The sequence below is a fragment of the Cololabis saira genome, chromosome 10 (genome assembly GCF_033807715.1).
Source record: "Cololabis saira isolate AMF1-May2022 chromosome 10, fColSai1.1, whole genome shotgun sequence".
Taxonomy (NCBI): domain Eukaryota; kingdom Metazoa; phylum Chordata; class Actinopteri; order Beloniformes; family Belonidae; genus Cololabis; species Cololabis saira.
Window position 1 is genome coordinate 31,978,272 of NC_084596.1, and position 101,511 is coordinate 32,079,782.

Here is a 101,511-nt window from a genome sequence, read left to right on the forward strand (position 1 = left end):
ACGAACGTATCATGGTGCAGCTTATTGAAGGAGTTTCATTTCATTTTTGATTCATTCCTTTATTTTTGCCCAACAAATCACATTGCATATATGTAAGTGAATTATTAACCAAGTTAGTTTGATCTTAGAGGTAATATGTAACTTGTTTACGACATTGAAGCTCCATTAAGTCTGGTATTGGCAGACCTAATTTCATAAATCTCAAGATCTTACTCTTCCACTCTGACTAATACAAAGCTCATCAAATTAAGATAAAAATATTTTAAAAAAACAGACATACACACATGCAAAATAGCTGAAGTAATTCCCAGAAGTAGCCTGCGGTATTTGATGCAAAGGTAGGATCAGGTTATGGAGAGAAATGTTTTCTTTCCTAACACATTCTCCCTCCATCGCTCAGGCTTCGCTCTGAGTTCTCTATCATCCTCTCTTGTTTCCCCCTTTTTTTCCACTGCTCTCCCTCCATCCTTTCTTTCTCAAAATCCTTTCACCCAGATGTTAGGAGAAAAGGATTGGCTGTTTGCAGGCTCAAGCCTCCGGCATCACAAAGGAGGGGCATCAACCAGATTTGATTGTTTTTGAAGTTTTTAAATGAATCTGAGGAGAGTAGACAACCACTAACAAGGAGGAGAAAAAGGATTCAAGCGGAAGAGCGAGGGAACTTTATCCATGTTCTATTTCTGCCTCTGAAAGGCACTTTTGATGCTTATCTTTGTTTCACGCAGGCACCCACTCCTCCTCCTCCTTCTTCAGACCAAGTTTACATAGGTGTGATGGGCGGGCAACGCTCGGAGCCAAACTAAATATGAGATTTGTTTAAAAAGGGACAGACAGTGGAGGATGGCGGATGCTGCTGTGCTACAGGAGTCCTGTGAATGTGTGAGGACGCTGGGACAATCAGAAGCTGCGTTCTGGGGCCTTCCACCTGCTAGCCAGCATGTCAAAAGTGCTCAAGACCAAAAATGTCTCCTGGGTGAGTGTTGACTTTCTAGCTGATAGGTGGGAGGAGGAGGGGGGAGAAGATGGATGGAGTGGGCTAGTATATGAATTTTCTTTTTCTTCCTATTCTTGTTTTAACTGGTTGCATCCACCTGGCATCAATAACGGAATAAGTTGATTTTTTTTAGCTGTTGCGCAGACGTGTAGTTTCTAGCTGTGTGGACAAAGTGCTATAGGTCATACACTACTGGACTCCCGTTAGGACACAGATGGACACACACACACTGGTGTTAAGAAGCTTAGGGACAGATGCTTGTTGTGAATGTGAGAGCACATGTTGTATGAACACGTGTAGCGGGGAGTGGCGGTTGGACGAATGGCGTGATGTGTCATTGTGGCTTTGCAGGAGTAACACACGCAAGCCCTGATTTCCCACATCTATGCAAGGTCTACTTACACCGTTATTTGCAGCTTAGCACTCAAGTATCATCAAGGTCTGATTACTAGATTTTCTGTCAGATGCAGGATTAAGGCTTGCCTTATCTATTTTTTGTAGAAATTTCTGATAAAGAAGATCATCTGCTGTTGAATGTTCCAGGGTTGACGCTGCATCAGTTAACTGGCGTTTTTGAGGACTATAGAACTCAGCAAATGGAACAATTTTTTCCAGAATATAGTTCTGACTACAAAAAATGGTTTTGAAGACCATTCGTGTAGGTCTCTGGTTGTTACTGTTTTAACATAGGCTAACTATTGCATCACGAGTTAGCATGAGCTGAAACGAATAATGATGGCTGGAGTGGCTCCAGTAATCATAGTATAGTTGTTTTTCCTGTGGCTTACCATGTATTGACACGACTGCTGGACCAGTATGCAGTACATACTACAGTACATACTATGTTGTATACACAGTATGCACTTTCCAAAAACAATGCATGTTTATTTCTGAAGTGAAGTTGGACATTTAAATATTTAGTGATAAATAGAAATTGACAAATGTTTGTGTCTAGCCCGGAGTGGGCATTTTAAGAACTACAATTTTCCATCCATTCGTGTTGGTTTCAAAAACTGGATGTTGCCCAATGGATGTTACCTGGCCTGTCATACCCATTCACTTTGTGACAATTCTCTATTGTAAAATAGGTCTGGTATCCCTCCCATTCACAGCCACTTCTACCAGTACTGAACAAAATAAACTGGGACAGTGGCAAAAAGCACCATTGAACTGTTGCAAAATTGCTACTAACCTGTTTTTGCTGCAAAAGTGACAGCATTCATTCAGTGTTATTATTGCTCCACTCTTAACCATTTTAGATATATTTTGCTGATACTAATTTGATTGGTTATACTGTATGCCTTTTCTGGCTGGCCAGGCTACTTTGAGCATCAGCAATTTCCTTTTTGACCACGTCTGCTCCTCTTTTTTTCTCTTTTATTTCATATTTAATAACGAGGGTCCAACTGAAAAAAATGGTATTGAGTTCAAGGGGTAGAAGTTTTTTACTTCTTCCTACTCCTTTTTCGAGCATGACACATTTGCTATTATATTTATTCATTCTCATCTACTTTGTTTACGATGTTACATTTATTATGTAGTGATTATTATTGTTTGTTTTATTTATTTTTTAAATATTATTTTTCTTCTGTTTATTAATTTTTTATTTTTTTGCTTATGGTCGAAATAAAAGATATCAATCAATCAATAATAAAAAAGCAGATGGAGGCCACTTTACTCCTATTTTGAGACTAGGTTACAAATTACTGTCAATTACCCTTAAAGCAAGTTATAAATATATTATTATCACTAAAAATAAGGTCCAGGTTGTAAAAAACCGAACTTTCCCTTTAACAGATGTAACAGAATTATCCTTTACAAGATCATTTTTATATTTGCAGGTAGGTCTTCTGCTGATTTGGCACATGTATACCCAGTCTGTTCCAATTGGCCGCAAACCTATCGGCATCCTCAGTGACTTCTGAGGATAGCAAAAAGTAACGACTGTCATAGCATTGCTGTGTCCAAAACTTTCCTGACCGGATTTTATAGATTTCTGCATGTATTCACAGTGAAAAACATTTATTTTATATAGGCCACTAAACAAAATCAATTTTGGCGAAAAAGATTTCAGGAAATATGGAGCAGATTAGGGTAGGATGAATGAATGCCTGTCAGACTCGGGCTCAGGGCCCAAATTGAGTAAAAGGGAGCTGTTGATTCAGAGGCAGTATTGGAAGAGTTTAGCTGATCAATAAAACCCAAAAAATATAAACAAAACAATCATGTAAGAAGTAAATGAGATGAGAAAAGAATAAAAACTGCCACAAAGAGGCTCAGAATGATTGAAATTAACAATAGACTGAAAAAATCAGGCTGAAATCAACTGCAAAGACAGTCGAAATTAAAACGATGGAAATAATCATAACCATTTCAGTCAAGTTTAAAAGAGAAAAGATTCCCACAGCTCTTTTTCTCAGAAGTGCAAACATTCACAACAATCACAAGGAAATTCAATATGCCCCAAAGAATAAATTCTGCTACACTGAGATTTAAAAATAACCAGAAAAACACAACCAACAATGATCAAAATAAGAACATACAATTAAGAATCATAAATTAAAAGAAACAACACTAATTGCCTCACAGAGCCAAACATCAGCCACAAATAAACTCAAAACACATCCAAGTCATCTGTACTTGCTTTTTTTCAACTTTCAGTCCATAAGACATGGGGTCTTTGTCGAGCCTTTGGCAGGTATATGCCTTGCTCTTTTCAGCCGGCCCAGTTATCAGGTTAAACGTTGGGGCTCATGTTTTCTCTCCCAGGTGGTGGGATCCCAGTGGTCCCAACTTGGACTGTGAAGTGTACGCTATTAAAGACACGCGTGTCTGCTTTCTGTATGTGAGTGTGCAGCTGTGTGTACTGTAGGTCCAGATGTCCGTTGAGCCAGAGGTCACAGTCTGGGCCAGCTGACCACAGTCCTACATTTTCTTTTCCATTCTCAGTTATGTAATTCTCATCTGTGTCTCTCCCCTCCTGAAGCTCTCACAGGGGATTTTGGTACTCCATCCCAGCACCCATCTGCTCACGTCCCCCGCCTGGTTGTTAAGGTTACAGGCCGCCATGAAAAATAGCTTATGTTGCGTGACTTACCTTTTAACACTGGCAGAGGAAATGGCTAAATGGTTGATTTTTATTGTTGTTTCACAGAGGTTCACAGTTCAATACCCATCTATGTGGAGTTGCCATGTTTCCTCCGTGATCCTGGCAAGGGTTTGTCCAGCTGCTCCAGCATCCTCCAACTGTCTAAAAACCACCACGATTGAAGTGGAAGTAAAAAATCAGTAACCTTTTGATAACTTCGAGATCCAGACGGGTACAATTCTTATTGAATTAAAAAATGACGAATGAAACTTTCTTGTTATCAGCAAAACGTCTATGAGCATCACGAGTTACGAGTTCCTAAGTCTCCCTTGGGAGTGTTGAGCACCGTGTAAGGACCAGATCCGGTTTCCCAAATGAAAAAAAAAAAGGTTTTCCTTCAATAAAAAAACCCACAGATCCTGCAATCCTAACAGTTTAATCAAATCTTTAGCTGTAAAGTAATAACAACTGATGTTCAAGGGATATAGTGAGGGATGTGATGTCAGAGGGGTTTTTATATCTGATGAAAAACAAGAATCCACTTTTTAACAACAAAAGAAAAGCATTTTATCATCATGGAAAATCCCTTTTTCAAACATTTTATGCTGTCATGGAACATGCCACAACATGCCATCTGACACAGTGATGGGGGGTAACTTAAGGATACAAGAAACAGCCTGTCTCGCTGATGGTGACATAATGACACTGATCCAATGTGGTGAGAAAAGCTCATGATTACGCTCTCTGGATGATGAATGCTAGGTTTGTCTGTAGTTATGTGGAGTAAATCGGGCGCACAAAGGCATTATGTACTGCCTGCTTTTTAATTCCATCCTTTTATCCTGGAGCCGGGCCAAAATGCTCTCATTTGTGCAGCCAGGGCGCGGGGCGCGTGTTTGGATGCGGGCGCGTCACTCATCACAGGCGCCGAGGAGGGAATAGGCTATGGACTTAAACGAGGCATCCCTTCCTTTAAGACATTTGGGACTCACAGGCAGGGCAGGCTATAGTTGGACACCTTCTCCGTGCGGTGGCCGCTTGAGGTCAGAGTGAGCCGCGCAACAGATGCCGCATCGAGAAATAAGCCTTTAATACCCCCAGGACTTGGGAAAGGGTAACCACACTCAACGCGCAGGACAGGCTCGAGTGAAACTCCCTCAGAAAACTCATCCAGTCTCCAATTTTTTTTGTCCTGTACGTGGCGGTTTGGGCTATACCTGCCCATTACGCATACAGAATTAACGCATAGTTTGGAGTTGCGCGCATCCGCACATCGGATTCATCCACCTGATCTCATGGCCTGCGTGTCCACACCTCCTTCACTGGAGCCAGGCGAACGGTAACTTCAACAGGGTTTTAAAAACCGTGGAATACCGTCTGCGGACACTCTGAACCACCATGCCGCCCAAAAAGAAGGTAAAATATACAATATTTGTGTTTGCCTGTTTTTCCGCGTGTGTGGGTGCTTTAATTAATTCATTAATTTTTTTTTTTATTATCTCTGAGTGCTGGACAGGAAGCGCAGCAAAATACACCATCTGTTGCACTGGGCGTTAATCCCTGTGTGAGGCCTTTCCACATCATTGCGCTCTCACTGTGACAGGGACAGGCGTGCAGGGCAGAGAGAGATGCATATCCACATCTTTGTATCATGACCTGTGTCCAGATGAAAACAGGCTTCAGAGAAGGTTGCGTAACTAATAGCCTGTGAAGACCAGATGGACTAAATCTTTTGATTATTCTCTCAAAAATAACTCGTGGACTTGGAAGGGATTCTGTGCAGGAGGCTGCTGTTGGTTACTCATAGGAAAACTAAAAGTAGTGCATGCTGCCACCACATGTGGGTTAAATTCAACTATATCACAGCAGCGGATGTATTGAAGCTTCCCGAGTTGGATATGTCCGGAAATTCATAAGTTTACTGTTTGATTTGACATATTTTTATTTATTTAACTAATACCAATACTAATACTTATGCAATGTTCTTGGTTAGGAAATGTATTAAATTATAGCTAGAAAACCAGCTTTAAAGTCACAGCGTCATGGAGAGAACAGGGTTCTTCCTTTGTTCAGGTATCACCTATAAACTGTGATGTAACAATATGTAGCTACCAATGTGTTCCCAGAATCTGTAGACTTTCAAAAAATATATAATCAAAAATAATCAACCCTCAGCCTGTATCACATGAACTCATTCTCTCTCACAACTTGTGATTATAATTATGATGTCACATATGTCAAATGTCCAGAGCGGACGTGCAGACAAGCCCCTCTACCACCTATTAATAAAGATTTTGAGGTATGACGTTTGCTCCATCAACGTGAACAGACAACATTAGCGTGATTTTTAGAAAGCAGAAGGAAAGACCAAGGTGTGTGGCCTTAGATAGAAAATCCAGCAGCTGTGTGACTCCAGGCTGGACAGTTGAGGATTTCACTTTAACTCTAATTCCATCCTGATGTGAAGACCAAACAGACATATTTTTTTGTGGGAGACCCTTTTAAAAAATACTTGGAGCACCAAAGCAGGCTTTACAATGCTGCATCTAAGTTCACTGCATGACCAGCTTTATTGTTTTACTTAAATAAGACCTCGTAAAGGTCCACTGAACCTTTTTGTAAAACGGTTTTAAATCTTAACCACCTGTTGATTATCACAAATTTCCTGTTTTTCACTTCGGACTTCATTGATAAATGAACATTTAGCATAATTTTATATGTTGAAGATAGTTATACCCCAATATTTTGATAATCTGTTACATTTTTCGTCACTCAGATTACGCAGACTTTTCTCTGTGATTCAGTCAGAGATCCACCATCATCCCACACCACATTACAAAATTTAATGAAGAGAGATCAGAGACAAAAACATTAACTAAGAAGACCTAACAGTCTCTGGGTGGATGATTGTACAGGACTTCCAGGTGCTTGCATTCTGTTTGTTGCCTTGGATAAGAAAAGCCTCTTAGTGGTTGTTACGAGGGTATTACATACCTGCTCTACTCCCAAGACGGAAGTGGAGCAATGAGATTTCAGAGCTGTCCGGAAAGTCCTCTAATTAGGTCAGTTGGTGTTGTGATTAGGAATGTTTCCAATTATACAGCTGCGTCTGCCCTTTTTCCCCCCACTAATATTCAGTTGTGGTTTTCCAGTGATAATGCAGGGGTCAGTTGTTCAATAGGTGAGAAATGATCATTACAGGAACGGCTTGCAAAAGGGTTTTTTAATCCCTGTGCACACGCCTCATCTTACTGATACTAATAACCATGCTTCATATCGCTCCCCAGAGCCAAGAAACCACTATAGATGAAATGTATCTATTACGAGAGTCAAGCAAGTTGGGGATTAAGTAATAGCCGTACAATTAATGCAGCTCTGGTATCTCGGTCTGATAATAGAGTTTGAGACTGAGCACATGCAGTCTCAGCAGCAATGTTGGCTGTCTGTGAGGAGTTTGCAGTTGTCTCTCTGTCTCCAAATCCTGGATTGACGCATGCTATCTTAATCTCCTTACCCAGAGACAATCACGACCCAGAGAGAGAAGGATTCAGACACACGTAGCTTCACCCTATAATTATTTTTCTATTTCAATATCTGGTCTCGTCGTTCCCTTTAAGGCAGATATGTTTTTTCTTTCTTCCCTTTTGGTTGGACGATATGACTTTGACTTCAAAATGAGCGTGAAATAATAATATTATGTTAAAGGAATTACTGTCACTTGCATCATTACTCTCAAATGCAAAGTAGAAAATACAAAATTCATGAAAGGAGAATTATTCCCTCAGCTGTTTAAACTTTTCGTAAGATGCAAACAAAAAACGGTTTGAATAAAATAATGTTAAGCTCATATGCTACAAATGTAGAAATCTGGGAATCCATCGGAAAATCGACTACAGTAGCCATTCCTTCACTCATTTTCTCATAAAATGGACAGTTTTAATTTTGAAAAAAAAAACAGTCAGTAGTTTCGGTATATATTCAGTGTTTTAAAATGTTATTAATTCATGCTTTGAATAAACAAACAAATGAGTGTTTAATGTAATGAACTGGGGTCCGTTTCACAAAGCAGGTTTAGTGAAAACTCTCAGCCTGTTAACCCTGAAATGAGGGAAACTCTGAGTTTTCCGTTTCACAAAGGGAGGTAACTCAAACCAGAGAAAGAGGGATAACTCTAGCCTGTTTCACAAAGAGAGGTAACTTAAGCTCTCGGTCAGTTACCGTAGTAACAGACTCTCTGAACCTAACCTGGTCGGGACCAGGGGCCTCATTTATAAAGCTTGCTTGCGCACAAAACAGGGCTTGAAAGATGTGCACGCCACCTTTTACGCAAAGGTTGGGATTTAAAAAAAAAAAATAACTGAAAAATGTGTGTATCTTTACGCCAACCCTGACCTAGCGCATGAACATTTTGAAGGTGCAGGACACGCCGTGCCAGGAACCTCCTCGTCACCCTGTAGAGTCACTGTAGAGTGACTGAGGACAGAGCAAATGAGTGCCAGGCCACTCTACGGAGCCCCTAAAGGGACAATGATTTTTTATATAATGAGGTTTACGCATGCGTGAAACCTAAATTATGGTTCCGCGTTAAAACGACGCAGAGTCGTAGGGTACGCGGCAACGCGCACCTACGCCGTAGGCTCTGCGTTGGTGTAACGTGGAACCATAAATCAGCCTTAAAGGTTTCACGCGCGCACGTAAAACTTATTATATATATAAAAAAAATCCGTGTCCCTTTAGGGGCTCCGTACCTCTTGGCCTCCACCTTCAAATCACACCACTTCTTTTTTTTCTGCAACAGATCTGTCCATGGCACTTGCAGCGTTTAGCGCAGCAACAGCGTGCTGCCACTCACTCACTTTATTTTATACTATTTATATACTATTTATACTTTTACTGTGACTACCAAATAATGTCGTTTTCCTGGCTTCCACAACACCTCGATCTCAGTCTCCGTGAAATTTAGTGGCACGGTTGCCTGGCTCGACACATCTCATTCAACCTGACGCACACCAGAAACAGACTGCAGGAAGCCGCTGCGCATGCTCAGCAGGCTCATTTATATGCAAATATAAATACTCTGAGATCGGAGTTTCCAATCTCAGAGTAGATCAACTAAGAGTTCAGGATTAGACTTGTTTGTTGAACCTGCTTTGTAAAACGGACCCCTGATAACATATGCACCCGCAGCATGTATGTGCTAGACAGCTAGCTACCTATTAATAAAACTGCAGCTAATCTGCATTAAAGTGGTAAGTAATTAAGAAATATGGTAAATGAACCTTTAATGACTGAAAAAGTGTATCAAATCCTTTAAAGAACAAACAAGATCATTTTTGTGAATTGAAATTGTCTTGAGAACCTTTAAACTTTGAGATTGTTGTTGTTGCACACGTGCAATGAGCTACAATTGCCATTTTAACTGAAAGAGAATAATCTATATTTTTGAAGACTTTTGCAACTGAGACCATAAACTCACTTGAAACATATTTCATTTCATTTTCATTCATTTCAAGTAGCACCAGTTTTTCCGTACACATGTACACAATCAGTCTTCCTCCTGCAATCAGCTAGTCTGAAGAACGAATACCCTTACTGACTATTAAATGCTCTGCACTTAGTTTTAAGTAATATTCTGCATTCCCTTCCATATGTGTATACTGCATTAGGTCCTGGTAGGGACCGGATGATTTAAAGTGTAAGTCCTGATATGTAAATCCCGTAATGTAATTGAAACATTCTGTCTAAAATCAAGAAACCATTGTTTTAAAAGTCTGAGTAGTGGATTTGCCCCAGTTCTTGTCAACTATGCATATGTAAAAATGGAGCAAGAGTAGTAAAAGAGTATGTAATCCCTCTGCCCGCCAGCACAAACTGGCAGTATCAGTAAGACTTGCACAAGTCATATTAACAAACTTTATAAGACAATTTACATTCAGTGTTACAGATTTGCTGCCTCTCTGAATTTATAATTTGAGATCTCAAGGGTTGTAATGCAGCATTAAACTTTAAAAAGATGGAAACTGATGCCAAAGTAAAGATGCTGTTGCCAGCCCTCCTTATCTGCACCATGGAAGCATCAGGCAGAGGGCATAGAGCCAGCCTCCTTCAGACAGATGATGCAAAGCAGCTGATTAAACAGGGCCCGGAGAAAAGTGGATTGGGGCACACGCTGCATGCAAATGAAGCGCCCGTTAACAACCAATGACAGAGAAGCTAAGAAATAAGAAGGAAAACCCCTCAAAAACCCAAATTATTATTATTGTTTTTCAGAAAGAGTAAATATTCAAGTTCATGCTCTGCTTTTGGCTTACCAAACAATTACCCAAATGGCTCATGCCTTCCTTCACTCCTTTATCCAGAGCTACACTCCCTCTCGACAGCTCCGCCCAGCCAGTGAAAGACGCCTGTTGCTTCCACCACAACGTGGCGTGAAATCAGTAGCTAGACTCTTCTCCTCCATTGTTGCCCGATGGTGGAATGACTTACCAACTTCCGTCCGATCTGCAGGGTCTGTACCTACTTTTAAGAGCAAGCTAAAGACTCAGCTCTTTAAGGAGCACTTCTGCATCTAGTAAACCTCTCTGCTCACCAGAATTAGTTACAAAATGTGTCCAGCTCTTTGCATGACTCAGCACTGAGAAAGCTGCATGCACTTATGACAAGATGATCATCTGATGGTGTCTTTTATGACGTAGTTCTCTTGTAAAAAGGGACTGTTGTGTTGGGTGGGAAGGGAACACTTTAAAAAAAAAAAGAAAAACTAGGACTAACATGGCAGCACCTGTGTCCAACTGGACTCTCAGCAGTCTGACCAGCACATATCCAGCTGTACCCTCCTATGTGATTTCTTGCTTGTGTTGTTCTCTCAGATATAAGTCGCTTTGGATAAAAGCATCTGCTAAATAACAGTAGTAGTAGTAGTCATAGTAGTAGTCGTAGTAGTAGTCGTAGTAGTAGTAGTAGTACCGTAGTAGTAGTAAATAGAGGTACCGGTAAACATCATTCCAACCCAGATGATCATTAGTAAGCAGAGAGGAAATTAGATGTGTGACCTGCTTCACAAAAAACTGAAGAACCTGATGCATTGCTTTTTAATGTTTTGTAAGGATCCTTTAGGGCTTTAGAGAAATGTAATTTTTCTAATAAAGATATAAATGGGGGAATGATTTCGCTGCAGAGGGCTGCATAAATAAAAGTCCCACTCGCGTGCTTCATGGTCACCTTCAGGGGAAAGTGGAGGCGGGTTGGTCTGTATGTCCCTGGAGACACTTACACAGGAATCCTTCTCAGGGGTCTTCTGTAAACTTTGGACAAACACACGACTGACTTCGGCAAATAATGAACGTACACGTGAGACAGGACAGCTGGGTATGTGACAGTATAGTATTTATTAAGTCAGTACTTAAGAATTAACATAACTTCTGTTAGACTTAATGCACATTTTGTTTCAGTTCGCTGTATTTAGTGGTTCTCATCCGGCTAAAGGGCCCACCATCACCCTTTAATGACAAGCTGTGACCCGAATTATGGAAAATGTTCAAGTTCTGAAATGTATTTGATGAAAAGATGGTGCAGTGTAAACCTCAGATTATGCAGAGTTGCACAAACATAAAAGAAAAAGCTCCACAACAGAGAAGTGGTTCTAAAAAGACTAAAAAATATGCAGCTTCACCTGAGACTTTGCCTGCGACTCGCTAAAAGCGGGTCTGCAACCCACTTTTGAATCCCAGCAATTGTGAATCACTGGTCTAAATAAGGGGGAGGTGGGGGACATCGAGTCCGAGTGGACCATATTCTCTGCCTCCATTGTCGATGCGGCGGCTCGAAGTTGTGGACGCAAGGTCTCCGGTGCCTGTCGTGGCGGCAATCCTAGAACCCGGTGCTAGACACCGGAAGTAAAGGATGCCGTCAGACTGAAGAAGGAGTCCTACCGGGCTATGTTAGCCTCTGGGACTCCTGACGCAGTAGATGGGTACCGGCAGGCCAAGCAAGCCGCAGCTCGGGCAGGCCTGGAGGCAAAAACTCGGGTCTGGGAGGAGTTCGGTGAGGCCATGGAAGAAGACTTTCGGTTGGCCTTGAGGAAATTCGGGCGGACCGTTCGGCACCTCAGAAGGGGGAAGCAGTACTATGCCGGCACCGTTTATGGTGCGGGTGGGGAGCTGTTGACCTTGACTGGGGACATCGTCGGACGGTGGAAGGAATACTTCGAGGATCTCCTCAACCTGACTGACATGCCTTCCACTGAGGAAGCAGAGGGTGGGGACTCGGGGATGTGCTCATCCATCACCCAAGCCGAGGTCACTGAGGTAGTTCGTAAGCTCCTCAGTGGCAGGGCACCGGGGGTGGATGAGATTCGCCCTGAGTACCTCTAGTCTCTGGATGTTGTGGGGCTGTCTTGGTTGACACGCCTCTGCAACATTGCATAGAGGAAGGGGACAGTACCGCTGGAGTGGCAAACCGGGGTGGTGGTCCCTCTCTTTAAAAAGGGGTCTACGCCAGGGTACTGGAGAGGAGAATACGGTCGATGGTTGAACCTCGGATTCAGGAGGAACAATGCGGTTTTCGTCCCGGCCGTGGCCGTGTCCCTCGTGCCATTCTGTGGGGGGTGCTCAGTGATTATGGAATCTGGGGCTGTCATGGTTAGGTTGTTTTAGGACCCAAGTGCAGGAGACAGAGGGAGGCTGGAGGCAGTAGTTCTCAAAAACAAGGGGTTTATTCCAAAAAGGCAAAACAAGGCGCTGCAAAGCAGGAAAAAACACAAAAACCAGGATCAAGACAAAAACTACAAGGAGACATGGAGGAGAGAACAGTACGGACCGACAGAGCACAAAGGAATGACAAGACAAGATATACTGAGGGGATAACGAGACATGACGAGACACAGGTGCAGACACAATCAGGGCAGATGGGACACAGGCGGGGCAAGACAGAAACTGAAGGCAAACTGGAGGCTGGGGGAATGTCAACCTTGACAGAACCCCCCCCTCAAGGGACAGATCCCAGATGTCCCATTCGGCCTACCACCCAGGGTGGGCGGAGGGGGCCTGGAGGAGGGCCCAGGCCAACACACGGCCAACGTTCCGGGGGCCATCCTGGGGACTGTGCAGACCTGCGAGACAGCTCCGGGGGTCGCCCACGAAGCCGGGCAGACCGGCGAGAACGCTCGGGGGGACGTCCACGAGGCCGACCAGACCGGCGAGAACGCTCCGGGGGCCGCCCACGAGGCCTAGGCCTGGGTCTTGACGTGGGTCTCGGCGTGGGGCTTGGCGCGGGTCTCGGCGTGGGGCTTGGCGGTCTTGGCGTGGGGCTCAGCGTGGGGCTTGGCGGTCTTGGCGTGGGGCTCGGCGTGGGTCTTGGCGTGGGGCTTGGCGGTCTTGGCGTGGGGCTTGGCGGTCTTGGCGTGGGGCTTGGCGGTCTCGGCGTGGGGCTTGGCGGTCTCGGCGTGGGGCTTGGCGGTCTCGGCGTGGGGCTTGGCGGTCTCGGCGGGGGGCTTGGCGGTCTCGGCGTGGGGCTTGGCGGTCTCGGCGTGGGGCTTGGCGGTCTTGGCTGGGGGCGTGACAGGGATTCCTGGCGGGACTCGGGAACCTGACGGGACTCGGGAACCTGACGGGACTCGGGAACCTGACGGGGCTGCGGGACCGCCTCAGGAACAGAGGGCTGCGGGACCGCCTCAGGAACAGAGGGCTGCGGGACCGCCTCAGGAACAGAGGGCTGCGGGACCGCCTCAGGAACAGAGGGCTGCGGGACCGTCTCAGGAACAGAGGGCTGCGGGACCGTCTCAGGAACAGAGGGCTGCGGGACCGCCTCAGGAACAGAGGGCTGCGGGGCCGCCTCAGGAACAGGACACGGCTCAGGAACGGGACACGGCTCGGGAACGGGACATGGCTCAGGAACGGGACATGGCTCAGGAACGGGACATGGCTCAGGAACGTGACATGGCTGCGGGGGTACCCGGGTCCGAGGCGCCGGCTGCGGGGGTACCCGGGTCCGGGGCGCCGGCTGCGGGGGTACCCGGGTCCGGGGCGCCGGCTGCGGGGGTACCCGGGTCCGGGGCGCCGGCTGTGGGGGTACCCGGGTCCGGGGCGCCGGCTGTGGGGGTACCCGGGTCCGGGGCGCCGGCTGCGGGGGTGCCCGGGTCCGTGGTGCTAGCCCCCCCTCGAGGGGCGCCGGCCCCCCCTCAAGGGACAGATCCCAGATGTCCCCAGAGTCCACATCCAGGGCGGGCTGGGGGGGGACACGGGTCCTCGGAGCTGGCTGGGGGGGGACACGAGTGCTCGGAGCCGGCTGGGGGGGGACACGAGTCCTCGGAGCCGGCTGGGGGGGGACACGAGTCCTCGGAGCCGGCTGGGGGGGGACACGAGTCCTCGGAGCCGGCTGAGGGGGGTCCGAAACCATCACCGGAGAAGGGGCTGATGCGTCCGGGACCACCACAGGAACGTGGGGAGGTGCATCCGAGACCACCACAGGAACATGGGGAGGTGCGTCTGGGACCACCAGAGGAACAGGGACAGGTGCAGGAGCTGGAGCCGGAACAGGCTGGGGCTGGCGCTGGCGCTGACGCCGTCGCCGTTGCATCTGCAGGCTCCTGGGTCCACCCAGAGCCAGGCGTGTTCCCCAAAAGGGGTCCCAACACTCACGCACATTTTTAGCCGCTTCACGGCAAAGGAAGTCCCACATGGTGAGGTACTCTCCCGCTGGGTCCACCTGGTCGGCCCGTTCTGTCATGGTTAGGTTGTTTTAGGACCCAAGTGCAGGAGACAGAGGGAGGCTGGAGGCAGTAGTTCTCAAAAACAAGGGGTTTATTCCAAAAAGGCAAAACAAGGCGCTGCAAAGCAGGAAAAAACACAAAAACCAGGATCAAGACAAAAACTACAAGGAGACATGGAGGAGAGAACAGTACGGACCGACAGAGCACAAAGGAATGACAAGACAAGATATACTGAGGGGATAACGAGACATGACGAGACACAGGTGCAGACACAATCAGGTGCAGACACAATCAGGGCAGATGGGACACAGGCGGGGCAAGACAGAAACTGAAGGCAAACTGGAGGCTGGGGGAATGTCAACCTTGACAGGGGCCCTCTGTTAAGGGCTGTCCGGTCTTTGTATGATCAGAGCAGGAGTCTGGTTCGCATTGCCGGCAGTAGATCAGACTTGTTTCCGGTGCATGTTGGTCTCCGGCAGGGCTGCCCTTTGTCACCGGTCCTGTTCATAATTTTTATGGACAGGATTTCTAGGCGTAGCCAGGGGCCAGAGGGGATTCGGTTTGGGAAACACAGGATTTTGTCTCTGCTTTTTGCAGATGATGTTGTCCTGTTGGCATCATCGGACCGGGACCTTCAGCATGTGCTGGGGCGGTTTGAGGCCGAGTGCGACGCGGCAGGGATGAGAATCAGCACTTCCAAAACCGAGGCCATGGTTCTCCACCGGGAAAGGGTGGTGTGCCTTCTCTGGGTGGGTGGAGAAGTCCTGCCTCAGGTGGAGGAGTTCAAGTATCTCTGGGTCTTGTTCACGAGTGAGGGAACGATGGAGCGGGAGATTGACAGACGGATCGGTGCAGCGTCTGCAGTTATGCGGTCGATGTACCGGGCCGTCGTGGTGAAGAAGGAGCTGAGTCGAAAGGCGAAGCTCTCAATTTACCGGTCAATCTACGCACATACCCTCACCTATGGTCATGAACTTTGGGTAGTGCCCGAAAGGACAAGATCGCGGATACAAGCGGCCGAGGTGAGTTTCCTCCGCAGGGTGGCTGGACGCTCCCTTAGAGATAGGGTGAGGAGTTCGGTCACCCGGGAGCAGCTCGGAGTCGAGCCGCTGCTCCTTCACATTGAGAGGAGTCAGCTGAGGTGGCTTGGGCATCTGTACTGGATGCCTCCTGGACGCCTCCCTAGGGAGGTGTTCCAGGCATGTCCCTACGGGAGGAGACCCCGGGGAAGACCCAGGACACGCTGGAGAGACTATGTCTCTCGGCTGGCCTGGGAACGTCTTGGACTCCCCTCGGAGGAGCTGAAGGAAGTGTCTGGGGTGAAGGAAGTCTGGGCATCTCTGTTCAGGGTGCTGCCAACGCGACCCGGGAACGGATAAGCGGCAGAAAATGGATGGATGGTCTAAATAATACTTCAGATCCAAAAGAAAACAGATGGATAGACACACAGTCAGAAATGGACAGTCCCATGGATTTACACGATCCAATAAAAGTGCATTGGCAGCATCACAGTAAAGTTTGCTCGATGGCGGAGTCTCTACCACCGGCAGGGAGGACCTGCTGTTGAATGACTGTCAGGATCACTAAAAAAGTTTGAGACAAATTTGAACTAATATTTTACTTGCAGAAGTGGTGAATACGGTAGTCTAGTTTCACTTTTTCATTTTTTTCTTCTTTTTTTAATGTTAGCAGAAGTGGCTTTGATGTTTTTAGTGTTTTTCTGTTGTAACAAAAACCAGCCAATGACTTGAAAGTCAGCTATAAGATGAACAGACGTCATGTTTCCCATGTGCCTGATTTTCAATCACCTAATTTTTAATTTAGTGAGATTATTTATGAATAAGGTATCATTAAAACAAATTTAAGTTGGCAACAGTGTAGAACGATTTGTGGCTCGTTACACAGCCACCGTCCAGCATTCATAGTTCATTAGATCATGGAGGTTTCAGTTTATTATTTATAGCATATGTGACAGTAGAGCTACGTCCACACTAATACATTTTCATTAAAAAATAATGTTTTGTCCAGATTTTCAGCACTGCTTTGTAAATAATATCCAACTTACATCCTTTTGAAATGAATATTCCACGAAATTCAATCTAGTTTCAGTTATATTGTGTAAAGGGATGAGAAAAGCCATCTTAGAGCCCTGATGGACTGACATCTCTCAGGATTGTACACCACCTTTTTGTCCAGTGACAGCTGGAACACCAGTGGTAGGCTTCATTTTCCATGTTAGTGCTTTTATTTTCCCATTATAGGCCTGCAACACAAGCTTTACCACAGTGCAACATTGTCATTTCATCTCACTTGCTCTTAAAAGAGATTCAGGCATTGAGAATAGCCGCCAATCATCCGTTTCCATTACTACTAAAATTGCATAAAACCTAAGAAGCGCCCCAAAAATCTAGTTGTTTTTGGCCTCATTTATGTTATGTACTTGTGCTGTAACACTACTTAATCAGTATGCAATTACTGCATTATAAAAGGGCTTTGCCTTCGTCTTTTAAATATTCTCGCAACAGCAGTAGTGGCGGTCACAGTCATTTTTCCAGAATGAAAGATGGTTCTGTCCATCTTCCTCTTTGTTTTGAAGTCAGGCAGAAAAATATTCTAGGAGAGTTGCACTGGTAAAAAGAAAATCATACTTCAATTTAAAACATTGGCCCCCCACAGCTTTTCCCTCAAATTCAAAATTGTTCCTTACGTTTTGCGAAAAAGTGCAATCCACCTAGTAATATGACTTTTTGCCCCATACTTCCTGAAAAACCATGCAAAGGTACAGAGTCTTTATTGTTACATTTATTTTAAATATTTTGTTTATTTTAAAATTCTCAAAAAAGAACCGGTCAGGGACAGGTCAGAGCAGCAGGCAGGCCAGTCCAGAACTCAACCCTGTTCTTCCTACCTCATTACTGGCAATAAATGCCCCCATCCCAATTTTTTATTATTTATTTTTGTAAAATTTGTTGAAAAAATGCAGAATTGGAAGTATATTCCAAAAATTAGAGGAAGTCGATAAGCAAATAAATATTAGGCTCATAATATGTGCAATAGAATTAAAGATAAAATGAATACATTATTTGAAAAACATTTTCCATCGCATCCCTAATTGTTTCTGATTTAGGGTTGAACATAAAGATTTGTAGGACCTGGTTTGTTGTCATCAGTGCTCCGTAGTGAGGTGAATTCAAATTAAGCTGTCCTCTTTATATTTCAGTCGAAACAATGTTGTTCAGTAAGAAACTACATCGACTTTTTGTCTGTTTGTTTTAGCTCTCCGTCTGCTCTTGTTATCATCTGAATGCTATAGAGTTCATGTCAGGTACAAGCAGCCAAATGAATGTTAATAGTTATGAATCAGTGCATCATTGGGCATTAATTAATTTATCTCATCATTTAATCATGCACAGTTTTTCAAACGTGATTAGTAATTTAATACCCACGAAAAGTAATAAGTAATGAAAAACGTATGGGGCATCATCATTATGATAAATCATCAGTATTTCTTATGCATGGCCATGAGTTGTGTTTTTCTTTAAGATCAGCTCCAGAGTCCAGTTTGTCCTCTGGGGAATCGAAGTGCTCCAGGGCAGCCAGCTGGCTCCCGGTGACTCGATGGCTCTGATGATTTCAATTTAGGGCCAGCACCCATCTCCCCAATCAGACACACTTTTCCTAATGCACTTCCCTGGCGCCTGTCAAAAGAGCTGTGTAAAGGATTTTCAGCAGGAAAGGAGTCACCTTCAGGTAGCACGTGGGAGGATGTGGCCCTTCCTTTGCCCACCCTTTGAGCCATGCAATCACCATAATGGGTTGGTGTGAGTCTCCAGCAGGGAGAGACGGAGGGAAGGCGTGAAGCAGGGTCAGAAAGGTGGAAGGAATGAAGAAGAGAGGCTGGAGTTACCTGAGAAATAAAACTCACAGGGCAGTTCGAACTGTAAATTGAGAGGGATTCATGTATAGGCCGAGTATGTAAGGCAGCATTTATCAGCAAAGAGGAAGTATCATCTAACTGGTTTCATGTCCCAGACGGAACTCTGAGTTGTGCAAAAGTTGTGCAAACGGTGATTATTTTCAGTATCAGTTAATCCGTCTCCCATTTTCATCTTTATCAATAATCTTGGCCATAAAAAATGAAAAATTCTTCCAGAAAGTTTAAAGTATCATTTTGTTCCTAAGAAAATGTTCATGTTGAAGAAGCTACATGTACAATTAAATCAGTTGATAAAATAAAACAAGTGATAACATTAGATGTGAAAGCATACCAGTGCGAATGCTTTAAACACAGTTGAAAAAACAGCACCAGTGCAGCACAGATCCATGTCGGCCCATAACTGCAGTGCAGCAGATATCGGACATCGTGATGGTCCACTCTTTTATAGACAGTTAAAATAAAATCTAAAGTAAATTGATATTTTTATAACACGCATTAAGGTGAGAGATGAGTCATCTATAGGAGCTGTTTTTTGAACTGATGCCTGGGTGACTTTGGCTTGTGGGAGAGACGGGTGCTGTGCGAACAGATGTCTTCACCAGTATTGGGTAAACAAAAACCCATGCCTGGGCATAATTGTCCCGCCAGGAGATTTACTTCCTCCTCCTCTCTAAATCCCTGCACATCTTGTTGAAATCTCTGTTTTGAAATAGTCTCCACACCTTTCCTACATTGTACTGTCTAATTATCTTCAGAACCTTTTTAATGCTTCAAACTTTGTTCTTCTTGTGACACATTTTTAAGACCTTATTTAATTTTAATGCTTTTCTTTTTATTTCCGTTTGCCTTTTTATTTGGTGATTGTGTTCATTTCTTTCTCTTTTAAATAAGCTTACACATATATTTTGTTTAAATGCTTGAAATGAAACTTTTACATCATTTTAGTCACTTGATTCTCCTGCACCTTTACTTGTGTTTCTGTCTTTTTTCTCTCTTTTTTCAACTCAACTTAAGCCCAACTAGAGATCCATCAATATGTTAAGATTTTATAAATCAATAACTTTATATAAAAGGAAATTATCAAAAAGTACTATCAGGGACCGAACACTGAAAGAAGTGAACAAACCCTCCACGATGTCCCCCACAGTCTGAGCGCCGTGTTGGCATCCGGGAGACAAATCCCGCCAGGAGCTGACTACCCTAACATAGTTAGTTCATCCAAAAATGGGCAAATGTAAAAAAAAAAAACAACGTCGAAAACAGGTTGGATAATTGCAATTTACCCTCAGTCACCACAAACTAGGTTTTAAACTAAGCTTAGCTCACGCTAACATATGATACAAGCTGAGTAACAAACTTTAGTTGTGGTCCAGTTAAGGCTGGATTATGGTTCTGCAACAAATCGACGCCGAGCCTACGCCGCAGGTTGTGCCACGTCACGCACCCCGCACGCCACGCCGCACGCCACGCCGCACGCCACGCCGTACGCCACGCCGCACGCCACGCCGCACGCCACGCCGCACGCCACGCCGCACGCCACGCCGCACGCCACGCAGCACACCACGCCGCACGCCACGCCGTGCCTGACCCGCATCTCCGACAGATTGTAACTACGCGTCGAGAGGTCGCAGACCAACGCAGACCGAGAGGGCTGTGATTGCTTCGCTTGGTAGCAACGCTTTTCCGGTTCCGGTTCGTGAAGCAGTCGTGAACTTTCAGCGCTCTTTTCTTCGTGTATGTGTGATTTTTTTTTGTTTTTTGCACAATAGTTGTCCTTATCTCTTTGATTCACTATGACCGGAAAAGTTGGATAAACCATTCAGGAAAAGATCACACCCTCCTAGCGCTCTGGGGCGGTATTGCACGGCGGCGAAGTGGAGTGTTGGAGAAGTCCGAAGGGTTCGCAACGGCGTCACGGCGTCACGGCAGTGGCGTGTGCTCTGCGTTGGTGTAGCGCAGAACCATAATCCAACCTGAAAAATTCCAGTCTAAAGTGGGAGACGGCTTTGCTGAAGGAACTGGCTGCTTCCAGGGCTGGGGGGCCAAGAGCTAGAGGGTCCCGGGTTGGTCGTCCTCTGGTTAGTCCCACCTAGCAGCCTTCATCGGGGTAGCTGCTTCCTAACAAACTTTTGTCCCCAGTAGTAGTAGTAGTAGTAGTAGTAATAGTGATAGTAGTAGTAGTTTTAGTCAGAGGTGGAAAAAGTACAAAAACATTGTAGGCCTACTTAAGTAAAAGTACAAATTTTCTGCTTGAAAATTACTTAAGTAAAAGTAAAAAGTACCCATTAAGAACATTACTTAAGTAAAAGTATAAAAGTACCTCAAATTAAATATAATAAAGTACCAAAAGTACATGGTGTAAAATGTACTTAAGTACAAAAGTAAAATGTACAAAGTACAAAGTACAAAATTCAAAGTACAAAATTATTTTCAAAAGGATTGCAAAGAAATGAAGACTCCAATAATTTGCTTACAACTCTAAATAATGGTGATATTATTCTGACCCCTTTAGCATTTGTTTCCATTACCCCATTTTAATTTCTCCCTTTGCTCATCACTGCTGCTGTCCCCCATTGGCCCCGCTGACAGGTCCACCCCCAGCCTGTATATGCAGTGACAACATTAAGCAACCCCAGCTGATAAAGGATGAGACTTTTGAACTTTTAAATGCCAAAACCACCTTAGAAGGGGTGGAATCAAAGAATGGTGCATGGACACGCGTCGGCTGCCGCTCAAGGCTGATTTATGGTTCCGCGTTACACCAACGCAGGGCCCGTACCCTACGGCGAGGTTCTGCGTCGATTTAACGCAGAACCATAATTCAGGCTTCAGTCCTCATCGGTACTCGACGCGACAGCGGTTCCTCCGGCCTTCCGGCCCGCCTCTGCGGCGCAACTCTCCCGGGAGCTGCGGCTCCTTCTCGGTATATTCACGCGCCCCCCTTCTTTCCCGTCCGCCTTATGGTTCCGCGTTAAATCGACGCACACCTTACGCCGTAGGCTACGGCGTAGGGTGTGCGTCGCCGCATACCCTACGCCGTAGCTCTGCGCCGGTGTAACGCGGAACCATAAATCAGCCCCCGCTGTGCTGTTCTTTAATTTGTAGCGAGTAACGACGTGTCCAATTTTAAATATAGCGGATTAAAAGTACGATTTTTTCCTTGAAAATGTAACGAAGTAAAAGTAAAAGTACAGAAAAATGAAAGTATCAATAAAAGTACAAATTCTCAAAAATCTTATTTAAGTACAATAATGAAGTACTTGTACTTCGTTACTTTACACCACTGGTTTTAGTAGTAGTAAATCAATTAAATATGCTGTAGTTCAAGAAATAGTGGAGCTGAAAATTACAATAAAAGATGGACAGACTGAGGCTCCGTTTACACGTAGCAAAAACGGTGGTGTTTTCATGCGTTTTGGCGGTTCATTTACACGAAAACGAAGCTCGAAGTCACCAAAAACGATCATTTCTGAAAACTCCAGCCAAAGTGGAGATTTGCAAAAATCTCCGTCTTAACGTTTGCTTGTAAACAGAGGGAAACAGACATTTAGGCTTCAGAACGTCACATTATGTGACAGAAACGTCACTGTGTTTACAATTTGTTTGGCCACTGTAGTTACTCGTGTCATTTGTTGATGTTTTTTTCCCAAATTCTGATTGGCTAGCATGACTTTATGCTTCTCGTTACACTGCCGCCTGTAGGTTTGGCAGCTCATAGCACCCCTTAACAGCATATTTATGCGGGTTTGTGTAAATTAAAAGATTTTAAAAACGATCTGATGTAAATGATGGTATTTTTCAAAAGGTAGAGGGGGAAATAGCCGTTTTTGTAAATACCCGACTATGTGTAAACGTGGCCTGAAGTGTTTCAAATGAATACCAACTCTTGTGTGTCTCTAACAACTGATGCACCAACTCTGCACAGTTGGTGGTTTTGTTGTTAGAGGAGCACACGCGGATGCTCTAATTCAGGTCAGGCTCTGATTTAACCCCTGAACTCATCGGGATATCCTGCTCTATTTTTTTTTCTCTATTTGGTAATCGAAAAAATACACAAGGCCAGAGGACAAGTGCAAGTTTTCTCCTTTTCTCCACTATTGTCATCCTGTGCAAAGGCCTCTCTGTGTAATGGTTTGTATGCACTGAAGACAGCCTTGTTTTTGATTTTCCTACATCTCTATCCTCCTCTTTCTAGTAACCTTTTTTCTTCTCCTAGTCACCTCACTTTTACCTCCGTTCTTCCTCCCTGCCTCCCTTCACTTTGCCATACCTCATTCTTCACTCTCCACCAGTTAAAATAAAAGGTATCAAAGCGGGGTCCATCACAAGCATCAGCCTGTAGGGTGTAGTTGTGGTCCGGACTAATCCATCATCATCAGCGGCTCACTAGTGTCAGACAGTACAGTGAGTACCCGTAAAGGAAAGGAGAGCACCGCTCTCTGCTCTCTTTGAGGTACAGTATGAGGAGTCAGTCGGGATTGACGTTGATATTCACTGACTTTATTCTCATGAGGATAAATGAGTTACACTTTTATGACACAAAGTGTTGTACATCTTCAAGTTTTCTTACCTTAACTTTATAGCCTCTGTCATGCCATCATTTATTCTTCAGGCAGCATTCTTCCAGTGACGAAATCTAGGTGTCTGTTGGGAATGTTAGTCTGTGAGAGCATTGGTCAGATAAAGTCACCTCAGCTTTAGTTAAGGTCAGCAAAAGAGTGGTTTTGCTCATTTTAAACTTTTTTTTTTCTATAAAGCTGCTCTTGCAGAGCTTTTCAGAAATATTTGGGCCTTACTCTCAGAAAATACACACAACATGGTTGGCATGTTTTTTCCAACATGCAGACGTGTTACGACATAACCGACTAATAATGGATTCTTTGATTCCTTGGCAACTTATTAATAGCAACTTAAAGGGGACCTATTATGGCATCTAATACCTATTTCAAACAGGCCTTGAATGTCTTAAAAAAAAGCTTTTGATTGTTTTTGCTAAATAAATTAGAAATTCAGCCTCTGATCCATGTCTTTATCTTCCCATTCTCTAACCTCATTATCTATGCGGGATTCTGAGTGGGCGGGGCTATGATAATGAGGCACTGTGCTGATTGGCTGCCTGAATGATGCGATACACCGCTACGAAAAAATGGCGGAAGCTCCGGCAGGCGGAGTTAGTTGTGGGCGTGGTTTCACACATCGGAGGCCAACCTATGTAAATTGCAGAATCTGAACGGCTCGTAGAAGCCACATCACACTGGACGGCTCATCCGGGCGGCTGTACAGACACTGCAGAATTTGGTTGCTTTCCTCCTTCTCTGAGTTGGCAGGCTGAGGGGAGACCACTTTATATATGTTAAAGCAAGAAAAAACGTGTTTTTCATAATAGGCCCCCTTTAAGTAATCGATTTATTGTTAGCTACGCTGATTATTCGTTGCAGCCTTATTAGTTATAAGGTAGCAGGGCGTTAGTGCTTGGAGCATTTCCATCACTAGGAATTTTTGTGAACTTCTTTGGGATTGAAACAAGTGTCAGAGAAGGTTGACCCTGTTACCGTATGTGCCTTCTACATTTACAGCTAGACGCCTGCTGATGGATGACTGCCCTGTTGTAGCTCCTGTCTCATGGCTCCACAACAAAGAGAATTTAACATTTTATATTTAAATACATTAGTACTTTGACAGCCCATGAAAATAGCTCAGCGATATGAATGTAAAGTGAAAGCTATTAGTTGCAAGGTTGGGCTGACCTTGTTTTTTTTCTTTTTTTTACGAGTTCTGTATTAGAAAACACTGGTAACCTGTTGTGTGTAGCTGTTCTCACAGCTGCTGCCACTGGCACTGAAGATAAATGACAACATGCAGCCTGTTGAGTTCTCTGGGCTTGTTGATAAAGGGCTAGTCATTAGTGTGTGATGAGCTGGGAGTACGGTTTGTTTTGAATTCTGCCTTTATTCATCAGCAGTGTCTGATATCATCCTGTTTCCAAAGACTCATGATGTCCCGTCACCAAAAAGGTCTGTTCAGGAAGAAATCTTTAATCACACATTGTGCAGTTTGATGCATAATCTCAGAGCGATTAAAACAACTGATATACTGTATGTTGCGCAAAGATCTGTTTTTCTTTCTTTTTCAAGTATATCCATTTAATGTATATAATATGCTATTAAGCAGAATAACGCTGCACACATTATACATCCTTGTAGTCTGTGAATTTAAATTGAGATTTAAAGCATGAAACAACTGAAGGTTCTGTTAAAATGCTCCATGCTGGGCTGCCGGCAGTGGTCTGGGATGAGAGAGCTGATTTGTGACTGGGTTCCAAGTGTGTATCTTGAGTGCCAGATTGACGCTGTGGGCTGAGCCACCTTCTGGCTGTGCCACAGAGGCCATTGATTACCATGTCTTTGAGGGGGCAGTCTAATCAGCGGGACACATGGCACAGAAACCTGTGCATCCCAGGAGGGGTCTGCTGCAGCACGCGCCTGTGATGAAAGGCAGGTAGTTGGTGGGAGAACAACCAGTGAAAGTGAAAATGTCGAGCCTGTAATATCTGGAGAAGGTGTTAAGAAACCAATTATTGACATACTTAATGTAACTGCATGCAAAGTTACCGGTAAATCGTGAAATAGTCACAAACAGATTGAGATGAATTTTGATAAAGTTGAAGAAATCTATCCACACAGGAGGTATTTTTTGTCCGTGCACTGCGTTTAGCATTGTTTGTTGGGCTGGTTGTTTGGTGACCAACAAGCTGGATCATCAACGTTTTTAACATGTAACAGACGCACAAATTGAGAAGGTCTATTTTTAGACAAGCCATGACTTCATTCTTGACCCAATCCAAGTGTTTTTAATGCCTCAAACCTAACCAAACAGGGAGGGGGGGTGAAAGTAAAGATTGATTGAATGAATAAAAAGGAATTACAGAAAAATAAAATGTTAAAGGTTTTGTAACAGTCTGATGGATTGCTTTGAGGGAGAAGACTTTCGTTTGGGTTGAGTGCGGTCCTAATAAACCACATGATGAACCAAATCCTGATTACTGCTGGAAAGTTCTGAAATCTGTTTGTCACTAATATGTTAACTTCATGTCATGTTTTCAAAATCTTTATTGCATTGTGTTCTTGTGAAATATGTATTTATGTTATACCTAAAGAAAGGAAAAGTCACATTTTTTCTAAATTCTTAAAGCTGTTTTAAAGAGGCAATATTACGTTTCAAAAACATAATTTATTTGCACAATGAGCTTTCTTTTTCATTAAATAACATCAAACATCACACATCAAAGACACATTTTTGGGTTTAGTCATGAGGCATCTGCCTTCAGCCTTCAGAACAGGTCACTGCACTGCTGACCTGTGAAGTTGCAGTTTTGATGGCAAGTCATGCGTACGTCGACTAAATACACAGTATTCTTGCATTTACAGTAATTGCACTCAAGCCAAAGAAACGGATGACTGAGTTGGACCACATTTGTTATTGAAGCTTGTCATATCAACCTGAAATGGATGAAATGTTCAGTTGTGTCACACTGCAGGCTGTTGCTTTTGATACCCGTGGTGGCTGCAGAGCAATTGTTCCGTTTCATGGGTTATCTGATAAGACATGAAGAGGTTTATTGGTTAGAGATGGTAAAACATAGAGCAAATGACACATGTGGAACCAAGTGGACCCTGAAGGAGTCAGCAATGGCATGTTGCTGAAATATAAAGATATGCTGTATCTGTCTGTATGGCTAACAGGGTTTTTCTTTTGTAAATAAAGCAATTTAAATGCGTCTCTTCGTGTGTGATGCAGAGATGTTATTTAATATCGTGTTTTAATTCTGTCTGCAGGGAGAGCGTCAGGACTCGGATGTCGTGGAGGAAAGAAACGCCCAGGTGCAGCTGGAGAAGGCCAAGGTATTTTTGCACCGCACTTCAGAGCTAATGGAGCCTTCTAGATAGAAGGTGACACATTCAAGAATTCCAGTTTCCTTTAGTCAAGCTTTAAAGCGATACCATGACTTGGATCACTGAAAATTGACACCAGCATTCTCCCAAACAATAATTTGTTATTAAAATGAGTCATCGGTTTCACACAACTGCAATATAAAGACGCACTGGAGATTCCTTCCTCATTCTGTCTCCACTCGCCAGTTGTGCATCAGTGATTCCATAAAAGCACAGTATTCCCTCCCCAGTGTGTGCTTTCATAAAGCAATGCTCTGCAAACTCAACACAGTCCCTTTCCTCTACTTTGTGGTTCACAGCAAGCAGCTGGCTGCTGTTTTTCAGTTTTTTTCACAGCACTTAATACAGCCAGTTAGAGGAAAGAAAAACCTGGTCATTCCCACGAGAAGCAGGCAGTGGTGCTGAGCTCAGTTTTCCTGTTAGTGCTGCTGTTTGAGGTGTAACGCAGCGTCAGGAGAGAGATGCTGGCCAGTTTCAGCTGGAGGAGGTTCCAGCAGGGTTCTGGGTGCTGCCCCAAGCTGAGTGGCAAAGTTTATTATACGTCCAGTCCAGCTGGTCTCTGCCTCTCCAAGCACTGTGGTACAAATCCTGGACGTCTTCTTGTCCCCGTGACGGACTGACTTCAGTCCCTGTATAAAGTTTGTAGCAATCCTCGTGGCCTTTCCGCAGAGCTATTTAAAAAATAGCTTATTTCACTCCAAAAAAAAATATAATCTTTTCACTCAAGAAAAGTAGTCTAAAGCAGCTGCTTTTAATTTTAGTTTAGGTTAATGAAGATAGCTATAGTAATCCATAGCTTAAAATACTGATAACACGAAAGACTTCCTCTCATATTCTTGCTTATGTTTTGACTTAATTCAAAATTACGATACACATTTGTTCAAATCCCATCAACCCCTGATTTAAAACAAACCTGCATCAGGGCTTGGGTAAATATGTTCTTAGATTGATTCATCTTTTTATATATATAACATAAATATATGGACGACGTGGGGGTGTGAGCCGTCCGACACGAAGCGAAGTCCATATATTTATGTTAATATACACCTCGGAGGGCATTATCCCGCTTATACCACGGTCACTTACCAAAAAACATAAATATGAAATCAGTTATTCATGCTTTAATGTGTTTTCAGTTGAAATCATTCGTTTTATAACAAGCCACAGCTGAGCGGCTGAGCGGTCTATTTAATCTCTCGTCTGCAGGCGTTGCAACCTGGTAAATTACAAAGTCTTTTAACAAGCCATAACTCAGTTGTAACACCTGAGGGTTTGACTAATACCTGGAACAATCACTACCGTCCCATAAGGTCCTTAATGGACACAGTGTTGACTTCTCCAGTAACTAGGACGGACCTGAGATACGACTTAGCAACGGGAGATATTCTAGTCCGCTCAGCTCCGCTCTGCTATTCTCTTTTCTCTCCTCTTCTGCATCCCAGTCATCAAAATTGTTAAATTGACCAAATAAATTAAAAGAAATGACAAAATCACTCATGTCGCTGTCCTGCGGTAGCCGGCTCTTCTTCTCCTTTTCTCCGTTGCCGTGGATACCACCTGGTAGTTGATCCAGCGCAATGATATTAAAGATATCAGGCAATTTGACCGAACTTGTAGGTATTCTAGGTGTAGGTTATCACTTTTAATGTACACCTGCCAGTCGAGTATTCACATAGACCGTGGTATAAATATATATATATATATATGAAATCCCAATTATAGCTTTTTTTTCTACGTCAAAGCAAAGTTACAGAAATGTCAGATCACTTGAATTAATAGAGAATAAGACTCAAATAATTAAGGATAATAGAAGAGGTTTCTTCTTCTTTTCTGCCATCTCTTTATCATAGTTGCTTGTTTGACTGTGTGTTCTTGTAGTTATTTATGCCACTAAGAAACAAAAATCACAACAAAGACTGACGTGAAAAGAAAAACAAAACCTCTTGTTTATTAATAATACTATACTTCTTCTTCTTCCTCTTTGTTGGTGTTGAGTCTCTCCATAGTGTGAGGTGTCACTCAGATAACTGTAAAGGATGGTTTCCTCAAGGCAGTTTTTGGCCTCTCTTATCAGCTTTCTCTTATCAGGTGATGTCCACCTTAGACCTTCTTTGGGGATGCTGCTGGTTCGTTCTAAGAACATGCCCAGGCCATCTCCTACAACAGCATTTGATCTCATCTACCACACTGCGACTTTTGGCTTTCCTGTGTTGCTTCCTCCTGTCCATCTGTCTCCACCCTTCTGAGAGATAAAGCAGTACAGACCTGTTATGAAGTCAGATCTGTGCGTGGACCAAATTGCTGTTCGCGTTCAACAAAGGTGCACATGAAGATCATGTAAACATTTGTGGGATTGATTTTTGAGGAAACACTGTCTCAGTTCTGCCATGATTTAATCTAGTCTCTATTACAGTTTATCGAATCCCACTTAGAAACAGTGGAATATACACTTCTCTGTATATGTAATGACAATGGAGGTCATTCAATACTGTATAAAATGTCCCAGCTGATATCAAACTCCCGCTCCCAGCCGGTAAGCAGCCCCTGCTAATATGTCCTGTTGAATTAAATCCTCCCCCACAGACTTAATGTGCTCCCCCTGGTGTTTTGTAATTAAGGAGACAAACATGCTCAGCTTGTCCCCTCGTGACCTCAGGGCCTCATCTTTTCAAAGTGGAGTAATTAGCAGCTTGATTGGCATGCCTCTGACATTTGACTCTGAAACAATTACTACAGGTACTGTGTCGGTAGGAGACATACAGTGGCCTTTTTTTTTAATTCATTCATAATAATAAGGACAGCAGGTTTGAACAGCTTGAGCAATGCCTTATAGTGAAACTGAGAAAGATAAATCAGTATAAGACTTCAGAAATGTACTTAAGCCTGTACTTCTCTGACTAATACATACAGGCAAGGAAGGCTCATGCATGTTATATGTTCCTATATCCATTGAAAATGACAGGAACGCTTCTACGGCAAACAGAGACGTCTCTGTTATCTGCCTTGAAAAGGCCTACATGGCCGAAACATGTTGGCATTTTTTAACTTTTACAAAGCCATGATTAAAGGAGCTTGAGGCCGGATTGTGGCAGGATTTATGAAAAAAATCCGTATACATTTTAAGTTTTCTAGTAATAATGTCAGATGAAGCGTTCCAAACCCAAAAGAATGAGCCCTCTAGTGTATCTCTCCTTTGCCTTGAACAGGCTGTGTGCTGCAAAATGTGCTGCAATTCGGTCCCGAATTTCCCGCGCTGGGCTGCGGATGTGACGTCACATGACGCTGCATGCACGTTCTCCCCGTTCTCCCGTGCCGGCTTCACTGTTGGCTGCAGTACCCCCAACGGCCGTCGTGGTGAAGGGTGGCGCTAGAGAGTCTCATTTCTTAAAAGGAGCCTCATGCTCCTTTAAATAAAGGCTTTTTATATTTTTTTATCTTCTTGGGGGCCTCGGTTTTTCTAAATTGTTTTTAAGAAACAAGTTAGTTCAGTATTTTAGTCTTGCTTTTCCTTGTGAATAGGTCTCTACTTTAAGTGTATGTGACTGTGTGATGGACAAGAGTGGCAGTTACTGAGTGTGGGCAAATTACGCAAATTACGATTTACTCTGTAAAAGACAACAGTATCTGTTCACTGAAATGGAGGGGCTGTAAATTTAACAATAATTTACAGTTCTTATGGAAGCCAGTAATGCACTAATTATGCTTGCTTGAGCATTCACATGAGCAGGGGGATCAGACCTCGACTCATTGTTGCCCCAATTGTAGCATGCTTGTGCTGTCAATGGTCAAAACATGAACAAATGGTGGAATTTGTTAAAAATGATACGACCCTGGGAGTTATTTCAGGCAGGTAATCTCTGCAGTGCGCGCACCTGCTTATTCACCTCTCTGAATGGTTCGTTCCAATTTTTCAATTTGCTCCTTGACCTATTTAAGGAGCATGAAGTATGCATTCTTAGATGCCTTTGGATGTCTCAACATAGCTTGCGTTCATTCCCACCTCCACCCCGGCTTCCACCTGTGGGCTCCGATTCAAAAAGCGTGTGGGGTTACTCTTACACCCCTGTATTTATGTGTAAGCCTGATAAACTATGCTTGAATAAACGGCAAAGCCAAATTTGTGTTACAATAAAGTGTTTTAAACTTACTCCCTGATTGTCTGACTGAAAATGAAGAAGTTGTGAATTGTTTAGCATCCTTTAAGGCAGATCGATAAAAAGAAAAACTGTATATTGTTTCACGCAACATTTCTTCAAGGTTGTTTGTTTTATATGTCGGTGCTGAAATGGTACCTTGACTGTGCAGGGAGCCATGGCAAAGCAAGGCAGAAATGAAGACGCTAGAGATGGAACAAACTGCCTGTTTGAATGCGGCTCAGACTGTTGTGGATACTGTTTTTGTACCAAACTATTAAAAATAATAAGTGAAGGAATCTCTGTTTCCTTTTTTTTTCTTTTCATTTCAGTAATATCACAATGTTCTAATAGGGTTCTACACATCATAGTTATTTCTTCTTTCTGCATAGTTTAAATTAATTGTAGGACCTGTCCTGTCTCCTTAGTACAAGCCTGTGGCGTTTGCTGTACGTTGCAACTTCTCCTACACACCAGCTGATGACGACAATGTGCCCGTGCCAGGCCAGGCTGTCACCTTCGAGGCCAGAGACTTCCTGCATGTCAAAGAGGTCTGAAACACACACACACATCAAGCACATTTTACATAACAGTAGGGCTGTTCGATTAATCGATTTTAAATCGTAATCGCGATTATGTAATTAGAACGATGTTAAAACGTGCAAATCGTAAAATCGATTTTTCACTTTTTAAAAAAATTTTTTTTTACCTTTTCTGCACACATATTAATGATTGATACCATATTAATGATTGATGGAAATACCTCTCAATACCTGCGACAAGTGCCCCATCGGAGAGGCTCTTTAGTGTAGGAGGGGGCGTTGTAACATGCCACCGGGCAACCCTCAAGCCAGATGCGGTAGACCGGCTCGTGCCTTGCAAAAAACTTGCAAATGTGAACATCAAATGTAATGACTGACATTACACACCTCTACCTCCTTCATGGGTTGCATTATTATTTAGCATGCAAAGACCCAGTTTAGTTTAATTAGAAAATGTCTTGTTTTATTTAATAGGAAATATAACTTACTGTATGTTTGCAAGTGCTGATTTGCTGATTTTTTTTTTCAGAGATAAAACTTTATATTTTATTATATTTTTTAAAACTTTTTTTCAACTTATTTTACACAGTTTTGCACTTTATTCATTCATTTTTGGTTTAATAAGAGCAAAGTTTGCACTTAAAGCCCCAACAGCATATTTGAAATCATTTCTTTGCCTTTTGTCAATTCACAAAATAATCGTAATCGAAAGTCGGATTTTGAGAGAAAAAAATCGAGATTTTATTTTTGGGCAAAATCGAACAGCCCTACATAACAGTGGTGATTTTACAGGATCATGGATCCCGAGTAAGCTACGGTTATTTATTTTGACACTGTTCCTCAATTTGCCACACACAGATTACTTAACCCACCATGCTCATCAGATCAGGCTTGAGATTTGTTCACTAGTTAGAGTTAGAGAACACATGCAGATGGATAACTAGCTTTCATCAGACCGAACACTGTGACATTGAAACACCATTTCTCTTTGTCCTTGTTGTTATTGCCAAGAAATTTAACAACGAGTGGTGGATCGGACGGCCGGTGAAGGAAGATGGTGTGGTGGGCTTCGTTCCCAGCCCAGTCAACCTGGAAACCATTCTCATCAGAAGAGAAGTCCAAGCAAGGAAAGCTGCCAAGGCCTTAGCCAGGTATGCACACCACATCGCTCTGGGCAGGGCAGAAGGACCCAAAAACCCTGCAGACTTTAACTTTAAATCACATCTTTTTGTTACACAAACTCAAATAAGTAAATAAATGAAAACTACAACAATTACACGTATTTGCCAAATGTGCAGAGGTTTGGGCTTTTGTGCTGACGCTTTGACTTCCTTTATTAGCGTTCCTTTGGCTCATCGGGATTTTTGAAGCAGGTCAAGAAGTGTTAGTAGAGATTAATGATTTAAAGTTTTTTATTCTAAATCCATTATCCTGGATTCTAGACAGCTGTCAACTTTTATTTCAGTAGGCTACAAAAGTAACTTTCAGAGCGTAAAACCTCATCAGCAGGTTGTTTTTACTTTAATCAGCCCATAAACCAATGAGAACTACACCATTGAAACATTTCAACTTGACCCAGATAAAAGGACATTTGGCTTTGGTGGAAACTGAGTGTGCTGAACACCTCGTATGAATCGAGATGAAGTCCCGGAGTATGAAATATATTATTTAATAAATATATTATTTTATAAGAATATATTTTCATTATATCTGCAGCAGTGAAATTTGATTCAGTCCATTTGAACTCATTCAAAACGTATTTCTCATTTCAGTAAAGCGGCATCTCAAGCAGCTCAAGATATGAACGCAAAGAAATATACTCCTCCATCACAAGGTCAATTTCTTTGTTCATGATGTAAAAATGTATATGTATATATCATCTATGATAACTGCTGAGTAATCGATGATGTTTGTTCTTTTGATTCAAACAGCCAACCAGCAGGTCAAAAAGAAACCAGTAAGTGAGTTAAACTGGATCGTCTCTACTAACTAAAGTCTGTAGAAGTTGGTGACCAATATTACATAAACAACTGTCAGTAGGCACAAAAGAAGAATAATTCGTAAGAAAAACATGATAATTATTACTAAAAGAAAAATCAAACAAAGAAGTGCAGAAACAGACATATTGATGCCCTTATGTACATAAAATGGTGCTCAATCTTATGTCACACTTTTTGAAAGCCTTTGTAGGGCATAACTTGATGTTTTCCATTCAACAAAAAATAACCAATATGACTTTGGAGGAGTACAAACAAAAGAAATGCATACAGAAAGCACAAGATTTGTTTTTTCTTCTACTGTTGCTCTTTAGGGCGAGCAGACGGCCATGTATGATGTAGTGCCTACAATGCGTCCTGTGGTTCTAATGGGACCATCACTGAAGGGCTTAGAGGTGGGTTTTCTTGAATTTTGAATTTTTACCTATCGATAAAACGATGAATTTGGACCAAGGAAACACTTTACTTCATGTCTGTGTTTTTGTTTGACTTCAGGTTACAGATATGATGCAAAAAGCTCTATTTGACTTTTTAAAACATCGATTTGAAGGCAGGTTAGTTCTGATTTTATTCCTCGGTGTCACACCACATGTTTGAATGTACTGGTGAACAAAATGAACATTATCACTTTGAAATAATGCCTGTAATTTGCTCTTTGCCTCAGAATTACCATCACACGGGTCATGGCTGACATCTCTATGGCTAAACGCTCCATCCTCAATAACCCTGGCAAAAAGGCCTTAATGGACCGTTCCAACACCCGTTCAAATTTAGGTATGTGGTTTGTCATCCTGCAGTAGTGCTGGCTAATAATCTGCAAAGCTTTTTATATTATTTGAGAGCAAGTGCTTTGCAGTTTTTAAAATCAGCATAACTCAACTAGTATAATGTATAACTTTTTTGTGTATAACTAATTTTCTCTAGTAACGTATTGTCTGGGGTAGCAAACCTTACCTACTTGGACCCCTATCTCCAAACTATCTGGTTTCAATCAATCTCTTGTTCCCGTGTCAACTCATTTCATCCCCTGCACAGAGTTTGCAGCCATATTTGTGCCCCCTTACCTCATTGCATTTCCAACTCACACATGTTCATTCTGCCCCATTACAGCTTTGTTTCCATCTCCCACTTCAATCCTCCCAAGGAACTGAAATGTTTCACCATCCCATCTCCTCTGTCATTAACATGGTGCAGCTGGGTGGAATGAAGGCGCTTCAGGGGCAGAACAAACTTTCGGCGTCACTTTCACGTGAAAAGCTAGAATCCGGACTTTCCCTATGTGAACTTTGCATTATTACAGGACAATCTGTCATGCTTATGCTTACTATATGTGTGTGCTTTATAGAACCATCTTCATCAGTACGCTATCTGAGATGGATGCAGAAGAAATGCAGAAGTTTGATATTTTGGAAGATGACATTTATGAGATTTATATAACTGTTGTATCAAAACATTCAATACTGCTAGCAGCCTGCTATCTTAGTTTAGCATAAAGACTGGACACATCGGAATATGACAAAAAATATCACACTAGCCGCTCTGGGCTACTGTATGAACACACAACAATGCTTTTTGCTAAAAACTTTCATTTAAATAGCATCCTAGCATGTACACAGGACACACCTGGGTTGCTTCTAATAGTAAACGTTCTCGTCTTGGTTTGTTTTATTTAGTTTTTGTAGGTTTTAGGTATTAACGCAATGTTTTTGGCCAAATCGATGAAAGTGGCGAATATGGTGCTGTACGTAAAGTTGGAGGAAAGTGGTGTAACCAAAGTGGTTATAGCTTTTCCTGTGGGATATGGATTATCGTACACATTTTCATACCAATCCATCAACAACCCTTATGTTGGCCTGACAGAAGTCAGATGATCACCAAATTCAGGAAACCTATCCATCAAATTTTTATTGAGATGTTTTAATCTGGACAAACGTGGTAAACAAAATGGACCAAATATTATTGACAACTGTCAAAGCAAACATAACCAAACAGATCACTCATTCACTCAGCATAGCCTTGTTTTTTAGGGTCTTCAAATCTCTCCACTCAGCAGTTATGTATTCACAGTTTTTCTCTAATTCTCAGGAAAAACACAACATATGTTAATATACAACTAATCCTTGTTGGCATCTTCAACGATGTAACTTGATCTCATTCAGCTACGACCATGTTATTCTTGGGAAATTGCATAAACCTGTTTTATTTTCCCTGGTCAGAAGGATAAGTCAAAAAACCACCATCACCATCTTATTCCCTGATACCTGGCCACTTCATTAGAGGAGAAAATGAATGGTTTCTATCAGAGAAGGAGTAAGATTTACTTGCTGTTCTCTACTCTTGTCTCTCTCATTGCTGTCTCCTCCCAGATGCTGCTGGTACGTATGATTGAAAGCTCCGGCAGTCCTTGTGTCTCCCTCTTCTTACCTCACATCTGTACCAACAGTCACTGCCTACTTTCTTATAATGTCCAAAGATTATACACACAGCAGCTGACTTTCAGTCTGTACAGTTATGTGGAGCTAAACTTTGATAAGGATATGCACAAGTCAGTTTTCAGATAGTATGGAAATTACACTTTTATAAAGTGCTACGACTTGATTTAAGACAGAAACTCTGCTCTCTGCTCTGGTTTTCCTCTCCCTAGAGGCCAGTGTTAAAATTTTTACCCCAACAAGAACAATCAATCTTAACTCACCTTAATTTACTAGTTATGCAACAAAATAAAAATACATCACTTTATTAGGTTGCCTCTTCAAGTAGGCAGTACCCACACGTCCTGTCCCAGTTACAGCTTTGAATGTGTGGAGTTGTGTTGTGAGAAATCTGTCATTTTTTGTGTTGGTATTAAGATGTTTGTGTACAACTCATTTGTTGTGTGGATTATCACTTATATACAGTAGCAGAAACAAGCAGGATACAAATCAAAGGCATATTATCAAAGATTTCTGTGGCTTTCATTGTACTGCAGTGTAGGACATGATATGTTATTAAGATCTCCAGAAAACCAGGCAATAAATAATGAATAAACGATTATCTAAAACGTATCTGATAATAAATTAATATTGTTAAATTTTAAAGGTATGTATGCAAGTTGCTTGTGGACTGTGGCAGCTTTTTTTCAATGCTTTAAAAAAAAAAAGGTAAATAAATGAATAGATGTCTTATGAGATGTTGAAACGTTTGTTGCCTGCTTTTGCAGCCCAGATCCAGGGGGAGGTGGAGCGCATCTTCGAGCTCGCCCGCAGCCTGCAGCTGGTGATTTTGGATGCAGACACAGTCAACCACCCTCTGCAGGTTGCCAAGACCTCTCTCGCTCCAATCCTCGTGTACGTGAAGATCTCCTCACCAAAAGTAAGCTTCATCGGGAGGAATTGCACAACCAGTTAAAATGCATTTTTCTCAAGCTGAGCTCTGATTTTTAGGAGCATGAGGCAACAGCATTTTGAGAAAATAAAACAACAATTGTTGTCGCTTTCTTTTCTTTGCACCCCTCTTGCAAAAAAACCCCACCTCTTTCTTTCCTTTGCCCCCCATTCCTCTCCTCCCCCTTTTGTGTAGGTGTTGACAAGACTGATCAAGACAAGAGGGAAGTCTCAGACCAAACATCTCAACGTTCAGCTTGTGGCAGCAGACAAGCTTGCTCAATGTCCGCCGGTGAGTGCCATCTAGTGGCAACTGTAATCACTGCACAGAAATGCAAGATTTTATTTTCAAAAGAGGAAGGTGTAAAGCACGTTATACGTTTTTTTTTTATTTATTTAAATAAGTGAAATATCTGAGAAAGCATCTCATTGAGATAACCTTATGTCTTTATGTTTCTGACTGGAAGCTCACCTCACCATCAGATTATCACACTAATGCAACACTTTCATTGATGTCAGTCTCTTACTTTTGCTTGCCCTTATTGTCATTTTCTTGTAGGAAATGTTTGACGTAATCTTAGATGAGAACCAGCTTACAGACGCCTGTGAGCACATCGCTGATTACCTGGAGTCCTACTGGAGAGCCACCCACCCACCAGAGATGGAGAATGCTAATGCACTGGTGGCCCAGCTGGCCGAGAACACACTGCCTATCAATCCTACAACAAAACCGGTGCATAAAACACACAGACAAGTCAGGAGTAAAAACAAGTTTATAATAATAGTTTAAAAAGCGATGGTGTGCAAAGCGTCCCTCTCATCACCATTTCATCCGACTCATTTAATGTCTGCATGAGAAAATGTCACATTGTAAATGTTCAGCCCGACAGGAGTATTATTATTTGTTAACAGAGGGACATCTCTCATCATGCTGCATCCATGTCCGTTTCCACTGATCCATCTAACATTTTCATTTCATGTCTTCACATCCTACCTTTCTCCAAAGTTGAAGAAGAAGTGAGATAGGCCGACCTCTGGTGAGTGAGACACATTCATGTTCTGCTGGAGCTCCTTCAACAGCCCATTTTAACAGTAAGGGATAGAAGTTACAGTAATGAAGAATCAAACATCTGTTTCTGAGAAGGCTATCCTACTACTACTGTCATTACTACTACTGTCATTTAACACTTTTATCTAAAGTTACTTACATCTGAGAGACACAACACAAGCAGGAAATCCAATAGGAGAGTCCAGCATGGACAAGTGCTGGCCGGGTACCTTTTAAACATTTTCGATAGGGGTGGGCGATATGACCTAAAATTAATATCACGGTATTTTTCATCTTTTGAACGGTGACGGTATAATATCACGGTATTTTTTGGTACGTTTTGGGAGGAGTAGCCTGTCCTGTCCCTTTATGTGGATAAGGTTAATATTTTTATATATATATTTTTATTATATATATTTTATTTATATATATTATATTTATTTTTATTATATTACATTTTAAATATTTTGTAAACCTGTCTTAAAATGTAATACTGGACCTCGGTTGGGCTGGTTGGACAGCAGGTGGTGGAAAATTTCCCTTAATTTTAAATCCAAAACTTGACAGGTTTATGCCATGAGTATTCATATACAGTAATCTCTTGTTTTTCGAGAGGGCTACGTTCCAAAAAGAACCCGTGATAAGTGATATTCACATAGTAGCAACCCTTTTTTTTTAATAATTATTATACAAAGCTTCAAATTGCGGAGTTCAGCACCGGCTCGCACGCATTCCACTGCTGTTCTGATGCTGCTGCATCCTGACTCGCGCTGCAGCGTCTTTTTCTTCTAAAGCCCGCGGTACAAGTGTGTTTTTTTGAGAGAAGAACATGGTTATGGGTATTTTTTGTCACTCTTTTTTTCTTCTGGGCAAAAAGATTCTTTTAAACCGACATTCATTAATTTTTTCTCCATCTTGAAGTGGGTGACTGGTATTCCAGCAGGTTGAAACAGCGCTCTGCGGTCCGCTGCCGTCAAAGACCCGCCCAGCTCTACTTCTGATTGGCTAGTGTTAGTTTGGTTGAGCGCCAGAGCTGCTTTCCTCTCATTCCATTGGTAGACGAACTCGGTTGACTCAACCTTTTTTTTTCTCTCAAACCTTTTTTTTTTTTTTAAAGCACTCAAACTCGCACGCCGAGAAAAAAAACTCCGTACGCCGGAGATCCGGCACGGTGCCGGAATACTTTAAGCCCTGTCATTTCTTACTACTCTTGTCGTAAGGTGTAGCAGCAGTAAACGGTGCCTGCAGTGAAAGCTGTTTAGTCTTGGGACGTGTTCCGCTGGTGCTGCTCAGCAGCACCAGGAGCAGCGGTCCCAGCAGCAGCTGCTGGTCCCACTTGCGCTCGTTTTGGCCCGGGTTGCCTCTTCATATTCACGGGCGTGCGTGTTTTTTAAGTGATGAAACAGGTTGCTTGTGTTTCCACCTCTTGCTGTCACAACACGGCAGCAAACCTTGCATATCACCGACGTTTTTAATGCCTTATTTAGGCTTATTATTTTATAATTGATTTATTACGGTATTGACGGTATTGCAAAATCCATGTCGTGGCGCAGTTTCACACCGGTGATGACTATGACACCGGTGTACCGCCCACCCCTAATTTTCGATACCAATACCGTCATTTCGAATACCGGTTCCTGAACTGTACTTTTTTGTTTACCAATTTTATGAAATGAATTGTAAATAGTAAAGAATTTCATAACACATTACCATACTAATGTTGGCTTATTGTTCGGCTTTGGTAATTTGACTCTTAAGAAGTCTCAAATACATAAATAATTTTAGTGCAAAAGAACATTAGCAAACTGTAACATAAACAATATTTTTTACATAAAAAATATTTTTTATGTTACAGCAGTAGAAAACGGCAGTAGAAAACGTAGCTCTGACGGTGTGGATGATTAGACACACAGATACCTGGTTTTCAGGTGTGATAACACTGGTAGAGTCACCACCAGGTTACTGGACTGACAGAGGTTCGTGTCAATAGCAGAGCTCTGACCACAATTTAACAAGCTAACATCTGTTTGTCATTAAGTAATTATCTTTTTATTTAGCTAGATACAGCAATACAGTTATTTTAAGCAACAATATAATCTTCAGTTAACGTTATGTTGTTCACATCTCAAGTCACTGCGGTGCCCCTCTTAAGTTGCAGCAACGATAACTTCAGTAGACCGACATAACAAGCAGCTGAATGTTGCTTAACGCAGACCTAGCAGCTGAAATCCCAGACACTGTACCGTCCTCTGTACTGGATAAAGCAGAGCCTGGTGGTAGATACTCTGAGAGAGGCCGCTCAGGCCCGGTAACGTCGGGCGGAGCTGCATGCTCAGAGGAAGTTCGGCATTCTTTCATTCAAACACAGAACAACTTTCTGATGGTAAATTGATCCCGTGCACATTCAAATGTGTTTCGGCCTTAGCAATCATGCTCTCTCTCTGCAAATATTGCATTGCGCACTAGTTGCAACAATAGGCAGCATGTTTAACGGCCTCGACAACAACACAACTAATGCACGTGTAACATTACAGCCAATAGCGGGCAGCAATTTTCACATCCGAGGTACCGAAAATAGGAACCGAAAGACCAGGCATCTGTCGATACCAGGTGGTACCGACGGATTTCGGTCGGTCCCATTAAAGTACCGAAGTTTGGTACACAGCCTTAACTGCAAATCCAGTTGGACACAGGTGCTGCCATGCTAGTGCTAGAGGACCCCCCCCCCAAACACAACAATCCTTTTATACAGCAGAAATATTTCTTAAAATTCACCGTTATATCATCTTGGCATAAGTGCATGCAGCTTTCTCAGTGCTGAGTCATGCAAAGAGCTGGACAAATGTTCTAACTCATTCTGATGAGCAGACAAGTTAACTACGGTAAAAGCAGAAATGCTCCTTGAAGAGCTGAGTCTTTACCCTGCTCTTAAAAGTAGGTACGGACCCTGAATTCGGTACATTATTCCACCATCGGGGAACAATGGAGAAGAAGAGTCTGGCTACTAATTTCACGCCACATTGTAGTGGAAGCACCAGGTGTGTTTCACTGTCTGAGTGTAACGGCCGAGAGGGAGTGCTTATGAAGCCAGTGAAGAGAGATTAGCAACGGCGTGACATGAGATCTCTTGAGCTGGTTGGATGGCTCGTTCTGGTAGTTTAGACATGAATGGGAGCAGTGAGACCAGCTGGTAGTTTTCAACCTGGGCAGGATCTAGTGTGGGTTTTTTTCAGCAGTGGAGTGACCAGAGCTTGTTTAAAGACAGAGGGAAAGATGCCAGATTTAAGAGAGGAGGTAATAATGTCAGTTATTTCAGGTCTGATGGTCGGTAAAATGCTCTGCAGGATGTTGGTAGAAACGGGATCAAGAGGACAGGTCGTTGGTTTTGAGCCAACTCATTTAGATATTGGAAGGAGCAGAAAGAGCCACCTGTAGCAGGTTGGAGTGGGCAGAGATGGTCATGCTCATAGAATAGGTTACTGATAGTAGCAACCTTTTCAGTAAAGTAGGAAGCAAACTTTTCTGCAGACAACCCAGTAGGAGGTTGGGCAGGTGGTGGAGAGAGAAGAGAGTTAAACGCCATGAACAGTTGTCGGGTGTTGGGAGCTACTTAACCCGAAGTGGGCAGTAAGAACGCTGGTACAATGCCTGAAGTCGACTCAGCTGAGACCACTTAGAAGCTGAAACGCCTCTCTGCTTCGCCCCGAGTACAAAACAGGGGGTGTGACCCGCATCACAGCCTCAAACTGTAGTCAAAGCTACCTCATGTCTGCAAAACTACACCATTTCATGTATACAACTATAGAAATGTGGTGTTTCAAAACAGTTTATGAGAATATTTACACTTGATAGTGTATACATGGAAATATTCAATATAGAAAAAGGAAAACAGAATGCAGGATAAGTCAGACATTTATGCTTATGAGAGCTTGAATATACACCATAGCAAAGGTCACAATTATATAAAGTACACAGAGCTAAATATAGCAGATACTGGACCAATGTTATTGTAGAGAAGACCTTCTTACTGTGGTTCCTTCCAGCGCAAATGTATGTAGACACATTGTATACAAGTCCAAATCCAAATTTTCAAGCATATCTGATTAGTCTAATCTTCCTGGATGACCATTTACATGATATATTGCAAGTGATCCGATCTGATAATGCGTGTCCTAGCAGACATTTCATAATCTGCATAGTTGCTGCAGTAAACTGCACCCATAGAACTGACTGGCTTTGATACTGGGTCAAATGGTTACGTTTGGCCGCTGTGCAAATTTCTAGAAATATTTACAAGAAAGGGCCGGAGATGAAGGAGGCTGCGGTGTACTACTTAGTTTGACTTAGTTGTGCTCCTTTTCACGGGTTCATCATTCAGGTATCAGTGGTGTGTATGTTGCAATTCCCAGCACGTTACTTCCTCAACAGGAAAGAACTAATTTGTGATTTGTCACAGCTTGTGTTCATTAGTTCCTCCCTTCTGGCACAGTTCCGTGAAGCATTGTTAGATGTTAAAACCCTACATCGTATGTAATCATACTCAGGTGGGTAGTAACGAGTTACATTTACTCCGTTACATTTTTACATTACATTACATACTTGAGTAGGTTTTGGGAAATTTTGCACTTTTAGGAGTAGTTTTGAATCACTACACTTTTTACTTTTACTTGAGTAGATTTGTGAAGAAGAAACTGTTACTCTTACTCCGCTACATTAGGCCACGTTGAGCTGTTACTTTTCTTTTATCCCTTTTATCCGCGTACGCGTCAATCTCATGACATCACTGAGTGATTCTTTGGGAAAAATGTTTGTTTTTGCATGTTTTGTCACATTTACACAGACTCAAACACACACAGAGTTTCTATGAGTTCATGGGCTTGTTCTAGTTCTGCCTGGTTAAAAAAGAAAAGTACAAAGAGTTGAAATTTTGTGCTACTTGTCCATTAATTTTTATTATTTTATTTATTTTATTATTTATTAAACTACTTGAATTTACTTTAAGCTTATTTTAATTTAAGCAATTTTTTACTCATTTTAATTTATTTTATTTTATTGATTTAATTTGCCTGAAGATGATTATTTTGTACTTTTGTCTGTTTAAATGGTTGTGTTAAAAAAATAAATCAGACGTTACTCAACAGTTACTCAGTAGGCTACTTGAGTAGTTTTTTCACCAAGTACTCTTTTACTTTTACTCAAGTAATTATTTGGATGACTACTTTTTACTTGTACTTGAGTCATATTATTCTGAAGTAACAGTACTTTTACTTGAGTACAATTTTTGGCTACTCTACCCACCTCTGATCATACTGCATATACACTGTATTATAATTACATTTCTACATAAACCTTGATTTTGTATTAAATGCAGCATGTGAAAGAGAAAAAATACATTATAAGTTTATGCATATATATTTACATTTTTCATTTTTGTCTCCAAGGATGAACAGAAGAGTAAGAAGTCGGCTGCCTCCAAGAGGAAGAGTTCCCGTGAGAACCACCCTGACAAAGAGCCCCCTTCAGCCGTAGCTCAGAGGCAGAGAGCTGAAGAAGGCCAAAGAGTAGATGAGGAGCAGGAGGAGGAGGAGGAGGAGCGGCTTCTGAGGACTGAGCCAAAGAGATCCCAGCACACCCACCACCATCACCACCACCACCGTCGGATGGAGCACCACAGCCACACCCAGCACAGCCAAATGTCCGGTGGCATGGACATACAGTCGAGCAGGGATTACAGCCACAGGCTTGCACAAAGGCACCAGCCCGAAGAGAGAGAGGATGAGGTGGTGGATGGGGACGAGGAGGATACGCGTTATAATCACCGAAGCCATGACCACCACCAACACCACAACAGCAACCACCAACATCACCACCACCACCACCATCACCGTGGAAACGGCCAGCCGCGCGACAGGGATGACTATGAGCAGGAGCACAATGAACGCAACCGGAGGCAAAGACACCACCAGCATATTCCACCGCGGGCTCATCCCACAGAACACAATCCTGCACACAACCATCACAACTACCACCATTACCACGGCAGAGACAGGCACAGAGACCGAGAAAGAGACAGAGAGCGGCACAAGGACAGAGACAGAGAACGATGTGGAGACAGAGATGCGCGACAGTGGCACAGAGATTCCTATATAGATGAGTGACTGTTGTTTTTACCGTGGGGTGGTACCCACGGTGAAATGATACTCATTTTATAATGCACTTATGGGCAGACTGTTGTCATCCTTGCAGGACATTGTTCTGCTCGTTTCTCCTGTTTCTTTTTCCTTTTTTTAAAACATCCTTACCCTCAATCACACGCTCATACACCTGGTCCTTTTTTCTTGCTTTTCAACACAAAGAAATGAGTCATTTGTAGGATGAATTTTTGTCTTATTTGAAATAATTTTCAGACAGCGGTCTTAGTGTGGTTCTGCACAAATAATATTAAAGACTAAAGATTTGAACCCCCACCCCCCCATCCCCCATGCCTTTGGTTACTTCTGCTACCAGTTGCTGTCAATTGTTTTTTTCTTTTGAGGTAGCGTTTCTCAAAAAATGCAGAAAAGAATACAAATATCTTTAATAATTCCCCCTCCTTAATATTGCTAAAGAATGTAAACTGTGATAGTTCATCATCCAACAAATGACATAACAGAAATTTCTAAAATAAAAATAAATAAATATCTAGAAAGGAATTAAAACAATCGGTTAGATTCTAAACATCTTTTAGTTTCAACCTCTCAGATGTTTGAATTTGAGGCTTAATCTTGGTCTGTCGCCAAAGTGAGAGGATTTAGATGAAATAAAAGGAAATTAAACAATGCAGGTTGCATTCTAGGTTTTTAATTTTTACAGATTTAAGGATGTTCTGCTTGTTTCTATGTTTTACACAAAAACATGGAGAACAACTTATTTTTTCTTGTGTAATGCTAAGACCTTGCTCTGCCCCCTTGTGTTTCAGTTTGTGCATCTTCAAAATCCAATAGTTTATTTTAAACATTGGTAGGAAAAGTCTTGTTATTTTTCTATATGATTCCTTCAGAAAGTTCTACTTTGCTCCCTACTTTTTGAAATGGTGTTCAAATATATAAACTGATATGCATTTGTTCTGTGTGGAAGCATGACTAGTCGTATGGTAAACTGACCTATATGCTGGATACTCTATGCATCTTCTTGTCTATTTTCTTGTGATAAAACATATTGCTTGAATACAATCTCTATGCATTTGTATATACTTCATAAATGCCTTGTTATGTACATGTAAAGAGAACCACAGAGCCTGTTGCACTGTTTGCTAGTTATAATGTATTTGATTGGTTTGATTTAAAACAACTGAGTTGAATATGTTCCTTTACAGATTAGGTTTGGTTATATTATTTTGTACAGAACTCAAAAGCTACTGTATTTTGAAAAAAAAAAGAAAAAAAAAGCATTCTTTTGTTGACCATCATTAAAATATTCAATGCGTTTAGTGGAATTTATTCTAAGGGTATCAACATCTTCCTTGCCACCAGGAAGTCCTCTAAATTTGTCAAATTTGTCATATATATATATATATATATATATATATATATATATATATATATATATATATATATATATATGTGTGTGTGTGTGTATATATTTTTCTTCGACCCCTAAATTAAATATTTTCATTAGAGATAATGCATTTTCCTTTGTGAAGAAAAAACTTTTGTAAGTTTTCATAGATGAAGATTTTAACTTAACCATAGTATAATACAGTAGTTATTCCTTGTGTTTACAGTAACCTCTTGAAGAAACTAATTATATCAGCATGAAAAGGTTCTTAATTTGTTGTCCTAAAAAAGCTGTAAGCTAATTTGATTCTTTCATAAAAACATCTGTATTGATGCCTATGGTTGAAAAGATATTTTAAGCAACATGGATTTAATATCTGTTACTATGGAGTCACTATGGAGATCATTATGATACGTCTAGTACTTAAAGCAGCACAATGTAACTTTCAGCTTTTGTTGAGTTTGGCGGCTCCCTTGGACAAAAGCGGTAGTTCTTTACCAGTAGTGTGGCAGGGTTCCTACCATCCACCTCAAAGTTACATAGTGCCAGTGAAGGCGATACAGACCCCTCAGACCATGACAGAGGTGTCATTAAACCTGTTGGAAGTTGATGTACCATCACAATGACTCTGGAAATATTATATTAAGGTGGAAAAGTTACATAGTGCTGCTTTAACACCAAAAGTGAAGACATATCTAATGAAATAAATGCTACTCTGTATTTCTACTGTAATTTGCAGTAGGTGTGTGTATTCCAATGATGACGAGCCTTGTTTTTCCAGTGAGGGAGATGCCCGGCCCACACCATCACACTGCCTCCACCAAAAGATGTTAATCGGTACAGCAAAGCATTCTCTGCATTTTCTCCAAACGTTGAACCTATGATCAAACTGCCGCAGGCAGAATCTGAACTCATCGCTCCACATAACGTTTCACCACATGTTCAGGTAACAGTGCATGTGTTGCCGACACCAGCACAGACGGGCTTGACGGTGAAGTGCAGTCATAGCAGGCCTCCTGGCGGCCCTTTGAAACCGGAGATTGGCTGCATGCAGTCTGTTCTGGATTGTCTGGGAAAAAAGCTGTCGGCCATATCGTCTTGCAAACCTTGACTGCAAATCTGTAGAAGACGGGGTCCCAGATACTTACAACAAGAGTCAATCGCAAATGCAAAATAAGTTGTTAGCCATTGGCAAATTTTTCATGGGCACAACTTCTCCTGCTCATTACATGAATGCATGTTCCCTCTAAATTTGGCACCATTTGAAAGGGAAATAAATAGGCTTTACAATGGTACAAGATTTATTGCTACAAGCATTGTTCCAATAAAGAAATAATGTACCAAACTCAAATTTCCTTACTTTTGGGCTGAGTTTATAGAGCCATGTTGCTCGGTAAACCGATGGGAACACACTAGGAACACAACTAATTTCATTATTGATTTGTTGTATCACGCGATTTATGTGTCACTCGCCATGTCGCGGGGTCATTTACCTTCATCCGCAGAGTTAAAAAAATAACAAAACAAAAAAACAAAACTTTAATCTGCAGAACTTTTTTAATGCTGCCAGACTGAAATAAGCCTGCAGTGCGAGTTGAACGGAGCAAGACGGAGGCAGTATTTCTAAAGGAAACTGAGTAAATTCTCCGAGGGGGGCGATGGATAGACTGATCCCAGGCCAGTGATGCCACACACCACAAAATGCTCCCAAATAATTTATATTTCATTCTAAAATGAAAACAGACCCATATACCTACATGAGATTAATTAAGTCAGGTGATAAATGAAAAAAATACAAAACAAATCTGTGCAGTTACGTGATTCAAGTGATTCCGGTTGATTGACGGGTGAATGGACGGTGTTGGAAGGTAATACAAAAGTGAATGATGTTGAATCTTCTTCTTCATCATGAAGCAACTAGTAAAAAAAACAACAAACAAACCATCAGTGCCCAGTTCAGAAAAAGAAGAAGAGGAGAAACGGTCAAAAGATAAAGGTATGCAGATTTCTATGCGTCACATGGGTTACAGTAGGTTAATAATGAGCCTTTTGCTAATATGTTGCTATTAGCCACAGAAGATGACCCAGTCACTTATTTAGTTATTTATTTTAAAGTCAGAAGTATACTGAGGTAGTGGCCTCATTCACAATATAGCCGAGCTATTACAACAACAGAAAAACCAGTGTTTGAAAAAGGTGTTTCCATCGCTAAATAAAGATCCTAAGTAAAAAAAAAACATTCAAATAAATGAGAATAATAAACAAAAATAACTACGGATGCATCAGTTGGTTAACGTGGTCAGATTAGATGTGGACTGGGCTATAGGAATTGAATTCTGCTGTGGTGACAAAAAATGTGTTATTCTGAACATCTATACACCCTTTGAAAGTCACCAGAATGAAGATGAATACCTGCACAGGTTGGCTTGTGTTATGTCTTTCATACAGGACAACGTTTCCACCTGTTTTTTTATTGTGGGTGACATGAATGCAGATATTTCTGATGGTAACTCCTTATTTGCAAATCATTTAATACGGTTCTGTTCTGATAATGGTCTGACTCTCTCCAGTAAAGTGCTCTTGCCAGATAATAGCTTAACTTACATCAGTGAGGCGTGGCACACAACCTCATGGTTAGATCACTGCATATGTACATCTTCTGCACATGACTCCTTAGAGTCCATGTCCATTAATTATGAACTTGCCACTTCTGATCATGTGCCTTTGTTTTTATCTGTGAATCTGGGCAACCTACCTGCTCTCTCATCTATGAGCAATGATATGCGTGCAGGGAGAATAGATTGGTCCAAGTTGACTGAGGAGGATCTCAAAGCGTACTATGTTCAGTCTGACATCTTGCTGAGTAATGTGAAGCTACCAAAAGATGCAGTTATATGTGGTGATATTAACTGTAAGAATCCACAACATGGTATAGAGTTGTGCTCCTTGTATGATCATATTGTAGAGTCCCTCCTTGTGTCAAGTAGGCCTCTGTATAAGACACACAAGACATACACAGCCAAGCCAGGCTGGAATGAATATGTTGAAGAGGCTCATGCTGAAGCTAGGAGGGCCTGCAAAGCCTGGGTGGAGTCAGGGAGACATAAACATGGTCCCTTATTTGACTACAAGAAACGGGCAAATGCAAATTTTAAATATGCGTTACGTTTCATTAAAAGAAATGAGAATGAAATCAAGTCCGACTCACTTGCAAAGAAAATGCAAAATAATAATTTAAATGATTTCTGGAAAGAGATTAAGAAGATTAATAATTGTAAAACCTCTCTGCCAACAAATATTGATGGTGTAAGCGGTCCAGAGGAAATTACTCAGTTGTGGCAGAAACATTATTATGAACTGTTCAACTGTGTTAAGAGTAACAGCTTCACAGTGGGCAGTATTGATAACTCTGAAGATGTGGCAGTCTCTCCACAAGAAGTCTTTGATGCAGTTATGATGCTAAAAGATAATAAGGCATGTGGTAAGGACAAGATTTCTGCAGAGCATTTAAAATTTGGAAGTAGAAGACTCTGTCCTCTGCTTGCCATTTGTTTTACTGGGTTTTTAGTTCATGGTATTTTACCTGATTCCATTTTATCTGTTGTATTGGTGCCTATTATTAAAGACAAAGCTGGCAAAATAAATAGTAGCGAAAATTATCGGCCTATAGCCTTAGCCAGTATTTTATCCAAAATCCTGGAGAGGATCTTACTGAACAGGCTAGAACGGTTCCTCCCCACATCTGATAACCAGTTTGGTTTCAAACCCAGACATGGGACCGATATGTGTATTTTTGCTCTGAAGGAGATTTTAGATCTGTATAACAGGCATAATTCCACAATGTTTGTGTGTTTTATTGATGCTTCTAAAGCCTTTGATCGTGTAAACCATGAAAAATTGTTTTATAAATTGCACAGCAGAGGTGTTCCCAAGTATCTTTTAAGGATTCTTATTTTCTGGTATGCTCATCAGGCAATGCATGTAAAGTGGGGTAACTTCATGTCTGCTCCGTTTGGAGTATGCAATGGAGTTAGACAGGGTAGCATTTTATCTCCATTTTTATTTAATATTTATATGGATGACTTATCCAAGCTGCTCAGTGGTTGTGGTACAGGCTGCGTGGTCGGTAACACCATCATCAACCACCTGATGTACGCTGATGATTTAGTTGTTTTTTCACCATATAGTGCTGGTCTTCAACAGCTACTGAGGGTCTGCTCACAATATGGCCTTGACTTTGACATTCTTTATAATGCAAAAAAAAGCAACATAATGATCGTCAGGACCAAAGAGGACAGCAAACTGTCATTTCCTGACTTCTTTTTGTCTGGCACTGTCCTCAAAGTGTGCAATGAGGTTAAATACTTGGGACACTATTTTAATGACGACCTGTCTGATGATAGGGATATTTATAGACAGCGTCGTGCATTGTATGCGCAAGCGAATACGCTTATACGCAAATTTGGTGTGTGCTCTGTACCTGTGAAGGCTGCACTTTTTAGAGCCTATTGTACCCCCATGTATACTGCTCACTTGTGGCGTCGCTAAGACCAGTATGCAGAAACTTTATGTAGCCTACAATGATGGGATGAGGCTGTTGCTCAAGGTGCCACGCTGGAGCAGTGCAAGTCAGCTGTTTGTCAGTGTTGGTGTGCCTAGCTGCACTGCTGTACTGCGTAACCTTATGCACAGATGTATGTGCAGGTTGTCGGACTCTGGGAACAATATAATCTTCAAACTGACTAACCCTGCACAGAGCTCAGTCAGGTTCTTTTCCAGAATCTGGAATCATTGGCGTATCAGCCTTTATGTAAATATGATGTGATTACTGTGGATTTTATCCTTATTTTTGTACCCTTTGTCTGTTGTCTGTTGTGCTATGGACCCTGTGTCCTTAATAAAGCTTATTATTATTATAGTGCTGCCACCCCAGAAAAAAAAATTATCAGTATCATGTTATAACGTGAAAAGTTTGTTAGAACAATAAACTTTTCACGTTATAACGTGATATTTTTCACGTTATTACAATATACAAACTTATCGCGTTATAACGTGATAATTTAATGTTAGAACAATATACTATTTATCACGTTATAACGTGAAAAGTTTATTGTTAGAACAATAAATTATCACGTTATAAGGGGATAACCTATTTTGTTATAATGTGAAACGTTTCATTTTTGAATGAGGAAACAGATAAGGAATATGGCTCATTTACACCGTTTGATCAAGTTCTACTGCATGCTTGGTTTGAGACATGGGGAGATTCTGCTGTTATTGCACACGGTGGACGATATTGTGATAAGTATGCGCACAGTACGAAGATTTTTAAAAAGCATTAGGCTATACAGAAGGAAGAATGAATCCGACCCTCTGGAGGGTCGGACTCGTCTCAAGCTTCATCATCTCAACTGCATCCAAGCTGGGTATGTTGTGACCCAAAGTACAGTGAGGCATTTGTTAAAGTTTCTGGACCCCCGTGGTGTTGAGCAAAGACAGAGAAATCGCCTGATGTGACGCAGATACGTTAACCCTGGGCCTAATTTTATGTGGCACGTTGACTCATATGACAAACTAAAACCATTTGGCATATGTATAAATGGAGCGATTGATGGCTTTTCAAACCTCATGGTATGGCGTCATGCCTATTCAACAAACAGCAATCCCAAGATCATTGCTGCTTATTTCATTGCCGAAGTTGAGAAGAGGATGGGGACAGCTGCCAGAATTCACACAGATTTCGAAACAGAAAATGTCACAATGGCAGAGATGCAGAGATTCTTGAGATGGGGTACGGATCGGGATCACCACGTCAGTAATTGTTATATTTCTGGGTCCAGTAATCACAATCAGCGGATCATGCCCAATACTGGATGAATCGTTTCCAGGAACTGAAAGACAATGGCCGGGTTTCCCAGATCCAACCTCTCTTAAGGATTTAAGAGAGGTTCAAAGAAGGTTTCAACTAAGAAGGGGCCCTAAGATACGAGTGTTTCCCAGATGACTTCTTAACACTGTTCTTTAGTTTCGTTCTTTTAGAAGCTCTTTGGAGGAGCTGTCCACCACCGCGGTTCTGAAACCAAATCAATCGATGCCAGGCAAATCGATCACCGATCACTATCAGTGCATTTTCACACGCAGCACTGCTACCTAACGCACTAATTCCCTGCTGCCTGTGCATTATGTGTGTTATAATGAAAAACTAAGATGACAAATATACTTTAATGAACCTTTTTCATGATGAAAACAAGACTGCAACTAAATAAGAAGTAGTCTTGGTAAGAGAATAATGAGGAAATGTATTGTTTTTATTAAATGTAAAAGATGGACGAAAGGAGAAATTAACTTAACGATCATTCAGCATATAGGACCACATTGTATCCTCCTGACTAGTAAAACAGAATCCTTCACCTCAAAAAAATATTCTGAAGATTATTTAGCTGCTTGACCTTTTTCACTATTAAGCAGAATCTTGCATTCATCAACGTTGTATTTGCGGTTGTTTGGAGACACACAGCGGGTGTGTGGAGACATGCAGTGCTGCTCCTCAACACGAATCACCCGGGGGATCCCAGCCATGGCGTGGAATCAATTCAATTCAATTCAATTCATTTATTAAGGACTGCACGACAAGTCGGCAGAATTTGCTTTCGGCACAGCATAGTGCCAGCACATAGTACTGTGGCAACAGACATCAGTTTATACATTTAACATACATGCATGAGCAGACATCGACATTAAAGCAGACATTTACATACAGACTATACATTTAACACAGATGGAGTATGGAGATGAGTGGAGTTCAGTAGCCTGATGGCAGTGGGAAAGAAGCTGTTTTTGAACCGGGTTGTTTTTATTGAAATGGACCTAAAGCGTCTGCCAGAGGGCAACAGTTGAAACAGGTGGTTAGCTGGGTGTGTTGAATCAGAGATTATTTTATGTGCTCTTGTTATTGTGCGTTTATGGTAAAGTGAATCAAGTGATGGGAGGGGGGTGTTTGTAATTAAAGATGCTTTTTTTATGATACGTTGGAGTTTGCTGCGTGAGTGGGTGCCCAGACTGCCGTACCAGACTGAGATGGAAGCTGTGAGGATGCTTTCTAGGATGGCTGTGTAGAACTGAAGGAGGAGATTGCGTTTTACTTTGTATTTCTTGAGCTGCCTGAGGTGGAATAGTCTTTGGTTGGCCTTTTTTATTACATGGCTTGTGTTAAGGTCCCATTTGAGTGTGTTGTTGATATGAATGCCCAGGAACTTGTAGGAGTCTGTGATTGTGATAGGTTGTCCAGAGATGAGTAGGGGTGTTTTGGGGGGTGGTTTGCGTCTGAAATCTGTTATGAGTTCTTTGGTTTTGGAAGTGTTGAGTTGGAGGTTGTTGTCCTGGCACCAAGTTACAGCTTGGGCCACCTGCTCTCTGTAGTGAGTTTCATTGTTGTTGGTGATGAGTCCAGTTATGGTTGTGTCATCCGCATACTTGTAGATGGAGACTGTCCTGTGGTGAATCCTTGGTGGACCTGGCGGATCTCCTCCCTTGTGGTGGCATCTTGATGTGCGCTCAGGCATGGCGCAGGAGGATCGGTGTCACGCCTTGCTCAGTCCGGTGCCGTCCCCCGCCACCTCCAGGAAGCTCCCCACTGCGTAAAAACGCATTGCAGCAAGCAGTGTTGTGCATGCGGGAATTTTAGACATCGTCTCCCAAAGAGTCGGACGGTAGAAATTTAACCTTTCTGTGCAAATTATGTCCACCTGCACTGAGAAAACAAGTCTGAACATCTGCCTCGTCAACTTCAAATTTGAAACGTCATGTGGAGTTAAAGCATCCGTCCAGTGGGAGAAAATATCTGCAAGTCCTTAACAATCAAAAAAGTTGCCAGAAAGACCAAGAGGACCCAACAGCCCCAAACGACCCCAGTCACACTGCTGCACCTTCAGGGATCTGATTTCCCAGCAACAGGGAGACACATTGATAATGGACTACAATGTTGGAGCTTTACAGCCTCTGAGTAAAGTTGAAAAGCCACTAGTAAATGCATGATTGTTTACAGCCGGGTCTCCAACCCTGGTCCTCGGGGCCCCCTGTCCTGCATGTTTTAGATGTTTCCTTGCATCATCACACCTGATTCTAATTAATGGCTGTCATCAGCTTGCCATCCAGGTCTGCACAAGGCTGTTAATGACAGTCATTTTTATCAGGGTTCTGAGGGGAAATATCTAAAACATGCAGGACAGGGTCATGGGACCAGGGATGAAGACCACTTTGATGTAACCTGAAGCATTTTTGAGTGTGGTACATTATCTCATATGTGCACGCAGATGTGGGATGTGTGCAGACAAATTATGATAAATGATAGTCATGATGATCGTGTTATTTGTGTAATGCATAAAGCATATGCAGGAACACACTTGTTATTCCTTATTTTTCTTTTTTTTCCCCTTTGCTGTCACCAATGAATGCTAAACAATATACATCTAAAGTATAAAATAGATCAAAATTTGTGCGGTGTGTATTGTTTTAATATCTCATTGTTTTAATATCTCATTGCTTGGTGTGATATTGATTTGCCTGACGCGCCTGGATCTGTGAGTCTTTGTTCACTAAGATGGTTGTAAAGACTAGGTCAGCAGCATCTTTCATTTCCTTCTTAATGAAAGAGATTCTTAAGCTAAGAGCGACTCTGGGAAACGCGTTTTTCTTTCACAGGCTCCTTAAGAAGGTTTGAAAGAAACCTTTTGCTGTTGAGAGCTTCTTATCTTATCTGGGAAACCGATTCTCATTTGACCATAGTAGCAACATGCAGAGCAGCCATTACTGTTAGAGTTTGTCAGTGACCCCAAGTGCACGACACCAGACAGAGTTCGAGTTTAGCCAAAAAACACGGCGTAGTTTATTGTACAAACTAAGGGTGCGGAAAAATACGAATAACAAAAACTGCCTCCTTAAATGGCAGGGAACAAACAACGAAAAAACTTCTCAACAAGTAATCCACAAAAAAGGAAAACAACGCCAAAACTCTCAACAGGTAATCCACTACAATACTCTGAAAACTCAAGGAAATAGCAACCATACTCTCTAAACATAACAAGGACAAACTCGCGATGAGCTGCTCAACAGGTAACAACTTTAATAGGAACAGGCCTGTTTTGAACAAACTTGGCAGATAATAAAAAGCTGTGTGTATTTCAAAGTATAAACATTACATGCACCTCCAACTCTCAAGCACAAACAGGTATTATACTGCTTCAACATACTGTACTTGGTAAACAATACAGGTATATCTTTGAATGTCCGACCGTACCCTCAAAAACAAAACAGCCAAATAAAATGCAATGTTGCTTTGTTCAAAATATCTCAACCTCCCACTCAGAGTGCATACATCTCCCCAAAGTTAGCACTCTGCCTTTGTTACTGATATATTCATTATTGGAATTCTTTAGTTCCTTAAATGACTAAATTTTGCCACACAAAATACATCTCTTTCCCTACAAATTTAACTTTTCATGTTACAATGGCTTTACCTTGTGTAGATATGTTGAAGGGATCCATCAGTCCTTTTCCATTGTATGGCTTGGAGTGTTAGATAGTTGATTAAATTAATTTCAATGACTTAAGCTATGCTGAGCTCATAGGAGCTTTTAGCAGCCAATATACTGTTCTGGGTAGGAAGTGTATGTCCATGGCAGTTCCAGAGCTGGCCCACAGGCAGAGGTGGACAGAGTACTCGACCCCAGTACTTGAGTAAGAGTACAAATACTACTGGTCAAAATTTACTCCGTTACAAGTAAAAGTAGCTCAGTCAAAATATTACTCGAGTAAGAGTGACAAACCTTAACAAACTTCTGTGTCCTGCGTCATCCAGTCCTCTGATGTACTGTTGCAGAAAACGAAAGCTCTGGTTCTCTGCTTGAGTTGTAGGAGATGCATCTAGCAACTACAAAAGCTTTCTTGTTGTTGGCTTTTTATCCTCATACATTCGTAGGACATCTTGTGGGCTCACAAATGTTTCTTTTAGGAAGTGGCCAGCAATAATGACATTTTTTCTGCTTCATATCTTGGTTTTTTGGATCTGCTTGTGTGCCACTTTTAGAAGGATGGTTTTCAGATTATCTACTGTCCAAAAGATCCAGTAGTTCATCCCTGTCCTCATCTAAAAGATCTTCTTTTAAGGCAGTGGTGATCAGACCCCTATCTGACTGATTTATGTACAGGAGAAGACTCTCAAACAGCATATCATCTGAGACTTTATTTTCACCAAAATAAGTGCCACTGTGAAAACAGGGGCAAGGCGACAAGGGAAGTATCCATAGTCTTGAAATCCCTTCAGTAGTATTCGGCCAATGGATTTCCACTCTTCTTCCGTCCATTTAGGAGACCTAAAGGAAGGAACCTTCAGGTCCTCCCCTTCAGCTGTTTGGTCCATCAACTCCGTCCAAAATGCAGCATACACATCTTGAGACATCTTGAGACTTGACATTGAGACACCATCTGGGTCAGCTCCTCTTTCATCAATGAAAGTATATTTCAGGGGGTGTTCAGGAGTGATGAGTGCTGTGCTTGTCTGGGGAGGCATGATAGATATGAGCTCATCTTCATCATACTGCAGGCTGGGTTGATCTATCACGGTGTCATCCAGTTGACTAGCCATGGGTTGTCCAGGGAAGGGGCCAAGCATCCCCTGAGATATGTCTGATAATGTATCTGCATCAACCTCCTTCAAGTCTGAGGACAGGATGACAACAGTCTGAGTGACTTGCTCATCTTTTTCATATGTGTCTCTCAGTTGTACATCATTGCTTACATCTGATATTTCCTTAACATATTCTTCCGCATCGTCAACTGTCAGGCTCTCAGAGATAAAATCTTAACACTCCTATCCTTAGTACCGTGTACAGTTCCCCAACTGTGATACTTTCATCAAATACATCTTCCTCCTGATAGTCTAATATTTCATGACTAAATGTCTCAAATTTTCCAAATATGCTTTTTCCGTGTGGGAAGAAAAGGTGTTTATCATAATGTAATATGTCAGCTTTTATTGATTCTTTGGGTACATCAATGGCCCTTGTTCCCCCTCCTTTGCGTTTCCTCACTTGTTTACCTTCATGAATCCACCCTAACTCAACTTTTCTGGTCTTTTTTCTGTTTTTTATCTGTTGTTTATTTGTTGTTGTTTTTTGCATAACTTCTTTTCCGCTCTGGAGAAGAAGTCTCCTCCTGACCAGATTTCTTATCATCCTTCCCATCAATGCCCATCTTTTTCTTTAGTTTTTCAAGCAGTGAATGTTTTTTTGATTCTCTTGCACTTGCACCTTGATTTTCCATACAGAAGCGTCTTGCTGATATCCAATCTCCATATGTTGGGATGTAGCCAGCCAGTGTCATCTATGTTCTAACAATAAATTATCACGTTATAACGTGAAAAGTTTGTATATTGTAATAACGTGAAAAGTTTATTGTTCTAACAATAAACTTTTCACGTTATAACGTGATAATTTATTGTTCTAACAATAAACTTTTCACGTTATAACGTGATACTGATATTTATTTTTTTTCCTGGGGTGGCAGCACTACGCTTCTGTAAATAACTATTATAAAAATGAAAATGAAAAAAGTAGTTTCTACCAGCAGCGTGTCGTTTAGACAAAATCTGGATAGTTTAGTTACTTTCCACCGTATTCATGTTAATGATATACATTACCACAAATGACTGAAGTATCAAAAGTATTGATATTTTCATTTTAGAAAATCGATTTTAGAGCATACAGATCTGGTATCGGAAGTATCGTTATTTTAGTATGATCCGCACATCACTACTTAGCACTTTGATGCCCATTAACGTTATACTATTGTAAGAGCAGATTTGTTTTTGTTAAGTTTATTTTGGTAATTCATGGTTCATTATTTTATAAATATATTTTGTATATTCTGATGTAAATCAGGGACTATAGTTACACTAGTCAGCATACCTGTTGTGATTAGTATGTTTTAGATTGGGCGGAGTGATACGTGTTGATGTTCAAAAATCCTACACTGTTGTGAGTCTTTAAAGTACACTCGAACTCGAAGTTGTCCCCGTCTTTTCTCTTACTCACGACCCGAAAAAGGATTAATTTAATCAAGTAAGGCTTAACTCTACACCAGCCATACACTATCCTACTGTGTGTGTTTGTGGACAGACACAGACAGACAGAAAAAGCATTATCATGGACATACGGATGTTTTTTTAGAAAAAACGAGCCAGGTTCAGGTAAGAGTGATCACATGGTGTGACTTAATTTCCCATTGCAACCATATTCAGTAAGGATGATGTAATTTTGGTCAATTTATATCGTTTATTAAATATAAAACAATTGTTTGGTTATTTTATATTTGGTTGACAGTATGAAGAAAGAGAGGAGCAGAGAGAGGACCTAATTAGTATTTTATTATAATGTTTTTATGTTTATGTAATTTTGAAAATGTGTGTAGTGTATGTTATGTAATTCTAGTTGAATACAATATATTTGTGTATGATTAATGTCAGCGCAAAGAGGGAGAGATGAAAGGGGAAGAAGAGGAGGCGGTGCAGGCTCAGGAAGAACCAGGTAAGAAAACAAACAGACGGACAGAAAGGGTTAAATTCACCATTTAATTTTACATTTACATCATGGACATAAACCTTAAAGGGGACCTATTATGAAAAACACGTTTTCTCTTGCTTTAACATATATAAAGTGGTCTCCCCTCAGCCTAGGGTTGCCACCTTTCAGAAATAGAAATAAGGGACGCCCTGATTTCAGCAGCGCAGGAGCCAAAAAAAACGCCCAAAACTTCTAAACTGAATAAAAATGTGTTTATTTTATATGAAAAAACTAAATGCTTTGATTTAAAGTTTAAAGTGCTTTAATAGCATTGAACTTTCATGACTGTACAGACAGCCAACCATACTAGCAACTGAAATAGCCTCGTATGCTACGTATGTCCACATCAGCCCAGATGTATAATATAGCCTACAGGTGAAGAATATGGTGTAAAAGTTAATTTATTTCAATAATTCAACTAGAATATGGTGCAAAAGTTAACTTATTTCAATAATTCAACTAGAATATGTTGTAAAGGTTAATTTATTTCAATAATTCAACTAGAATATGGTGCAAAAGTTAACTTATTTCAATAATTCAACTAGAATATGGTGCAAAAGTTAACTTATTTCAATAATTCAACTAGAATATGGTGTAAAAGTTAACTTATTTCAATAATTCAACTAGAATATGGTGTAAAGATTAATTTATTTCAATAATTAAACTTAAAAGATGAACTAATATATTACCTAGTCTTATTACATGCAAAGCAAGATATGTTAAACCTTTATTTGTTATAATTTTGATGATGGAATTGTTTATTTATTTCATAAAATATTCTCAAATTTATTTTTTATTTGGGGTTTTCATAAACTGTGAGCAATAATCATCAAAATGATAACAAATAAAGGCTTGAAATATTTCACTTTGAATGTAGTGGGGAAATAATATATTTGTTTCACCTTTAGTTAAATTTCCTACGCATGACGTTTTGCAATATATTCAAATTTTCCGACCTTCACCTGTATATTATGACATAAATAAATAAGAGCATAATATATGTCCGTATTGGTTCAATACGGAACGCAACTTTTAATTCCCAATTCCCAACCCCTACCTGGAGGTGAAGCCCGAGTCCTCCCCGCTGTCTGGCACACACATAGAAAGATCTGGACACAGACGCAGCAGGTCCTGTTGTCACGCCACAAAGATTTTGCTGGCCTTAATGTTTCCTGTGTTTTATTTTGTTCATTATTGATAAATGTAGTGTTTATGTGTGTGTGACAGACGTGTGTATGGGGCTTTAATGAAAATACGGGGCAAATCGCATCCCATATTAGTTCAATAAGGGACGCAACATTTTTTTCTCAAATAAAGGACAATTCCGTATTTTACGGGACGGGTGGCAACCCTACCTCAGCCTGCCAACTCAGAGAAGGAGGGAAGCAACCAAATTCTGCAGTGTCTGTACAGCCGCCCGATTGTTTAAATACCGGTACATACGGTTTGCAATATTTGTATGTATAGATATGTTTACCTTATACCTTAGAGTACTTTGTAAAATAAAATATGTTGGACCTTAACTGTCCTCCCAATAATGTCCTGGTGCAGGTCTGCGTAAAAACAAAGGCAGCGAGTAACTGGTTCTTTTAAAGTTGATTTTGGTGATTAATGCCCGGACTGTTAATTGGTGAAATACGATTTATATTTCTTTTATGGTTACAATCCATTCCTCTTTTGCTGTGGCTCATCATTTAAATAACTTTTTTTTAGATTTATTTGTTTGCTCAGTGTTTCCTCTACTCCAAATGTGTTATGCTTTTCTTTCACAAATATGGGAATGATGGTCCAAAATTGTGTTAAAATGTACAAAACTGAAATTTATCTTCCCTCACCGGCCAGCACTCTGGGTATTAGGCACCCCTAAAGCTCTGATCCTAGAATCGCCCCTGCTCATAGGCCATGGAGATTTCTACCTAACCTCATCTGTCAGCCTGTCCATCATCATAGCATCATAGGAGCTCAGAGATTTGTGCTGCAGTTCCACCTCCACCGTGAACATCACACCTCACCACTGTCTTACAGCTCACATACATGTGATGCACCACTCTTCAATGCTACTCCCGGCTTCTTCACATTCATCAACCCTCCAGAACACTCGTTCCATCTTCCCATCATCCCTCTGGCAGCTGTCAATACATTTCTGTCTAGCTGTATTCACCAGCCTATGTACATCTTTCCCATCTCTATCTCTCTGCCTCGCTAACCCAGATAACTCATCCCCTCCCTCCTTGCTGTCCAACCTAGCATACAAATCATCATATGCCCTTTTATGGGACATTTCCCCCTCCACTTTCACCTTACGCTGCATCTCCGTGTATTCTTGTACACTCTATGTAACGATGCCCGAGCAGCACTCCACCAAGCCGGTGTCCAGAGAAGACGGGAGCTCATCGACCTGTTTTTCTGATTTCACTTCCCTTTCACCAGTCACCAAGCAGTCAGCTGAGCACCAACTAACTCCCCTAATCCCCAAACATTAAGAAAAAAAAAAAAAAAAACTTCTAAAAACTACTAAACTCCGCCACTAACTTTCAAGAATACTTTATTGCTGCAATGTTTCAGTGCTGTTTCAGTGCTTTGAAGGTGTAGCATTGAACATTAAAGCAAAGTATTCTTGAAAGTGTTGGGGAGTTTACATGTGGTTTTGGCTGGAAGAGGCGCGTGTGTCCTGTAGGAATGGGTGATATTTTACCGTTCATGATAAACCGTCAAAAAAATTCCACATGGTAAGAATTTGTCATCTCGCGGTAAAAAAGGATAAATTCCCATTGATAACGTTTTCGTGTAAAGCTGATTTATGATTCTGCGTTAAATCAACGCACAACGTACAGGAAGGAAGGAAGGAAGGAAGGAAGGAAGGAAGGAAGGAAGGAAGGAAGGAAGGAAGGAAGGAAGGAAGGAAGGAAGGAAGGAAGGAAGGAAGGAAGGAAGGAAGGAAGGAAGGAAGGAAGGAAGGAAGGAAGGAAGGAAGGAAGGAAGGAAGGAAGGAAGGAAGGAAGGAAGGAAGGAAGGAAGGAAGGAAGGAAGGAAGGAAGGAAGGAAGGAAGGAAGGAAGGAAGGAAGGAAGGAAGGAAGGAAGGAAGGAAGGAAGGAAGGAAGGAAGGAAGGAAGGAAGGAAGGAAGGAAGGAAGGAAGGAAGGAAGGAAGGAAGGAAGGACTAACTCATTTAATTGGTTTTTATTAATTCAATTTAATTGGTGTAGTTTAGTAGCATTTAGTATTCTTTTAGAGCAGTGTTTTGGGGGCTCCAAAGACTGAATGTGGTGATAGATTTATAGTTAAAAAGGTGGAGTTGAATTGGTATTTTTTTTATCGTCATTTTTATCGTTATCGGGATAAATGTCAGAAATTATCGTGATACATTTTTTAGTCCATACCGCCCATCCCTAGTGTCATGCGTAAAGCGTACATTACGCACACACTTATACATGGCCTGAGTACTCTTGGAGTAAATCAATAAAATGGTCAATTCACAGGGACCCTCTGTGTAATTTTGAAACCCCTATGAATCACACAACACAACACAAGAATGAAAAGAGAACCAAGTTTAATTCAACCATGAATATAAACACATGTCAGGAAATGAATCAATATCATGATTCGTCGCCCTCTTCCATACGCCGCAGCACTCTGAGCTTCTCCCTCTCCAGGTCCACCAGCGTCTCGCTGCAGGTGCAGGTGCTGATAGCAGGCCGCTGTGTGCGGCCACCCCGCATGCGGACGCCGGTTCTTACTGGTGCAGGTTGGAGCTCGGGGACAGGCGGGAGTGGGTGTAGGGCGACGTATTCCTCGGACTCTGTACTTGGAGCCGGGGGCGGGGAGGTTGGTGGTGCTGGTCTGACCCCGCTCCCAGATGGCTCATCCACCGGTTCCGACAGCCCCTCGTTCCCCAGGACATCTACCCCCCCCCTCAATGCCCTCAGATGCCGTCTTGCCAATTATGGCCATCACCTTCTCTTCATCTGGCCTGAGCTCCGTGTTGGCAGGTGAGCCACCAGCTGCGCGTCTCCACACACCCGCCGTGTGTCTCCAAACATCCGCAAATTCAACGTTGATGAATGCAATATTCTGTTTAATAGTGAAAAAGGCAGCTAAATAAACTTCAGAATATTTTTTTGAGGTGAAGGATTCTGTTTTCACTAGTCACGAGAATACAATGTGGTCCTATATGCTGATCGTTAAGATAATTTGTCCTAATTCGTCCATCTTTCACATTTAATAACAAAACAATACATTTCCTCATTATTCCATTACCAGGACTACTTGTTATTTAGTTGCCGTCTTGTTTTCACCATGAAAAAGGGTCATTGAAGTATATTTATCATCTTAGTTTTTCATTATAACACACATAATGCACAGGCAGCAGGAAATTAGTGCGTTAGGTAGCAGTGCTGCGTGTTAAAATGCGCTGATAGTGATCGGTGATCGATTTGCCTGGCATCGATTGATTTGGTTTCAGATCTGGACAGCTCCTCCAAAGAGCTTCTGAAAGTGCGAAACTAAAGGACGGTGTTAAGAAGTCATCTGGGAAACACCCGTATCTTAGGGTTCTCTCTTAGCTGAAACCTTCTTTGAACCTCTCTTAAATCCTTAAGAGGGGTTGGATCTGGGAAACCCGGCCAATATCTGTGGTTGTCCGGGCATCTGTAAACGCCTCCCGTGGGGTATAACCACTTCCAACGCTGAACGCTGCTCCTAAGCTTCCAGCCCTGTACTCTTTCTACCTCCTCTCCTGAATACACAGAATACCCACCTTCCTTTTCTGCATCATGTCAACTCCCTACCTTTTCTTGTCATAGACCCAACTTTTAAAATCCCTTCTGCCAGCTCTAGTCTCTCGCTTTTCTTCTTTTCTCTCTGTCCATGGACATGCTTTCCTCCTCCACAAAATAAAATGTTTCATTTTAATCTAGTCTCTGCATAAGCTACTTACTGTCAGGGGTCAGGTTTTTGCTGCAAAACAGAAATACATTATATTTTATATTGAGAGTAATTTTGTTGTCACAATTTTTAACTACGATCTTATGTATTTCATGTTTTCCTGATATGATGCAGTGTTAATTATATGAATAAGGGAAGAAAATGCGTAGATCTGAATTGATAAACTATTATTTCAGTTAATGTTTATGTGGGATTTTTTGAAAACATTTTAATAGTTATTCAGATCATTTAGAAAGGTAATATTACCTTTGTTTTCCTTGGAGATTGAGTTAATTTGAATTTTCCAAATTCAATCAATGCATGGAAAATAAATAAAGATAGTTGGGAGAAACTAATTTTTCAAGTTTTTTTCTTTCCAGTATTTTTAGTGGCAATAAAACCTTATTGTTTAGTATTTAAACTTAGTAGTTTTTTTTTTTTACATCTATTTTTTGTCAGGTTGTTTATTTAATTCACATTAATCACATGACTTCAAGCAAATAGGATTTGTTCAGGATGCATTTGTGTGGGATGAGGTCAACCAACCACTGTGGACAGAAAGCCGCCAAACTGTGCTTTAAAAGGTCACTGATAAATATCCGTCACGTGTTGGTTGACATCGTTTCCTTTTTTAAAAAGTTTTCTTATTTCCGTATTTCAAGATTTTTTTATATATTTTTAGTTGTTGAACATGGTGCATATTTTGGTAATAAAACAAAAGTCAATTTGCAGCCATTATAGTTGTCACAAAAGTTGCTAATTTTTTTTAATCCACATATATACAAAAAGACAGAGGAACACAGTGATGTCATCAATAGTCACATTTCAGTTAGTTCAGCCCCTGTGTTTGTCAGACATGTAGTATACATGACATTAGTAAAGTGTTTCAACAAACACACACACATAGTTAGGAGTTACCATCCCTCTGCTGGCAAAAATGATGAGTTTCTTTCATGGACATCTACTCTGAGATTATATCATTCTGAATATTTTCATCCAGGGTTCCCACTCTTACCATGAAATGATTTTCCAGGACTATTCCAGGACATTTTAAGCCAACATTTTAATTAAGGGTGCTCTTCTTCCCTGTGTTCTTTTTGACCATCTCACTAACAAGACAGGGGGAGGAACATTTTCCAGGAAAACTTAACTGTTTCCAGGACATTTGACCCTTTTTTTTTTTCTTCTAATTTTCCATGTTTCCCAGTACTGGAAAATTGACCAATTATTTTCAAGGGTTTTCAGGACGCGTGGGAACCCTGATCTAGTCACTTATCTGAAGATTTCTTGTAGTCTAGAAATAGGAATAGGATTTACATATCATTGTGAGAGTTACAATTGTATTTATTTTCTGTTAAATCTCCTTCAAAAAATTGATTCGTCTTTTTCTGTTCATATTTATGGCACTCTCATAAGTATGAAAGCTGTTCATCTAATATTTACTGGTCACTTCAAAATAAACAACCACTTATTTTGAAATTATTATTGGGAACATTTTGAACCTCATGCTTCGTTTTTCCAATTTTCTTTGAAGTAAGGATGTCTAGTTGTACATTTTTTTTGATGCAGAGGATTACTGATTTAGTGTGACTGTGTGTCAGATGAGTAAAATTGATTAAAATTAGCCCCTAGGAATCTATGAGGTAGAGAAAGAGAGGGAAGAAGGAGAAGAGAAAAGGGGTGGGGGGGGGGGGTGCAGAGACGAGAGCGAAGAGGAACTGAAGGTTAGGCTGGTATTTGAAGGTTTGCCGGAAGAGGCGTGGTGCCGGAAGAGGCGTGGTGCCGGAGGAGGCGTGGTCCTGCTCCCGAAATTCGCTTGTTAAGCTCCAATTCACTAGCAAGGACCACGCCATCAACTGGATACGTTTAAATGATTTATTGATACGAAGATGATGACGATGATGATGGTGATGATAATGGCGATGACGATGATGATGATCTATGGATCGGTCGATGCGTTGTGGGGAAGCTGGTAGGGAATCCGCCGCAGCGCCCGGGCAACGACGAACCCCCAAAACCGTGGATTATTTAAGGAGATGAGACTGAGCGGATCTGAGGTCGCTAAGATCTGAGCGAATGTAGCGATGATAGTTGGGAGGACCATCGGCCCATGAGCTGTATGAGGTGCTCTGGGATACGTAGCGGGAGGCTGAAGTGGCGGCTCCGATCCTAAGGAGTGACCGGAGTAGTGCGTTGGGGAGATGCCAGATAAGGAGAGTATATGGCGGAAGCGATGGTGAAACCAGAACTGGTGACGACTGTCCTGACTCGGACGCAAGGATCTGTCGAAGATGTGCTCTGTGTTTTCCAGGAAGACAAGTAGTTGGCCAGGGTCGGGGCCGGAACGAGTCGAGGAAGAAAACCGGGCTGAAATGCGGTGGGAGGGAAGCCAGGCACTGGCCGGAACTGGGGAACGGCGGGAAGCGAAAGCGTTGGGATGACGGACGGCGGGATTAGCTGTGGACGGGGTGAAATGAGTAGTTGCCTGCGGGGCCGGAACGGGTTGAGGAAGGAACTGGGTTGAAATGCGGTGGGAGGGATGCCGGGTACCGACATCACGATGCCGGTGGCCCCCAACCGAGGTAACCTGTTGGGACTGATGGAGCTGGGAAGCAGAGGATCCTGGCAACCCGGTGCCAAGAGCCCCTTCTAGCGCTGGCGGTTGAGGCTGCTGAATGAGCATAGCGGGGGTTTCTAGCATCCCGGTGCTAATAACCCCGGCTGAGTTAGCTGTTGTAGGTGCCGGGGGTGGACTGGGGGGGGGGGGGGGGCTAGCATCCCGGTGCTAGCAACCCCAGCTGGATCGCTGCTGTACTTGCTGGAGGTGGGCGCTAGCAACCCGGTGCTAGCAACCCCGGCCGGATCGCTGCTGTACTTGCTGGAGGTGGGCTGAGGTGGGAGCTAGCAACCCGGTGCTAGCAACCCCGGCCGAAATTAGCTGTTGTACTTGCTGTGGGTGGGCTGAGGTGGGAGCTAGCAACCCCGGCCGAAGTTAGCTGTTGTAGTTGCTGGAGGTGGGCAGTGTAACCGATGGAATCGTTTATGTTTCCACACGGACGGCTTAAGGTGAAGGACCGCTCATGTGCAGTTGAGGTTCCTGCAATGAGGCAACGTTGTTCGGAGATTATGTTTAACGAGAATGTTAATAAAAGACCTTGTGAGTAAAGGTAATGCTCAACGTCCGGTTTATACGATCGCTTCTCTTTACTTCTACTATTGCGGTCTATGGGAAAAGCTTTCGGGGCCCCATGGGATATTTTTTATTTTTTATTTTTTTGGCGCAGTACCGCGGCTGGCCACTGGAAATCTTCTGAGTGCGAGACCTAGGGGTCGACGTCACGGCGCGCCGTCGGAGTTGGCGTGATGACGTCATCCGGAAGAGAGCAGGTGTCGGCGGGGCTGATGGCATGGCAGGCTGGCATGAGGTTGAGAAGAACAGGCGGTGGCCCTATGGAGGGTGGCGACAGTCCAGCCCGAAACACCTGCCCGCCGGGCGTGGTGAGACCGCGGACGGATTGCGCAGCCTGCGCTGTTGGGTCAACGGCGAGGGATTGCCCGCGTCCCCGCCGATGACGGAGGCGGGCCGGGGGACGGGGAACACACCTGCGGGCGGGCTGCCGCGATCCCGGATGTTCATGGAGAGATGAACCGGACGGGATGGACCACTCGTTTCTGGGTGCGTGTCGCTGGAGCCGGGTTTAACCGTGGGCTCCGCGCGTGGCTGAGAGAGAGGGTTAGAGAAACACGTGCGCGGCGCCGGAGCGGCAGCTGACGGCACAACCTGCGCTCTCGGGTTGACGACGAGGAGACCCAGGAGAGGAGTCGGGGACCCGCGGCGACGATCCTGGATGTTCAGGAGAGATGGACTGGACGTAGACCGCTGAGGAGACGGGGCTCGGCCGGCCCCACGGCCGCCAGGGAGAGCGGCGCTTCGCGGCGCGGCGACGGCTGAAAGTTTTTCTCCTCGGGATCTCGATCGGCTGGTGTTTGCTGGTGGTACCCTGCAAGCCGATCGTGTCCGATGGTGATAACGACACGAGATCCATGCCGGCCGTCGAGGACCCCGCCGGAGCGTGGCGACGCCGGGACCGGTGGAGCTTCAGGCATGGCACGGCTGAAAGTTTTTTCCCCTCCGGATCTTGATCATCTGGTGTTTGCTGATGATCCCCTGCAAATAAGTCGTTATCCGATGGCGATGATGACACGAGATCCATGCCTGAACGGGTGAGTAACGATCTGAGATACGAGCGTGTAGTAGTGTTGTCATGCTTGCGGTTCTGGTTCGGAGAACGAGAGTGAACGTGCTGCAGAGACGAGAGCGAAGAGGAACTGAAGGTTAGGCTGGTATTTGAAGGTTTGCCGGAAGAGGCGTGGTGCCGGAGGAGGCGTGGTCCTGCTCCCGAAATTCGCTTGTTAAGCTCCAATTATCAGCCATCAAAATCCTGCTTCATTGTTTTATTTTATTTATTTTTTCATTTTTTTAATACACATTTTAAATTGAACCTGCAATCTGATACAAATGGGTTATTATTATTTGTGCATCAAAGAAATACATTTTGCAGTAGCACAACTACCTCTACCAGTGTAATACATACAGTAGCTTCAAATTCCAGTTGTGTCTGTGAAGTTTTTCTCTAAGAACAGAAAAATGCTGACAAAACAATTCAAACGTTGCTTGTTTGTTGTCGTTTTTTTTCTAACTGGTTCAACCTCCAGTTTCAATTTGTACTCTTTGGAGTTGACTCAAAGACACAGTGTTTGTGTCTTTTCATCGATGTCAGAATAGTGTTATTTTTTAATGCTTTTAAGCTTTAATTTACATTCACATTAACAAAGTGAATTTTTTTCATTTTGTATTTAAAATCGATCAAATCATCACCATAAAACTGATGTATATAAAGAGATGTATATTTGTGTGCCGTTAAATTCCTGCTTCGTGCCTATCTGTAGTAAGTATAAACATGCACAATACTATCCAAACAACAAAACAACATAAGAAAAGAGTCTTCATTGAATTCCGTAATGTTATTGTACAAGATAGCTCAGGCTTGTTCTAAATGAACTATTTCAGTTTGTCACTAACAGCTTTCACCAGACTTCTGCTGTGAAATCTTGATCACAGCCATAGAAAAGGTTTCCATCTAAATTGTGTTGTTTCTTTTTTCTTCTATATCATTACTACAGGTTGACTGTTCTCTTCCTCTGAATTCTCAACCAGTTGTTTGGTATCCACCAGCTCAGACTGTGACCGATTGTTGCTGAAGAAAAGAGGGTTGTCAAAGGTGGCTAAGTTGTTAGGGATGGATAAGTGATGACCAGACTTCTTCCAAAAGAATACGACGATGAGCATTCCCAATACAATCACAATGGTGACTAGCACGACCGTCAAAACAATGTGGCCGCGGTCACGATTTGAGGTTGCTCTTGAACCTGCACGGATTAAAAAAAGTAAATTCATATCAGCCGAAACAATTTAGCTACATTTTTGAATGAGATTAGAAATAGTTACTTACCAGATGTTGCAGATGGCGTTGGTAGCATCACTGTGGGAGACAACAAAACGTTAAAACGAAAAATATACCTGGACAAGTTTATACTACACAGCAATTAAAGTCAGCTTCTAACTGCTACGTGGTTCAGTCACGTCATTAAATTTAGCTTTCGTGTATCCTCTTTGTCTATTCAGGGTTTACGCTATTTAGTGGACATTTATAATTATGTCAGCTGACCAAAGTACTTACAAAGAGACATACTCAACAAAATAAGCCATAAGCAGAATAAATACAGCAAATATGAAGCAGGAAATAAATTGTAATATGTATGTTTAATGATTTGGGATACAGTGCAGCGAGGCCTCTAAAATTGGGATGTTCTCAGACCATTTCTTCTTGGAGTAAGTAATGCTCGATCAAGACACAAAGCACAAACAATTAGAATAAACCTGAAAAACAAGCGATGCAAGCGTGAATTGCTCTTTCAAACTGTTGTGGTGGGAGGTAGACCCTCACCTTCTTAAATACCCTTAATTTCTTGATCCTTGTCCTGCTTGTTTATGTTTGACGTCAAATGTAAGCTTTTGTACAACCTGTACATTCAGAGTGCAGCTGGTTCTGATCTGACGTGTGATGCCCAGTGTGCACTGAATGATCGTGGGTTGTTGAAAGAATCATGGCGATACCTTTCAACATAGCCTCAAATTTGAGGCCCTGCAACATAGATTATGAGCGGCTTGACCACGACTGTCTCAAAGGTCTTTCAGCCAAAGTCATTATTTTCTGAGAGTGTCACCAATCTTAGAACTTTGTTCACTGACCAGCTTTTCAAAATGCAATACCTGACATAATAAACCTACATCAAACTCAGATTTACTGATTGATGATGGTATCTCACTTTTTGTGTTCTTTCACATGAATATGATGCATAGTTCTCATCAGTGATTTGTACTGGTACTAATCCAAGACCGAGTCTGTCTTTAAAAAGAATTAATCTCTGAGTTTGACAGTCAGTCATCTCATCTAACAGAATGTCGTCCTGAACTCATCATTATCAATACAACGCATCGCATACAATTCACGCTGAGTTGCGAGGAACACACCTTTGGCTTTTTTGCAGATGTATGGTCTGTCAGTCCAGTGATGGCCTGTTCTCCATGTCCCATCTGTGGTAATCCCAGCGTACATGTGGGTGTTATGAATAGATCCAAATTCACTCTCATCCCAGTTAGTGTAATCCATAACCGCCTGGTCCAACCACAGCCACTCCCCTAAAAATACAATGATAAATGATTATGAGGCTCCTTTATAATATAAATACTAGCCACACTTTTTAAACAATAGTAATTCTTTTCGAAAAATCAGAAGCAAAAAAACGAATTAACAAATATCTTTACATGCATTTATTTTGTATCCATTCATTAGGTGCCTGCTAAATATCTAATAAATATTTGATTTATGTAAGAACAGACGTACCTTTATGAGTTTTAAAGAGACCCAACCAGAAAAATTTGTAGCTGTTCTTAAATGTTTGCGCATGGGTTAGAATAAAAGCTTGTTCTGCAGGATCTTCAATGCTGGCAAGCATTCCACCTTAATAGAAAAAACCCAACAAAACAAGACAGGAGTTCTCAGTAGACAACAGACACTTTAAATGCTTAAAAGATTATTATTTCCTTTTGCAGACCACTTACCATGTCTACGACAGTTGACTGATGCATCTGGCCACTTTTTTGGTTCGATGAAAAATATGTAACAGTAACCTCTAAAAGGTATCCAGAAATTCCTGATGCTAAAGGGTGATCCTTCTGGGTCTTCGGGACAATCTCCTGGAAAATCAGTTGCGGCTGTTGGTGGCACATCTGTGAAGGAGAAATACTTTATGAACACATTATGAACAAACATTCTCATATGTGGCATGTCAAATATAAACGCAAACACCAATGTCCATATAATTTATAGAGTTGCGATTTATGACTCAGGTTTACTTAAAAACCGTCTGTAATTAGGGCAAAGGTTTTGCAATGTTTATGAATGTTTGCAGTTTATGAAATGTATTGCTTGTACCTGTAGACTTCATGCAGACACTGTTGAGGGCCCGACTGCAGCTGGCTGTCTTCCATTTCCCATCTACATCCACGTAGACACAAGGTCCATCCCTGCTCGGTTGATAGTCACCCCATTTAGTAAATCTTGCATGCCAGCCATCAATGTATCTATAATAGCCGTTGGTCTGAAAGCAAAGATCAGCTCATTTGAGTACAGAATATCTATAAGATTTAATGGCAGTGAAATACAAAACTTCAAAATATCTTTACATTATTCATCATTCATATTTTGCAGTTACACAGAGGGAAACCTTATGGAAGAGAGGAGTGGGATCATTTGCAATATTGAGATTTGAAACAATCAACAAGTTCAGTCAAAGTCTGCAATATATGCAGATGGTTGTAATGTTTCCAATTTACTGCAAGATTTCTGCAATTTTTGGGCACTCAGAGGCTAGTAACGTACCGCAAATATTTTTTTTAACACAACAAAAACTAGAAACTAGTACTTATGCTGGTTCCATCAGGTGGGGGAGCACAAACAAAAATCTTCACTAGATAGCCACTTTAAAAACTGCACGAAAGACAGTTACCTCTTCTTACTTTTGTAAGAAATTGTACTTTATTTTCTTTGAATAACATGCATTTCATACGCACTTTATGTACACAGATTTAAGTCAGATATTTATAACCCAATTATATCACATGGAGACTGTGTCTCGTTTTAGTCCTCTTGAAAGAAGGGACTGCCTAAAGGTGTTAATACAGGGTGGAAAAATGAGCCTTTATAATGTATACAATAAACAAATAATAAACACCTCAGGAGATTGGCAGTTTGGGGGAAAAGTGCAGACTACCATTAACATCCATGCAGATACACACTTACTTGTACCGTCAATGTGGTCTCAAATATTAAACTATTATGCATGTTTGTTTTAAAGGAGCTGTATGTAAGAGCAATAATAAAACGAATCATAAAATGACCCTGATATATCAACAGACATTTAAAAATCATGTTCATTTCAAATACTTATGTCACTGACAACAGCACTCAAGCCAGGATATTCCAGTTTAAAAAGAGGAGTTGCAGCCCTCAACTGATGTTTATGTTGTCATTTTTTGTTTTGGTCTGAAGCTCCACCCTCCACCTATCTCCCAATCACAAAGTCAGTATTGTTTCTGAAGCTCCACCCTCTACCTATCTCCCAATCACCAAGTCAGTATTGTTTCTGAAGCTCCACCCTCCACCTATCTCCCAATCACCAAGTCAGTATTGTTTCGGCATCCGGGTTGCCAGCTCGGCTCTAATTATCGCAGCCATGGCAGCCTACGTTCCTGCTGCATTCTGCAGCCTACCTGGCAACCTCTGGTCGGGGGGAGGAGGGGGAGGGGACACGCCGCTCAACAATATTTTGAAAGTGACTGCAGTACCAGTTTTGGCCATTTCTTACAGACGGTTCCTTTAACAATGGAAGAAAGCGAAGGGAGCCACAGAAAAGCAGTGAAGGGAAGGGGCAAATATGCAAACTATGAACTGAAAACCTTGATAAAGCAGTCAGGATTTCCAAGGTGTTTTGTTGCATCATTTTTACAGCCTCAAACTCCTGTACCTGATTCTTGTTGAGTCCAATCCACACAGGACTGTTGAGTTGAAGAGCTAGATTCTCAATATAAGCCTGTGCCCACTCTGTCCGCAAAGCGGCCAGGTTGGCACCATCGTCTTCGCAGTTCTTCTTGGCTGCATCCCAGCTCATATTCTGAGCAACAACTTTGAGGGAATCATTGAGTACTTTGATGTAGCTGCTGGGAATTATTGGTTCAGGTGAGTCAGTGACAGCGGGGTCTGTCAAGAAAGAAAAGGTTTTAAAATTTTCACTCTTAAAATGCTGACCAGTAGCAAGAAATTAGTTATTACGGAAACTATAATTTGAAAATAGTAGTTCTTAGGTCCTAAGTGGGGTTTTTCAATAGCAGATACAGAAGGACATGTATTATAATAGCTGGTTTTAACATGGCAGAAGCTGCTTTGACTAGAAAAAAAGCCTTACCAACATCTCGCAGACATACAAATCCATTGGTGTCATTGCAGGACTTGGGTATCCATTTACCAATACCAAGGGATGGACTAGTATTGATCACAGCACATCTTTTTGGCTCCTGATTGTATGATTGGTACTGCGATCAAAGAAGAAGAATGAGCATTATTGATGAGGGACATACGGAATACTTTAAATATCAATAATAGGGAATTCGTTCTTAAAACTGATATAGATTCAGCTTATATAACAAATGGATTTAACAAAATACTTGCCCTCTCATACTCAGAGAACGATATAGAACCCTGCAAAGTATTCCCAGAGAGAAAATGGTTTGTTTTTTTTAAATGCTATAAATGTGTACATAAACATATTAATGGGTTTCAGTTCAAATGAAATTTGATCATGTTACCATGCCATAGTAATGAAAGGAAGAAGAGCCGTGTCCCTAAAATGGTGAAACAAAAGTCACATTTCTATACACATTTTCATTTAGCCTACTATATTGTTCTGCTTTTGAAAACAGATGAGATTGTCTACTTACCGGAGAACCAACGTTGTAGTATGACCTTGGTCGCCCATCAGTCCAATAAAAATCCAAGCCAGATAAGCTATTAAGACCAATCCAAACGTCACTATTTGGTGCATGAACCATTTCTGAAACCAAAAACACTGAAAATAGAAGGAAAAAAAAAAGATTAGGCTTAAAAATATGTTCTATATATACTATAACAACACTTTATCACCAGGCGCATAGTGAAGGTTGACCTGGTCCTCGTGCATTGAGGTTCCGCCAGAAACATCAATTACACCATCTTTGTCATGAAGGACACCCAGGAATGAAGAATCCCATCAAATTAGCAGCCAGTAACCTGCTTCTGTACAACATGAAGCGTTTGTCAAGCATCATAACAGCTAAGACAAGTGATCACCTGGTTTCACACAAGTAACACCAGAGGAGCCAGGAACCAACTACTGGTTGACAGAGCAGTCACCAAAGACAGTGAAATAACCAAACAAAGCGGTACGCTGCCTGGAATATCAGTAAGCTTATAATCTAGTTTCACTCATCTACTGGAATACCTGGAGCTGTACTACATCAACAGGCCACTAGGAGACTTGATCAAGAATTTGATGGGACTGTGGACTCCTGAGGTCAACTCAAAGACACTTGCTTACAATTAAATGTAAAGCTCTGCCAACAGCATTTTTTTGTAATATCATTGTGAAATGTTTCTAATATATAGTCTTAAATTTTGCTTTATTGAAAATGTATTTGTGATTTAGTGAAAATGGGTGTCTTGAAATCCCCATGAGAAAGTTTAAATGAGCAGGTAAAAAGAAAACAAAATTAAGAAGATATGCAACAATAATCAAACAAACCTTGCACTTGTGATGAGGGAATAGAGGCCAAGTTCCCTCCCATTTCTTTGCATTTGTCCCTCGCATCATGCCACGTTAAATTCTGGTCTTGGACGATGTTGTAACACTAGACAGAAAAACATCAGTCATAAAAAGTTGATTTTGAACTCCTGAAATTACTTCGCTAAAAAGGTCATCCCTAAAGGATCACTGTTCAAAAGACTTGGCTAGTTTAGAGTTTATTACATCCCTCACTTCTTTTTTTACACTTATCCCTTCAGCACTCCATGTTAGCAAAAGTTCAAAGAGACATTTCACCTTGGAGTTTATTTTTTTCCAGGGGAGTCGGCAGCCACCTTTAGGGGGAACTGTTGGTGCAACGGTAGCGTTGGCAGGTGGTGTGGTACTGCGCTTGCAAATGGACTTGTACTCAAATCCGCAGTTATAATCGTGCCAGAATCCTGTGAAACAGCCGAAAAAATATTAAAATCGACACTCAATACAATCTGTACTTTTATTCAATGTGACATTGAGATGACATTTTCAATTCTTAACATTTTATTGAATTTGTTTTTGACATTAAACTGATGGCTTATTTAATGGGTAATTAGTAATTCAAGGGGATAACAAAACTGCAACAATATTTATTTTCTATTGATCCAACAATAAAAATAAATGTAATTAAAATGCATCCGACTGGCTGGATTACTATTGTTGGACATGTCTAGGAGGAATGGAAGAAATCACTCCACCCCTAGGGGGGGCCCCCGACCGTTGGGGAAGGAATATCCCCCTACCCACCAACAGGGACGCAAAGGGAATAATGTTTTCCCTACTCACGGAAGAGACTGCTCTTGTTCGTATTTTTGTTGGGACATTGTTCTGTCCCTTTTGTTTCAGTTCTGAAGACCTACATTCATCTGTAATGACAATTGAAGGTAGTGCAATAGAAGGGGAGGTTTTAAGTTACTTTACTCCATCAGATAAATGGTGAAAATAATTACTCTGAATGTTAAGGGGATTTTAAAACCTAAGAGGACCAAAATTTTAACTAAATTACAGAGAGAGGTTTTAAGCATGTGTTCTCATCCTCGAATAGATCAAAACACAACAGGGGTGTGGCCATTTTGATTTCAGGGAATATTGTTTATGAACATCTAACACAAATAACAAACAAGGAGGGTACATTTATTCTGATTATGGGCAAGATTGATGGTGTTTTAATAACTCTGTATAATGTATATGTTCAGAATTTCCTCAGCCTGACAGGATGGCAGCCTCTGGTGGACAACCGCCACAACCACAACTTCACCACAATCCCCAATCACTCCGACCATCTGCAGGTGCTTGCCATCACCCCCGCCCTAATCAGCCCAGGTGTGCTCAGATACAAACATGGACTCAATCCCCACACACACACCATCAGCCTTTCAACATCCCAGGACAAACCATGTGTCTCTGACCTAAATGTAAGCCTTTAATTATGATTGTGTTCTGTTATGCTCTAAGTTATTTATTTGATTTCCCTGCTTTATTTTATCCTTTGATTTAATGCTTATTGTTTGCTTATTGTTTTATTCCATACTAATATGTATTATTCCTTTTCTGTTTTCCACTCCTCAGACAGGAGGTCTCTTCATTTATTTTCTGGGAAAATAAATGAAGTACAATGGATTCCCTTTCAATGTCCTCTCCTTTATGAACTATAAACTTTTGGGTGGTCAGCATATTATTCATATCCAGCAATAGACTTTTCTATAGTATATGTGCCACCAGGGTCAGGGTGAGAATTCACATTTTTACACAAACACATTTTTGACAAAATAATAATGGAATCAGAGGGAATAACAATTTGTGGAGGTGACTTCAATTTAACTTTAAACCCAAACATTGACTCCTCTGGTACGAGAATGCGCAAACCCAATAACACTGCTAAAAAAAGCTAAAGCATTTAGCTAGCAAGCTAAAAAAGCACTTTAATGGTAGAATTAGATATAGTTGATGTATCGCGAGAAAGTAACTTGACAACTAAGGATTATACTTATTTCTCCTCCCCACATTCGGTATATTCAAGAATCGACTATTTCTTGATGTTTAAGAAGGAAAAGCAGTGGGTCGAAAAATGTCACATAGGATGCATAGATATATTAGACCACTGCCCCGTTTATATGTCAGCGAACATAGGAACTAGATGTAAAGAAATACTCTGGAAACTGAACTCCAGTATCTTAAATAAAGACACAGCAGAACATTTAACAAACAAAATAGAGGAATATTTAAAATTTAACGATAACGGAGAGGTGTCACCGACTGTGCTTTGGGACGCATGCAAGGTAGTAATGAGAGGCAAATTAATTGCTATGACATCCTTGCTTAAGAAACGCAGGAAGGAAAAACTGGATAAACTCTATAACGAACTAGAAACACTAGAACAACGGCATAAAAATTCATTAAATTCAAATATAAAAATAGAGATGAAAATGAAATTGATGCAATATATGCACAGGAAATTCAAAAAAAGATGAATGTACACCAAACTAAAATACTATGAAGGAGGCAGTAAGCATGCTCGACTCCTTGCCTTTAAACTGCGAAAACAACAAGCAGATAATACAGTATTTTCCATAAAGGACCCAGTGACTAAACAAGCATACCATGATTTCGATAATATTAAAAGTTACTGCTGTGCTCTAACCAACCAGACTCGATGTTTTAAATGTTACAAATGTAATCCGTTGTTTAAATTGTTTTAGCGAGTGACAGGGAATCTTATTACTTACCAATGTGAGCCGTCATAAGAACACAGTTCTCATCAAAATTGCGGAAGTTAGGCTGGCCTTCATCCCACTTTTGAAACATGACATCAGACTGATCCATCCATCTTAATTTAACACAAGGAATTTAGTTAGATTTGTCAAAACACTCTGAAAACCTGACCAGCGCAAGAACAGTTGGAAGAAAGCAGAAACTACAGATTTTGTTTATTTTTCATGTCCAAATATAGAAACACATAAGTCTTCTAGGATCCTGTTCACGATCCTTGCTTAAATCTATCAGTGGTATATTCCCATTTTCACTTCACGACAACAAGTGAACGTCACGTTTTGGCTGCAAAGTTTTGTAGAGTAGAGTAACAACACGAATAAGTTTTTAATTCATACTCACTGAAACGAGCCATCAAAATCGACAGTCAGGCCAATCCAGTAAGAGCTATAGCCTTGAGATATCTAGAGAGATAACATTATCATAGTATTGGTTATTGTCTTTTTTCAGGCAGTCGTTGAACCACTAAGAGTAAAAGTATTTAATTCAGTAGTTCATTTAATGCATATCAGCTGTATGAAGGCCAAAAGTCCTTTCATCATTTCAGATGCAGCTCATCTGTGCTGACGTGGTACTTTTAGAGGAAGGAGAAGAGGCCTCCTCCTAACCCTTTCCAACTTAAATCGCCACCTAATTGCACCTAATTGCTACTTAATTGCTGTGGAAACAGTAAGGGTGTACTTAGGTTTGCCTACAGTTTCTTTGGTTTTTGTTTAATAAACTACCCCAGTTGAATTTATTTGGTTCTGGTCATTTTTGTTTATAAACCTGATGTTCAGGTCTGAAATGTGGGTAAATACCACCTGATCTTTTTAGTATGTCCTGAAACATTTTTGATTAGAATATACTACTGAAATTTTTAGCCCCTTTTTTCTGCATAAACGTAAACACAAATTAATAAGAAACAGTCAAGACTGAAGGTTGGCAGTAATATGTCGGCCCAACGGGGTGGAGGCACCGCGGCCTGCTTTTACAGTGGTTTTGTTCAGGCCTCAATCGGGGCGTTTCAAAACAGGAGCACTTGCATCTCCTGCATGTAATGTAATGTGGTGGGTAAAGTGATGTGACTGAGCTGCGGCAAAATCGATCGGAGTGGCCGGGCCCTTCTGAAATGCTCTTGAGTGATTGACCAGTTCTAACATGTCAGGTCCACCCTACAAAATCATCTGATTGCTTTCTTAAGTATCCTATGTGCAACAGCTGATTCAAATTGTGATCAAAGGCCTCTCACTGGTGCCATTCCAAAGTAGCTGTGTTTTTTTTTTTTTATGTTTGCTCCTGTTGTGTTTTCTGGTATAAGATAAAATATAAATAATGGAGAATCCTCCTTATGGAGAATCACAGAACAGCAGTCATGCACATGCTGAGTTTTCACCCGTCTTTGCTTAAATTGTTAAGTATAAAATAAAAGCCAGGGCTCACCCTTTTCCACAGAAAGATACTTTCATCATCACTGTTGATAGTGACCAGGTCCCCATGCCTCTGTGTGCAGAAGAAACGGGCGTCTTCCATGGCCATGGATCTTTCGTTGATATAATATTGATTCCCTTTCCATTCCAGCCACCCATCAGAGGTTGTGTTGTAATCTTTAATGGTTTCAGAAATGTAATGTGTAGTCTTAAGTATAAGGTACGTTCAACTTTGATTTTCATTTACTTCATTTACATACCTTTCTTATACCTCTGTACCATCCCCAGAATCAAAATAATAATAAAAAATAGATACAATAAAAAGAAAAATATATAGAATTACCTAAAATATTCATAGAGGTAAAAAAGGTATTAATTTTTTATTTGTATTTTTTATTTCAATATTTATTACAACTTTGCAATTAATATATATATATATATATATATATATATTTTCCATGTTTCATTTCATATATCAGGCATCAAGGGGTTAATTTATTTATTTTCCCCAATTGTTCTAAAAATAGTGAAGAATCGGTAATCAGTTCAGAGATGAAATGACACAGGTTTTCCTGCAGATGTCATCTTTTTCAATATACTGTATACTTCAGAAAATTAATTAATCGTATCTCCAAGACACAGCAGAAAAAAAACTATTTGTAATATTCACTCGCTCCTCAGAAATGAGTAGCGAGAAAAGAGTGAAAATAATGTCTATGTTGTCCAATATTGTACAAATTGATGCTCTCACCTGGAGCGACCGGTTCTGGAGGTGGCTTTGGGGTGAATCCTATATGTGCATGAAAACAGAGAGCCCAAACAGTCTATATCAGAATGGCGTTTTCATGCCAAATTATACTATTACCATATTACTATACTTTACCAGTATAATAGTAGTATTACAAATACTATTTGTAAAAAACTGTACATGCAAGAGATAATAATCGTGAAAACAGTGACCTTGTTCACTGAAACTGAAACAGAATACATTCATAACCACCTACTTTACCTGTAGGAATTTGACAAATCCAGTTATTGTACTTCTCACAGTGATTATCATTCCAAGACCCATCTTCATCGTAGTTATGTGCATAAAACTCAACACAAGATTCTACATTATTTTTATTGTTTGGCTCTTCATCTTGCCAATGCAGAAAGTTAACCTGTAAAAACAAAAGCAAAGCAATGAAATATGTGTTCTTTTATCACCTGGGTTGCAGAGACTACATGGGTATTTATTGCCCAAGTCCAGAGAAAACTGCACTTACTGGAGAGCCATCACTCCACACATAACCAGTGTCTGGGTCAGGGGCACTAAGTCCAATCCAGAAGCTCCCATAGCTGTCAGAGACAGATGTACATGTGTGAATAAAAATATATGACCTACGTTACAAACAAAAAAAACACGGAAAATTAAAAAGAAGTACATTTAAAAAAAATTAAATTAAAAGATAAATTGAAAGATAATGTAAAGACACTGCTCTAATGAGTGGGGATGTTCCAGCACATACCCAGTTTTTATTCTTACAGCAGGGTCTGACACAAGCTGCTCCCATGTGGTCAGACATTTTTCCCAGATTTACTTTTTCATGCAACATTTTTTTTGTTAATACATAGCATGAAATGCAGCAATGATTGTATATCAGCTACTGGTAAAGAAAACAATAAAACAAATAAAACCTCATATGCAAAGAAATAAGGATGAGCCGAATGGATCTTTTCTATTTTCCTGATCATCCTAACTTTGGAGTTGCCTTTATTTTTTTCGTTTTACTTCTAGAAAGGTGTCTTTTTATATTGTTTTTGTTTATTTGTTGTTAAAAAAAATAGATGCAATTTTCTCAGAGGAATGAAACTTGCATGATTACTTGGCTGGATTTTGTGATTTAGACTGGAATGGAATATTTACACTATTGCATGTATGTAGAGTCAAACTGTACCTGTGCATGTTCGTAAGATCTGCAGCGCTGTGGATGCTGAGCAGATCTCCTCCAATGGCTCTGCAATAATCTCTGGACTCATACCATGTCTTCCTGGTTGTGAATCTCTTCAACATCAAGGCAAGAAGTTCAAGTGGATGTGCCAGTGCAGAAGTCACTCAAATTTTTTAATTTTTAATTTTATTAAATCATTTAATTAATATCCATCAGGGAGATATTAATTTCGATGCTCTGATTGGGCTGGAGTTCAACACTTGGAATTTGCTATCACTCCTCCAGTTCTATCCTCTTGTAGGTCACCACTGGCTACAAAAAAACATATTTGCAATCCGCAAAATACCAAACTCATGTTTTTAGAATTCAAACGGAAAAATGAATTTGTGTTATATCATGGTTGTGGCTTTAAAAACAGCAAGCATGTTTAGCTTACCTTTTATATAAGAGGAGTAGAGCAGTTCACACTATAAATATCACTATAAGTGACCGGAGTCTCAGATATACATCAGTGGTGCAAGTGTGTGTATAGTTATACTTTGTATTGGGTTTTACCTTGAAGCAGAAGTTTCTTGATAACACTTTATCCCAGCTGTCTGCACAAGTGGTGGAGGGAGCAGTTGGAGGCGCATGGGTTAAAACCGCCCCCTCTGCCAGGTGTTTGCAAATGTACTTCTCCTTATTGGTACAAGGCAACACATCCCAGAGGCCTGCAAATCTCCCAGTTGCCATAGCAACACAACCCTGTTCATTGCCTTGTTTTGCCATAGGGAAAAAACGTTAGAAATCAGTTGTGAAGCTACTTCCAAACGGATCCTAATAAGGGAAAAGTTCCTCCTACCTGGCATTTCAGCGTTCCAGTGAGTGAATCTCACAGACTCTGCGTTGGTCCACACAAAAACATCAATGTTTTTCTGGTTTGAGAGGCCTAACCAGAAATGTTTCTCTGGTCTCAGACCGACCAGGCTCACTAAGAAGGCATTATCCACTCTGGAAAGAGTTAACAGATTAACAGATATTTTCAGTGTAGGAGGTGCAAGGAGAATGTTTTGTGTGCTCAAAATGTTAATAATGGTTATAAAAATGTTTACCCTGTCGAGATATCAGCCATATAGGAATTTGAGCTCTTGCAGTCCTCATTTGCTTCATTAAATGTCTTTGTCTCAGCCCCAACAGAGTAGCAGTAAGAGCCATGTCTAATCGAACCCTGGATAGCAAGGAAGCAAGAATGGGAAACTTATTTTGACACGTCTTGTGTCATATACAGGACTTTTCTTTTTAAATATGTAAAACAACTTTACACAGTAGGATATTGACAAATGTGCATTTAAAGAGAAATAACCGTTTCCTTACAAGTCCATAATATGTTTTCCTTTCCAGAATGTCATTTGCCATGTAAGTGACCTGACTTGTGTCATAAGTCAGGACAGCTTTCCTGGTTGTTACTTTACAGTTAATATGCAGACATCTAATGGCCCTTTTCCACTAGGGGTCTAACCGTGCTGAGTAGATACTTTTCTGTAACTACTCTGCCGAGGTTCTAAGCGGGCTGAGTCGGGCTGTATCTGAAATCATCACACTACATGCCACCGATTGGTCGGGGGAGTTGAGAGTCAGACGTCTGAGTCGGGATGTAGACATTGTTCATCTACTCAACAAGCAATTGCAGCGCAATAGTCTGTTCTGTGCTCCAACTCTGAGGTGCAGGCATTAACCTGGTGGCTGAGGAGAGAATTCAAAGGAATCTAGACGGGGTGACAACTGAAGGAACGAAAAGATCTACCAGGAGCTCTGTCAGTCCATAGCTGCTTACGGCTACCAACGGACTTTTCAGCAGCGCCGAGACAAGCTATAAAAAAATTAAAAAGCCTCGCTGCATGAAGCCTCCTCTCACTCTCATTACCTCTCTTTAACCTGATATTGAACACAAGCCACAGGCCAAGCAGCACGTATACCATCTCCCCCAGGGTCTACATCGTAAGTGCTGTTTTCTTCTTGGTTTGTGTCACACACTCAAAAGTACGCCACAGCACCTTCGCTCCAACCCTGCCTACTTCTGCTCCGGATACTGGATTGTAATGGGAAAGAAACTAGACAAGTTGAGTCGAGTCGAGTTGAGATGATTTGAGCCCAGTAGGCACTAGTGGAAAAACTCCATAAGGTTCTCTTTGACTGCTCAGCTCAACTCAGCTTTAAAACAACCCAGTTGCAGTGCTGGACATCAAGAGAATTGCCATAAATAAAAACAAACTAGAAAAATAAGATATAATGAGAAAACAAACTGCAATTTGAAAGAATACATTCAACGTCTCAAATTGGGTTGAAAGCCAAAACAATAAAAAGATAAAAATGTCTCTTAGGGTGCTTTCACACCTGTGGCCCGTTTGTTTTGTTCCGATTCAGGGGCTGAATCGATACAGTTGTTACCGTTTCTCGTTTGTGGGGTTTGTGTTCACAAGGCAAACGTCTGTACCGTTTCAAAGCTGTTAACAAATGCCATTGCGCTGCGCAAACCCTGCCCGAATTGAACATCTTTTAATTTCACCGTGCCGCGCTGGGACGACATCTCGGCACGTCCAATAGGAGAGAAAGGGGTGGGGGCTGCACCGACTCCTCTCCTTGCGCCGCGGTCGCACATACACAATGAATGGAGTTGTGTCTGTTGCTGTGTGGATTATGTTCTCACTACAAATAAAAAAAATTAACCGTTTCAGCTCTCGATTGGAATCGGGCCGAGACCACCTCTCCTAGGTGATCTCGGCTCGCTTGTTTTGAACCGTTTCAGAGCGCGATTGCTGTGTTCACATATACCAAACGTTCCGATCTTTAGGGGGAAACGTTCCCTGTTCCGGAACAACTGCTTGAAACGGGACAGGTGTGAAAGCACCCTTAAACAGGTGTGGGTCAGCCTACCTGGAATTAAAACCATAACAACAGGAGATACAATAACCTAAAGAGTGGGTCAGCTTGCCATTAATAAAAATGCAGCTAAAACCGGTGTGTCACAAAGTGAACTAAAAGCCAAAGAGAATGAATACGTTTTAAGAGAGGATTTAAAAACAGGAAGTGAGTCAGTCTGTCTGATGAACAGAGGCAGCTCATTTCAAAGTTTTGGGGCGATGACTGAAAATAGCTGATCACCTCTCTTCTTCCTCTTTGTCTTTGGGACAACAAGCAGCAACTGATCTGTCGACCTGAGAGCATGAGGGAGCGTACGGCTGCAGCAGGTCAGACAGATACTCCGGCAGCTACGCCATGAAGACATTTAAAACCAAATAAGAGAATGTTGAAATCAACCTGGAAGCAGTCCGCACGAGTTGTGATAAAAGCTTCAATTAAAATCCCAAAATGATGCAGAGACAGATATGGTCAGTTGTCACAGATGAAAAAGCTGAACGTGACAAGTGATTTAATTTGTGACTCAAGTTTAATAAAAAAAACTTGGGACATTGCACTTTATTTGTCAACTAAATAAAATGACTCACAGTCTTGCAACCTGCACTCTCCTCCACTTCATCTCCAGACGGTTCAGAGGCACTTGTTTTCATACAAATGTAACCATGTTTCTCTCTACAATTTCGGTCAGCCCATTTTCCATTCTGCAAGAGAGAAATACAGACAATTTATTAGTGTGGATGAACCAGCAGGCGGCCAAACTCTAGTTTATCATTATTCAAGAAGCCCACAGTCTTTAAATTAACTCCATGGATGTTTTTTTCAGCTCTAAGTATGCAATCACTTATGTGTTACTTGAAATTGTTGGCATTTTAAATATAAAAGTACATTCGATTTTGTTAAGCTCAGTGTCAGAGGACACTGTGGACATGTACACTGGGGCTTTTATTAAATGTGGCCCTTTTTGAATAAGACTACATTGAACTATACCATAAAGTTCAAACCCCAAATACTTAGAGAACAAACGTGTTCTGTTAACATATAAGTAAAGCTGTTTGTGAAAGCTCAATAGAGCTAGTGTTGTCACTGACCATAACACTGTTCAGACACTGTTACACACCTCTCCCCTGATGAGAACACAGTCTTCTACGTCCGAGGAGACACCTGGTCTCCCAAACTCCCAGTTGGTGAAGCTGACAGTAGAGTGGTCACTCCAGTCAAAAAGCCTCTCCGTCTTCCTGTCATTCAGTCCAATCCAAAGCTCATCATAGGATGCTGCAAACAGGGACAAAAGAATTATACTCCCTAATTCTACAAATGTATACATTTTGTTGAAACTGTGGTGCTTGTATTGTTTTTTAATGTATCAGTTTTGAATAAATAGTGACCATGGTTGATGTGGCCGAGAAAAATGTGCCACAACTGCACGCTTCTATGTTTTCTGATCCTGTAAAGAGTGCTTATTATTATACTGTATATGCAGTCTCTAGCTGATGAAAATTTAACAAAGTTATACAACATTTTGCCCAAAGTAGCACCAGAGGAAAGGCCTCTCATAGCAGTAGTTATTGATACTGTACCATATCCCAGATGAGAGATCACAAAGCTCTGGTCCTCTATATTGCGGACGCTCACAAGGTCGCCTTCTTCCTTCCGACAAGCTACCTGGGCTTCAGACCATGTTTTTTTGATACGATTGAGGAGGAAACAGTGGCCGTTGTATGGAGTCCATGGTGCCGAGCAAAATCCTGTTTCAGGAGCTGATAGTAACAGGAATGATGAACAGTAGTTAATATTACCATCCATCTGAAGTTCTAATACTATCAGATAAGGTGATTGTTGTTCTGTACCCCCAGTTGGAGCAGCCAAAACTCCTTTACTGTAGCAGATGTAGCCCAGTTTCTTGTTACAGTTCGAGCTTTGCCAGGAGTACTGTACTTCACCGTCAATGATCGCACAGAGCTGTCCTGGACTGGAAACGGGATGTCCTAAAAAAAGACGATAATAAAATGACGTCATACAGTATGTCACTTATTATTACTGTTTATTTAGGCAGGTTTTTAATTGTATAATCCATTAAGCTAAGGTCTAAGGTAAAGTAAATCTATGTAGAAACAGAGGTTTTGTAAATACAGTGTTGTGGCCCATCAAGTTAGCAAATCAACTGTGTGTTTGACTGTAGGTTTAAAACTGCATCACAGTCGGAAGTCCTGAGATACTTGTACCGTATATAAGCGGCAACATCTGGACTTCCAGGTTGAAGCCTACTCAGAGGTGAGAACATGTGCAGTTCCTCAACTGACCACTGGGGGCTGGATCTAAACGTGACTCAATCTCCTTTGAGCCTTAAAGGAGCCGTCTGTAAGAAATGGCCAAAACTGGTCCTGCAGTCACTTTCAAAATATTGTTGAGCGGCGTGTACCCTCCCCCTCCTCCCCCCGACCAGAGGTTGCCAGGTAGGCTGCAGAATGCAGCAGGAACGTAGGCTGCCATGGCTGCGATAATTAGAGCCAAGCTGGCAACCCAGATGACGAAACAATACTGACTTTGTGATTGGGAGATAGGTGGAGGGTGGAGCTTCAGGCCAAAACAAAAAATGACAACATAAACATCAGTTGAGGGCTGCAACTCCTCTTTTTAAACTGGAATATCCTGGCTTGAGTGCTGTTGTCAGTGACATAAGTATTTGAAATGAACATGATTTTCAAATGTCTGTTGACATATCGGGGTCATTTTATGATTCGTTTTATTATTGCTCTTACATACAGCTCCTTTAATTTCAGTGGGTTAAGCAGCGGCTCATATACTGAGGCTACAGTCCTCCTACAGCGGTCGCAGGTTCGAATCCCGGCCTGCGCACCTTTGCTGCATGTCATCCTCGATCTCTCTCTCTACCCCTTTCATATCTGCAGCTTGAATAAAGGGCCCAAAAAAATCTTAAAAAAAAAAAATTATTCTTACTCATAAGTAGATTTCACATCCATTACAAGTGAACCGGAGTTTTTTTTTTGTGTTCCTATTGTATCTGTAGGAATTTATTTATTTTTTCTCGTTTTATTTTTCCGACGAAAGGAGGGCCTTTTTGCCCCCCCTAAACGTGCCCCAAAAGTCACCAAATTTTGCATGCAAGCTAGGCCTGGCGAAAAATTTGATATTTAATGGTTTGCATTAATGAGCGTGGCAAAATGGCTCAACAGCACCCCCTAGAAAACTTTGTGCCTCAAGCCCCACAATATGGTTTGACGTACATGCACGAAAATCGGCACACACCTGTATCATGTTGCAACTTAAAGAAAAGTCTCTTGGCGCCATGGAAGTCGGCCATTTTGAATTAATCTTGTAATTTTGGCGCAATTTATGCCATTTCTCCAGCTGCTTCTTCGCCCGAACCGTAACGTGCACCCAGGTGTGTTATACATCAAAATGTGCGTCTCGATCCTGCGACGATTACTTTTCTCCGTCAAAAGCGTTATGATAAACGCCAAAAAGCGCGCCCCCCATATTTGATAGTTCCTACTTTCTGGCATAACTTTTTAATGGTTTGACATAAAGACTCGTGGGTGGTGTCATCGAACTCGGTTTTGAGTACTTGACCTTCATTGGCATGAATTAGCCCCGCCCCTTCTTCAGATTGGTCGATATTTGATAGTTCCTATTTTCTTCCATAACTTTTGAATGGTTTGACATGGAGAGTCGTGGCTGGTGTCATCCGCTAAATGTCCAGGCCTGAAGAATCTACATGCAAGTCATACAAGCGCTTCCACTGCAGCACGCCTGAACGTGCACAAGGGCCGAAACATCTGAATAGGAGATAAACTGAATATCTCCCTGCAAATATTTGCTGGCAGCTCTGCAGCTCCTCCTCCGTAGATTGGTAGAAGAAGCTGGGAGCCATAGTGTATCATTTCATGAACACTCAGAGTGGAAGTCTGTTGGACCGAGTACAGGTCCCAGCGGAGTTCTGCTAGTCATCATCTCAGCTCTGGTATGACTCCTTTCAGATGTTGTTTGGGTGGCTTCACAGAGATTGTTCAGTGGTTAAAGTGGTTAACCAGCACCCCCCACTGGTACGAAGTAAAACGTACCTGAGTCCCAGTTGAGGTAGGGCAAAGGATTCCTATTAGACCACTTCCAGCCATGTTCTGGATCCATGACCAGCCCAGTCCAAAGCTTGTAACCTCTCCTCCCGCCTCCTGCTTGTAATAATGCTATGTGTGTTCATCCGAAAGAAAGAAAAAGATACAAAAATGATGAGAATCAATATTAAGGGAAGGGGGAAGGTGGCTCAGTTGGTAGAGCGTTCGCCCATGAACCTGAAGGTCAGTGGTTCGAACCCTAGTTCCGCCTGTGTCCACCAAAGTGTCCTTGGGCAAGACACTGAATCCCCCGGTTGCTCCCGGTTGTCAGGCCAGCGCCGTTGTCTATGGCAGCTCCGCCGACGACCGGTGTGTGAATGTGTGCGTGTGTGGGTGAATGTTTGCAGTGTAAAGCGCTTTGGGGCTGTAGGAATACAGCTGGAAAGCGCTATATAAGTGTAAGCCATTTACCATTTACCATTTACCATTAACTATCCTTCAAAAATGTACCGGTGCATTTAGTTTGGTCCACAGCATCTTACTTGTGATATAGGCCTGCTGGTGGGGATCGGTGATACTCAGCAGGTAGGCGCCCTGCTGGTTGCAGCTGGTTTCAGCCTCCCACCACGTCAGAGCTGACTGAGTGTTCAGCTGGTAGTTTGCTCCTGTGGTCGGGTTTTTGAACCAGTTTTCTTTACCTGCAAAATATAGGTTTATTTAAACTCTATTTGCAGTTTCTTTGACTCTCAATGAAAGGCTGGTGCTGGCAAGCAGTACTCACTGTTAGTTGGGCAGTAGCCCCAGAGCTCATGTTCAAATTTTGTTTCCACCGCACACCAATAAAGATTATCTACGGACTGATATGTAGTACAGCTTGTGAACCACCTGTTCTTGTACAGAAAAGGAAACACGCAGGGTCTTCCAGCTGCATTGCCACCAATGGTGTAAAATTCTAAAAGTTAGAAGAACAAAAAAAGAAAATTGAAATTGGTTGATCAGTTTGAACACATGCCAACCTGTAGAAAAAATTGTATATTACAAAAAAACAACATTAATGATATTAAATCATAATGATCAGTCCAAGTATGGACTGCCTTTACTCTGAGAATAATACTGCATAGAAACAATAGTATTTATACCTCTGTGTGTTCTCGTACAAGGGCCACTGGACGTCTCGGCAATCACGAGATGGTTGTTCGGTCCAATCGTATTCGAGAGAACGGCCGTGTTTTCTGCCTTAAGTTCTATGTAAAGCTTCTGGCCTTGGAGGGCGAGCACCGTGTTGTTTTTGCACTCCCACTTTTGGAGGTCACTCTTTTCATCACAGTCGTAAAAGCCTACTTCACTCCCAACGCTTTTCCCCTGGACTCCCAGACATTTATCTCTCGCGACAACCAGAAGTCGCCCTGCATTTGTCCAGCGTAATTGACCGCCGCTCCAGCCAGTTTCAACCAAAGAAAATCCAGTAGCCTTGTTAATTAACACAAAGGCTGAATCTGAGGAAACAGAAAGTTCAGACACAGTTCAGAGTCTCATCCTTGTTGTTGACTCACTGTATGTGTGTTAATGGATTTTTTATATTACATGGGCTGTTATGCTATTATTTAGTTAGTCACAAAATAAATCAAATAATCTTCAATAGTAAGCTGTTTCAAATCGCTAAACTGTGGTAAAACAGACACTAAATCTAAATATATATAGACATGTTAACATTAGCAAATGCTGAAAATTAAAAGTTGGATACTGTACCATCTGATGCCCAGCAGTGCAGTGCTTTAAAGATAAGCACAAAGGCCAAATGTGTGATCCTCATCGTAACGATCCCTCTATAACTACTTCCAACCAAACATGCAACCCATGTGTTGTCTGTAGAGGATGTAAGAGTTGTGTTGAGAAATGTGGCGTGAAGGGAGTTTTAACTCAACTCACATCCACCCACGTCACTTGGGTTTTTTTCTACATTTTTTTTTAGCGGGGGGGTTGGTTAATACATTGGCACCATTTCTCAAATGTATTATACTTTATTTCTGATGAACAAGATATTAAAACGCAAATGGCAGTGATGATAGTTGCAGATGAAGCTGATTTACTGTAATATACTAAGGCTTCCAGTTCTGCTCGGGACGCGTCACTTACTCTGAAATTGAGAAATCGTCTGTTTTTGAACAGATAGTGCAGACAGTCTGACTTCCTGAGGCAGTGAAAGGAGAGGTTGGAGAGCGCCTCAGGCTTAAATATTTTACACTGACAATTAAAATCAACGTCATGGCTGATGCATTCCCTTTAACAATGTAATAACAAATAAATTTTCAATTTCTATACAACACAACAGCTAAGTATTCCAAAAGGTTTTATTTCCAGTGTCTGAACTTTTTAACATTCATGGTTTAAATATGAAACACACCTATTTTATGGATACACATTTTATTTTCTTAACTGAAAAACGTGTTCACTAAACTTTAATTCAAGTGGAAATACAGCGTCTACATAGTGGATTGTTCAGACCTTTAGGGTAAAGTTTTGATAAACTTTGATAAATTGTTTCCCAATCCAAGCGCAAGACAGAAAGCTATAAGTCAATCAACTGATCAATCTTTTTTTGTATAGCACGTTTTATAAACCGACGGGTTAGCCGAAGTGTTGTACATTAAGACATAAAAACACAAACATACAGACGATGAAATAACAGGCTCACAGCAGGTGCATTTTAAGGTGCCATACAAGATGAGATCGCAGTGTGTTAAAAGCCAAGTGTCAAAAACAGGAAGAGAGTAGGCCTGTCTAAAACTCGAGGGTGACTTGCTCCGAAGCTTGGGAGCAGCAGCGGGAAATGCTCCGTCACCTCTGAGCCTCAGGCTCGTTTTAGAGACTCTCAGCAGCAGACAATGGGCCGATCTTGGGTTGGGGATGGGCAGTGAGGCCGAAGCAGATCAGACAGATGTGGCGGAGCAAGGTTGTTCAAGCATTTAAAAACAAACAACAAAAGCTTAACGCTAATACTCTAGCGCACAGGGAGCTTGTGAAGGGACACTAGGATGAGAGTGAGTTTGGTTTCACAAACCACAGTTTCAGACTGTGGTTTGTGAAATTCATCACATATCACTCAGATTCTTGAGAACAGATGCGTTTGAGTTGCTGAATTATTGTGAAATGTTCACAAGAAGGAAGTTTTTAGAATGCTGACAACGTGGTTTCTTAAAACCTCTCAGGAAAGACTTGCAAGCGTGCACTAACATCTTCTCCCTCAAGCTTCAGTTAATAGGCTATATTGAATCAGTATTGTTTTTAGTCTTTAGCTAATTATAAGGCAATTTGAAAGTAAACAACCCTCGTTCAAGTCAAACATACTCGTAACTGTGACTAAGACTTGAGGATTCTGATTTCTGTAAGCAAAAAACACGTGTCAGGTGGATCTTGTTTTGGTTGACGCTGTTATTTCTTGGCGACTACTTGCTTCTCAGATTCTCTATAACGGAGGCACACCTCCAAAGTCAACATTGACTACGTTTACATGCAGTCAAAATTCGGATTATTGCTAATATTCCGGTTACTGAAACATTCGGAATATTCCGTTTACATGCGTGAGCAAACAGGGTTATCCAGTGCTTAATTTGTCCATGAAGAGGTCCCGGAACATAGAGAGGGTACCGGGGGGTTCGGGGGGTTGCGTTCCCCCCCGGGAAATTTTTTGAGCATAATGCATTTAAATGCATCAATCTGGTGCACTTTAGAAAGCTACAGTAACAATAATAGGGTGTCTGCTGCCTTAACTTGCCTAAACTCCTCTCCGGAGCTTCTCTACCTGGCTAAACTTATTCTCCGCTCCTCTGTTTGTGTGAGCACAGAGCATGCACAGCCTTCACCGCTGATTGGCTGTTTCCCGTGCCTGTCTCTGTGTGTAACCAATCAGATGGTGCTGTGGGCGGGACATTGCTGGACACGGTGCAGTGACTGCAGGCAGAGACGCGGCTGCATCAACCCCAAAATAACGCAGTTTTAAATTGTACAAACACAATATTGGTATCGTTGGAAAGGAAAAAATGTCCTCTTAATTTTGGGGGGGCTGAGATCAAATTTGGGGGGGCTTCAGCCCGTTTTTTTATTTGTAGTGAATTTCCAAAGTTTTTTTGGTCAGGGGCGTGGTTTGCTGGCCCATCTTTTCATAGCATCAACAAATCTCCGACTCTTTCAAATGACGTTAAATCTTTATAAACAACATGAAATTCTTGTGATTTGTTCTGTAAATGAATTTATGCATATTATTATTTTATATACATTAAAAAAAAACGTTTTTATATTATTATTGTTTTATATATACGAGAGGTGCCGGATCTGCCCAAATAAGTCCCGGAACACGGGGAGGCCAAAATCGAGAGGTGCCGGATCCTGTTCCAGCAGGATCCGGCACAAATTAACCCCTGGGGTTATCCCTGTATACATGGTAATTAATCATTCGGGATATCTTGATCAAACCAGCGACGCACAGAGAACGTCATGACGCAATTCCCGTCATTTCCGCTTCTTCTTCCTGTATCCAAATTTAAAACAAATGCTGCTTCGCGCAACTTTTCGCTCACCTTCTTGTAAATCTGGCTATCCCGGTACTTTCTACCGTCTACAAATGCCAAAATGTTCATATCCTTCATTACATTTATGAAGTGATTAGTCTCCTCCTCACTCCAAAAGCGTGGCGTGGTCTTGCGTTTCGCCGTTATTATAAGTACGTCCTGGACTCAAAAGACCAAGATTCCTTGCAAACAGAGCATGCGCAGAAAACCAATTCATGTTCCGTTTGATGGGGATATTCCGTTAGGCGTTTACATGACCGAATATTCGGGTTTTAAAAGGAGTAACCCAGGGGTCATATTCGGGTTTTTAAAAACCAGAATATGAGCAAATTTGTGTTATTCAAAAGGGTTATTGGTGTTTACATGGCCGTGCAAATTCGGGTTATTGCCAATATTCGGGTTTTAAATGGGTTATTGACTGCATGTAAACGCAGTCAATGTTTGCTTTTGCATTGGGAAAATACGAGGTGCGGCGGATCAATAGTTCGCAATTCCGTGAAAAAAACTAATTATCTGACAACACTCAAAAAGTAAGAGCAAAATGATTTGTCTTCTGTCAAAAGTAAATCTGGGGAAAAAGCCTTTGATTTCTAAGTGACGAACAATGTAAATTCTTTCACAAACGTAATTTTATCATAAAATTATGAAATTATGACAACCACCACCCATTTTATTTATTGCATTCATCACTTTGTTTTAATTACTGTCATTGACACAGTGATCGACATGTTGACACATCCTGAATCTCATTTTATTTCATCAGACCTGTTCTTTGGAAAGCCACCATCAACTGAAACAACTGCGGTTTTTATGACAGTTCAGCAAATAACAGTTTCCGGTGGTGAATCAGAAAAAGGTCAAGACATAACTAGAAGTCACCTCCATCTGATCTAAGAGCTGAACACTAAACAAGCTGGTATTTTTCTGATTTATTATGAAAATTCATTAAAATACTCTTATAGCACTCTAGGCAGAGTTGGACCGACCCCTTAAATGTATATTACATAAGGATACTAAGGATAACCTGCGTTTGTTATTTTATACTTTTATTAGATGGTATGGACTGTGGGAGGAAGCCGGAGTCTATGCACCCCTCCCCCCCACCCCTTTTCTCTTCTCCTTCTTCCCTCTCTTTCTCTACCTCATAGATTCCTAGGGGGTTCGTCGTTGCCCGGGCGCTGCGGCGGATTCCCTACCAGCTTCCCCACAACGCATCGACTGATCCATAGATCATCATCATCGCCATTGTCATCGCCATTATCATCTTCATATCAATAAATCATTTAAACGTATCCTGTTGATGGCGTGGTCCTTGCTAGTGAAACTAAGGTTAATTAATATATATATATATACATACACGCAAGCACGGGGAGAACATGCAAACTCCACAAAGAAAGGCCCCTGCCGGGCCTGGGAGTCGAACCGGGGACCTTCTTGCTGTGAGGCAACAGTGCTAACCACTAAGCCACCGCCATGTGTGCATGTTCTCCCCGTGCTTGCGTGGGTTCTCTCCGGGTACTCCGGCTTCCTCCCACAGTCCAAAAACATGCATATTAAGTTAATTGGTGATTCTAAATTGCCCGTAGGTGTGAGCGTGAATGTGGTTGTGAGCATGGTTTGTGTGTTTATATGTGGCCCTGTGATGGACTGGTGACCTGTCCAGGGTGTAACCCCTGCCTCTCACCTGAAATGAGCTGGGATAGGCTCCAGCAAACCCCCGTGACCCCGCAAGGGATAAAGCGGGTATAGATAATGGATGGATGGATGGATGGATAGATGGTATGAATTAATTTCTATATCTCTCTCTGTCACGATATATATATATATATGTATATATATATGTATATATATATATATATATATATATATATATATATATATATATATATATATGTATATATATATATATATATATAATTATTATTATTATATATATATATACACCCTAGTGGCTTTTTTAAAATTTTCTCGCAGTGCTCGACAATTGTTTCCTGCGGTAATCTCTTATCGCCATGGTTTTTGTTAAAGGAGTTTTTCCTCCACAGTCACATGGTGCTTGCTCAGCGGGACTCTGTCAAGGAAAAGTTTTGATTCAATGTGTCGGTTTCCTTAACGAAGCAATAATTATTCGGGACAAGTTGAAGTGCCTTGAGTTGATTTGAATCAAAGTTTGTTAAATTTAAACCAGAGATCATCTTCATCTTTGCTCGTCAGAGACTCTACTGAGCCGCTGTTGCTTACTGATAAAATTTTGTATGCAGGATGCAAGCAATTCCCTTAATGCACTACACTACTACAGTGGAAGATGGTCACAGGGGTCATGTGACTGGCTTTGGCTTGTGCCATAACATAATTGCAGACCACTATGCTTGAAAGACAACTGTATGTTAGCAGTAATACAGACTGGTTTGTACAAGTCAAAATGTTTGTGACAGCATTGGTGGTTGAGTTGCAGCCCTTAAATGCAACACTCTACAGTGCACCGACCCAAAAAGCGCAGTCTACACAGACGGAGCTGCACACACGCGCTGCAGAACACACACAAGCAGTGTGCTTATTTAAAAATAGAGCGGGAGCAAAACTTAGTTTGATATTTTATTTCACTTTTCACATCAATCAAACCCTTCAAAGTCTTCATCTTCTGTTTCCGCATTAAAGAATTTAAAAAAACCACCGGGTCGCCGCACATAGACCTGCCTCAGCCACTCGATCATCTCTTCATCCATCCAGCCCTTTTTATTTGCCTTTATAATGACTCCGGCTGGTAAAGTCTCTTTAGGCAACGTTTTTCTTTTAAAAATCACCATCGGCGGCAGTTTCTGTCCATTAGCGTGACAGGCAAGCACAACAGTAAATGACGACTTCTCATACCCCGTTGTGCGGATCCCGACCGCGGTGGTCCCGGTCCGCTCCCCCGCGCTGGACTCGGTCCGCTCCTCCGCGCTGGACCCGGTCCGCTCCCTGTCCGCTCCCCCGCGCTGGACCCGGTCTGCTCCCCCGCGGTGGTCCCGGGCCGCTCCACGGCGCTGGTCCCCGTTAACTCCACCACCGTGTGATTCCGGGATGTGGAACGTGAGCGGCACCTCGTCCATGTCGGGGATGTGTCGGCTGCAGAATGAGCGGAAGCTCTCCATCTTTTCCATATAATCCGTCGGGCGCTGCTGCTGCGCTGGCACCGTTTCATGAAGTGAAAGCACCAGGACGGACCTCCATGAAAATGTTCAATTTTCATTTTTTCCGCCAGCGCTACTGCTTTCAGTCGGACTCAGCCGCAACTCACGAGTGCTTCACCCGCCCCCTTCTCCCTTTACCGTTCTCATGGTGGCTCCGCCTCACATTACCGTAATACAGGTAATAGAAACGGCGCACCGTTTCATAGGGCGCGTGGCACATTTTAGAATTTTTTTTTTTTGATGTGCGCCTTATGGTCGCGAAAATACGGTGTATACATATATATATATATATATATATATATATATATATATATATATATATATATATATATATATATATATATATATATTCCCCTTTATATGGGAAAGCTACTTCTAAAAAGACACCATCTTGTCATAAGTGCATGCAGCTTACTAGATGCAGAAGTGCTCCTTAAAGAGCTGGGGCCTCATTTATAAAAGTGTGCGTAGGATTCATACTAAAAGTGTACGTGCGCTCAAAAGCCGAAAATGGCGTGCGCACAAAACAATCCTGATTTATAAAACCGTGTGCACGCGCATCTGCGCGCAATGTTCCCTTTATAAATCACAATCCACATGGAAGGTTGCGCACGTGAATTCTCCTCATATCCCGCCCTCTACACGCCCACTTTATACCATGAATGGTGAATGCAAACTACATGATGGTTGTATTTGCATAAAAATGAGCCTGCTGCTCATGCAGCGCCTGCCTGCAGTCTGTTTCTGCTGTGCGTCAGGATGAATTAGTCATGTGTCGAGCCACCGTGCCACTAAATTTCACGGAGACCGAGATGGAGATGTTGTGGATGAGGTGGAGGCCAGGAAAACCACATTATTTGGGGGTCACAGTAGTGGCATCACTAACAAAAAGATAGCGAGTGAGTGGCAGCACGTCGTTGCTACGCCGTAAACGCGGTGAGTGCCACGGACAGATCTGTGGCAGAAATAGAAAAGAAGTGGTGTGATCTGAAGGTGGAGGCCAAGAGGAGAGTGGCCCGGCACTTATTTGTTATGTCCTCAGTCACTCTACAGTTGGAAGTGGTGGGTGACATTTTTTTTTTTAAATCCCAACCTTTGCGTAGAAGGTGGCGTGCGCATCTTTCAAGCCCTGTTTTGTGCGCACGCAAGCTTTATAAATGAGGCCCTTGAGTCTTTAGCTTGCTCTTAAAGGTAGGTACAGACCCTGCAGATCGGACAGAAGTTGGTAGGTCATTCCACCATCGGGGAACAATGTAGGAGAAGAGTAGCTACTGATTTCACGCCACGTTGCTGTGGAAGCACCAGGCGTCTGGATGAAGGAAGGCGGGAGCCGTTTGGGTAATTGTTTGACTTGATGCGCGCTGCAACTGGAAGCCAGTGTGGAGTGATTAGCAGCGGAGTGACATGAGCTCTCTTGGGTTGGTTGAAGACCAGACGTGCTACTGCATTCTGGATCATCTGCAGAGGTTTAACTGAGCGTGCAGGAAGGCTGACCAACAAGGAATTACTGTAGTCGATGTGTAACATGACCAGAGCCTGAACCAAGAGCTGTGTCGCATGTTCCTGATGTTGCAAAAAGTGAAACGGCAAGACCGGGAAACCGAGGCAACATGCTCTTTAGGTCAGCTCGCTGTCTAACATGAAACCAATATTCCTAGCAGAAAATGTGGGCACAAGTGTGGTGGAATCCAGCTGCACGCTTATCTGAGGAGGTAAGGATGAATAAATAAATAAAGTCAAAGTAGCTTGGTTTCTTATATTTCTTATATATAATTCCATATTCTCATCTCCCACATGTTTCTTATTTATGGGCAGAAAAGGATGTTCTCGTATTTATTCACACACTGGCCATGAATCCACATACTTGTTCTCACATCTTCCTGAGGGTTAAGGTTAGGTTAAGATCTTCTGTGGTTGAGTCAATAACACCAATATTGCTTTTAACATGTTTTTTCTTTTTTTAGCATTGGAAAAATTGCATGTGAGCAGTAATTTTGATACTTTGCACCATACCTCAGATTATTTTGATGAGTTATCTTTCTATTGTGTTATTTTACAAGAATCAGAAGTAGTTACTCAACTCTGACTGACAGCAGCTCCTGTATGCATTTGTCACCAGAGTTGACAGTAAAGTGCATGATTTGTTCTAGTGAAAATCGTCATGCAAAAACAAGAAGTTTCTTGTCTCTGTGGTGGACAGACGTTGATTTGTCACTTTTACTTTGGTGGTGAAAAACAGCGCAACTTATTAAGAAAGATGATTGTATTTGCTAATCTGTCATTCAGCATTTAGAAAAAAGCAGTTTCACATTAGAACCACATTTTATCCCTTTTGTCAATTTTTCACCTTTCAACTTTCAATTTAATTCAATTTACTAATACTTTACCTTCTTACCTAATACCTTCTCCGGGTGGGTGGAGAAGTCCTGCCTCAGGTGGAGGAGTTCAAGTATCTCGGGATCTTGTTCATGAGTGAGGGAACAATGGAGCGTGAGATTGACAGGCGGATCAGTGCAGCGTCCGCAGTAATGCGGTCGATGTACTGGACCGTCGTGGTGAAGAGGGAGCTGAGTCGAAAGGCGAAGCTCTCGATTTACCGGTCAATCTACGCCCCTACCCTCACCTATGGTCATGAACTTTGGGTAGTGACCGAAAGGACAAGATCGCGGATACAAGCGGCCGAGATGAGTTTCCTCCGCAGGGTGGCTGGACGCTCCCTTAGAGATAGGGTGAGGAGTTCGGTCACCCGGGAGGAGCTCGGAGTCGAGCCGCTACTCCTCCACATTGAGAGGAGTCAGCTGAGGTGGCTTGGGCATCTGTACCGGATCCTCCTGGACGCCTCCCTAGGGAGGTGTTCCAGGCATGTCCCACCGGGAGGAGACCCCGGGGAAGACCCAGGACACGCTGGAGAGACTATGTCTCTCGGCTGGCCTGGGAACGCCTCGGACTCCCCCCGGAAGAGCTGGAGGAAGTGTCTGGGGTGAGGGAAGTATGGGCATCCCTGCTGAGGCTGATGCCCCCGCGACCCGGTAACGGATGAAGTGGGAGAAGATGAGTGAGTGAGTGAGTAATACTTTATCACGTCGTTGCTGCGCTGTAAACGCCGTGAGTGCCACGGACAGATCTGTGGCAGAAATAAAAAAGAAGTGGTGCGATCTGAAGGTGGAGGCCAAGAGGAGAGTGGCCCGGCACTTATTTGTTATGTCCTCAGTCACTCTACAGTTGGAAGTGTTGGGTGACAAGGAGGTTCCCGGCACGGCGTGTCCTGCACCGCGGCTGCAGCACCAGCAGCACCAGAGCGATCCAAGCGCATGGCGCACCTGGAAATGGACGCGTCCTGACTGACGCTGTGCTTCAAACACAGAGGGACACGATCAGCGCTATTATATTATAAGTTTGATATGTGATGACATTAAAAGTATGACATGAATCTGGCTTCATTTCACCACCTCACCGTCTGCGTCGCCAGTTCCCCATATCTTCAAAATGTTTGTGCCCTAGGATCAAAGTTTGCGTAGAGATACGCACATTTTCCCGTTAGGTTTTTTTTTTTTAAATCCCAACCTTTGTGTAGAAGGTGGCGTGCGCATCTTCCGAGCCCTGTTTTGTGCACACGCAAGCTTTATAAATGAGGCCGCAGAGCTTTAAATTCAGTCACAAGTATGAGGATTCGTAAATGCAGTTCGGATTTAAGTTTATTCCAAGCATCTGGTGCTGAAAACCTAAAAGCTGTACAGCAGTAGCAGTAGCTGTAAGCAGTGCTTAATTTGTACCTAAAAGTTGAATAAAAAGAAGGCTTTGGATTTCAGTGACTGCATCCATCACAACAGCATGGCTTCACAGGGAACGGGTGCTGTTCTGTTCTGCCTGCAGTCCAGCCCGTTCACCAAGAGAAAAAAAGTTGGTGCATCATGACTAGGGGTGTGCAAACAAGGGTACCTCACGATTCGATTCGATTTCGATTATTGGAGCTTCGATTCTTCGATTATAACGATTGTCGATTCGATTATTGGTGCCACGATTCTTCGATTATTGTGATTTTTAATGTTTTTTTCCATACAAGATTGATTTTGTCTTCATCTGTGGCTACATTTGTAAATAAATAGCCAATCAATTAACTCAGTTCCTCTAACAACACTCATTAAGTAAATAACAAGGTTTTTTGAACATTTGACATGTATTTTTCAAAGACACAAAATAATTTATTTTATGACTATGTAAACATTTGCTCTTTGACTTACTTAACTTTGACCAGGGAAAGCTGCACTTGCATGAGAGCGCCTTCTATTGGCGGAAAACACTGAAAACGGTCAAGCCCTGGATTTAATGAGTTCATTAATTCAAATAAACAAGATATGTACTTCCATCAAATTTATTTAGTGTAAACATATCTGCCATATTTCAAGTGAATAATAAGAAATCTGCATTCTTGAAAATGAAATGATTCCGCAGCTTATTCAGTCTGGAATCTGGATAGGATAACTTGTCGTCTGTCATGGAGAGTACAATCACAACTGTCATCTGTTGGGAGAGCAGCATCACAGCCAGTAAGTTACTGATAAAGGGGAATCTTCTGGAGCCGCTAGAATTGATTGTGCAGAAAAGGTTGTTTCAAACATAACAGACAACACTGAGCATCCTCTTCACAATATAGCGACTGAACGATAGTCTACAGCTGGCACCATGTACAATAAGTCCTTAAACAGACCTTAATAGTGCGAGTTACTGCAACTTTTAATTGATAAAGTATTAGTAAATTGAATTCAATTGAAAGTTGAAAGGTGAAAAATTGACAAATGGGATGAAATGTGATTCTAATGTGAAACTGCTTTTTTCTTAATGCTGAATGACAGATTAGCAAATACAATCATCTTTCTTAATAAGTTGCGCTGTTTTTCACCACCAAAGTAAAAGTGACAAATCAACGTCTGTCCACCACATAGACAAGAAACTTCTTGTTTTTGCATGACCATTTTCACTAGAACAAATCATGCACTTTACTGTCAACTCTGGTGACAAATCCATACAGGAGCTGCTGACAGTCAGAGTTGAGTAACTACTTCTGATTCTTGTAAAATAACACAATAGAAAGTTAACTCATCAAAATAATCTGAGGTATGGTGCAAAGTATCAAAATTACTGCTCACATGCAATTTTTCCAATGCTAAAAAAAGAAAAAACATGTTAAAAGCAATATTGGTGTTATTGACTCAACCACAGAAGATCTTAACCTAACCGTAACCCTCAGGAAGATGTGAGAACAAGTATGTGGATTCATGGCCAGTGTTACTGTGTGAATAAATACGAGAACATCCTTTTCTGCACATAAATAAGAAACATGTGGGAGATGAGAATATGGAATTATATATAAGAAATATAAGAAACCAAGCTACTTTGACTTTATTTATTTATTCATCCTTACCTCCTCAGATAAGCGTGCAGCTGGATTCCACCATACTTGTGCCCACATTTTCTGCTAGGAATATTGGTTTCATGTTAGACAGCGAGCTGACCTAAAGAGCATGTTGCCTCGGTTTCCCGGTCTTGCCGTTTCGCTTTTTGCAACATCAGGAACATGCGACACAGCTCTTGGTTCAGGCTCTGGTCATGTTACACATCGACTACAGTAATTCCTTGTTGGTCAGCCTTCCTGCACGCTCAGTTAAACCTCTGCAGATGATCCAGAATGCAGCAGCATGTCTGGTCTTCAACCAACCCAAGAGAGCTCATGTCACTCCGCTGCTAATCACTCTACACTGGCTTCCAGTTGCAGCGCGCATCAAGTCAAACAATTACCCAAACGGCTCCTGCCTTCCTTCATCCAGACGCCTGGTGCTTCCACAGCAACGTGGCGTGAAATCAGTAGTTACTCTTCTCCTCCATTGTTCCCCGATGGTGGAATGACCTACCAACTTCTGTCCGATCTGCAGGGTCTGTACCTACCTTTTAAGAGCAAGCTAAAGACTCAGGGGCCTCATTTATAAAGCTTGCGTGTGCACAAAACAGGGCTTGAAAGATGTGCACGCCACCTTCTACGCAAAGGTTGGGATTTAAAAAAAAAAACCTAACGGGAAAATATGCGTATCTTTACGCAAACTTTGATCCTAGCGCACAAACATTTTGAAGATATGGGGAACTGGCGACGCAGACGGTGAGGTGGTGAAATGAAGCCAGATTCATGTCATACTTTTAATGTCATCACATATCAGACTTATAATAGCACTGATTGTGTCCCTCTGTGTTTGAAGCACAGCGTCAGTCAGGACACGGCCACTTCCAGCTGCGCCATGCGCTTGGATCGCTCTGGTGCTGCTGGTGCTGCAGCCGCGGTGCCAGGACACGCCGTGCCGGGAACCTCCTCGTCACCCACCACTTCCAACTGGAGAGTGACTGAGGACATAACAAATAAGTGCCGGGCCACTCTCCTCTTGGCCTCCACCTTCAGATCATACCACTTCTTTTCTATTTCTGCCACAGATCTGTCCGTGGCACTCACGGCGTTTACAGCGCAGCAACGACGTGCTGCCACTCACTCGCTATCTTTTTGTTAGTGATGCCACTACTGTGACCACCAAATAATGTGGTTTTCCTGTCCTCCACCTCATCCACAACATCTCCATCTCGGTCTCCGTGAAACTTAGTGGCATGGTGGCCTGGCTCGACACATGACTAATTCATCCTGACGCACACCAGAAACAGGCTGCAGGAAGCCGCTGCGCATGCTCAGCATTTTTATATGCAAATACAGTCATCAAGTAGTTTGAATTCACCATTCATGGTAAAAAGTGGGCGTGTAGAGGGCGAGATATGAGGCAAATTCACGTGCGCAACCTTCCAGGTGGACTGGGATTTATAAAG

The 101,511-nt window shown here is 41.7% G+C and overlaps 2 protein-coding genes across 4 annotated transcripts; one reads left to right on the forward strand and one right to left on the reverse strand.

Annotated features, from left to right (window-relative positions):
• The first annotated feature begins 843 nt into the window (after window positions 1-843).
• Window positions 844-45,208, forward strand: cacnb2b (calcium channel, voltage-dependent, beta 2b). Of its 3 annotated transcripts, XM_061732570.1 has the most exons (14): window positions 844-973; window positions 26,563-26,628; window positions 31,241-31,363; window positions 32,366-32,505; window positions 33,127-33,188; window positions 33,286-33,311; window positions 33,666-33,746; window positions 33,847-33,905; window positions 34,016-34,125; window positions 36,551-36,702; window positions 36,910-37,005; window positions 37,273-37,446; window positions 37,720-37,750; window positions 43,203-43,327. In XM_061732570.1, the coding sequence occupies exons 1-13, from the start codon at window positions 938-940 to the stop codon at window positions 37,732-37,734; spliced, it is 1,140 nt and encodes a 379-aa protein (XP_061588554.1). In that variant the 5' UTR covers window positions 844-937; the 3' UTR covers window positions 37,735-37,750; window positions 43,203-43,327. The 3 variants fall into 3 exon arrangements, with proteins under 3 accessions (XP_061588554.1, XP_061588552.1, XP_061588553.1); XM_061732568.1 differs by lacking the exon at window positions 37,720-37,750 and having other exon boundaries at window positions 855-973; window positions 43,203-45,208; XM_061732569.1 differs by lacking the exons at window positions 844-973; window positions 37,720-37,750 and adding an exon at window positions 4,996-5,498 and having other exon boundaries at window positions 43,203-45,208.
• Window positions 45,209-67,266: 22,058 nt separating this feature from the next.
• On the reverse strand, window positions 67,267-88,780 carry LOC133452865 (macrophage mannose receptor 1-like). The gene is made up of 32 exons (XM_061732571.1): window positions 88,662-88,780; window positions 88,052-88,408; window positions 87,694-87,864; window positions 87,455-87,610; window positions 86,922-87,044; window positions 84,687-84,824; window positions 84,417-84,596; window positions 83,957-84,111; window positions 83,427-83,540; window positions 81,033-81,148; window positions 80,783-80,931; window positions 80,497-80,696; window positions 79,948-80,054; window positions 79,276-79,348; window positions 79,017-79,170; window positions 78,759-78,797; window positions 78,021-78,184; window positions 76,941-77,002; window positions 76,556-76,656; window positions 74,094-74,236; window positions 73,797-73,902; window positions 72,958-73,085; window positions 72,826-72,861; window positions 72,689-72,718; window positions 72,426-72,552; window positions 71,988-72,220; window positions 70,397-70,562; window positions 70,024-70,191; window positions 69,806-69,922; window positions 69,433-69,600; window positions 68,351-68,380; window positions 67,267-68,267 (listed from the first exon to the last, which is right to left on the reverse strand). The coding sequence occupies exons 1-32, from the start codon at window positions 88,723-88,725 to the stop codon at window positions 68,005-68,007; spliced, it is 4,338 nt and encodes a 1,445-aa protein (XP_061588555.1). The 5' UTR covers window positions 88,726-88,780; the 3' UTR covers window positions 67,267-68,004.
• Window positions 88,781-101,511: the final 12,731 nt, after the last annotated feature.

What these genes read in the sequence shown, in the direction of transcription:
- cacnb2b (XM_061732568.1), top strand. Translation starts at nt 938, where the DNA reads ATGTCAAAAGTGCTCAAGACCAAAAATGTCTCCTGG. An exon ending in AGACCAAAAATGTCTCCTGG is followed by an intron (nt 974 to 26,562) that starts GTGAGTGTTGAC and finishes TTCTGTCTGCAG; the next exon opens with GGAGAGCGTCAGGACTCGGA. An exon ending in ACTTCCTGCATGTCAAAGAG is followed by an intron (nt 31,364 to 32,365) that starts GTCTGAAACACA and finishes GTTATTGCCAAG; the next exon opens with AAATTTAACAACGAGTGGTG.
- LOC133452865 (XM_061732571.1), bottom strand. Translation starts at nt 88,725, where the DNA reads ATGAGGATCACACATTTGGCCTTTGTGCTTATCTTTAAAGCACTGCAC. An exon ending in GGGCTACTGCCCAACTAACA is followed by an intron (nt 87,611 to 87,693) that starts GTGAGTACTGCT and finishes TATATTTTGCAG; the next exon opens with GTAAAGAAAACTGGTTCAAA. An exon ending in CATCTGCAAAAAAGCCAAAG is followed by an intron (nt 68,381 to 69,432) that starts GTGTGTTCCTCG and finishes TGTCTCCCACAG; the next exon opens with TGATGCTACCAACGCCATCT.